Genomic DNA, 121,896 nt, shown 5'->3' on the forward strand with positions numbered 1-121,896 from the left:
AGGACATTCCGACCCCACACTGCCAGACACATTCCTTGGACCAAAACCCACCACCCTGATAGCCACAACCTGATCACCACTAACTTCCCTGGCACTTACAAAATGCATCAGATTTTAAAAGAATTTTATCCAATAACATAAAATAATAATTCCACATTCCTCCTTACAGCGCCCCCCTCCCATTCTCTTTCAAATGTCCTGGAAACGTGTGCAACATACTAAAATCTACAAGACCCCATCTCCCACATTCCTCAACCTGCGATACCTAACATGCACATGCTGCCATGTTTTCCGTTCTATAGTTTCATCTTCCAAACAAATTTCAACCTCAACTTGCACTTGGCAAAAACTGTATACACCCACACTCTCGCAACTTCTGCTTGTCTTTTTACATTGATAGTAGTAGTTTAGGGGAGGCAACCAATGGCTGAGGTCATTTGTGCCATTGGGGATGTACAGGGAAGGATGAAGGGTGGAGAGAAACCTGGCATCGGCATTAGCCCCCGCTTAACAAAAGGCACCAAGGTGTCCACAGTTTAACGTCCCACCCAACGGATGGTGTGCTCAATCCAAGTGCCCTCCACATAGCACCTCAAGTAGGGATCGAGATACCACGGAAAAATATTTGCTATCTCTGGGATCGAATCGGAGCCTTCTGGGAGGAAGGCGAGTACATTGGCCACCACACCATCCTGATCCCCCCTTTTTACATTGGTGAGAGCACCAAGACCTTCTCTATCCATATCAACAATCACCGCTACTACAGAAAATTGTGTTCAAAGGGAAATTGGATGAGTAGCATAGGAAGGTGAAATCTTGCTGTTCACCCTTACTTTATAAACAATATCTGTTTATTGTTTACCTAGTTATACTTCCTTTAACCTCATTCTCTGTTTACATTCTTCCATTTACATTTCCTTAAACATGTAAACATTAACAAATTCCTTGACCTTTTCCTATTAACTGCTCCTATAGTTTCATTTGCAGCTTTTGATATGGCTTTTTTGATATGTTCCCATCTTTCTTCATCTGAACCCATCTCCCGGCCCTTGCTTGCAATTTTTTTTGTCTCCTGGTCCTACTTTCTTTTCATCTGGGTTAATGGTTTTATATTCCATTTCCTCACGTATTTTCACTTTTATATTATCTTGAATCCAACATCATACTTCATTTGCACTAAGTAATGATCTATCTACTTCTGTGAACTGAGTGCATTGATTATGCTGCCTAAACATAACATAGTCTAACTGACCTGTTTGATTCTTCAGGTGCTTCCCATAGATATGTGCATTTATTGTGGTACTGCAGTGGGCTTAGAACAGGACAAATGACGGGAGGACTCGGGTTCCATTCTTACTGATGCCTCCGTGCACCCAACCTCAGCTTTATTCAAGCGGTGTGACCTTGGACAAAAACAGCACCCACAACCGGATGATTGAATTCACATGCCATTGGGCTTTGAACTAGGTGAGCTCTACCTTCAGCTCTCAAACCAAGCTTTGGGTTGATTACTGTGCTCAGTGGTGGTGTGGATCAATGTCTATCATGGTTTCTAAACCAAGTGTTCATTGTGATTAAGCCTTGTCTTCCGCAGGACACCATCACTTTTTTTCCATGGTTATCCTTGTTCCCAAACCATTTATATCCTTTCCCCAACTATGTCTTATTCTATATGATTACTTGATGGCAAGTAAACCATATTAGACAATTTGTTGGTTGAGCCTTTACCAATAATAATCAATCAGCCCCCTGCTCTATGAATATTATGCCTCTTCCTACCTTCTGGCTCAATTCTACTGCCACCCCTCCCTGGCTCTCCTCTCCACTGCATATTACTCTATAATCATTGCTACAAGTAATCCCAGCCATCCTTCCCTCTCCCAATTTTTAGTCTCTGATTTCTCTGTCCACAATGTTGTTCAGACATTTGAAGTGCCAATTCTGACTGGTTTGGCCCTCTTCATGCACTTTTGCTATTCATACCATATTTTTAGTAAATTAGCCTTTATTTTCACTATGTGTACAATTACTTAGAAAATAGTGACGAAACATTTAAAATGGTACAAAAACATATGAGAATATTGATTTCATCAGATGATACCACCAACATTTGGCAAAGAGTTTACTCTTAGATCAGCACTTATGTCCCTGGATAACAAACTAGATGTACCAAATCAGTTCAAAGTATCAAATGGCTAAGGCCATGGGTATTACGTAATATAAAACAAAGTAATTCGCAAGACCATTTATTTTAAGTCCATTTTTGTTCATGGACCTTGAATATGTTTCTGGTAGCTACAGCAGTTTTTACTGGAATAATGTTAACTTCTGTTTGTTCATTAATTTATGGCATAATTCAGTGGCCAATCATTTGTAATGGAAATGAAATAATATGAAACTTAGGTAAGGAAAATTATGTGACCAGAAGACGAAAGTGGCCATCCACAGGTGATATGAGCATAAAGTTAAGTAAAATTGCCTGGCACAAGAAACAGCATAAAAAACCTTTAAAGTACTAGCATGCAGAGAACTTCAGGTAGTGGTTGGCTATAATGGCTTATTAGGAATAATATGTGTAATAAAAGTGCTAATAATGAAGCTATTGAACTTTTGCAGAAAAATCACGAGCTTAATGGCTGAATAAGATTCAGTTACCTTAGATCTACAACACAAATGAAATGGGTTTGTACTGAAGACCTTGTCAGAAAACATGCAAGATTTAAGAATTTTATGTCCCTTAAAATCCCATTTGCAAGCCAAACTTAATGTCTCACAGCAATAATTGATTGATTAGAGTGACAAGAAAAAAGCCACCAGGTGAAATGACAAAACATCTAACTCCTTTTCCAGCAACATGCAATATCAGTGGTACAAGGGCGGTTCAATAAGTACCCGTGTATGACGAAAAAAGGGCATTCCCGAGGGAAGTTTATGTTATCATCGTGTGCTGCCATCTATCAAACCATGGTAAAACAAATTTGACTGCTTTAAAGGTTAGTTTGGATTTGGCAGCCATTCGAGTAAGACGTGTTTCGTGATTTTCGCTAAGATGGAAAAAGAGCAGTATCGTTCGGTAATTTGCTTTTTGTTTTTGGATGGGAAGAAATGCGAGGAGATAAAAGCAAAGTTGGATGCTCTTTATGGGGACACTTCGCCATCTATGACCACAGCTACATAAGAATTAATTGTTGCTCGGGCATCTGGAGGCATGGTGATCACAGAGCTGGTCTCCTTGTCACGTCTGTCTCGGCCGTGTCGATGCATTTGTAATCAATTGCCGATAAATCGTTGCAGTATCACAAAAAATTGCGGAAAAGGATGAAAATTCATTCATTTGACGTTAAAATACTTAGGGGATTCGTTCAGAGGAGTTCAACGAATTTAAACGTGGGCGACCATCTGTTTTTGATGAGGAGCAACCAGGACGCCCGGCAGATGTGGTTACCGAGGAAATCTTTCAAAAAGTCCACGCCATGATTCTCGCTGATCGACGAACGAAAGTGCGCGAAGTAGCAGAGGCCGTGGGTGTGTCGACCGGAACAGCAATTAATATTTTACATGATAAGTTGGCGATGAAAAAATTTGGCCCGATGGGTGCCACGATTGCTCACGGTGGACAACAAGCTGATCCGGCTGTCAACTTCATTAACTGTGTTATGAATTGCTGCCGCACCCCCCGTATTCACCCTATCTGGCTCCCTGCCACTTTTCCTTATTCCCTAACATGAATAAATGGCTCGTGGGAAAGAAATTTAGCTCAAACAAGGAAGTTATCGCCGAGACAGAGGTGTATTTTGGAGAGTTCGACAAATCCTATTTTTTGGAGGGGTTAAAAAAATGGCCGGAACATTGGGAGAAGTGTGTCTTTCTTGAAGGGGACTAGGTTGAAAAATAAAAAAAATGTTTTGGAAAAAATGGTTTCTTCATTTCTAACACAGGTACTTATTGAACCACCCTTGTATTAGTATTAAACACTATTATGTGGGCATTAGGATAAGCAAGAGTCACAATAGGCAACAGTTGAAAAAGGTGTCAAGCAGAGCTCTCGAGTCAAATCAATATGCAGTGGCATTGACTGGGTGTTGTGCTTGACATCTGCATTCAACACGTTTGCTAGAACACTCATGAAGTACAACCAAACTTGTACCTACTTTCAGGCATGAAAACGGGGACTTCCTCTCGTTGAATAATCCATATCCACAATTAAGCTTAGCAGATTGATAAATAATTATTAGCATTTCATTTGGGAATATTAAAAAATTCAATATAAAATAGAACATTTTCATTCACACCAATATCAATGGCAGAAACGTAGGAAATGCTGAAACGTAGCATATACCCTATTTCCCAGCTCATAGTATGCACTATTTTTACTCACACATATGCTCTAAAATCAGGCTGCATCTAAAGAGATGAGGGTACACGGCATATGCTATTTTTCAGTAAGATACCTTTCATACTTTCAGTACACTTCATCTGATATAATGCAAGGGATTAGTAGGGAAAATTACTATCAAGTATTTTTTCCTGCATCAGGCATAGAAAATGGGTGCCTTTACCATAAACTTTGATGAATATAGTTTTGAGCTAGCAGTATGTAATAATTTTGATATTTTCTTGATAGTACCTCCTTAAAAAACTTCTCAAATAAATGTAATAAATGTATGCAATGCAATGTGTCCAGTCTCATCTTACATGTGGTACTGCTGCAAAACTTTTATTAATTGGGCTAACAGGTATGTTGCTCCTCGGCTAATAGAGCACACCTCTCACAATCAACTCCAAGTTTACAGGCACTCAAGTGGTATGGGAGTGCTGTTCCATGCATAATACAGTCCTTTCTATTTAGTGTCTATATTTTCTTTTACAAACAAAAACTGAGCGTTGCATAAAAAGTTCAAAATGGAATAACCTTATGGGATCTAAATGGAGATAAGAATGTCATAGTGTTGCATTCCAACTGGAAGTCATACATTGAGACTGCCATAAAGTCTTTTACAAAATGTACAATTAGCAATGCACTAGATGGCAGTGAAGATGACGGTGTATGAGGAGTGTGACAACCTCAGCAAAAATAACTGTGTGTGTGAATTTAGCATTAGCGATGATAAATTTCTTGCACTCTGTAATCAATAAATACAATCATAAAGTTGCTCATTTTTAATGGAACAAAGCCATTTTCTTCAATTTAAGTGTTTACAATAAAACACTGGGTCCTTTTTCTGTCCGATCCAAGTATTTTTCATAAGTTCTGACCAGAAAAAATCGTACTGTGTCTTATGTGTGGATGATATATTCAGAACCATTGCATCTCATGGGTTGGGAAATTTGGTACTTTCCAGAGGCCAATTCAAGAATATCAATCTGATAAGTTCCTTAATCACTCAATATGATATATCTAGGGTCATAAAGTAAATTAAAAATTTTGCTCCAAATGCCAATTCCACTCAATCCTGTCAGATACTTATTTACCTAATTAAATCATGACTCAACTATTAAATTCCCAAAGTGCACTTAAATTACATCTCAGTTACATCTATTGCAGAACAGAGAGCTGAAAATACGAGGGTCATCCGGAAAGTAGTACCCGTTCGTGCCGCATGAAGTGCTGACGACGCGAGTAGCCGCTGGACGAGGTCAGATAGCTTCAGTGGCTTGTCTGCCTTCTCTGAGCCAAGTTGCGTGACGCTAGCATTGCCTGTGTTGTTTCTGTGATTGTTTACAATGTTTAAAAAAATTGAGAACGCCACCAGTTGTGAAGTGAGGGCAGTGATTAAATTCCTCAATGCAAGAAACGTTCGCCCATGTGATATTCATCGCCAATTAAAGGAGGTGTATGGAGACAATGTAATGGACGAGTCGTCTGTTCGGCGGTGGTGTCGCAACTTCAACATGGGGAGGGGGAACACACACGACGATGAGCGTTCGGGGAGACCGTCTGTCATTACAGACCAACTGGTGAGCTCAGTTGACGAATTCGTGAGGAACGATCGGCGCGTCACAATTGATGACATCTGTGAGCATTTTCCCAATGTTTCTCGAACAATTGTTCATGAAATTGTTAAACACCATCTGCATTATGCAAAAATTTGTGCAAGATGGGTCCCTCGCGTATCTCAATGAGCTGACGGCGAAGGACTATGCAGCAGGAATACAGAAACTTGTCACACGTTATGACAAATGCCTTAATTTGCTTGGAGATTATGTTGAGAAGTAGTTTAAAGTAACCTCTTTCAAATAAAATTTTTTATGTTTGTTAATATTTACTTTTGTGTCTTTATTTCACGAACGGGTACTACTTTCCGGATGACCCTCGTATTAAAAGAATTACAATTATGAATTTTAATTACACTCACCTTCTGTTGAGGAGGGCAATAATGTCTGAACTATTTGTGCTTGGCCAGCTTCATTTTTGTAAAGGTAACACTGGAAGCAGTAGAGAACAGCACATCTCAAGAAAAATGGCTGCTTCTCATTCACCATTGACATTAAAAGTACCACAATTGCGGGTCTGAAAGCACAAATGCAAGAATTTGTATACAAGCACATGATATTGATAGGTTGAGAGAAAGCAGTAGTTTAAAATGAATTTCATGACAGAAGATTGACATGTATGAATCTGGATGGACTTCGCAACAAAGTATGGATGAAAATATATACCAATTCAAAAGCCATGAATTTAAGAAATTTTTTGAAGCAGCTCAGCATCATGTTAAGAAAAATGTTTTAGTGTCACACATTTTTTTCATCAAATGCAATAATGTAAGTTGAGTAGAAACCTCATTTACGTAAAATTCCACTGCCGCTCAAAAGATTAAGTAACATGACTGTGAAGCTACTATTCTCTAAAATGCCAGATTGTCACATGGTTAAATCTTCATAACAATTATTAGGGAGCTCTTTTAAAGCTATGAAGCAACCTAAATTCAATTAGTGCCTGGTATTGCCATAATATTCCCAAAATAAGTTTTTTTTAATTTCGAAGGGAGATATTATAGCATGAGTAATTAGCTGATGTCAGCATTCTGTCACAAAATCTCTCACCACTATCCACACAACTCTCTCTTGATAGCACTTGACGTAGGCTCACACTCATCTGGGAGTGTGACTCAGATGGAAAGTGGGAGATTCTAGATGCAATGAAGAACGTGGAACCATGATGCAAGAGTAGCCAAGCGATGATTTATTGGTGTGAATGAATAAAATAAAAAGATACAAGCATAGGCTTTTACCATAGTGCACATGATCCTTAAATTACACTAAATTGTGCAACACTACTTCCATAAGTCTTGCGAGCTACATTACTTTCACTTCCCTTTAATTGAGTCTCATTTTATACTTATCCCAATGATTCCATAATGCACTCGATGGGCGATTGCAACCCTTTCGTCATATCCATTGAGGCAAGAGTAAAAGATTAGATACGAGGCCCCTGAGATACAAATGTGGAGAAAAATGCAAAAAATATAATGGACAGGAAGGGAAACAAAGTAGTAGGCCCAGGTAAGGGATGAGAGGATGCTGATGGGAGGATTTAGAAAAAGGCAGAACAAGTCAACGCAAGGAAATAAGGATTTTGGATAGAATCACGGGAGGCAAAAAGTATGCAGAGATAAAAAATGAGTAATTCAAAATCTGTAGTGCGGCATTTAAACTTTTGTGACATGATTTAATAGTATAATTGTGAAACCTTTTTACTCAGCTTTATGTTAAAGCTGAATTGGCCCAGGTGCACATTTAATAGCACAACCAAGTCAATGAATTATTAATAGTAATGGAGAGGAATACAAGTGGGGGACAATCAAAAGTTTAAGGCACTATATTTTTAATTTTCAGGTCTTTATGGAATTATTTTCAGAGAAAAAACCAGACATCAGTCTACGGCATGTATATTTTAGCAAATTCATTAGTGTTCCCTCATCAGAACGGATTCTCTTCAGGTAGTATTTGAGGACATGTTCTACTTAAAACAAATCTATTCCTTCATATCCAGGGCCCAACTCAAGTCAATGATTACGGTTAACATGTTTCAATCACCTTTTTATAGGCTCAACAACAGACGAACATATACATAAACAAACTATCCAAAAACATTGGTAAAAAAATAGTTTCTCGCATAAAATGATCAAAATGGAGTCAAATGATAATTAATTTAAGTTCAGCTGGACAGTAGTTCACAACATAATGAATATAGACTATGCTATTATCCTACTGCCCTGTTAACAAATGTTAAAGATCTAGGAGTTATATTTGATTCACAGTTAACACTCCATCAACATTATAACTATGTTCAATCTAAAGCATAATAATCTTCCGTTACTGTAAAAATTTTAATCGTAGAGAATAATCGGTGAATACTGCTCTACCGTTTGGTCACCCTACATACTCCATTCTCATTCAACCAAACATTTTCAAAGAAAATGTGTGCATGAAATTGCATTCAAATTCATATTTCACAAATATCTTCATAGTTATCATGAAATGTTACCTCCACTAAACCTTCCCTTTTCTAACTTTCTAACTTTTCTTCATAAATTACTGCATAACAAGAACTCCGAAGTTCAACTTCTTTCAGAGTACCTTCACATAACACGAGGTAAGAAGCACTCTTCAAAATCAGATACCATGCATAAACTTACCACTCACTCACTCCTCGCCTATAAGCTAGATTATGAGAGATGCCAACAGCTGTCTTTATATTGACCTATTTTTTATCTCACCAGGATCCCTTAAAAAAAATTTTCTTAAAATTACCCGAAGAATTTTAGAATCCGAATTATTGCTGTGTGGATATTCATACATATCAATAAGTTCTTCCAAATGCCCATTGGGCAAATTTTCTTTACCAATGTCACATGGTCCATTAAAGACTACTACAAACATCATTTTGTACCATCAACTAAAAATACTGTATTTCTAATGTTCTGTTTCCTTTTCTTAATTTGGAATATTGTTTAACATTGGTATTTTGTCGACATTTATTAATCTAACTAGGTACGTATGCATACCTGTATACCATCTGAGAATGTCTTTCATGCATTGCAAATCAAGATTCTTATTAAATTATAAATTATATTTCAATTCTCAATAACGAGTATGTATCTTAATGTAATTTGTATCCGTATGTAAAAGTTTTTTATAATTGTGGTTCTAATCTATGTTTTTGCCTTTCTTTTTGTAAAAAGAGTTATTCCCATCAATAAAAGTCAAATTAAATCAAAAAAGTAAAGAGTAAGGAAAAAGTCATACCTTGTAGTACAAAAGAAATAATTACAAGCATACAAATGCCCTATTTTGCTCTGGTGATGTCATCATGTTATGGCATGAGTACATGCATTTCGTGTTATTAGAAGTGAGAAACATGCTGTGATACCAACCAGGGAGCAAAATGTCATTTTCAGGCAAATTTCAAATGAACAAAAGTGTAACCTCACCATGAAGTAAGCAAAATTCCTCAATGAAATATATAATAAACAGTGGTACTAGAATAGTAGCTCTCCATGGCTGTAGTGGCAGATAGCAACTGGAAAGTCATAGACATGCCAGCAGACCTTAACAACAAATGCACAGAATCTGGAATGATAATAAGCAATAAATAGGCTAAGAGTGTGACCTTAGGAGGAAAAGGTGAAAGGATGAGCATCACACTGGAAGGTGAAGGGAGATTGAACAAGTCGAGAGATTTTGGCATTTGGCAAGTGTCATCACTGAAGACATGTCCTGTTCCAAGGAACTCAAGTCAAGATAAGCTATGGCAAAAGAGGGATTTAATAAGAAGGAACTATTGTGCAGACCTTTGAAAAAGGAACTGAAAAAGAGATTGGCGAGATGTTATAGCTGGAGTGTGATGTTATACAGAGCAGAGAAATGGACTTAGGAGAAGGATGAAATGAAAAGAATAGAGGCCTCTGAAACGTGGATCTGGAGGAAGATGGAATGAATTAGTTGTGAGGATAGAGTTAAGAATAGGAGGTGCTATGGAGGATTGGAGAGAAGAGAGAATTGGTAAAGATAACCAAGGAAAAGAAGGTTAACCGGTTAGGGTGTTCCATTAGGGAGGAGGGCCTGTTGAAAACTGTGCTAGAAGGAACGACAGACAGGAGAAGAGGGCAATGGAGGAAGCGGCATATGGTTAGAATTAGGGGAAAGAAAAAAGAAACCAAGAGAAGGGCTAAGGACAGGAAAACATGGAGGTCAACCATGAGAGAACCTCTCTCAAGGAAGAACAAACGATGATGATGGCCATTATAATATTTAAGATGCTTACACTTGGAATCATTCAATATTTATTTAGACTGCAAAATCAAGGATACTTGAGGGAAGTTCTGTCGCATCTCAGAAGTCTGGGAAAATGCAGAATGACTGCCACAAAGGCAAGTATTTTATACAAAATAATTGTGATTACTATAATGGTAAAAAAGGTATCAACCGATTAATAATAATCTCAATTTTGCTGCCTTGACCTTGTTCACTAATGCATTCGATTGATTTTCTGTTGGATGACTTCTCAAATAACTACATACATCGAAATTAAAAGAGACGTTTCAGGCATGAAGTGATGGAATATCATGATTAATTAGAAATTGGCAATTTTCCACAAAATAAAATTGATTACGACCGGTTGAATGTAACTACATCATCATCAGGCAATTAATAAATACATGGGAGTGACCAGGGATGACTACCAGTCCATGCAATGGGATTTTCTGGAGAGGAGATAGCTAAATATGCTTAGGCCTCATAGAACATTGCATCAGGCTAAATATTAATTATAGATGTGAGCATTTACATACTCAACATCAAAACACTACACAGAAATGCTATGATTTGGAATGATTAAGTGCATTAAATCCTTGGCTTAAATTCTTCAAAATTCTGTGCAAGAGGAACTTCATCACCTTAACTGGCTAAATCACTCGGGCAGAGATATCAAAGGATTCAAGTTTGAATCCTGGTCAAAGCAAATCATTTTTACACTAAAAAATTCTGGCATTTCATGCACACATGAGTGAGTGACTCCTTTGAAGGAATCGTTGCAGCTTTTCCAACAGCCTTTCAAATCTTCAGCCAACATCAATGGCCTAGGCTAGCCCATCACCAAACCACTAACATTAACAGATAAAAAATTACCACTCTCACGATAGTTTATATTTCAACACTCTTTCTAAGTCATAGGAGGTCTCACCGAGAACAACAAAGCACCATATAATATCTACTCTAAACCAGTCCTAATTTTGCGCATTGAGTTATATATAAACTGGATGATATTAAATTTATACTTTTCCTTAAAAACCAAAACCTAGAGAAAGATACTTTCATTTATACAAATTGTCACTCTTTATGTGCACACATTAAAACTATATTTGGCATAAAAATTACTTTTTACGGAAATTTGTTAGCTGCAAGAGAATTTTGGCATATGAGAACCAAGGAAAGTAAGAAAAAAGGTAGAATTTTGAAAACAATTACCTAGGAGGATTAGAAGGAGCTGTAACGGCACAAAAATAATCTTGGTTACTCTGTGTTCCTCTAATTACTTCCGCCACAGTATTCATTGTATCAGTTAGCAGACTAGCAGGGACTCCTCCAGCCATAAGAATCATACACAGATGGTAGAGAATTCCACAAGCATGCATTGCGCGTTGGCACGATGAGATGGCTTGAGCAGGATTTGCCGGGTTAACCAGAGTCCTCACCACCTGGAATGACATTCATTGTTGACTCTGTCAGCTGTACCAGAACACTGCGCAATTTATTGTTAAAAATTTATAATAAAAGCAATGGACACCCTAGTAAGACCACAAGCATAATCACAGAAAAGAATTACTTGGAAAACTTACCCTTTCAAGCCTATCAATAATACTTGGAATGACACTAGTCAATTTTTCATTTATGGTTTCATTTGAGGAAAGAAAATGAGAAATGGGAAATTCTATAACTATAGATATTTAAAATAATACAATAGACTCGAATCAAACTGTGGTGCTGGGCAAAGGGAGGATAAAAACAAAACTGGAGATAACAGAACAAATGTACAGTGGACTTTGAAAATTAGGGTTTGAAAGAAACCAACATAAAAAATTCTTACTATTTCAAAATTTTAAAGAACAGCTACACTGGTATTGAATTTAACCAATAGTTAATAATAAAATACATTTTGTGTTCTGTTCAGAGAGGAAGCAGTAACCTCCACTTATCACAAGGGGCGTATGCTGAAAGAGCAATACACTGTTTCAGTAAACTTTCATTCAGTATACTTAGTTTGCTTCACTAGGGAAATCCTGCACTTTATTGGGAAAGGTTGTAAAATAGGCATAGGAGAAGAGCTGGAGATATGTGAAAAAAGGGCATTCTTAACAATATTGTTAGTGCAAGATATTCCCCACAACTGGAAACCTCCTCATTCATGAACATCCCCTGTGACCCCCCACCATGAACCTTTCTGGCCTCCACCATTCCCTCTTAAGTAGTTTGTTTACACGCATTGTTACAGTAGAAGTCTTTCGCATTTTTTGTTAAAATGGAAAAACTTGATTTTCGTGGGGTCATAAAATCCTTCATTTTAGAAGGATTCTCTAAGAAAACATCCGAATTAGACAAAAGCGTAAGGGTACTCCGCTCCTTCATCATCAACTGTTGAAAGTGGGCAGCTGAATTTAAACATGATCACACAGCCCTCAAAGATGACCCATGTGAAGAAAAGTGCAAAAGCCACACCAACACAGGAAACCATGGAAAAGGTGCACGATATCATGTTAAACATGCAAGTGAAGGTGAGTGAGAGAGCTAAGGCCGTGGGGGCATCGGAAGGGTGAGAAACAACTTGCATAAAGAATTAGGGATGTGGAAGCTCTGCACAAGGTGGGTGCCACATTTGCTGAATGCCAATCAAAAACAAAAGCGCAAACAATTTTTGCAGGAATGTTGAACGGATTTAAGAGGGAACCAAGCAATTTTGTGCTGCGATTTTTCACCATGGCTGACCAAACAGCAGTCAAAGCAGTGGGTGGAAGCCAGTGATTCAGCACCAAAGAAGTGAAGTGGATTGCATCTGCTGGAAAGGCCAGGGTGTTTTGGGATGCATGAGGGATCCTGTTATTGATTGCCTTTGAAAGGGCAAAACAATTACAGGTGAATATTACTCCAACTTTCTTGACCAGCTAGCTGCCAAAATTCACGAGAAGAGGCCTGACTTGACGTAGAATAAAATCATCTTTCACCAAGACCTTGCTCACCAAGAAAATCACCTTTCCCCTGGTCACAAAGGTTCATTGGCGATGGGAAAACTACAGGATTCAGGGTACAATTTGCTTGGTCCTCCCCCCTATCTCCTGATTTAGCACCCTTAGACTTCCATCTTTTCCCAAACTTGAAGAAATTTGTTTCTGGGAAACACTTTGCATCCGATGAAAAAGTTGACAGGGATGGATAAGACAGATATTTCAACAGACTTCCAGACTCTCATTTCCAGGAAGGAATACTGACATTGGAGAAATTCTGGTCCAAATGCGCTTCAGTCCAGGGAGATTATGTACAAAAATAATATAATTTTTCAAATGAAAATTGCAGTCTTTCATTGCCAGGCAGGTAACTTTTCACCTTACCCTTGTACACAATAATATCCTTTGAAAATCATGAAGCATTAATATAACCTAGATTAAGAGCATTGCTATTAACTAAAAGTATAGACTCAAAGATAAGGAATATTGTGAAATATTTGTCAGCAGAGTAGAACATGCTACATTGTAGATATCTTTTCAATTTATGTTAGAACGCACCAGTTCCCTCAGAATCCTTAATATTTTTGTGTAATTTGTCATATAATCTGAAGCCCATTTCATTGGGCCCTTATTTTAATGCTTTAGTTCTAATAATGCCATAATGGATGTTGTACCTTCCTCTGGTATAATGATGATGATAGTCAGAGTTAAGGGAATAATATTCTTTTTTATATTCAGAATTGAAAAGGTAATACAATAAAAAACACAAAAAAGAAAGTTTATAGGATATCAGTTTTCTTTTGCAAGAAATGGAGAACTCACATACGATCCTTTTATATTTTACAGGCAAAATTTAGCTATGAACAAGCAATTAATGGCTTGAGAAAAGATTTGGACATAAAAAAGTGCAAGTCATAGGACAAGATCATGGATTCCAATTGCTAACATATTTTGATTTACACACTTTAAAGCAAACTAAGTCCCAAGTTCAACTTATTACAAATGAAACGGAATCAAATATAATTATGTTTTCCAAATTTTCTTTTAAGACCTTGTAAGATTAATCAAGTGCTCAATTTTTCCTAGTCCATGAATATCATGGATGTCCTAGTCTTGGATATCCTTTGATACCCTCAATTACTCCACAGAAAGACAATATTCTAAGTTTGAAAATTCTTTCCTACTACACAGAAGTCTTCACAAAGCCATTTCCGTAAACAATTAACTCTTGATTCTCCATGCTGATGGGTGCACGATGAAGCACGGATAATTAAAAAACGGATGACCAAAATTCACAGAAAACATGTTCATGATACAAATAGGTACAAACTGAAAAACTATTTCTTCATTCCATGCGATTAATTTGAGTTTTTTTTAGCAATGGAAAGCACATTGTTCTCCATGTTTCAGCCATTTGTATAAGGATGGTATTATAGTTTCACAAGAACACACAGAACTACCATAAAGTAAACCGCAGAATGCATTTTCCTCAGAAACTTAAAAACCATTACTTAGTAAGAATGAGTGAATAAAATAGTCGTAGTATTTAGGGGAGGCGACGGACAGCTGAAGTCATTTACACCATAGGGTGAAGGGTGGAGAGAAACCCGGCGTTGGTATTAGCCTACTGTTTACGAAAGGCGCCAAGTGGTCCGTAGCTTAACGTCCCATCCGACGGATGGCGTACTCAATCATAGTGCCCTCCACAAAGCACCTCGAGTAGGGATCGAGATACCACTGAAAAATATTCAACACCGCCGGGACTTGAACCCGGGCCCTCTGGGTGGGAAGCCACCGCACCAATCCCGATCCCCAGAGAATAAAATACCATTAACAACAGATAAAATAGGGTGTTGTAATGTCATTGCTCATCATAGAAAGCAGGGCTTGGAGATGTTTTGGGCTGTCCCGGAAAACTATGCCATAAGTATTCATTACGGAAAAGAAAATACTTAGTTATTCCACACATATTTTATAATACATGACCTAGGTTTCCACTTACGAAGTCATCATCACTTTGTAAGTCGAAACCTAGGTCGTGCATTATAAAATATACGTGGAAAAACAGGGTATTTCTTTTCCGATATGAATCGCTTCCACAAAGTGACGCCTCAAACCTTTCTATTCATCAAGTATCCATGAAAGAATGAGGGTCCTCATTTTCTGGTGCATTCACATTATAATTGATTCACTTGAATATGCATTCTGTGAATAAGCCCCAAGGTTTCATTTACAAATGAATGCTCAGTTTCTGTCCTCATCCTGGGAAATAGTACACCTTACAGGACTTGAGTGCTCCCATGACTGTTTTTCATTCATTTCATACCAGTAATTATGCATGTGTTGGAAATTCTCTTGCAATGCATGTCACAGTGTAATTTATAAACTTGGGTGAAAAATTTTCACAGTTGCCAAGTCATGCACATGATATCATGGAGTTTCTGAGATTAATCAGAGCTTAATGGCAGAAAATTTCAAAATGTAAAAATCTTTCCCCTTGACCGGCATCCCAGTCAACAGGAATTATTTTTTACACTATGAAATGCTCTGCATTTTAATGCATATTATCAGATGACTCCATTAAAAATTTCTGTCCTGGCATCTCCCACAGATCTTTCAATCAGAGCTAGCAAAAATCACACAAAATGATGATGGGACTGATGCATATAAATTATAACTAGGTGGTTGATATAAAAGTACTTTTTCACTTGCATGAACCAATAGATCATCCAGAAAATATTTTCATAAATTAATGTGTCACTGAGTTTTAGGATATTTCCACAATACTAAGGGCTCCACGGAATGGATTACTGTAAAGAGAACCCCCCCCCCTCTCCACGGTCCTCCTGTGCAACATCATTAAGAACACGATGAACATATTTCTCAACTTGCCTCTTTTGACTATTGGGCACCACATCACATGAGAGCTAATCAACAATTAAAAGGCTATTTTGATATTTGAGAATAGAGCTTGCACTTGGGAGCAAGTCCCAACACAAGCAGAATGCTAAGTTTTGAAATGAAAATGTTTGTCAAACATCAGATTTAAAACCATTTAGTATTTGATGAGATGTCCTTGAAAAAATGTTGCTAATTACCTGTAAAAGCAGGTGAATGATACTGACTTTCTCTGACGAACAACCACTTTCGGGGAAATCTGGAGGCACATCAAACATCTTCACCAATCTTATGATGTAGCTACCTGTATAAAAAAAAATATTATTAGCATTACTATAAAGGTGGAAAATCAATAATTAAGATGCAATTCTCAATATTAAACTATGTTACCATGCTCAATTTTTTTACCAGAATGAAATATAGAAAAATAAGAATTTACAGCAAACAGAGAAAATAATTTTAAGGTCATCAGATTCATTAAAGAGGTGAAAAAATTCACAAAAAAGGAGGTAAAATTGAAGGCAAACCTTAACTTCAGTAGTAGTATAAGATACAGGCCAATGATACAGAAAAGATGAAAAGATATAAGATCCAGATCAATGGCCACACCTAGTTACTTGAAAATGCAATATCATTAATTGTGCAATACACAGAATAAAATATCATCTACATGGTTCATTAAATGGTGAAACATTGGAGGTCTCATAATATAGTACTATGCTGCTCAACTCAATGCCTCCATTATAATTGTTGAATTAAAATTATTTATAACTAATGATTGCAAACAAAAACATTTGAGAATGTCACGGTTATTTTTTGGCAATCAAGATATTTTGTAAAACTGAACAGAGGGCTCATTGTAGTGTCGGATGTCAGGGTATTTTGTCAGGAGAGGCAAGGAAATGAATTATTTAAATGTGATCCAATCTTTGTCCATTTCAAAAACTATGTAAACCCGTTAAATATCAATATAATATCATAAATTTGATCATATGCAATGCGGTCAATAATAAATGGATTAGTAGCCGTAACAATGGAATCAAGTATGTCATTAAGCACACCACTTGTCACCCAAACCCCTTGTATCCTCTCCCATTTTTATATTTCTAAGACCACTTCCTCAATTGTTAATGACACTCAAGCGGCTAGAGACATCAAACAAAATCATTAAATTGGCTAATTTCATCAAATATGCCTGAAACCATTTATATTTGTTTTTATTGGCGTTCTATTTTTGTCAAAATGTTTTATCATTAACTGAATGTTAAATACGAAAATTGGAGTCAATGTGAATAGAAACTAACAAATGGCTAACCATGAGAATTGTCAAACATTTAAAAACTGCAAACTCCATTACTTGAAAATAGTTTACAAGGTGGAAATTTTTTTTATTCTAAGAAATACTACCCGTTACATTAATAATACCATTCTTTTTTTCTTTGACCACTGCATAACCTTGGGTTACAACTACTCAATCATTCTAAATAACAAATGTAGCCATACCTTCCTTAAAAAAATTTTGATTCGATATGTTGTTCCGCAGCAGGGTGAGCAATAGTTTAAGGCAGTCTTCCACTACCACACCTCCATCAGCATATCCCTCTTCACTAATGACGTCGAATATCCTATCAAAGGCATTCTCAAATGCCACAATTTTCTGTATGTTAGCATTGCCTTTGGCGAGCTTGATTAGTAGCAGCAGAGCCTGTTGATGTTGCAATATGTGAGCTTAGGTACTTAAATTAATCCATTCCAATCTAATAAAAATCCAGTACTTACATCATTACGTATAACTTCTCTGCTATCTCCAAGGAGATCCATTAACTTTGAGACTCCCATAGGACTGATTAAAACTATTTCCTGTATTTCCTTAGGCCTGGAGAAAAGCTTGTACATTAACATCTCATTATTGAAAAGGACGATTAAATCAAGACAAAGACGTCACTCAAACAACCCTTACTTGTTACTTAACATGAAGGTAAACAACTTAACAGCCGGCCACCTAACGTTGAAGTCGTATTCCTCCATTAACCCAAGGATAAGACCTACATTTTCGGGCTGTTTAATAAACATTTCAGTGAATTGTTCTCCCACTGATTCACCGCCCGTGGCATCTTCAGAATCTGGGTCTAAAATAACCAAAACATTAGGACAGGCAAGAGGAGGAGTGAGGATATGAATGATTCATAACACCACTTCGAAACAAATATTTTTCTTATGAAGACCAAAAGTATTACCTTGGTCGTCCATTATGTTGCACAAACTACTTATAGCGTAGGATACAATTTCATTGTCCCTCCTGTCATTTTCCAAAACCTGCCGCAAAATGCCCATTCCATGAGCACCTACTTCAACCCTGTGTTTTTTAGAAAGAGCTTTAATGGCTCGACATGCATCACGTCTATCATCTAAGAGGGTGGAATGTTGAATTCGAGCGAGCAGTATCTCAACCTGAAATCACAACACGGGCTAACGTCAGAAAAATAAACAAATTGGTATTGTAAACAATTTTACATATTAAGCCATATGACAAAAAGATTATATTATCTAAACGAACTGTTTCCGCTCCTTCATTTTGAGTATATTGTGGATGAGACCCTAGCACGGATTTCAGTCCACTTTTAAAATACTCCATTGCAACAGAGTGCAGACAGGCACGTTAAGAAACAACATTCGTATGTCACACGTCTCCAACGGCAGTCAACTGATTTAAATTCTCAAGATGGCGCTGAGCGAAATTAAAAAGCGCCAGTTTCGAATTTATTTCCAGTTTTATTGAAGGATTTTTGGAATACAAAGTCAAAATAATCAATGAAATTATATTGAATTGATTATTACTTAAGAATCATAGCATAAAGTGTTCTTTCAAGCACATCTCGTTCAGCACTGTTAATACAATCGCTCTTGACCTAAAACTGCTATTTGGTCTCCTAATATCATTCACTCTTTGCTCGGGCGATAATCTTCAGATCACTTCTTCTTCCCCCTTCACTGTTACCTCAATAGTCGTTATTAAAATCCATTTCTCTCTAAAACATAGGCCGATACATTTTTTTCTCTTATTGATAGTCTTCAGTTCACTCCAACCTCCCGACACACAAATATTTCATAAATCTCAATTCTGTTATCCTCTCTCTGCCCCGATGCCCATGTTTCTTCCCACTAGGCATAAGAGCGCTCGTACATATTATTTGACCATTATTTTCCCCAGTTACATGATAAAGCTGCTATGTAATCAGTTTTTCTTTTAAAAACTCTCTGTTGCCACTATTATTCTTGTGTTGCTCTTTCTGTTACTTTTGCCCTTTTCTATAAATATTCTTCAGATATCTGTGATCAGTACCTCATCCATTCTAATTAGCAAAATCAAACAAAGATATTATGAAATGGAATTTATCATTATGTAATAAATATCAAGATATTTTACATGCATGTTAATACCTTTGAAAGAAAATTTAAGAACTTCTTCCATATCATTTTTATTCCCAACCATCAAAAAACAAAAGTAATGATGCAGAAATATACAAGAGAGGTTCACCATAAACACTTCATCTCCAATCAATGGCACTCATCTATGGCCAGATGAACAAAAACACACAGTAATGGATATGTGTTAGTGGCCGTGTATACTACAAGGGCAGTATGACATATTTGCTATTTCTTCCTTCATCATCGCATTAATTTATTACATTATCATTAATTGCCCATTCTCTGTATTCGCTGAATATTCCCACTGTGATATGAGTAGTTAAAGCTTCAGGATGATTACTCTGAAGGGGATAGTTACCAAATCTCCTCAATTGTATTCCCCGCTGTCAATAGAAGCAAGTACCCTTCCACACCTACTCAGAAAAATCAATGGAATGTATTTTCCTGATTTTGTGCGTGGTTCTGTATATTGTAGCAGGTTAAGTTTCACTGCTGCCCTAATTTTTTCTTTTAACCTTTAATATCCCTACTCATGTACTAATATCTAGACAAGTGGAATAACTAGATTATTTTGATGATCACTAGAGCCGTGATGGCGGGACCAACGGTAATTTTTCCTAGCAGGGTCACCCATGCACTTATATCTTGCTCTGACAAGAGAATTTAAAATGTGCTAGGAAATTTAGTCTATGTAATTCCTTGGGATATAATTGCTTTTCATGGCACTTGGATATACCCACGCTCTCCACACAGGGTGGTTCTTTGGGGAAGGCTAAACAAGGACTTAAATTCACATGAACTGTGGCTCCTTGAATCATCAATGAGAGCAATGCAACTGAAATAGATGGGCAGAAGTGCAACTTGTTTGCTGAAATATCAGAGGAGAGATTCACAAATCCAGGTGAATATCCTTTCCAAGAGGAAAGACACATTTTGGCTGTCCCTCTTGTGGTGCTCTGTCAATGATCCATCCATCCATCACCACCAACAAAAAAGTCATTGTGGTCATCTCCATTCTGAAAGAGAAATCCACTTCTGGCCTTGACTGGATCAACAACAGCTGCTCAGGAGCCGGCCAGCCTCCACAGCCAAATGCCTTGCCCATTTGATCAAGTCCCCCTTCACCTGCATTTCTACCCCACCATTTGGAAAAGCCAAACCATTCATGATCCCAACAGTTTCAAATCCTTCCACCCGATCAACCTACTTTCCACCACTGGAAGAGGAGGATGGCAATGGCGCCCAAGCCTGGATTTAAATTAGTGTTCATTTGACCATGCAAATGCATCCCTTTGTGTCAAAGAGATGGTTGGGGAAATTTTAAAGAGATATGTCTGTGGGAGTTATGAAGTGGTTGGTTTCTATTTGAAGTTTTGAAACACTAGATTTTCAGTTCTATAGAATTTGAACTGTGGACTATGTTCCTTGAATCTGGTTAAGATTAGATATGCTGTTTGTTTGGTACGCTATGTTGCAAGGGTGGCACAGACTTGGATTTATACCATATTTTTTATGCTAGGGGTGAACTTTTTTACCTAGGAAAATAGGTATTCAAATTTTAATACGTTTGATAAAGATATTATCAATGCATTATTTTGTTAAAACATACAGGAAACAATATGTGCTACAGACTGATAAAAAAGAAGCTAAATGTACTTCATGCTGGAAATTTGAGAAAGGGTGGCAGTGCACTTCGTACATTTTTGAATTATTTCTTGAGAATTCTATGTATCAATTGGGTGTAATTACCTAGGGTCATAGCCGTTTTCTATTTGATGAAGTTGTTTAGAAATGGCATGTGTATGAAGTGGCATGAAGAGAAGACAGTTTTTTAAGAAATGAAAGGTGGAAAATGAGTTTCCGAAGTGATGGAAGGAATTAGGAGAGTTATAAAGGAATGAATTTGACAGTCTTCATTTTGAAAGAGAATGTATTGCTGGGGTTTTTTTATCTAAATGTCTAGGTAAGGTAGGGAACCATTGAATTCTGTTTCTATTGTGAAGGAAATGGATGGGGAAATATGATCATGCATGCTGGCATCTTAAGTGGCGAATATGGTCAATGTGTCATCAACATAATAGAAGTAGGTGGATGGAAAATATATGAAGGATGATTTGACTGTGTTTTCAAAATTATTTAGGTATAGCTCAGATTTGAATGGGTAAACAGGGTTCCCCATGCCAGGGCAAAATTTTGCTAGAAAAACTGATTTTTGAATTGAAAATAATTTTGTGGCATGCCAAGCTTGATGTGGTAAATATTGACATTCACTTTATGGCAAGTAACATTCGCCGCCATAAGGGTTCCCGGGACAAGAGACTCCTCCACATGTTGAGGGCACCATTTTGCATTGCAATTAGTTTTGAAACAGTTGCCAACCATGGCTTAAGCACCTGTTTTCCTGCTCCCCTTGCATGGCACAAGTGTTTTTTTTTTGCTCCATGGTCACTTAATTTTTTTCAAAATGGACAGAATAGACTGAGCAGCAGTTCAGTCCTCTGATTTCCCCAGCAGGATAGGCAGCTTCATGTAGTGGGAATTAATTGACAAGATTAATAGCCGAATTGTGGCGAGTGACATGTCATTTCTGGGATGCACAACTTGATCGACTTGAATACTCATACTTTGACGACCCTTAGAGATATTATTATTATCCACCTATGCTTACTCAAAACATGTCTTCCTGCTAAACTCAAAATATTTATCTCTATGGTAGCTCAAGTAATTGGAGGCCTTTGTTTTTTGGGTATGCTTATTCATACTTAGAAAGAACAAAATAAATTTGTTTGATGACAAAACAATTTTGTTGCCTCACCATGTTTTGGTAGCGCCCCATTCAGGTCACTGGAATGGAATGTCAACATATGCTTAGGTATACTAGAAACTTGAAAATGTAAACGCATTCACTTGATTCAATTTTATTATTTAAAAATAAAAAATTACATCAAAATTTCAACTAGCCAAACTTTTAGCAGAAACATTCTGAAAATTTTACATTACATTCTTCAAGGTCAAATAATGTTGGCCAATATTTCAGGAAACTGGAGAATGTTTCAAATTTCTTTCATTAATGAAACACATATTTCATTAAATTTTATTGGCACATTTCAACTTGTAAAAATCTTGTTTATTGAAAAATTGCAACAAATTCCACTTGCATAAACTATGAAAGTTAACATTTTCTTAAATTAATAATGTGGTTTGTATAATAAATACAATACAGTGCAACCATGTACAACAACATGGTGTACAGGAGAAATCTTTTCATTTCAATTCAAACACTGCTGAGTATAAATTAAATAAGGGTGAACACAACAATTTTCATGCATAATTATTAACAGAAACATATAGCATAGATAGATAATTTAAAACTGCAAGCAACAAGTTCATTTGCCAGAATATCCATAATGCACCTAGTACATTTTAGTCATCAGATATTAATGTCCTTAAAAAAAATATGCAAATATCCAGTCCATTTTTAAAATAACAAATATAAATGAACAATCTTTTTATTTGCTACAACTGGAAATTGCCAGGTCCCCTAGGTAAGATATAAAAATGTTAAATTGGTGTTTTGTTCTCTTGCCGTAAACATTTCTAATATAACTCCTTAATGAAATAATTTGCACATTCCTTTCTTAGAGCTTATAACTGTCTTGTAACAATACAAGCAAAGATGTAGAAAAATATATCCTAAACTACCAAATGCTATCTAACATGCCCCTACACTGATCGAATAATGATTTGAGATGTCCAGGAACTTGTTGAGATTTCTGATAGACCTAACAAATAGGATAATTTTTAAACTGAATATAATCAGAGTAACTCAATCACAGGTCCAGTTTCTTGGTCTGAGATTTTTGAAATTAAAAACCAAAACGTTTAAATTTTCTACTATCAACATAAAACTGGTGCATTCTGTCCTCCCCAAATAAAAAATTAGCCAGCATGCCTAAACTCTAATAATGATGGCTTTAAAATGCTACATTCTGAAGCCCACTCCTGTTCAATTAATTTAAATTAAAAGTCATCATGAACTTAAGCATAATTCAACTTTGTAAGTAATGAGATCTTTAACTCAAAGAAAAGAGACACTGAAAGAATTTAATAGTGACAAGGACTCTATTCTCTAGTCCCTTATGATAAATTTCAATTTATATTGAATCAAACACTCAGTAGTACATAAAAACACTTAATAACAAGAAACATTACTTTAGTAAAATTGTTGCTATGAATAACATCATTACTAAAAATAAGGGTTGCCATCCTTCATTTCAAGGCATTATAACAGGAACATATATCATTAAAAGGTAATGTGAGAATTAAAACATGATAAATAAAACAATTGTTTCAATTAATACTTGAAATCATAATTAATCTCATTTAAAGTCGAATCTGTTTTCGAGAATTGGAAGAATGGAAGAGAGATAAATATACTAAGGCAGCAACCCTATATGAGATCAAACATAATGTTTGTACTATGTAGGATCAAAAATTATGGGCAAATGGTACTTGTAACCATGGCAGTACATCAGTGCCTTTAACTTAAAACTTCATATTAGGAGGATGAATTTCTGTTAATTGCCCAAACAATACTTTGTGGTGTGGCCCACACATAAAATTTCACTCACAGAGGAAACATGTTACTTATGGCAATCAGGCTGCCCTTTGTCATAATATTACAAGCAACCATTAGAGTATATTGTATTAGAATTACACACACAAGGTCACCAAACCTTATGCAGGTAAAATAGGGACAGTGAATTCAGTTTTGCAGTCTTATAACATTAATTCTAATACCATTGTAGTGTATCAAGGATGAAATGGAGAAAATTAATGGAAGGTAAAATTATTAAGATTTGGGTACCCTAGCACTCAACTCCGGACCAGAGCAAAACTAAACAACTCTCAAACACAATTTTCTATAACTCCTACACTAATTGCTCAACAGTATCACACACTTTCAAACTTTTTGAAATGTTTCACTGTTTTCCTCTACATACGGAAAACAGTGAAATATCAGGTACCCTGCCTTCAACAATCAATCCAACAGCTAATAGATGCACTAGATTGGGATCTAATACCTGCAAAAACATAAAAATCAAGAATTCGACATAGCATAATTCATTTTCACACAAATAATGATCCAAAACATTTCACAGAAAGCCTGGTCATTACTTTTTGATATTATTATAATCCAATAAATTAACATAAGGTTGGTGACAAAATTTTGTTACTTTCCAACCAAACAAAAAACTTAACAAGGATCGGTAAGTTGCAAAAAATATTTAGTATCTTGTACCCTGCACTTTACTGTTTAGTTTGATTTGTGCAACAGTGAAACCTGAAAATAGGCTCACTCCCCTCCACTAAATTTTCTCCTTTCCATTTAAATATTTAATTCAATTAAAATGCCAAATGGCACAAATCAGAACAAATATATATGTGATAAAACTCAGTTTAGAGCACAAACTATATTGCGCTTCAAATTTTTTCAAGTAGTGTTGATGCTAGTATAGTATTCACTGGTTGCTTAAGTCCTTGCCCATAACAGGGCATTCTAAGGCACTTATCGACTACATTTATCAATTATTCTAATTATTTGGAACTATTTCGTTTCACTCGGCACTCTAATAAAATTCAAAAGCACTTTTGTTCTTGAACACAGGGTTTATCAAAGCACTGGATCTAAAGTATTGGAATTGAAAGCATTGGACATTCAAGCACCAACTTATGCAATTAAATGCAAATATAGTCCGAGGTGAACACCTCCAGCAGGATACATTTTCTGGCTCCCTTCACAGGTAAGTTGATTCTCCTAAAAATAGTAGAAAGGCTTAATTATTCTGTTGACTTCAAGTGGAAATATGACTCATAAGCATAAACGAGACAAATAAATATGTGAGAAAGTAATTAAATGAAGAATATAATGTATCTTTCAACTGTCCTTTATTCATGTACAACCAGTTTCAATGCTCAAGCATCATCATTAGGTACCTTTGTTGAGCCAGGAACAATTGAATTTGTGAGAAAGTAAATTTACCATATATTTATCGCATAAAAAATTTATTGTGCATATCTAGGAGGCTTATTGAAGCATATGTTTTAATCAATTACAAGTGAATATGACATGAACACTAATGGGGAAGGCAAAAACAGAACTAATAATTTTTTAAATATTCTTTAACTCCCCACGATAAGCCCCGGAAAGCCTTTCTTGTAATCAAATCATTTGATTCCAAGAGTGAAGACAACAATTGATACCCCATGGTATTTTATTATTTCATATGCATAAATAATTGCTGATGGATTATTTTTCAGAAAACTAAGGCAGTATTTCTATGTTAATTCTAATATCTAGAATGCGACCATAATCACAAAAATTCTACCCTAAGAGAACATATGCCACATTCCCCACGCAGATAGTAAAATGTTCAGAGATTCACCCTTGAATCAATTGTATAATCCCATTACATTGTTTAACATGATTATTGAATCTTAACTTCAAGGCAATTTATTGTTTGCTCAGCATATATAAATATATTTCATAAGAGATAAATCAATTCAATGAGATATAGCCAGTGATACAGTAAGAACATAGAGAAAAATAAAATGTGCACTTTCATACTCCCACTCTTTATGTACAGGAGCTAAGCACTTCAGCTCTATAAATAAATTTTATTCCAAAAATCTGACAATCCTCAGAGTCAAGGTGGCAATCAATTGGACACCATTACTCTGTATCCTGATTAATGGTGACAGCAGTGTAGTATTTTATATTTAGTAGTAGTACATTTTATTTATGCAATAATAATTCTAAACTTTACCCAAAAAAGTTTATCATTTAATAAAATGACTGACAAATACTTCACACCCTGATTAAAAATGTTGACTGGAATATTGAAGAAAGTGACCTGCATACTTCAATGCCATTCTGAATGGAATATGGAGGAATGAAAATGTAAAATCAAGCCATTACAATTTATTGGTGCAAATCAAATTGATAATGAAAATGGGGAAATCCTACACCAAAAATAAGAGTCAAAATACACTAGTATACTATTGCAACTGCCTTAAAAATGTGAAATCATTTAGATAGACGTGTCCTGTATTTTCCCAGATCGCATTAGGACCAATAGTTATTAATGATAACCTTTTAAAAGGAGATTATATAATTATAACTATTTTAAAATTAAGAAGCATAATCTTTGCATGTTTTGAATGCATTCAGGCAATACAACATATTTTACTTAGAATATTTAGTGCATACATTCAAATAAACACCCTAAGTGTGATGCTTGAAAACAACTGTAAGTACATTAAGAATGATTTTATGCGTGCATAGAGAGACCATGTAAAATTACAGTCACACAAAATAACATGAGTGGTATAAATGATCAAAGATACCATATAAACTTGTAGATGCTATTTTAGAACTTTCAGTTAAAGAAGAGCCTATCTCCTCTCTCATCATTCTAAATACCTTTTTACTCAGAAACACACAAATGGATATTTGAAGATTAATATCTTAGTGTTTGACAGACAATAATAAAATAGTGAGAAATGTAACCCATATTCATACCTTTGTACTGTAATATTTAAATTTTAAATATAGATATCTTCACTTCAGGTGTAATGGTCATTCATTGTGTATTTATAGGGCTGGAAATGAAAAAAAAGTCAAATAAATAAATCTCAATTGATGCTTTCATTTGGCCAAAAAAGAAAAAATATAGAAGATGAAAATGAAGGTATCATATACACTAGTAATGAAATCCACTAAATGTTTGAATTGTCAAAAGGTAAATTTTCATCACGAGTCTTCTTTCCTGTGATAGATATCCTCAAGTATCAGCAATCTCCCTTATGCTTTCACATTTAGACATTTTTATTTAAACATGAAAACTGTCATTATTTAAGCTGAGTTCAAATTAATTCCTTGTCCCAAGGCTTTACTCTTAGCTCATTCATACTCACAGTATTCAAGAACAAAATCACCAAAAATTTTGTAACATACAAAAACGCCATATTCTAATGTCCTTAATCGAGCCATGTTTTTGAAATGTTTATTTTAATGTAATACTAAATCACTTTCTTTGGAGATATTGACCCAATGCAGACTGCAGACTGCCTTAAAATTATGTCTTTTTATTCAGAATAAGTGAGATAGCTAAATATTGAACAGACTTCAGTTCCATGCTTTCCTTGGACATACATTATATGCCACACCAACACATGTAATTGAAAAGTTTGATGGCCTCTTATATGTATTGAAATTTCAGGAAAAACTGAAATGGCTGTATAGCTCCACACCACACAGTGCCAAAATTGCTTCTCCCAAAATGAAACTTTTCCAAATGGAATGTTTTAAAGAACCGTAGCCTGTTATGAAGATCTTTTTACACTACACCCATACACAGAAATATTAAGAAAGGATACATTTTGACAAAATGCATGAGAACACTGGTTCTGTCATACACCAACAGCTATGATAAAATGATTGTTTAAGTAAAAAATGCCAATCACTAGGAAAAATTATCATTGATCATAAAATGCACAAAAGTTTGAATATAGTCTTTCAGAGGAGAATGTGTTTAGATAATGTAAAGGAAACAAATATTCTTGTCATCCACCCAATGAGTGCAAATTTTTAGGGCTTACTGAGAACATATTTAGCTTGTTTTAAATATGAATCCTTTATAATATTTTGTTGGGCATACATTCCATGGGAGCAAAAGCATACAGCTTGATACAGTAAAACCTATGCAGGTATGCATTCCGTAATATCTATTATGACCGCATGAACCCTGCAACAAGATACTTTGGCAATTGTGAACATTTTAGAACTTTGTACATTTTATTTTTATACGAGCATCAGTGCCTTATATATATAGCAACTTTCACTATTTCCATCACATAGATCTTGATTTGGAAAGGATAAAACATACAACTCTCATGAATTAACACCTACAAGTGATTTCACGAAGAGGATATCATTTAAATGAGATCTCCTGTCTATTATTGTTCAAATTGGTGACAACAAAGTATTTTGCATTTTTCCTGGGAAGGAGGCAAGCTAGAAATGCAGGAATTAAACTAGCAAAAGTTTGATTTTTAAAAATGCATTATAACTTGAAACAAGTGCCCATTACATCCTTATAACTTTTCCAATTTACCTTTTTAACTTTTAAATTTTATTCAACAGCACTCTTCAAAATGAATGTCTGAAGTGTAAACAACTTGAAAAGAAAAGCTAAAAATACAGACTCAGCCATGCCAGCCCATGAGGTACTGCCGCTGTTTTCCCAAAATACTTGGAAAACAAGACAAAGAAAAATACCCATAGACATCTTTCTACCGTGAAAAAATCAATAAAAATGGTTTGTCAGTATGCAAATACCGCATAAAAATATTACCCTCATCAAATATAAAAAGTTGCTGGGTCATAGCAGTGACAAATATGGCCTGCCACTTAAAATTCAAGGAAAATATCTTAAGGGTGCTGATGAACTCAATGTAGCAGAATTAATCCAAATTAATTTCTCATTACATTCATTTTATCTTTTATTTAATTTCAGGGGGAAAATTATTATCAGTTGGAGGTCTAAATATTGGTCATTTAATTGAGGCCTTAAACATGTTCACAACGAGAAATAAATGGGTTTATTAAAACTGAAGAAATGAAATGGAATACCTTACGTAATAACATGAGAGGAATATGGCTCTATTTACAAATTTATCCCTTTCAGAAACAATGATTAACGGCATCTTATTTGCTAACAGTAACCACCGCATTAGAGAACGTAAATATTCAGCACTCATTTTGTCAAAATATATACACCACCAATTATGATGGTAAACATACAATGTTGGCATTGGTTAATTAAATGAAGAAAACAATGTATGTTGGCATTGGTTCTTATTAAACTGAGCCGACTCCATTAAGTTTCAAATTTTTCACTAATGCTAGAATAAAAAAATAGTTTTTCAATTAATATATTATTTTCCATCATTTTACCATGTATTTCAGAGGTAGTGTGTACAAATTGACGAGGAATTATTTTTTAGCACAGCTTTCAATAAAATTCACCCATTTTGGAAACATGAAAACTACAGCCTTTTCAGCACCTCTGGGGAGGACATTATCTGATTGTCTACATGCAGATGCAAACATAGAACCTCTATCATTCTCAAAAACTACTTGTTTCCAAAATGGACAAAATTAATTATTAAAGAGTCAAAATAAATCACCTGGATTCTTGAGTGTAGATTCGAAATTGTTTAATGTCATCTACTGTATGGCTTTTACAGTACACGTTTTCCATCTGCAACAAGGCATATACCCACAGTAATTTTCTCATTGTATTAACTGTGATACTTTAAAAATTTTTTGATAGAATTAATGCACTTAACTAGTCCTGCAGCACTGATTTCGAAGGAGTTAGATCTTATTCAAAGCATTCATTTCTTTAAATGGTACTTTGATTACAATAAAAATCACATGCAGATCTCGAGTTGCCATATATATCTTGAAAATGCTACTGTTCCAGCAGGTTCAACCAATGCTGAATCGGCACAATTATGCTTTGCGAACATTAACTAAATACTACTAGGATCATTTTGTAAAAAAATGTAGCTAAGGATTATCATAGTAACGACTTAATTATATCAAAATTAGTTTTATAATTTTCTTTCATGTATAATGACTGAGGGTTGAAAACTTCATCATGAACCCATAGAGAGCACATGAAGTGGCATAGTCCCAAAACAAGAAAACATACTCAGGTAAGAGAGATGTATCAGAGTAGTTTGGTAATAAATGATGTTTACAAATTTTTACTGCAAAATATTTTCATTTTGTGATTCACAAAAAAATGCAAATTATGCCATCATATTTTCTTATATTCTGATATTGTAATCATAGACAATTTCTCCAAAATCATATGCATGCCATAATAACTCTAATAGCTTGATACTTCCAAAATATTTAGACTCGCAGACTATCTAGGCCAATGACTTTTAGAGTGCACCTTACCCCTGGCATAAACAGTGCTGCTACCAAATTGCATAGGATGAGCTGACTTGGATGATAGCCTGCTATCAACAATCAAGAAAATAAATTTTCCCAGGAATATTTTCAGTTTTCCAAGACTTTCCACAACCCCAAACAAGTTTATGTTTCATGATATATTGGTCATGAGGTGATAATTATTAACTACAATGCCAGAACCTAATATAAGCAGTAGGCATAAGCTTGCTGACACTTCCTGGAATGTGAGTAGAAATCTGGAGAATCCTCTTATGAAGAAGAACTACAGTGAAAAGAGTGAGTGAAAACAACCTACCGCCACACAAACTACATTCTTGAGGCTTTAGTCCCTTACCTTCTCCTCCTCAGTTGAAAGAAAAACTTGGCTTCGCTTCCTTACTTACTCACCCAAAAAAAATACCTCTCACCAAGCTGTCTTTCCATTCATCAAAGTGCGAGGAAATTTTAATCAAGCTATAATATCAAATGTAACAACATCCAGCAGTATGGCAGAAGTAAGCATAAATACACAAAGAATAACAAGAAAATACACCCACCAGATGAGAGATTCTCTTGTAATCATATGTAATCGACAGAGAATCCTCTAACGGAATATGGTTTCCTGGTAAATTAAACTAATTACTTTAAAAAATTAGCAATGCACTGTTTCACCATAGTGGTGCATATATAAATGAATGCACTGTTTCACCATAGTGGTGCATATATAAATGAATGCCTACAGTTCTGAGAGCAGTTTCATTCCAGTGGAAATAAATATCTATCACTCACATTGATCAAAAATGCCAGAAAATCTTTCACAAGCAGAAGAAAATATCACTTCTTCAAAATCAGGTGACCTAGGAACAAAGTAGAACATTTTGCAACACAATTCACAAATTTACTGGTACCACAGTAAAAATGAACAAAATAAAGCTTCAGAAAGATAACATAAAAATAACTATAAAATGAAATATTTAGGCCTTTACATGTATATTGATGATGAGGCTTGCATGCAACTGATGAGGGCTTGAGTGACCATAAAGCAATTAATGTCCACTTGGACATAGAAATAAAAAAGATCATTAAACCAAAAAGAAAAATTTATAATTACCATAAAGCAGACTTTGAATCTTTTGCCAATCAATTAAACTCTTCACTACCCGAGTTCAAAACCCGCTTAAGTCATGTCAACGTGGAAGAAACTTGGACAGAATTTGTCAATATCATGCAAAAAGGAATCGTAGATTTCATACCTATAAAATACGTTAAAGCAAAACGCGACCCCAGGTGGTACAATAAAGACGTTAGAAAAGCCCTTCGAAAGCAGAGAATGCTACACTCTAGGGTAAAGAGGGCAGGCGTGAACACATCATCCCCTGAGAATAAACAATTATGGGACACATATAGATCCTCTAAAATTGAAACCAAAACACAATTACGTAGCGCTTTACTGGACTTTAAACGCAAAGTACTTTGCGAGCACTTGGACACTGACCACAAAGCTTTCTGGTCATATGTTAGGGAAGTAAATGGGAGTAAACAAACCGTGGCTTGCTTAAGGGATTGTAGCAATATAATTCATACAGACAGCGAGGGTAAAGCTAACATCCTAAATTCATTCTTCCAAAGCGTTTTCTCGAATGATGTTGCCACCGCATATCTCCAAGAAACAATACATACTCCACCCATGGAAAAAATAACAGTGGACCAACAAGGAATTCTCAAATTGCTTAATGAGATTAAACCCAACAAATCCCCGGGTCCCGAAAATATACCAGCTAGGGTGATAAAACATTTAGCTCCAAACATTGCCCCGTATCTTGAATTTATATTTAACAAATCCCTCACAGAGTGCAAAGTACCTAAGATTTGGAAAACCGCGCAAATAACGCCTATTTTTAAAAGTGGTGACAGGGAGGATCCCAGTAATTACAGACCTATATCTCTCACTTCTATCTGCTGCAAAATCTTAGAGCACATAATTGTCAGTTCAATAATGACACACCTAGACAATATTAACTTTTTAAGTGACAATCAACATGGATTCAGGAAAACCCGCTCCTGCGAAACCCAATTAGGATTATTTACACATGATTTACTTTTATCTGGTGAGAGAGGTAGGCAAGTGGATGCCATCTTCTTAGATTTTCAAAAGGCATTTGATAAGGTCCCACATGGTAAACTCATTCATAAATTAAAGGTCGCGGGTATAAACAAGGGCGCCATAAGCTGGGTTAAAGATTTTCTTTCAGAGCGGGAACAGAGGGTAGTCCTTGATGGCGCTAGTTCCGACAGCGTTCGAGTCACGTCGGGGGTACCTCAGGGAAGTGTGATCGGGCCGTTGCTTTTCTTGATTTTTGTTAACGATTTGAACCGCGAAGTGAAAAGTAAAATTAGGATGTTCGCGGATGACACGGTGATCTATCGGGAGATATCTGGGGATGAGGATCGTTTTATTCTAGAGCAGGATTTAGATTATATTACTAAATGGTGTTCTAACTGGGGATTGACTCTAAATTATAATAAATGTTCAGTGGCAAATTTCTTTAAAAGATCAACAGGATTCGCTTACAAATTAGCTGGAGGTGACCTAGCAGTAGTTGATACGGTAAAATACCTAGGTGTCACATTCACAAAAGACTTAACTTGGGGGACTCACATACGTAAAGTCTGCGGTCAAGCATATAAAAAATTGGGATTCATTAGACGCATTGTCGGCAAAAGTGACTCGAAGGTCAAGGTACGTTGTTACCACGCTCTTGTAAGGCCTCATTTAGCATATGCATGCAGCGTGTCGGATCCGAGTGAAAAAGGTCTCATTCGGGAAATTGAGAAGGTTCAACGCCGGGCAGCCCGTTTTGTAAAAAATTCCTACGATAAAACGCAAAGCGTCACCAAAATGCTCATGGATTTGGGGTGGGAATCATTGGCTGAAAGACGATTCAATGCAAGATTGAAATTATTAAATAAATTTAGATCCGCATGTTTCAGCACCGAGGTCTCGCAAATTATTCGTACTCCTACATACATTGGTCGCTTGGATCATGCATATAAAATTCGGGAAATAGATGCCAGAACTAGCCAACTCAAGGACTCCTTCCCACGGACAATACGGGATAGCAACTGCAGGGTTATAGATAGCAAAAATTCCACTTGCCACCCTCAGCGTCTAAAAAATAATTAGTTGTATTTAAATGCATGCTCTTCCACTAACCTTATGTGTTTTGCTATAATAACCCATTCTTTCCGAATGACCTCATTCGTGTTCGGTTCATCTGTTTTTAAGTCTCTTTCCTTTCAATCCCTCGTCCCTCTCCGCGGGGGGAAATTCCTGCTACCTGCAACGTTGGGTCGCCTTTTACAGACTCTTTGGGGGTAGAGTGTTTCGTGGTGCATTTTTATGTGGTAGTGATGTTTCAATTTCTTGCTTGTTGTGTCCTGGCTTCCGTGTTGTAGGATGGCTTTCGTGCTGCATCACGGGGTGCAGTTTTTTAAGTTGTTTTGCGGTATATGTGTTTGCATGAGTATTGGATGAAAGGATTTTTGCATGAGTGTGCGCGCTGCTGTGGGTGTAATTTTCCGTGGTGTTTTTTTGCATGTGGTATTTTTCCTTTTTACGGTTGGTGACCTAACACCCCCCGCCACACACCCTTGCGGCGGCTTGCGGGGTATTATGTAGATGTAGATGTATATTCATGTAAAGCATAAACCTCTGCCTCCATTTGTACAGACTCAACCTAGTTTCTCTCAACATAGGGTCTAGTATTGCACAGGCTGTGAAAAAAATAAGATTCCTTTAACTCTTGGATTGCATCCATTTTTAGGAAATCCTTCAGCTCAAGACAGTATTCAGCTAGTAGCCGGAGGAATTTAATAAAATGCCCATTAAAATTAGCCTTACAAATCAATACACCTTCCATTACCATATTTTACATTAATGGGGATATGTTTCAAATACAATCCTAGCTGAATTCAGCATTGATATTTGAGTCAAAACAGGCGCTACTTGCTCTCTGTAGGAATATTTTTTTACAACTCTAAAATGCATTCTGAGTCTGACCCAAAATTTTGAGTCAACTTTGAGGCTCGTACCAAGTTTCCCCTATCTAAGGTTGCAGTTACACTTGTTTGCCTTAACCCCAATCACTTTGCACAGGGAGTAAAAAAAAGCCCCCTTCACATTTGAAGACTTCCTTTGTTTGAGCTACCAAAACAAAGGGAACTCTGGACAGACCTTTGTTTTCCTTTAGAAGATCCCCTTCGAAAAAGTCTTATGACTCTCATACAGAAATCTTTCCTTTTTTTCACTTGCGCATTAGTAAAGGCACGCCCTGAAGGAACAGGGCGGTCTCGGTATGGGTCTGAGTCTCCTACACAGATAGAAAAAATTGGAGTGGAATTCCTGTGACTGTTTTAATCAAAATGAGCATCATTCTTTGGACACACTTGCCCAAATTTTGCCCCCAAAGCAAAGGGACCAGTTTCAAATATAGTTATGGTAGATTTACTATTGTTAAGGCAACTGGTTTCTAATTAGAAATGCAAAGGAATGAAGGTTGTATAAAATTTTTGATGTTTTCACCAAAATTTCTGTGGTTTTCTGAATTAATCCCTTCTCAAGTGAGATGCCAAATGAATTAACTAGGATAAAATGTTTATAGAATTATGTTTTTTATTCTCCTATGAATACTACTAAGTTACTCAGCTGAATTTTATGGGTGCTATCTTTCAAGACTTGAGCACCCCAAGGCAAAATGCTCATCCAAAGAACAATTTTGCTTCCATCCAAGTCTACTTTCTTTTTGGTTTAATCATTTCTATTTCTCATCATCATTTTCCTTTGCTAGCTTCTGCTAGGGGGTTGAAATGGCTCTTATTCTCCATTTCAACTTGTGTAAGTTCAATAAAGAGTAATCATATGTTTTTATTTGCTTCATTTATTGTGAAATTTAATGCTGTGTTATATGGTTAATCTAAGGTGTAATACATGTCTGGTACAAGTTTCATTGATTTGACTCCAGTGTTGAATGATTAACAGCCATTTTAAGTGGAAACATGTTCAGTTCACCTAGAGCAATGGTCGGCAAACTGTGGCTTGTGAGCCACAGGCAGTTGTCTGGACCTTTGAGTGTCGGTCTTCCACAATATACCATGTGCGGACATGCAAGCACCGTGCAACTGACACTTCATGACCCACGCACTGAAGTAGGTTTTAGGCCTGGGCGAGTCTGTTTCAAAACTTTTAAATATGAGGGAAGCTTTCTCATGAGGTTTCAGGAATTCATAAACAGCAAAGCAACATTAGCCTTTGTTAAAATATACCTCTTAAAGCTAATGAAAGAGAATTATAATTTATCCCATTAATACTGACATAGGCAACTTTGCTGGATTGTTTTGCTGAAACAAAGCACAGTGGAGCTTACAATTTGAATTTATTTGTATTGATATAGAAAGATTGAGCAAGACAAATGCGAACTTAATTCACAGCACAAGTGGCCTGCTTTGAAAGCACTGGAGAAGAAAAACATGTTGACTTTAAACACCTGCAATAGTATTCCCGACTCATATAATCAGCTAAAAAAACTAGTATTTGCTGTTCTTTCGTTATTCTGGTCTCCATATTTATGCAAACAATCATTTTCAAGCATCAACCTTATCAAGAGTGAATTGAGAAGTCATCTCATTGATGAGAACCTGGAATTGCGCCTAAAATCAAAAACAACCTACAAACTTGACCTAACCAAACTTTCAAAGGAGATGCAAGGCAAATTGTTCAAAATAGAGTCTGTCAACCACTGTCATGATTTAATTTTATGCTTACCTTACAATTAAATTTAATCAAAAAATAATATTGTCACTAAGTATGATATCAAGCTCTATTCAACATACCTCTACTTTAACTAATACTCAAAACCTTAATTAAAGTTTACTAAGTCAATATTAGGGATCGTTGTGGCAAGAAAGAAGATGTAGCATCACGGATTGAGAAAGGTATGTTGAGATGATTTGGACAAAAACGGATGAAAGGAGATAGACGAAACAAGTATACGAGTGTGGATGGGAGAGTTAGAAGGGGTCGACCTCAGTGAACATACCTCAAGAGATTGATGATATTTTTAGTAAATGGCTCATTGGCAGGTTATTTGAAGCCAATTTTTTGTAACATAATAGCAGAAAAATCACCCAAAAATTTTATTTCACAGTTTATATAAACCATTTTCTCTGAAAAAAATTTGCAAAAATGCAGAAAAATGTTAATTGCCCCTGCATCATATTTACTATCAAATATAGCAATTAGTTTAATTAATTAGTAAGAGTAATTAGAGAGTTAAAGTAGGTAGAGGTTATGACTCAATTAATTATGGCATCAGATCCACAAGTTTAAAAGTTACTCCGAATTTTTCAGTTCACAAAATACTTGTCAGTACACCCAACATACCAGATCAGTCATTTTCACTGGATTTATGAAATTTCAGCTGATATTTATTTTCCGTTCATATGGGATTTGTTTGGGCTATAAAAGTGACACTACGAGTATACCTGGTCTGTGTTATAAATGTGCAAACTGGGGCAATCTGGCAGCCATGATGCGGACTACAGTTGCCAGAGACCCAATGAGCCATCTGTGCTTGGCAGATAGTCGAGCTCTGTGCATGGTTCTGTCTGTTGTCCTTGAATTTACTGTTTGGCCAAAAATGGAAATTGACAAAATCACTGAGCAATCAATTATCATCAAGTTTTGGTGAAGTGCGGTAAAAATTATCAAGAAATTCCTGAAATGTTGACAGCTGTTTACGGTGATAATGCTCTGAAGAAAACATCATTTCCAAGAGGATTAAGCATTTTAAAGATGACCGACAAGGCGCCATGGATGATCCAAGGCCGGGATGACCTTCAACCACCCGTGTTGACGACAACATTGATTGTGTGCGGTTCCTTGTCCTTATTGATCGCCGAAAAACTGTCCGAATGACAGCTAATGAACTGACTTTAGGAAAACCAACAGTGCACACTATTTGAACCAAACATGATGGATGGATCCTAAACCATGACAATGCACCTGCTCATTCAGCATTGATTGTTCACCAGTTTCTGGCAAAAAATTCAATCACCAACCTTGATCATCCTCCTTATTTGACAGATCTCGCCCCCTGTGACTTTTTCCTATTCCCAAAATGCACAAATGTGATTGGGGGAACATCATTGGGAAGATGTGGACACAATAAAGCAAGAAACAACAAGATAACTGAAAAGCCTAACTGCCGAGGACTTGCAAGTGTGCAGTGGAAAAGAAGATGGAATAAGTGAATAACAATGAATGGAGAGAAATTTGAAGGGGACAAAATCAATGTAGACTAAATTTTGCAAAAAAAAGTTTTTATGGCTTCAGTTCGCGTATTTATTGGAGTACAATAAAAGAAATGTTCCTTCTATGTAAACATAGCAAACGGTTTGTAATTGTGCACCTGGGAAAATGCAGCTGAATATTAAAATACAGAGACACCCACCTAAGATTCTCTAGATCCGACTGAATAACATCTGTACTTGAAGCAAGAAAGCATTACAAATGGGATATAAAAACACCAATTTTTAACCTAGCAAAATAATATTGCTTGTCAATTCTTTAAACACACACAAAAAAAGCTTTTAATCAGGAGCAAAAATACATTTTACTCTGTGTCCCTCAACTAATTGATATTTTTACATTAATAGCAAATCACTAATAAACGCATGAGGAAGTTCAGTGAAATGATGTGCAAGTCATAGTTAGATTCAATGCCATTTATCCTGAAACCAAGTGAGAGCTTGCTCCCTAAGCAAATTGGAGAATAGAGCATTACCAATAATCACTTTTTTTGACAGGGACATGTCAGACAGTCATGAATCAAGCATCTTTGATTTCTTCACAGGTTATCCAAAGATAAAAGGCTCCTTTTTATCCTAGTTATTGTTACCCAACTTGCCAAGCATGATAAATTCGAGTTTTCATATTTTACAGGCTATACCTACCTTGAGGAAAGAATTAGCAATGGTCTCTGCTCTAGTTTAATATCTAAGCTGATGTCCAGCATTATAATGCATCAAGCACCTTCATTTTATTCTTTGCCTGCTTTTTAAATTGAGAGATTCACTTGGCTCAAGCAAAGCTGCAATATGGGTTACTGGCAATTCTGCTACACAGCCTTTGTGGGCACCTTTTCCAGTTGGAGCTATCCAAGTGAGATGCATTTCAATTAGACTTCTTAGCATGGGGCAGTTCTAAATGATAATGAAAAACTGCTTGCTTCCCCCATATTATTATTGACTTCACACATCTAAGCAATGAAGCAATCTTCCCAAAAGGGAGATGTGTGCCACTGAAAAAAAATTCACACATGGAGGGCAAGACTTAACAGATAATGAATAACAGATGTTTTATTTAAGTATCATATGGTCCATTTTTCATCTTATTTTAAATAAAGTCAAATCTTGGTACTATGCCACCAGTAGGGACCGAGTAAAAGTGGCATAGTAGAGAGAGTGGCATAGTAGAGAGGGTTTGTAAAAACAGCTTCATTTTCTCAAGTTTCCCATCAGTCCAAAGCTCCCAAGAATTGTTGGCTGGTGCATCTTCCTTTGGTGGATCCCTTGCATCTTGTTGTCAAGCCGATTGCATGCTTGCATCACTCTGGGCTTCCTGCTTCTCTGTTGCATCAACTTCTGGGTGACGCTCCAAGCGCGTGGGGCTTTCTCGACATTTATCTCATCATCTTCGCTTTCCACCAGCTCCACACTGTGCAGCATCTCCTCCAGCGTGAAAGACCCGCCAGTCGCGAGGCACTCGTCAGCTTCGAGAAAGTCAAAAGGCTCCATCTCCCCGTGCATCTTTTCCTCAGCAGGCAGAGCTTCCAAGATCTTGAGCAGCCTTGCATCCTATGCTCAGTTTGGATCCCTTCGATGAACTTGGCCTTGGCGAAATAATTCCTGATCGTCGACTTGCCAACCTGCTCCCAAGCACGCTGGGCAACTAGTAGAACGCCAAGCAACGTGAACTTGTATTCCTTTCCCTCGTCCATAGCCTCAAGCTGGCGGCATAGCAGGAGCTTCTTGTAGTGGCAATTGAGGTTCTTGATGATTCCTTGATCCACTGGTTACGAATTGGCTGTCGTCTTAGGAGGGAAGAAGACCAGTTGGATGTTGTTCAGCTGGGGTTCGGGAGGGTGGCCAGAGAAGTTATCAAAGCAGACCAGCACTCTGCGCCCCTGCTGGTCGAGTCGTCCATCCCAAGCACGCAATATGTCCTCGAGAAGCTCCACCGTCATCCACGCCTTCGAGTTCGCCTCGTCCAGGTTGAAGACGTTGTCTGTGGAGACCTGCCTGAGTAAGGGCCAGAGAACCTGTTGTTGCCACTCAAGAAGGGATTGCGAATCCATCTCTCCAGCTTCGCCCTGCACTGTCTTCAACGTGATGCCTGTGGCGCTTCTTGAAATTATCCAATCAACCATCGCTCGCCATCAAGTCTGGGATGTGCATCAGCTCGACCAGTTTCATCGCCTCATCCTCGCTTGCCGCTGATGGGCAGATTCTGTCCTCGTGCTTGCTTCAGCCACATGAGCACTCCCTCGTCAAACTTCGGGTCGTGTGTCTGCGTCAACTTCATGCGCTTTGATGGAACTCCACCTTTGATTGCAGCCTTGATTGCACCCTTCTTCCTGAGAATGCCCTTCACGGCGATTCTCTTAACTTCGACGCCCCATTTCTTGCCAATCTCCCTGGCCAACTTGGCTGATTTGGCTCCTTCTTCGCGGGATCGATGATCTCCTTTTTCTCCTTCAGCAGAAAATCAGTTTGCTTGCGTTTCGGAGCTGATATTATGGGCTGAATTTGAAAAATGATACCACTGTTTTTTGCATACATATTGAGTTATGTTTTGCGCAGCTGGACTGTAGTTTGTCGCTTTGCCTTTGGGACATGAGTGTAATAGTTGAGCACTGCACAGAAATACAGACATTTTCACGACTCGTGCCTTTTAACAGTCACACAATAGTGGCATAGTAGCGAGAGTAGGGGGTGGCATAGTAAATTTAGTTTGTATTGAATTTTGCTGGGACCGAGCAAAAGTTGCATAATAGCGAGAGTGGCATAGTAGCGAGGTGGCATAGTCACGAGATTTGACTGTAGTTGTTTATTTGTTGGTATATTGATATGCATATACTCATTCATCAATTGACTTTAATAAATTGCATGAATTTAAATTAAAACTTCAGAAGTTGAATATGATCTATATTGAAATTTAGTTTACTCTATGCCTAAATGTCATAAAAACTAACATGTAGAGCTAAAAAAAATCGAAGACCTGTGCAAAACTTTAATTCACTCTTTTTTTAAAGCAGTTTAAGGGCAGAGTAGGTTCCTGATTTTCTTAGAACATTCTGATTTCCAGATGACCATAACTTCAATTCATCCATGCCACATGACTTTTTGCACACTTGTGCAAAAAGTCATGTGGCATGAAACTTGAAATTTTTCTCTGCCCAAATTCAGCTGCTTCATTTCACAAAATCCTTTGGTTTAAACCAGTGGCAGGAATAAGGGAGTGGCAAAATTAAACTGGTTTTCTGGTGTAATGTTTCCGTGTTTATTGCCATCTACACTAAGTAGTCAAGTTGATTAACCAATTCAGACACACTGCAAACTTGCATGAATACCAACCCATAGTAGTATATGTATGCAGCCACCATGCACCTGCCTTATTCAACTTCTAATGCCTTGGTGATTTCCGCTGCCTTTTACTTGCAACTGTCCCATTATGAAATTAATTGAATCACCTTGCCAGATGGGGACTTTCAACTTGGATCTATTCCACATCATTATCTTCAATGAGTCTTGTTTTCTTTGAAGATGACCCACAGAGGGTTGCATTTACCTCAGCATCTTCACTGCTCCTAAATTTTTGAATTGATGAAGTGGAAGATCCATGGAGATCACTAACTGTCAGTGAGCAACGCTTTCAGCCTTTAAGAAACACTTCACCACAGCTCACCTTCACAAAGTATTGGGAACTTTTTAGGCTACGAGGAACTTAATTTGTAGCCTATTGTACAGCTTACAGCACAGGGAACCAGATGCTTTAGCAGCCGCCTCACTGAGGAACAGATGCCGCACAGATTACCTTTCGTCTGGCACCTAACCTTCGACCTATCTGGCATGGGTGACTCTACCAGGAGCAATTATTATTGCTGCCACCAGTACAACTCTAGGGGTCACTGAAATGCACAAGCCCTTCCACCACATCAAAATTGCAGTCCATGGGAGTGGTATTATTAATTATAAGAAATAATTGTGGGTGCTTCCAGGAGGAAACATTTAATAGGAGATCGGGATATGGCAGTGGGTGAATGGAGAGATAAGTGAAGTATGGGACTATGTTTTAGGAACAAGGAATTATTGCTAGGAGAAACCAATTGTTCTACAGGAAAAATGGTTTTATCATACGAAATGCTTGGTTTAAATACCACAATAGAAATTACTACAAGAGAAAAATTCCCATTGGACTCAAAAAGATATCAGTTATACTATATTAAGGGCAGGCACAGATTTAGGGATAGTGCGATTGAAATGAATACAGAATTCATTCATATCATCATTTAGTGCTAATGAAATGTAACATCTAATTCAAGATGATATTTAAGGGAAGAGTTATGAGGAAATGAAATGTTAAAATATAAACTGGGGTGAAAAGAAAGGAATACAATGTAAGAGTAGAAAAAATTACAAGGATATGGACATGAGTGCAGAAGAAGGAAGATGGATGAATGTAAAAAAGAGCATACTGAACACTGCAAATGAATAAAAGAACAAATTCCAAAGAAACTGCGGGAGATGCCGCAACAGTAACTTTTAATGGAGTCATCCGCTATAAAGTATTGCATATATGTGCATTTCAATGCAACAATTTCAGAGTGTAAAAATCATTCGCCTTCTTGTTCCTTTAAAAAGCCCAAAAATTTCAGAGTTTAAGAGGACGCCTCGGTAGCTTAAGTGGCTAAAGCACTCGACCGGATATTGAGGGATCTGGGTTCGAGTCCCAGTCAAGGCGAATGATTTTTACACTCTGAAATTGTTGCATTGGAATAAAAGAACAGTAAATATGACAAGGACAAGGAAGCACAGGATTAGAGATGAGATGATAAGGAAGATAGACAATAGAAGAAAATGGAAGACTGTACCTGCAGACTTATGTACAAGAAAGTACAAAGAGAGACATAATAAATAGATGAGGGAAACTAATAGGGTGATTAAAGCCTAGTGGAAAACCCAGTGCAAAGATATAAAAAGTTTACAAAGGAATGGGTAAAATTGGTGTGCATGACAGGGAGGTGAAAGCACTATCAATACATAAGAAGGGAAAATCTGTGCTCACTATTTCAGATACATCAGGAATATTACAAATTGAACCAGGAAAGATTCAAACGAGGTGGGAAGAATATGGCATGCATGGGGATAACTTACACCCAGCATATAGAGAGGATATGTATGGAATTGAAATCAAGTAAGGCCACGGGGGTGGGCAACACCCCAGTGTAACTACGTAATGGTTTAGGAAAACATAGAAAGAAGAGTTTAAAGGGGCTCATTCATAGGATTTATGAGGGAGGAATTTAACCAGCAAGCCCAAATAAAAGGAAAGGTATGTGAGGACTAAAGAACATGAAGTTTGATTTCACACACTGCTTAAGTGGGTCTTAATATCATCACAAAGAGAATGGAGTGTAGGGCTATGAGGATGGCCAATTTGGGTTCAGGATGGGGAGAGGCACATGTAATTCCATTGGAGTAATGAGGTCATGAGTAGAGAGGAACATAGAGTAAAATCAGGATGTATTGGTTTTTCATTTAGATTTTGAGGTGTTTGATAGAGTGAACTGGATTGAATTAATCAATCGATTACAGAGGATAGAAGTAGATTGGATGGATAGGCAACTTATTTACAACCTGTACATACCTAAGAATGCGCAGGTGTGAGTGGTGTATGGAGAGTCTAGAAGAGCATTGTCAGGAAGAGGAGTAAAATCTTGCTTTGTGCTTTTCAATGTATATGTGGAAGAAATGGTAAAAGAGGCAAGAGAAGCACTTGATATAGGAATGAAAGTCAGAGAATGCATAAAATCAGGTTTGCCAATGATCAAGGCTAAGTTACACAGCCAGCCAAGGAGTAGCAATCATTGTTGGGTGCATAAGAAAATCAATCTGAAAGGACTAGGATCAATGTAAACATGGAAAATATTAGGAGATTTTTGAGAAGGAAGAAAGCTACGTTAAACTTTAAAATAGGAGGTTCTAGAGCAGGTGGATCAATTTACCTATCCTAGAAGTGCTTTAGACAAACATGTTAAGTATCAGGAATAAAAAGAGAATAATTGCAATTAGCAAAGAAGCTCTCACAAAGAGGAGAGAATTGATGATAAGGATTTGGATAAGAGATGAGTGAAAACTTTGATAAGAAACATGGCTTTGCAAGTCAAAGAAATGGCTGTTAAAACAATATGACAGGTGTAGATTGGAATATTTTGAAATGTGGATGTGAAAAAGGAAGAACGGGTGAAGTAAAGAAAAGGTGAAACGAACTTAAAAGTAAAACAAGGAATTAAATACTTTTCATGGAGGGGAAAGGATTTTACGGAGAAATCCAAAGGAGGAAAGAAAGATGGATGCAGAGCAGTTTGATAAGCATTGGGATGCTGAAGACTGGGATAGAGGGGAGTATCTTAGACAAACAAGGAATGGGATAGGATTGTTGATTGGAATCTAGGGCAGAAGCCAGAATGCACCATCGAAGAAAGATTTATTCTTATGTTGGGTGATACAAAGAAATGTATTACTGTCCAATCTGTGTCCATCCATAACCTAACTTAAATGGTATGCTACCAAATTATAATAGTCTTTAGATAGTCTGCAGACCTTAGAAGCAAAAATGAAGGGGGAGTAATAATAGGAATGGATAAGGAATTAATTAGAAAAAAATAGACAAATATTAATACTATGATTAACCTGAGAAAAAGGATGGTGGTATCCTTGATTTGTGTGTCAGTTTGTGTGGCTGTGTAACATGGACCCCCCTTATGAAAGACGGGAAAAAAATGTCAACCTCCGAGATAAGGGTTTGAAGGGGAACGTCAAACATCTAATTAAAAAAGAGGGGAAATAACTGGATATGCTAAACACTTAGAAGTAACTTCTTGTTTTTACTGAAGGATATGATAGAAGATACAGCAGGAGTAATGAAAAGAGGAAGGAGGGTGAAAACAATAAGTAGATTGAAGAATGGAGAAGAACATGAAGGGACCCAGAAAGGCAGAAGATTAGAATAGCTGCAAGAAAGACAGAAAAAGCAGATTACATATGATGATGCAAAAGCAAATTACATAAGATGAGTCTTTAGAATATATCAGGGAAATTATTCAGCAAATGTTGATTAGGTAACATTTGACAAAATCTAGGCAGTGCACTTTCCTTGCCACTTAAAATGTCAAAATGTCATATTTTCTGAGGAAAGGCCAAAATTATTTGCCACAAAAATAACTTTTGCAGAAAGCCTTTCACCAGAACATGGATCATTAAATAATATAAAAATTGAAGGACAACAAAAAAAGAATATGAATTTCTTCCCCTAATTTATGAATTAGGGTACTGAAAATTATACCTAGGTAAGAAAATGAGAGGGAGACTCGCATTCTCTCATAAATGATCAACTTTCACGTGTGTCCCCTCACACTCTTCTCTCAACCTGATGAGTGTTGACAGCAATAGTCATTAACCTTTTGCACTCGGATGTCGAGTGTGACTCGACACGGTTAGCAACAGCAGCAGCTCGTATGTCGAGCCACACTCAACACGGAGTTTCACCACGAGGGGAATTGGGATTTTTGTCTATTTTTCCAATAATTTTTCTTGTAATCATCTGCATGAAAGGAAAAGGAAAGTTAAAGCTTAATTAATAGCATGGCTTGTTTTATAAATGAATGGTATCGACCCATGATGTTGTCGTCGACATAAATGCAGTTTCCCAAAGGATGCCACCACCTACGCAGATGTTTTTTGCAATCTATTTTAAGTTCTTTTTCATTTGTATTGTTTGCTTTTCATTACTTGGAAGTCAGCTTAATGTAAAGCAATGTCTTTTAGAGATTATCGGTGCCTGAAAAAAGATCGCCAGAATGTAAAGTTACCTCAGTCAGCTGATCCTTAGCTCATTGCTTTCTAGTTTTGACTCTTTCATTTCCTTTTCTTCCTAGTGCCTGCTGTCTCATCAAACATTCTGCCTGCTCTTTTCCTATCTATTGCATAGTCAGGAATCTTGAGTAGGAGGGTCCAAGATATGATCTATTATATTCATAGTAAAACACGAACCTTAGGCCTTTTCCTGGAGTCGTGCTTTTTTGAGGTGGCATCATCCTCCTGTGGTAAAAAAACCTTCCTTATCTTAGTCTCCGAGGTTTACTTACGTTTCTAGAAGCATAACGCAGGTGTTTTCCCTAATGACAGAGGGTTCTCTTACAACAGATGCTTTCCCTTTGGACGAATGCTTTGCCAGCTAGTAGTCGCTCATTCTGAACGATTTTCCCCTCCTCACCATGGATAAGTATTCCAAAGAATTAGAAAGCAGCTGTTGAGGAAAACTCTAAAATGGTGGCATAAATTGTTTTTCTGGGGGCTTCAGATCAGTGTTGTAATATCATTTATAGTGTATAAAGAATGCCAACAAAGAAAAAATGAAAAACCGATCTCGCATGTGAAATTTGTTAGGAAATTAGTACACGATCTCTTTGGAGAATTCCAAGATGGCACACAAACGTCCAGGGTTAGAATACCATCCACAAACATGGAGCAACGTTTAGATGGAAAACTCCATATAATCACACCTCACCCTAGCAAAAAACATAAAGATTGTGCGGTTTGCTCTGACCGAAAAATCAAAGGAGGAAGAAGAGAGATGATATATATCTGTGAGACGTGTGAATGTAAACCAGGTCTTCATGTTGGTGAATGCTTCCAAAAATATCATACCACGAAAATTATAGTTTAAATTATGGTTTATCAATAAACTTATCATTAATTATGTCAAAAAATCCAAATAAATAAGTTTGTATGAAAAGAAACTCCAGTTTTTCATTCTAGTGCCACGCTTAGCTAATTTGGGGTATTTAAAAAATTGAATCCCGAGTAGACTAAGGCAATCGAGAAAAAAGCACCCGAGTGCAAAGGGCTAAGTGGAAGTAACCTCAGTTCGAAAGATTGGAAGACAAGGCATCAATTTCAGAGGGAAAAAATCATTCCCCTCGACCAGGATTGGAAGACAAAATTTTAAAAAATTCCATACTTTGAGCGTGGTAAGAGAATGCTCACCACTTTAAGAAGATGATGAGTGATAATATATATCACTATTTTTAATTTGGATGGGATTGAGTTAAAATAATGTTAATTATGCTAAATTCCATTTTTAATTTGATACTCACATAGAGTACCAGCTCATGAGCCTACTAGCATTACTTTCCTCTTAACTAAGTAGTTGACTTATGGTAAGAATAGAAAAAGCTAAAACAAAACTTGCTAACTTCACATGAAAAATAAGCCTTATTGCGACCTAGGTTTCACTGTGGTGCAGCATCTTCTGCAGTAAAACCTAGGTCATAATAAGTTTATTTTTCATGTGGAGTTACAAAGTTTTGTTTTAACATCATTCATTATGGAACAATTCCACAAAATTATGCCTGAAACTATTCATTACTAAACAAAGCCTTATTCTTAATATGTCATATTGAAAAACTTTCACTCCCTACAATTGATGACTATCCACGGATACCTATAAATATCTTAAAAGGCACAAATTACAAGTACACCACTAATTCTCCCAGTAGAATTTTATATTACAATTTAGGAATTATGCATGAATATTTCATTGGGAATCCAGAGAAAATAGAAGAATATCTTCAAAAACAAGTTGTTCACAAATGAAGGATAAACTTTTATCCAGGAATAATTTGTTTTTTGGCAGAATAACATGGAACCATAAGATTTTTAATAAATTTGAATGAGTTTATAAATTGGGCATCAAGAAATTAATTCCACCTTATTTCTTGAGATCAGGGTTTGTCAACTTTCTAATCTTCCATGAGGAGTGATAATTTGTAGTTATAATAATAAAAAGTGGTTATCATGAAATCTTATGTCTGCAAGACACCCAACCCGGTTTAGTGAACATGAATGAACTTTAAGAATTCTGCATGTCCGGGTTTTCACCGCGTTGTTGTTTGAAGCCGACAACAGTTTCGCCGAAGTTTCATCCGGCGTCTTCAGGTCGAAGATGAGGGACTCAGATTTTGGCCGTCCTTATATAGGTGGTCCCGTCCAAGTGCTGCTCTCTGATTGGTCCTTTTTCGGAGGACTCTCTTCCACGCGTTGTGGAGATGGTAGCCTTCATCTCTATTGAAATTCGCCGGGTTTTTGGCTATCTCAATAGCTTCTCTGATTAGGCGTGGGTAATATCTACTTTCTTTACTTATGATTGTAGCGTCATGGAATAGAATATCATGGCCGGGTTCACTCCATTTATGCTCGGAGATGGCCGAGAGGTGAAACTGTTTGTTCGTAGTAGCCCGGAGGTGTTCTTTCATCCGAACTTTCATAGCTCGGCATGTTTCCCCGATGTAGGCTTTCCCACATGAACACGGTACTTGATAGACCCCTTCATATAGGTCTTTCGAGATTTTGTCCTTCGGTCCGGGGAGCGCGTCCGCTATTTTCTTGGTGCAGTTGAATCTTGTCACCACGTCGTGCTTTTTAAGGATTCTGGCTATCTTCTCGGATGTTCCGGATACGAAGGGGATAGTCGCGTATGCCTTTGGGTCCGGTTCCGTCTGCTTGATTGACTTGTCAGAATCTCGTCTTCGCCTTTCTTCCCTGGCGGTCCTTTTTAGGACCATATCGTTCCGATAGCCGTTTTGTTTTAGTGCTCTCAGGAGATGTTTCTTTTCAGTCAGCAAAGAATCGGCGTCAGAGATTTCATACGCTCTGTGAACTAGTGTGTCCACCAAAGATGTCTTTTGGAGCGGATGGTGGTGAGAGGTTGCGTTTAGATAACGGTCGGTGTGCGTCTTCTTTCTGTAAACAGCATGTCCCAGCTTCCCACAACTCTTCTTTTTGACTAAGACGTCCAGGAAAGGTAGTTGGTTGTCCTTTTCTACTTCCATCGTAAATTTGATGGAATGATGTTGTGAGTTGAGAAATTGAAGGCTTCAAACAACAACGCGGTGAAAACCCGGACATGCAGAATTCTTCAAGCCACCGCCGCGAAAATCTACGCAGCCATGAATGAACTTTTTTTTACATTCCTGATTATGAACAAGGTATTCCTTCAAATTCATGGGAACTTCACATGACACAGGGACACACGCCGTTTTACATGTACACAGGAGAGGGAATCATCTTATTGTCATATGTATAATGAAGGCTTCATAGGGCAGTTAGTCACAATTGGCAATTGGTCAGAATCTTGAGGACATTTTTGGCTGCATGTGCTGAATTGCTGCAACCAAAATTTTGTTAACATTGAATTCTTAAAAATGGGATTAGCATGATGCCACTTCATTACTTTTTTCTTGTGTTTTTTATGTAATTTTGAGAGATCCAATATTTTCATTGTGCAATAACTATCTTTTTACCTAAAATTTCCACTAGCAGACATACAGAGTAAGATGTAGCAAACATCTTTCACATAACTGAATACTTTGCACATTGAGGGTAATTTTCAATTCATTATTTGGAATGATTTCTCGGGTTATTGTTGATACAAAAATAGCCGCATGAGAGAAAAGGAATATTATGATTGTTATTACCTAATGTCGGAAAATACAGGGTAAAACACCATCTGATGTAATCATTATAATATATATGGATGTCCCTCGTCACCACAGAACATCCAGTGCATACAGAGTATTGCTTTATAATGACCCTGGAGTCAAAACTAAATAATCACTAGAGTGTGATTGACAGATCCCAATCGTATCTGCTGCTCTTTATGTGAATGTATCACTTTGTGGTCAATTTTACAGTCAAATTTATAGAATTATTCATTAACCAATCAAAGCTTAAAAATTTAACTGGTTCAGCAATATTTAAAGTCATGCAATACAATTGCATATAGCCTAGCCTTCTAGTTTGGATATGTCACTGATACATGTGTGCATATATTAGCACCTGCACACATCGACGTTTCTCAGGTCTATTTTTAATTGAGATTACGAACGATGTTGAAATAATATCCTTCATATATATCCTCATTTCATTATTATGCCAAGTGAGCTTTTATGCAGACCCATTATGTAAGCGTATTCCTACATAGAAAACATAGATGGTTTAATTTCAGATTTGAATAAGAATATGAAGATTAGCCGTATATCAGTATTGACATGAACACCATGCAGTAGCTTTAAGGACCACACAACAAGACTGTGCTCATCTATTTTCTGTATCTGGCTTTCATCCTGCTGGATGTTCTTAGAGTCAAAAGATTCCCAGATTACAATACGACTGGGCTAACACCCAACACTAAAACTTTCTTCGATAACCATAAAAGAGACCTCACTCTCTAGCAAAATGTTGACAAAAAATACTGATTTCACAGATTTTATAATCAATTGAATTGAATTTGTACTCTCTTCACAAAAACAGAACATTGTTTTCACATATTTCATAATGAATTGAATTTGTACTCTGTTCACAACAACAGAACTTTGACCAACTTACAAAGTTCACCATCATATAGTCACCAGCAACTCAAAGGAGATGCAGAAATTTACATTTGTTTGCACATAAAAATGTCTAGCACCAAGAGTATTCCTGCATAGGTACATTTTCACCAATATATTCAGATAATACATGTGCTTTAGCCCACGAAGTCTTCCTCTGGGACACTAATGAAATAATTCTTCACAGAAATGCATACTTAACTGACACTCACACAGCCCAACTTGCACAAGGAGCACTTTCCAAAGGAATTATTAAGCTGGAGTACAGAGCTATGCCATCAATATTTCCCATGCAAGTGCTACATACTTAAGGAAGAGCAAAATACAAGAAAATTGTAACACTATTTCCAGTATATGCTCAAATATTCAGATATTTTTTGATCAAACAACAAATAGCTCTGATAATTTGTTCAAACAGGTTACATATACAAATAAAATATAATATCCATTGTGACAGAAAGAGCATGGCTTTTTAACAGCAATAATACACAGAGGTGCCCCAATTAACATTAAATTAAACATGTCGACACAAAATATATATGTATGCATTTAAATAACACAATCATAATAATATTAGCCCCAGAACAGTGATAAATTGAAAAAGTCCACCAAATTTCAAGATAGAACCAATACATAAGCAAATAGGGGTTCAAATGGTTATTCATTTTTAAGAATTGACAAATGAAATTACACATGCACATATTGAGTAACTTTTTCAACAATCATATGCATGGAGCAAATTAGTAAATTTTAATTTGACAAATTAGCTCTGCGTGTTCCATTTCATGGAGCCTTGGCACAGTAAATTCAGGAACACGTTAAAAATTTATGTTACAAAAGACTTTCAAAGTCTATTGGCATAAAAATATAGTTTTTCCACAATGCACTAAATGGTTATTAAAAAAAACACTTTTAGACACTCACAGAGGTATCTATTGGCTAGTGGTGCTCTTTTTAATTAACAACACCCAAATAAAGCTTCTTCTTGTAATAGCTTAATCTGAGACAAAGTTTTGTTTACCACTATTGTAATTGATTTCAAGAAAACAAGCAATCACTGTTCAATAAGAAAATAATAATATCTCACCACAACAGTCATTATATACTGCATTTGATTTAGTTTAGCCTGCAGTCACACCCAACACTAAAATTGCCCTAAGTGAGGATAATATAGAAGAGGAATGATAAGGTGATGGAGGGAACTGTGGGTATGTTCAGATGCAGAAGAATATTACAGCATATTTAGTGACGCATCTACACACCACCACACTCTAATATAACTCAGGTGAGACTTAGAAAATTCCACACATTCCACTTGTTCTTGAAGTTTGCCTGGGATCCTAATGTTCTTGATCACCATTTACTAGGGGAGATTCAATATTTCACTTCACAGGAGATTCAACAGACACTGCATTTGAATTTACCCAGTTGAGCGAAAAACCAATCCTGGAGGATATATTAAACTTGCAATGTCATCAGTCCATTATCCATCAATGATAACTCAGAAATGAAAAATTTATTCAACACAATAGTTGCAGATGTGATGATGCAATGGAATTTTACTTCAAAAATAAAAAATGAGAGCCACTACTTACCTCAAAGCTATGGCTATTATAAAAATTAAGCACTAAGTATTCGATAACATGTGAGGATGATATAACATTTTTGGTACACTCAATACAGAAATCTATTGCTTCAATAAGATTATCAGGGAGAACTTCATTAGCACGTTTCTTCAAATTTAATGATATAGTTAATTCAAAAAGGGCCATGCAAAGAAATACTGATACACCAGAAGAGGCAGAACAATGTTATGAGAGTCAAGGTAGATAGATAAGAGAGACAAGTAAAAATGGGTGCAAAAAATGAATATAACGAGAGGCACATGCAGAGTCAAAACTTCAACTATATTAATGACAATAGACTTACGAGTAGTTTGCCCTCACTATGATGATACTATACTAATTAAATATGGAATCCAAGGGATCGGGATGGTACAGGGGCTAACATACTGGCTTGCCACCCGAACCCATGTTAGAATCCTGGAGGTTGCAGATCTTTTTCAGGGGTACCCCGAACCTACTAAAAGTGCTTTGAGGAGAGCACTTTGAGCGAGTATGCCATCTGTTTGATGGGATATTAAGCTACCGACCCCTTGGTGCCTTTCATATAAAGAAGGCTAATGCCAACACCAGGATTCTTTCTACCCTTTCTCCTTTCCCATTCATTCCTAATAGCGCAAATGACCTTAACTGCTGGTTGCCTCCCCTAGAACTACTACTAAATCTGGAATTTGGTCATGACCTATCCCACTGAAGACTTTTAATTTACTAAAAACATAGACAGTAATCATTCTTTGGCAAACCCAATTCACTTTCATAGAAAATGTTAAACTTTCAATGTGTAAAAGCTGCAATCTTCTATATTTGAGAGGTATTAAATGCATAGAAAATAGTAATCAGCTATTAAAAACTGAAGAGCTCATATTATTAAATGGGCCCTTATTAGTGTAGTGGCATGTAATTGATGACTTCTTCAAACACACAGGTATTTTGGCGTAAACCCAGAGGCTAAAGCATTCTTACAAACGGAGTTGGAATGCCTAATATAAAACAAATATGAAGTTTTACTCACAGCGTTACTTATTAACTGTTGCCAGAGCTTCTACAATATTTCTCTTCAACACTGCATCAAGAGTGATGACCTTCCAATAATCAGGTACATATAAACACTAGGCAGAACTTAACTCTTCGGCCTGGGCATGTGGGAATCCTGGATGACATATCTCAAGGGGCCACAAAAAGTATTCCCAAACAAATACTCTTTGAATTTTTGATTTTCTCAGTCATAATCAGAATATTTGATCAGACAGTACAAAGGAATCGAGTGGTGAAGTGATTAAGCAAATGAATTTCATATTTTAAAACCCTCAGAAGCTAAGGCAATGCCACTCAAAAACAAGAAAACATTATGGTATCATAAGATCCATACTTACAATCTCTAAATTAGTAGCTGACTCAGCTAGTTTGGCAAGCATAATGCCAACTATTAACAAGGTCAACTCCTGCTTTAGGGGTGATTTTTTTCTTTACTATAATCCCTTTTCCCAAATACTACATTAATACTATGCCTGATGTCAGTAACTGCACTCCATACTCTATGGGAGAATATTTATGGCTAAGATAAGTAGCCTTATGAAGAGTATTTTAATAAAAAGACATTGTAGATATAATAATAATCTTGGGAAAAATTACTGGAGAAACAATTAAAAAACACCATTACTAAGTATTATTAGGTATGTTTACCAGGTAATGGTTGCTTCAATGTAACAGTCCTGGTTACAAGGCACGTGAAAGCTAAGTTTTACACAATCATGTTTAGGATGCAAAGCTGTTTCTCATCAACACTGGCTTTATTGGAACATGTTGATATTTGTCTTTTAATCATCACTAAGCACCACACTTTGTAAAAGTGACTTTACAGACATTAAATAAAAAAAGACGCACCCCATGGAAAATATACGTATGATGAAATAAGCTCTCATTACTCTTTTAAGCTGGTTATTTTCCACTAAAACTCAGAATTGAAAAAAATAAATGAAATGAGCTGGAAATACTGACAATAGTCATATGACTGGTGAAATTGACCAATATTGGAGCTAAAAATAATATTTGTGGAGTATGTCACAGTTCGGAATCATAAAAATGTCTTTAATTTCAGAGAAGAAATTACATCACCCTCCTGAATACTAGAGGAAATGACTAATCAGAAAGGAAAGTGAACATATCCCAATACCCTAACTGTAATGTAACTTCTACATTGTAAGCTGATCCTCACTTCTAGCAATTGCAAGGAAAATCAATATTTTAAAGGCCTGATGCAACCAAGGGCCATTGTAAATCACAGGCATGATTGCTGCAGATTTCTAACTCATAATTAAATTGATTATTGATATCTGAAATCACAGCCAAATTCTACAAAACAGCAATTTTACTAACGAAAATTGTTTACTTATCGGTATATAACAGCACTAATGACGTGTCGATTCAGTGAGGATAACACTTTTTGATACATAACAGCACTAATGAGGAGTCAATTATAATTTTTTACATACCTTGATTTGAACAATTTATTTTGTGTTCATTGCTTAGCAGCAAATTGGATTCTTATTGGCTAATATTAAAGTGCATGATTTACTGGTCATTTAAATTTCTTATTACTGTTTACAGATGTATGCATACAGTTTCTTCTCATGCCTTTCTAACACATAAGTTCAACAATATTATATGAGTGTACTATACATTTACATACACTCTTCGAAGAGTTGCTTTTTCTCAGCTTTACAAAAGGTTGAATGAGATCAGCTTAAATTAAAAACATTATTGATGGCACACTGCCATTAAAATGAGTAGAATAGTCACAATGCAGGAGTTATAGGTTCCAACATCCATTACTTGATGCTGCTTTATAATTTATCTAATTACCCAACAATCACTTTTAAATGATCAATAAAATATTTTTGGATGCCACCGATGCACTTAATTGTTTTGCGTGCCTCAATGGATATCTCTGACATTCTGGGCTCAACTATGGTGTGGCGGATAAAAAGCTGTTTTGATGCCAGTTTAAGTATTCTTTTCCAACTAAAACTTCGATTCAAATCTTGAAGTACAAGCCAAAGACAAGAAAATGAATTCTTTAATTTATGACAAAGTGATATGAATAATTATAATTTATTTATGATGAAAAAATTGACACATAATTGAACAAGTGAAAACATAATAAACATATGCAAATAAATCAATATGAATATCCCTAACAAGAAGCAAACAAATACATAAATGCTATGAGATTCACTGTTGACTAAAGTCAACTGACTAGAGCAGAAGTGGACCCTTGACTTCCCAGGTGTCTGCTCTCACCCAGGCACCACCACACGAGAGCAAGTGGTGGAAGTGCCTAAACGCTTTTACTGGAAACTGGGACATTAAACCACTTGAATCCTGGTCAAGCCAAATAATATTTTTCATGATGAATCTCCAATCATTAGTGTATTTACTTCAGCTGTGCATGTGAATGCCCACCACTTAAGTGATATTTCTAAGTATTATTGTTTTGAATTTAACCCTTAAATATATGACTTTGAATTATGAATCCTACTGTTTAATTGCATTTCACAAACCACATGTAGAAGTTTAGACTTGGATTCACTTTATTCTGTGACCCAATTAAAAGGCAAAGGCTAGCTTTCATCACATTAAAATAAAAAAAATCATTTAACTTGCGCAAATATACAAAATATAATGTTGAATTTCCCTGACATGTCACAATCATTGCAAATATGCACAGCATCACAAAAAAGTTTTGCTGAAATTTCATGAAATATCATATCTCAATCTCAGCTTGGTTCACATTGTGAAAAAGAAACAGACACTTTCTCCTGCTCTGCCTCACCAAATGCTCAGCGGGTATTAATAATTATGGCTCCTACTATGGCTATTTATTATATATTTAACCACTTTTATTGGGGCAAGATTGAGACTTTATAGCCCTTTCTGACTTCAGAAACTACTAAACTAAATTGAATTTGTTGCAACCAACTCAAACTGAGGGTATTACATATTCCATCACTTTCCCACAAGATTAAAGCCAAAAAAATTGCAAAAATGAAGGGCTTGCGATAAAAATGCACATTGACAGAATAAAAATAAAAATATATAAGTAATTTAATTGTTAAAATATATTGAGAGGTCTTAATTATGAAAACAGAGATTCGTTCATGTTTGTAATTTACATAAAAACAGGAGCATTAGTCAAAACATTCACGAAATAACAGTCCACATGCTGTTACAAAACTTGAAAAAATTATGTTCACTTCTCACAACAAGAGAATAATAACTTCTACGGTGAGGAAATGTCTGATACTTATTTTGATTTTGGAGCATTATATCATTTGAATGTGTGGTAAATCGATTGATTGGCCATTTTACTGAGAGCAAAAGGTGAGGGAAAGAGTCTGATACAGTCTTGTCAAGGAGAACAGTTGCATCAATTAAGTATCATCGGTCCATATTTCAGTATAAATACAAAAGTCTATTCTTTATGAGAAGCTCTCACACTCCAATGCCCACGCCTGTTGAGGCTTCATATGTTAACTTCATGGGATACTTGACTAATACTCAATTGCCAACGATCAGGAATACTACAAAAAATAGCAATATCTTAGAAACACTATTATGGAATCTTTATTTTATACTTATTAACATGGATGTACCTTGGTCTTTGCAAATGAGAAATGTTGTGTTTTTAGAATCTTTAACTCCCATTAAACAACTTTAGTCTTTAACCGATGGGTTGGGTGTTCACACAACTCTAGTAACAACTATTTGTATCATTTTCAGGGAAAAGGGCAGCCTAAGTAACTATTTCCAGTTGTGAAGTATTAATATGATTTATAAATTTACTGTAGCCTAAAGCAATGAAATTAACATTCCAAGTAGAGCAGTAAACATATGGTAATGATTTCCAGGATTTTTCTGGTCCACTAAATAATAATAATGTTAGTAGCAGTAACAAGACATTATATTAACTTTACTATAATCAGCAATAGGTACCAGCCTTGGGAAGTCTTAAATTATGAATATTACTTCCAACATTTAATCTTTCCTACTCATGTCCTACCTATCTTAAGTGCAAACTGGAATGCTGGATTGAGTTGAAGTGGGTTATCTGGAACAAATCTAGTGGCCAACTTCTGGATATTCTTACAAAAATTTGGAAGTTAATGAGAGAACAAACACTAGTTCTGATTTAGTATTTTAAAATCACCCCATCAACTTTAACATGGAGTACCATTTTGCATGGCTGCGAGACTTGGTTATTGAGGGAAGTGACTAAGCATAGATTGGAGACTTTTTGGCAGTGGGCATGAAGGAGGATGAAAAAATAGACTGAATGGGGAGAACATCCAATAATGCACTTGTTGGCATGGTAGGGAAAGAGGCATGGCTGTTGAAGTAAATCGAAGAAGGCAGGGCGAGTGGATACAGGATATACTGAGGGTCAATGGACAGTAACACAGTACTGGACTGAAGACAGTAATAGAGGGCAGAATGATGGGAAAGTAAGGTAAAGAGAGGAAAATAATAAGCTAGAAGTAAGAAGTAGTATGTTGCCTAAGTATATTTATGTTCCTAAGGACCTATGCATACAGTCGTATGTCATACAAGGGTCCATCATAAACCTACCATAGCCTATTTAACTACTGTTAATAGTAATATTTACCCAGCCACCTATTGACTTTCTTATTCTTCGCCTATCATTTATTGGGATTGATCCTCTACACAACATCATCATGGTTTTTTACCAAGCTTTTTCCAAGGGTTACGGGAAACGTTCATCCCTTTTTGTATTCTTAATTTTGCTTATATTTACATGTTAAAATTACAAAATATGAAGTTGGATTCTTTCGACTTTTTACACATAAATGTTGGTAATCAGAATAATGTTCTGCTTGAAACAATAATGAAAATCCTCATAGTAAGAGTAACTTAGTTCCATCAGATCTCAAAGATTTATTTCAGAGCTAACATTGGACAAACAAAACCCTGATGATAATGGTTTAAGTATTCTAGGTAGAGTCGGATAAATTAGCTTCGACTAGTCCAAACTCATCTGTTTAGCACGGATCCTGCTGGAATCTTTTGAATCTGACTCACTTTATTTTATCAGGGAGAGATCCATGATCACTGAGCAGGGCTTCAAAGCCAACCTTAGACAGGCACTCAGTAATAAGTAAACTGCAGCCTAAATTGGTCTTCTGGTAACTATGGTGCAAATGAGTTTTCAGTAGACTCAAAACTACCAAAATGTTGCACTGGGATATGCTTGCATTACAGAGGAAAGTGGAGTAATGTATGCAATAGATTGAATGGTCCCAATTCTGATAAGAGTCTATTAATATGAGCTATATAACCTCATATCATACTCGGGCAGATTCATACAGCTTCCCACTTGCATGTTGCTTACTCATCTGTCATCAACATAGTCGTCTCCAGGAATCTCATTTCTGATATAATTGATGCAGACAATGTATTACATTTTTCATTATCATTATGTAAACTCTTTTAATACTTTTTTAAAATTGTGGCATACATCATATGCATAATCTGCATGCAGCCTGCATATTGCCTGCACGGTCGCTCTTCAACACATTTTGCATTTTTAATTAATTGATTTTTTATTTAAGTAGAAAAAATCCTCCAATGAAGTCATTTTTCTACTTAAATGAGATGCAGAATTGCACAAAGCGCCATCTAAATGGGAACTATTTCGTGTTGCTTGTAAACTACTCTGCTATATTGGGAGCTGAAGAAGGACAAAACTATTTCATTACTGCCTTGAAATTATGAAAGGCAGTCATACAAAACTATACCTCAGGAGCTTTCCAATAAGCTAGGAAACTTCTTCAGGACTGCACTTACAGTAGGGTGGGTTTGTTTTTTTAGCACAATAGGGTGTCATTTAAAGTCATTTTGCAAAATTACAAATAATTCCATTTGTTTAGTTTTAGGCTGAAACATCCTTTGAAGAGCTTAAAATATTAACTCCATTTAGTAACTTTTAAAAAAATGGTACCATTACATTTTCTGCAAAACACTAGAATGATTTGGGCCATTTACAGGCCCTGTATATTATGTACATATATCAATAAAACACACTATTTTAGCAATTACACAATGTCTAATTCAAGGCCAAGTCGGGAAGTCAATAAGTGTCAAAATGACTGAATTATTATAACAGTAGCAGTCAACCCACTGACAACAGGAGATTTTAGCTGGGGCAAAAGGAATTAATAATTTAGAAAATAAATGAAACGGCGGATTAAAATCAAGCAAAACACATTCAATTCAGTTTGATAGGGAAAATTATTTGCGAGACATGCAGACAATATTATAATGAAAGTTTAACTGAAAAAGGTGCATGCTGTGCATCAGTTAAGAAGTGCCTGTATGACCACGGCTTCATGTTCATAAAAAGACATTAAAATATATCAATTGATGAAATTGCAGAGGTAGTTCTCGGGCTGGACTGCGTGAGAGACATTTTTGGCTCAACGTTTCTCTCCCGTTGCAAGGAGCGTCTTCAGGAGCGAAGAACACTTCGCTCCTGAAGACGCTCCCTGCAACGGGAGAGAAACGTTGAGCCAAAAATGTCTCTCACGCAGTCCAGCCCGAGAACTACCTCTGCATCTCTCAACAGCTGCGAAAGCCTACGATCTACAATTGATGAAATTGTTTCAACATGTTACTGAGCTTCCTGGGGGTGCTTTCAAATCTGCTTTAATCCTGCCTGAAATTCTTTTCAATCACTCATTTTATAAAAAGACAAATAACCAAACAAAAATATTAAAAGTGATCTATAATGACTTTATAATAATTACAGCTAATAAGATTTAAAAACCTGATTGAATAGAAGGAACATAATACTTAAGGTCCAAATTATGTACCATATTTATACTTCAACCATCATGTCTAAAATGAAAAAAATAATATGCTTATACGATAACTTTATGAATGCACACATTTTAATGACTAAATGCAGAATAAACAAGCCATATGGTTTTCTAATTATTGCTACTTTCACCAGAATAACCTGATAAATTGTAGATTTTTTTATCACAGGTACATTCTCAACTAGGAGTTATCATCATTACAGGATTCTCTCCTCAAGAACATATCATTGCCACAATCAATCAATTCACCCTTTGAGTCACGAAGTTAACGCTCAGCAATAAAGGCATATTCCAATGACTTCATGTCATCAATGACAAATACATATTTTATGATAAAAATAATGTAGGGTCATTTTAGTACAAAAGGCAAATCCACCCCACTAAGCTACCTGGTGATAGCAATATTATTTATGCCAATGACTTATTGCATTATGTGATTTTGGGGAGTCCATATTAAAAATTTTCATACAAAATATGAGTTTGTGAAACTGTTTTGTGTTTTGTACTTGAATAGTGGAACATTTCCAAAATGAATTTTTGTACGCATAGGGCATTAAGTTTGAAATTTCTTCTAGACCCATTTTTATCTATTCAATCAAATGGAAATTCACAATGACAAAATTAATGTTACCAACTTTAATTAATAAATAATGTATCATGTTAATTTCATGTGCGTAAGCAATTCAGTAACAAACTATGCTGATAAATAAGTTTTGTTCCATTGAGACCTATCCTCCCATTATGCCTTCTCACTCTTCAGCAAGGCTTAAACTAATGGTAACTTTAACAAGTGGCACAATACCACACACTGCTTTTTAAGTTAGTAAAAATAAAATAACTCATTGCTCGGTACTTACATAAAGACATTCTTTATGATAAAACTACGTGTGGTTTTTAAAAACGTGCTAATAAGTTTCACTGAAAAATTTTGCATAACAGCAATATATCATATGAAAATAGACAATGAAATGCCTTCTGTATGCTCTGCTCAATGGGAGCTTGGAATTAGCCCATACCCTCCATGAAGAAGCACTTTAAAATTTGGGCTAATATTAATTATAATATTCAAGTTGTCAAACTAATGATTTTCTAATTTTAATAAATGTATTAAAACTTGAGAAAAAATACGCAATTTTGTTTTAGATAGATTTAACCACACATTCATCATAATCCATATTACTACATACTTTCAGGCCACAGGTTTTAGTCGAACTAAACTATAACCTTCCAGTTGCTCTGAAGAATGAGTATCAGTATAGTTTTGAGTTCTAAAAATTACCTCATGAAGTCACCCATTTCAATTTATGAACAGATAAGGACAATATTCTTTCCTGTGCATGAGTAGGATTAACAATACTACACACAATCATCATGATTTTCAATGGATTCTGAATAGAGGGTAAGGCTTACACCATACTCCCATTAAACCGAGTATAGCATCTAATTAGATATTAAAAAAACATAAGAACACATTAGTTCTCTTTTAGTGAGTACGAAAATTAAAAAAACCTAGTAATATAATTCTTAACAACCAAACGTAATATCAAAATTAGAAATAAGTTACTGATACAATTTATTGAAATGAACTATTGCCATAATGCTTATATTACAACCTGATGAATAATTAATAAGGCAAGATAATGCAGTTATCAAATTTTGCTAAGGCATTCTGGAATTACTGGAAAGTTATTCCATCCAAAACAAAATAAAATTGCCACCCTCAAAATATTTACTGGTAAATGGTAAAAGAAAAGGGGCTAGATGACGATCAGAATTTGAATGATAATGACAAATATATGGCATTACAAAAATATTGGGTTTTGAATCAGGAAAGGGTAAGATGAGGTTACCACTTGACAACACTTGCAATAATATCATGTCAAAGAAATTTATCATTTTACTGAGTCAATGGAAGACATAGAAGGCCATGGTTGACTCTTTCAATAGAGCTTAAATTCAATAACACCTTCCAAAGACCCATAAAAGTGAGATTACTTCTATAAACTCAGCCGAGCATAAGATGGCAGTATGCAATTATACTTGTGTTTACAATCAAATGGACCCAGGAATAAAGATTTGCACCAACATCTTGATCAATGCCAGTGAATCACAATATTACATTGAAAAATAATAGTATTGTCAAAATTTTAAAATTTTTCAACTGGAACTAGAAATGAGATATACTCCAGGAGAAGCATTGTGCAAATGGTGAGTTGCGAGGAAATTTTTACAATGCTCAAAACAAGAGACTACAAGAAAAACAAAAAGAAAAAACTCAGTCTTATGTTTGACCAGCACTAAATGTATATACAGAGGCACAAGTTGCAGGTGGTGGGAGTGGTTGTGGTAGAAGGCAAAAATCTACGGGATCTAAGACACAAGTAAGTAGGCCTTATGCCTACAACACGTTTCCATTAATACCACCCATATTCCCATTTGCTTCACATTCACCTAACCCCCTCTTCCCAGACCACACGCTGGCTCCAAACGGAGGGGGCCAAGGCATTCTATGCCTCTATCACATGCACACATCCCTCCTAATACCCTCCCACACCCCCTCCCTCCGCTGCCACCATCATCACGACTGAGACACTCGACCCGACTGCCTGTAATCGGGATCAGACAGGAGTCGGTACATACCGACCCTTTGCTCCGCCGAGTCCACTGTGCACGTAGGGTCCAATGTGGAGAAAAGAGAATGACTCGGTGAGAACCCTTCTTACCAACACCATTATGCATGTTTTCATGCATCATCCAAAAGTCAAGATATGGTTGACTGCCAACACACAAAAAGTGTAGAGGGTGTGATTTCAATGGCAGACAATTCTAAGGGTTAATAATTAGAGTAGATGAATGCATCATTATTGAAGGTTTTAAGGTTTTAAAAACTTGTGAAAATTCATATGTCCTGTGAATTTGAAAGCACTCAATACTAACAGGCAATATAAAATGCAGTTAAAAACCTTCTTAGCATACAGTTAAATCTTGCATTACCTTTTAAGCAACTCTTAGGTGAGGTTTTCACATATTAAACATAAATGGTACATATATGATCACATAAAACCCAAACATTGATGACTGAAATTGTTCTAGTATCTAAAAATAAGAAAAGAGCAGTCACTGAAAGACCATTTCATGCACCCTTCAATGAGTAACGACAGGCAGAAATAATGCAAGGTACTCCAGAGTTACAAATAGGAAAAAAAGGATTGAGCATGTAACAAAACAAATAAAAAATGTCAATGGATATTGTTAATTACTTTGTTATAGCTAATTTTTGTAGAAAAGCTTATGAAAAGTTAATGTCCAAGAAATTCAATACCAACATGGAAGTAGATTAAAATTAATCATTGAAGATTGTAGAAATTATTATAAGATTAAAAAGAAATAATTAACTGGTAACATGAGAAAAGTAAATAGTAGCAAGAGTAAAAAACTAACTGGTGCAACAATTTAAAGAAACATCACTGATACAATTGTGCATGCCATAGCATAAGCTTAACTGTAGAAGCACTCAGAGAAAACATTATATTCAAAGAAACCTAATATAATGCAATTGAGTGTATATCCAATCTAGTTCTTTGGAAAATATAATGATCTACTGCAATGGTGACCATCAACTTCAGTTCTCACAAATTCCTCAACAAAGGTATCCACCAACATGTTATCCTCGAAACTGAAACTTGTTACATACCTCAAAAGAATGTAGTTGTAACATTAAGCTCTATGGAATGAAAAGTTATTTACCATTAACATTATAGAGGGGTGAATTTCTTTATATCTATCAGACCATAAAACAGCATGTCCATAGGAATGTAAATGAAAAATTATCCTCCACTGCAAGTTTCATCATGTCTCAATGTAGTGACTTTTTTTTCCAAGCTCAGAGATTAAATTATTGATTTTGAAGCCAGATGGGGATTGGTCCCTTTTATACAGGAATAATGGGAATTGTTGATTTGTGATGTGCTTAACCTAAATTATTTTTAGGGACCAGAAAATAAAAAATTCACCTTTGAATCAAATCTGAAACTGAATCAGTAATGTTGAGTCAAATTCATATTAAAGTTAAGTAGTCATGCTCTCTTAAGTGAATTTTTGAAAAATAGATAAAGCTATTGTGAGCATAATTTTTACTTTCTTAAGGCTGGTATTATAACTGCATCCAAACTGGTTAGGGATTTGGCTGCATGCTTTTAGGTTCTAAATGGAAAAGCAGCTCAGGTTTGGGGACCCTATGCAGGAGTATTGGAATCTATGAAGCTAAATAAGGAATTGACAAATGACGTACGAATGCAAATGTATTGACAATTGAGATAGTTCATGAAAAAATTTTGTTTGGAAGCAAAAAACTATGTTATGGTCCTGCAAAATTCTAAGTTCAGTGAAATTAATTCGGTAGTTTTTTAATTAAAATTTTCCATTTCTTGCTTTTAATTTAGTAACTTCGGCAATTTTGGGACTATTTTCGTATTTATTTTCATTTATCGGACTATATTTGCTATTTATAGGTTGATTTTGGAATTAGGCCTTAATTTATTAGATCAGACAGTCATTCATAACAATAATTTTAGACTTTTATTCTTATTATACAGCATTTTACTCAAGAGTAGTTTTTTGCTCATTAGTCCGAGCCATTGATTAATTTAAAATGTGCTCTGTGTCATGAGCTGTTCATTTATTTTTAGGAGTACATTTATAGCTAATGGTTTCATATCTTCTAATTTTAGATGAGCATCAATTAACTTTGTATCACGCAATTTGTTTTTGCTGGCAATTTTAAATTTCTATCGGATGTTTTACTTTTGATGCTTTATTAATGTAGTGAAGTGGTAACTCCTTCAGCCAAGGTTTAGCAAACAGCCTATGATTACACAGATACATGAATATAGGCAGTTATCTTTTTATTAAAGGCATTACTAAATACTTCCACTCTCCAAATGCAGCACTATGCTTGAAAGCTAATGTCAAACCAAACAAGCATTCAAATGACAGATGGATACAATCACAGTGTTATTCCAGGAAAATCTGTGCACATAGATTAACTTAAAAAGTATGATATTCTTTGTCATGAATTGATGCACCCAACCATAAATATGTATTTACCTATGAATTTAAAATAACTATTCAATAACTTGATATAATAAAGTTGTAACAAGAATTAAAAGTACATTCTATGATCACTTAATTTCTATACTCCACCAAAATATTCAAAGAATTACATGTAAAACCTTAGACTTAGAAGCTGATCTGGATATATAGGTTTTGTGCATATGTGAACATTGGTGCATTGTTTAATATTTTAGAATTTCCTAAATACATTGCCATAAAAAATGCATTTAAATTTCAGCACTTAATTATTGGAAAATATCAGGGGGAAATACTTATGTAATCTGTTTGCAAAGACCCCCAAGTGGATCTTTAGCTGAATTTTTTAAAATTTTTGATCAGCTGCTAAAATTCATTATGAAAAACAACAAAAACTACATTACCTGTGGAGATCTTAACACTGATAATTTAAAGCGATGTTTCGCTCAACCTGAGCCACCTATTATAATTTTATGGTTTAATATCTTACATAAATTTAGCTACACAACAAACCACAACCACAGCCGCGAATATTGATTATACAATTACGAACAAAAAATTGGCTAACAACGTTGATGCTTCTGTAATTGATCTAAATCTCTTGGGCCATTATGTTCAACAGGTGGTAAACTGCTCAAACTACACAAACCTTAAGGTATACAAAATACTTAACACCAAAGAAAAAATTGAAAACTTCTGTGATATACTAACAAACTTGGGTTGATTTGTATAAGTAAACATATGTGTATGAAAAGTAGAGATTCTTGCTTAAAAATATTAAACTTGCATTTGAGAGCATGAGAGATTTTATTCCAAAAATAGCTTCTTGTCCCAAAAGAGGCCAGTGGAACATTTTGGGTAACAAATAAAGTTAAAGCAGCAGGCCAAAAACTAAAATAGTTAGGTAGGATAAAGAGACTGGGGGGTGTTCCCATCCTTGATGTTGACAACACAAAGGCCAGGAAACTTAAAGAAACAGTGTCACCTTTATCAAATGAGAATGAGTACATATCTTTTGCAAGCCATCCGACCTAAACTGACACACTTTTATAGTTTCAACACCCATGCAATGAATCCTCCGACTGCTAACCACTGATCAAATTATAATCAATGACCCTGAAGTACAAATGTAAAATGGTGATTGAAGTAACTTCAAAATGAAAATAATAATGATTTCAGTCAACATTCTGAATGTGATGATGAGAGTAATAGTATAAACAAGAATAATCAATTATGCTGTGAGAGTGGTGAAAAATATGGAGTCTTTTGACTCTTGATTTCTCAATTTAGTGGCTGATATTCCTATGAGAGTGCTGTTCAAATGTGAAGTGAAAATATATGATGGGAAGAAGGAACCACTAAGGCCAATCACTCAAGGAAATATAATTTGAAATATATAATAAATATTTGCATTGACTAGTACATGGGATTCTTTCTCCAAAGAGGGTGTAAATTTCCTTTTCTGCATTCTTTTTATTTGAAAATTTTATATGCTTACTTTTACTTATATTAATGCCCATATTATTATTTGTAACCCAGTCACCAAGGCGATCGATGTCATTTTGTAATATTACGTGGTCATTTACATGCTCTATCCGTCTGTATATAATATATAAATGACCACGTAATATTACAAAATGACATCGATCGCCTTGGTGACTGGGTTACAAATAATAATATGGGCATTAATATAAGTAAAAGTAAGCATATAAAATTTTCAAATAAAAAGAATGCAGAAAAGGAAATTTACACCCTCTTTGGAGAAAGAATCCCATGTACTAGTCAATGCAAATATTTAGGCATTTATTTAACTAGGGATCTTGGGTGGGGAGTCCAAGTAGATAATTTGACACGGAAGGCATTTAAAGTATTGCATTGGGTGATGAGAAATTTAAAAGGAAGTAGCGTAGCCACAAAAGGAAAAGCATATAAGGCACTGGTTATCCCTATCCTAGAATACTCCTCCATAGTATGGGATCCATATGAGGTGGGACATATTAAAAAGATAGAAAAAGTTCAAAGAAAGGCAGCAAGATATGCACTCGGAAGGTACAAAAGAACAGATAGTGTCACGGATATGTAAGACATACTGAAATGGGAGAGTTTGAAAAATAGAAGAAAAAGGAGTAGGTTAGGCGCGATGTATAGAATTGTTAAAAAGGACGAAGCGTGGGAAGATTTATGGCAAGGGATAGAAAAGCCTAACTTAAAGGGAAAAAACGACCATAGCCACAAAATAAAAATAAGGACTCAAAACACCAATAAGAAAAAATAAATACTCTTTTTTAAATAGAACCATTATTGATTGGAACCAGCTGCCTGGAGGTTTGTTTGAGCCCTTTCCATCCAATTTTAGAAGTTTTAAGTTGAAATGTAAAGCAGCCACTGGGTAATAAACTTCACTGTAGTTTTGAAAATATTGTTTGTATGTGATGTGGACGGCATTTTGTATGTGGTGTGGAAGTTTGTTTGCATGTGATGTGGAAGTGTCATTATGTAAAAATATTTTGTCTCTTATCTGTTTTTATGTGTTCGTATGTAATTTTCGTTGTTAGTAGTTATCTTTGACCTAACCTGACCGTTGCCACCAGGAAATTTGCCTAATTGCAACGTAATTGTGTAATAATAATAATAATAATTAATTTATGGTGTATTTGGTTTTGAGTGAGCAATTACTTTCATGTTAAAAAAATCAAGTTTAAATTAGTTGACTCCAGAGTTTGGAAATGGTTATCATTTGAACCAATGTGGAAGACTGACAAAAATTTTTTATTGACAAGTATTTTGATCAACTGGCACAAATATTTTATAATATGGACAGCAATATAATCTGACACAAAACCATCCTGCATCTGTTCAAGCACAGCACAAGCATCAATTTTAACTTCATTTAAAGGCAATAATTTAGGTATTACTCTTAAGGAAAGCTGCACTACCCTGACTGTAAATAGCAATTCAATTGCTCACATGCACCGCACATAATTGTCAAATATTATCTTATCAAAAAACTGCTCAAATTATTCATTTTAAACAAGGGCTTGTAATGAAACACAATCTAAACTTTAATGAAGAAGGGGTCGTTAATGTTTGTACTCACTAGTGAAAGTGTTCTAAGGCTAATTGGTGAAGACTAATGGATTTCAGAAATGTCTTATTAATTTAATACTAACTAGGTCAGGTCTGTGATTCTATTATAATCTATAAACACTTTCATAAACCTAAATGAAATAATTTTTCCAAATCGATATTAATTTACAGTGGCAGTAGAGGACAGTCAGAAATTTAGAAAAATGCAATTAATGGCTCAATTGTACATTTCATGAGTGGGACAAAATACCATTGGGGTGAAATACCATCAAAACCAATTGCACTGTTGGTATTTATGTTTTCTCACAATTTACAACCATTTTATCACATCTTGTGCCATTTACTATTGTTCAAACATAAGTGGAACCTGGTATTGGTAAAATTGAATTTGTAGCAATAACAGCAAAGAGAATATTGACCACATTGCTATATGCTTTTGTCCAGTAGAAACTTTCTGTAAAATTAGTATCCAAAATTCAGAAACAAATTCTTCAACCGTAAGTATAGAGCTCTCCAGTAGCATTGAGATGGAGAGCAATATTCTACCACCTGATAAGGAGCATGTATTGATAACCAATAGGAGTAAAGAGAGGGCCAGAAAGTCACTCTGGACTTCAAGCAAGAATCAATCAAGCCAGTTTCAAACAAGAATCATTACAACATTTGCCAACTTCTAATAACCATTCACAGTTCCAATAGAGCCCCTTTGACTTCATCAACCTATCATTAAGGTGGTCTGATAAATAGAATTTAAGTGGTGTAAAATATGGGTGTGGCTTAAATATGTGTATTCCATTTTTGCTGACTTTTTTTGATAGGATAACATTAACACAATCTAAAATATATGTTAATAAGACTGGCAAACAGCATATTAAAAAAATGGAAACTGGCATCTAACATTAATAATCTGATCTACTGCCACAATAACTCGAGGACAATACTAATACAAGCAATCTTCCCTTGAAGTAATTTTCTAGGAAAGTGACATGGTCATGCAACCAGTTCCAACTATGAAATTTTGAGAGGACAACTTGTCTTCGCAAATTAAGTAAATTGGAAAAAACTTCTAGATTTATATCATTTTTCAAATTTCACACTTTGGTTTAGCAGCTCTTTGTTTTTATTTACTTCAGCATAATTGGCCCTTAAAGCTGATACCTGCACTTTTACGGACTAAATGGTAGCTTATATTTCATTTATGGCCCTTTAAAATGTGATTTTTAAAATATGTTGTTGCTATTTATCTTTCCACTACATTTTAAATGCTTGGAAACAACAAAGCCCCTAAACAAGACCCGTTAGCAAAGCTTTTGCAGAAATATTATAATTTAACTCTATGATTAGCATGCTAAATATTACGGCAATTACATGCCCTTTTTTTATTTAACTTGCTAATGCAGAAGCTTCCATGAAAGGTAAATGCCCCTAAAAAACTGAGAACTGTTTTCATCATTCCTGATATCAATGAAAAGAGATTAATTTTTTACTAATCATCTTTAGTAAAATTGAAATAGAAAATAGTACAATTCTGTTATCATTCAAGATGTACTGTGGAAGTTGTTACCAAAGAATTATTATTTACTTTTGCTAACTTATTGGTAAGCCACATTGCCATTACATTCTATAAGCTCACCCTAAAGAGTACTTCACCTGAGAGCATGATAAAATATTATAGAATGTGAGAAGTGGTATAAGTAGATGATGCAACTCAAATTCAGAGGAAGACATTGAATTTCTACCATTGAAAAGTGCAGCAATGAGTTAAAAGTTGAATCAATAAAACAAGCAGTGTAACAGCTGATGGCTTTGATAATAAAATTAATACTCCATTGTTCCCTAGACAGAAATTAATGTAACACCAGGCAGCCAAAAAAATTGGAGCATATAGAAAGAATGCTGGTATTTGTTCCTCTGTTATCTGCATCTGTGTATGAGCCAAAAGCTACAATTGCATGAGATGTTGTAGGAATATTTACATCACCTGCAATAGTTTAATTTTGCGTGACAGAATCATGCCAAAGAAGGAATGTACAGTTCATGAATCAGAAAATACTACAAAATTAACATGGAAAAGTACAAGTGAAAGTACAGCAAAAGTGCTGGTGTTCAGAAAATGGAGATGGTCAGAGTGACTTGCATGAAAATTTAGTATCACAACAACAACAGTGCAAACTTTAATTTTAAATGGAGAAAAAAATAAAAAAAGTTCAGCTGTATCTGAAACTGTTCCTTTTCCAAAAAAATGTACTAATTGGCATTTTGTTTTTACTAGACCAAATGTAAAAACTGTTCCTTTCATGGATTGACTCCACAGCCAAATGATACATACGCACCTTTCACGGGCAATTATTTATGCCATTATGCCACAGCTTTGAATTTTTCAAGTCTTTGCAAAAAGACAATGATGATGAATTTTCTGAATCGCCCAAAGCCAGTTCTGGTTGGGTCGAGAATTTTTAATGCCAAGCAGATATTTAAAGAGTTACTTTGATGGTCGAATCAGCAAGTATTGATAAAGATGTGGCTACAATTTTCCCAGACAAATTCCAAGCAATTATTAACAGTGGTTCCTTCTGTCCTCAGCTTGTTTTTCATGGCAATGAGGCAGGACTATTTTGCATGAGAATGCCTTCATGCTCCTAGATCATCAGGGAAGGGAAGTAAACATCGGGATTCAAAGAATCTACAGGGAGGTTCATGTTTTGCTTGGAGCAACTGCAAAAGATGACTTAAAATTGAAATCACGGCTAGTTTAATATGAATGAATCCCACAAACAATAAAGGTTATATTAAGAATCATTTTCCATGAATTTATATGAATAATATAAAGGGTTGAATAAATTAAGAAAAAAACACCCACACAGTTTAATTTACCTCAGAATACTTCTTTCAGTAAGGATTTATTTCTCTCCCAAAAACAAAATGTCATCACTTCAGCCCATGGAAATGAGGAATATCTACGTTCAAGGCTGAATATTTAAAAGAAAAACATTGCAACAATTGCCAAAATGTTTCATTAAAATAAAGAGTTTTACAACATAAATTCAGCTATTCAAAATGTGGGCATGCCTGAGAGGTTGCCACAGCTGATGGCTTGAATTGTGTTTAGCATAATGTGCGATTAAAGCAGTTTATGGGTTCACTGGATTTATCAATGACATTATGCATGACGAATTTGAGGGTAGCAGCACTGTGAAACACCATGAGTTGGGGAGGTTTAGCCAGCTACAAACAATTACTTCATCATATAAACAATGAAAAATCAGTCTATATATTTGATAATTTTTTTCAAGAAGCAACACCAAGACCTAACAAGAGATACAGATGATTACAAAACTAAGCAGCACCTTAAATAATGCAAGGTTTATTGTACTATGAAAATGATGAAAATTGTTTTCAATTATTAATAGAATTAGTTTTAATTCATTTCAAAGTTGTGGACTCATAAAATATGAACCTATTATTACTATTATGTATGTAAATGCATTCCATAAGAGTTTCTGGCATAAATATTTCTATCATTCACATGATTTTCATTCTTTTATTGCATTAAATTGCACAACAACAATGGTTTTAGGTGTGTATGGTTCCGTGTACTGATGAAGGATGATGTTTGAAATCTAAATTGACACTAGCACCACTGACAGAAAAAGTGTATCTAGAGGGAATTTAAATATAGGATGAAATTTTTATTGCTGAAGGATGTTACTCGTTAGTAAATACCATACAAAATAGCCGTTACACTAAATATCATAGAAAAATACATAATTAAGCTTTTAAACTAAATAAGCTTCATCAATATTTGTTTCACTATTGGATTTTTTGGTATATGTTTCCCCTTTCCCTGTCTTTCCCTTGTTACCATGCTCTCAATTAATGCAAATTTAAGCACCAGTCTCCTACAAACACATCCTTTGCACTAAATGAGGTACAAATGAATAGAGGTAGTCACCATTTGCTACAGATAAGATATCACAAGACTTTTCATGAAAAAATGTTGGTGATTCGTGCAGCTTTTGTAAATTTTTGCCATACTGCCAAAGATTTGTGCTGTCATAGATGACATACAGACTGAAGTAGATCTATTCTTATGTGCACATATTTCCATTATAAATACAATGCCATTAGCCCATAGGATCACATAAATGTCTTTGACTGTTAGAGTAATAATGAACGGCATGCACTAAATAGATCCACTTAATCTATATGTGAATAATAATATTTTACAATGAGTCAATATTTTGCAACAAGTAGCACACATGTCCATTTAAATGCCATATCCACCAACATTTAATACCCAATAATATATAACACACATGGATTGTGTAGACTCAATTAAATACCCAGGCGTTACCTTCACTCAAGATCTTTCCTGGGTGAAAAACAAACGGAGAATATGAGGACAAGATCACATGAAATTAGGATTTATTAGAAGAGTACTTTATAAATGTGATGAAAAGGTCGAAGAGTTGTTATCTGCCATGGGTTAGGCCTCATTTATAATATGCTGCAAGTATATGGGATCCTCATGATGTTGGATTGATTGCAGAATTGGATCGCGTGCAGCATAGAGGAGCTACATTTTTAAAACGTTGTTTTGATAAACTTAGTAGCGTATCCAAAATATTAGAGCAGCTAGGGTGGGAATCACTCACGGAGTGAAGGTTACATTACAGTTTAAATCTCTTGCATAATTTGGAAGGTCTCTTTAGCAGTGATGTTGAAAATATACGTGGTCTTGCAATAAATGCACGAACTGGTACAATTGGGATGCCGTTACATGGACTACAGCCCCCCCACTAGTGGCACTAGGAGCCCGAGACTCAATGAGCCGGCTGCACCTGGCTGATCGACGAGCTGTGCGTATGGTATCCTTCATAGTTCCCGTTGTCCTTGTTTTTATGGTTCGTCGAAAATGGGAATTGATGAATTCATGGAGCAACAAATCAATACCAAGTTTTTTGGTGAAGTGCAGTAAAGGTTATCAAGAAATTACTGAAATGTTGACAGCTGTTTATGGTGGTAATGCTCGGAAGAAAGCATCCGTTTCCAAGTGGATTAGCATTTCAAAGATGGCCGGCAAGATGCCACGGCCACAGGCCAGGACGCCCTTCTACCACCCGTGTTGACGACAACATTGATTGCGTGCGGTCCCTTGTCCTTATCGATCGTCAAAAAACTGTCCGAATGATAGATGATGAACTGACTTTAGGAAAACCAACAGTGCACACTATTTTAAACGAACATGATGGATGGATCCTTAACCATGGCAATGCACCTGCACATTCAGCATTGATTGTTCACCAGTTTCTGGCAAAAAGTTCCATCACCATCCTTGATCATCCTCCTCATTCGCCAGATCTCGCCCCTTTTTCCTATTCCCAAAATGCAAACTTGTAATGAAGTGGACATCACTGGGAAGATGTCCATACAACATAGCAAGAAACAACCAGAAAACTAAAAAGCCTTACTGCCGAGGACTTACAAGCGTACTTTAAACAGTGGACAAGGAGATGGAATATGTGCATAGCAACAAATGGATAGTAATTTGAAGGGGACTAAATCGATGTAGACTAAATTTTGCGAAATAAAGTTTTTATGGCCTCAGTTCGCATACTGATTGGACAGAGTAGTATTATTACCCCCATCGTACTACAGTAGGAGAGATCATGCTAATAAAATTCTTTGAAGAAAAAAAAAGTGAAGACCAGAGAGATTTAAGATGTCATTTTTTCCAAGAATGATAGGGGATCATTATTACATATTTTGACCGCGGTAGGGCCATGTTCGGGTAACATTCTTCTGGTGTATATTCAATCCCTGCCAAACACCCTGGCCATGGCTTGCAGGGTATATATAAATAAAATAACATAGTGTCACTACCAAAAGAATTCAACTTAAACATTATTTAATATAATATGATAAAATATTTATATAAAAAACCATTCCTCCTTTATGCAATCATTATAAGAAGTGTCCCATTCAATTCACATTTCAACAAGAATAATTCAATTTTCAATCGCAACATTTTACTGACCATACCATTAATATAATGAATAAAACATAATTAATGTTTCTGATAATAAATGCAGCATTTTATAACATTATATCATACTCAATGATGTTCCCCACAACATTCAGGAACAAAAAATATGTCCATACATCCGTTTGTCACTGTATGTTTATATCATGGTGGAGAATAATGCCAATCAGGAAAAAATGGGATATGGTATATATTTTTACACCCTAGATATTAATAGTCATGGGATATATTTTTAGTGTAGCCAAAGACTTGTAGTAATTCTATTTTTTGGTCAATTCACAGTTGGGAGTTTTGAGAAATGTTATTCAAAAATATTATTTTTTAAAATGGTCTGAAGTCAAATAAAAAATTTCAATACTCAAAATAACGGCTTCTATCGCTTTACATGGAGGCTAAGTTGAAAGACTTGTCCCATGGGGGAGAATGGTTACTCATTAAACCCACCAAGTGGTAAGTGGTCAATATCTAGTTATGGTGTTGCCGTGGAGGATCGATGAGTTTTGAATACAGGATGTGGCTCATTGCTCAAGTGCCCAGACGGATGACCTCCCTCCACTGACTACGGGAGCTAACGATGTTTCCCTCCCACGCCATCTTTCTTCCGTCTATGCTCACCAAACAAATTGGACAGAGGACACAAAACATTTCAGTTCTTTTGAAGGCAAAACCCTTCTTCACCTTGCCTGATGTAACTTCACAATAAGACTTAAAAATTGCTGATACAAGAGTGTTTTGGCTTGGCAGCCAACCATTCGTGATATTTACTAAGGAGTTTAACACCAAAGGAACTCCAGATGGGTGTACAGTCAGAATCAAGTGGTAGAAAATGTTTTTTTATGATACAATTCTCATTAGTTTTACAGCGCATGTCCCAAGTTTCCCATGGAGAACACGACTTTTCCCTTTGTCATTCATGCCATCTAATACTCCATTAGGTGCAGTAATTGTATGCATGTATCGATATTTATTAACTCATACATGCGAACTTTTTCTTGATAAGGGCTCTACCTTTCTTCATGAAACTTCATTTCATCAAGTTTTGGCTATGGTACAATACTGAAAACATTGTGCACACCTATAATCATTTGAATTATATGTAACCCCTGATTCACAGATAAATATCTATTCAAGTAGGACTTGCATTTCAGCAAAATAATAAGTAACCAGAGTATGCAGAGAGGACAGGAAATGAGATTTTGCTTTGCCTGTGGGTTTTTCACCGTTGGGAACAACTCTGATAAACTGACCAGCGTAAATGAGATGAAATATTTTCATTCCTAACATAACAGATAAGAATAGGGATACATTCTAAAAAAATTAAGTCTGAATCCCAGCTGAACTCATGTTCTTCATCTCCGAACCACAACTTGTAAGCCACCAGGATCACTCTCGTTTCTTCGCTCCACAGGAGAGAATCACATCCTTTGCTCATGAACACTCAGTCAAAAGCCAGTCCTGCCCCCGATTTTGAACCCCCAAACATGACTTTCTTTGACGGGGATGGTTATAGATTTGTTGTGCCCAAGTACAACTTTGCAACTGTTGTACATCTCTGGCGAGTTCTCATAAGATTCAGCTTTTACAAGGCTGAATTGAGCTGGAGTAACATCAGTAATTTTCTTTGAAAAGTTAAAATGTATTTACTACAAACCATTTCTACCAAACCCGGACTGAAGCAATTATAGCACATACTTAGTAACTTTAAGATAGTCTAACAATATGAAGATTGAAATTAATTATAATCCTCAGTTATGAAATACACAACCTATACTGGGGCTGATACAGGATTTCTACGAAGGGAGACCGTGGAATGACCCCTCTTCTTTGTAAATGATTGTACCTTTGACCCAAGTCCATCATAACTCCAAAACTCAGTATGTTCTGATGCAAGCTATCTTACTCTGTACCTTTTTGAATACTTCCAAGTCTCACTGTATCAAATGTATGCTACAGTTTAGAATTTTAGCATCACTATATAGCTAATTTCATTGTCAATGCATAAGATAACTAGAAATTCACAAATGAGAAAATAAATTAACTGAATGATTTCCTAAGATCTGTTGCCAGAGTGATAAATGCTAACGAAAATATAGTTAAGCTGAAATAACACAAGCTACCTGGGTAGAAGAATAATTCATCATTTAGGGAATGAGGACTTCAATACATAATTGGTTAAATAGCTTTCTTTTTCTTAGAAACTCAGTAAACCGAAAGAGATGCAGATCCTAATGGTAAAACCAATTTTGAAAAATCAGGATTTCGGGAACACCAATAATTAGTCGATCTAGCTTCTACCAGACAAGAATTTGAAATGCTCAGCAAGATCATCCATAAATTTTTAATCTCCATTTTGTATTAAAATGTATTTTATCCGCAAAATTTTACAAAAAAACAAGTAAAAATTTGCAATGGACACAATTATTTGAATGAAGTAAGCAACTCATTATGCAAAATCATTCCAAAACTTAACTATCAATCAACTTATGAAACAAATCAACTGAATATTGTACAAATAAACTAAAAGGAGGCACTTTTACAAGGTTTAATAGAACTATGCACTCAATTCCAATGCATTTCATGCTAATTTCACACAGTGCAAAAACTTCACAAACTTAAAAACATCTTTGAAGCAAAGACAACTTACACGCTAGAAGCTTATTATTTTTTAACCTTTGCTGATTTAGAAAAGTTTCCTTCACAATTTAACAAGAGGAAACTTACCTGAATCCCAGCCTTCTTCTCCTCCTTCCTCCTCCTCCTCTTCAGAATCACTTGTGCCAGCACCAGATGATTCTGAGGGGGTGACAGTGAAGGCCATAGGTTTAGTGTGATGACTGATGGAAGGAGGTTGCCCGCCATGCCATGTATGGTGTTGAGGGTCAGGAGGAAGCCCGGCCATACCGCAGCCGCTGCCTACTGGCACTCGGTGCAAGTAAACACATACCTGTTGAGGACCATCATATGGCATGAGCAATTATACAATACTCCTTAAAACATTTTCTATTTTCTGGATGAAGATAAGAATTATGGAAATTTACACCTTTGCTATATTATAAACATTTTGATACAGGCTTCATCATTATCACAATATTAGGATTCAGTTATCTGAAAGTCCAGTCATTCTAAAATATATGAGCATTCATCATTAACTTAAGAAAAAGCTAACATGGAATGGGTGAAACAGGAGAAAGAGATCTGAAGGAGCACGCACCGCTAGCTTCCCTGGCCAATTAGTCACCTAACACAATATCAGAGTTATCAATTCCAAGACATTAGGATGGAATAATGCTTTCTCAAAAATGTCATTTTAACTGCTATACAAGGCCGTGAAAATCATTTTTCAATAAATGGATGGCTAAACTCAAGCATCTTCTTCAGGGATAATTTCCCTTTTCAATTTTGAAAGTTGCAAAAGACACTTCATTTCTTTATTAAACTCATGCATTGTTTGAAATTGCACTACTTTGTTTTAATATAATCATTGAAGTATTTGATTTTCATTTACAATAAATTCTTTTTAAATTATTTCATTTTCCAAGTATCTATGCCATTTTCCCTCAGAGTGAAATACCTGATCCCAGAGTCAAAAGCATGACATCTGCATATTTTGGCATAATAATCAGGCACAATATCACATGGAAAATTATTCTTTAATGCTCTAATGACCAGAATCAATGCTCAAATGTTTACAGAAAAAGCTTTTCATTTATTTTCTATGATTTGCACACACAAATACTGCTTAAATACTGAATACTGCTAACATTTAAAAATTATTATGGAGAGTACAAGTTGAAAAATGCATATATAATTTATTGTTATTCATATAAATTTCAGGCATAACTTTAATAGGCAACAGTGTTTATCTCCTTACATACATGTCACTATGAGTGATCATTTTATATTTATTCATATGGATGAATGGGAAATATATTCCTTAAAAATTGCTACAGCATTAAATGGATTTTAGTAATGGATAAATATACATTCTGCATGATCTCACAGAATGAGATCAATGATTTTAAATCATTTATTGAATCAATGTAGCATTTAAAAAATTGAATTTTCTTTGTCATTGACTATAAGAAAATTTTTGATTCATCCCCTAACTATTACATTAGAGTCATCCTTACTATATGTCATTATAGCAAGTCAATATATTTCTTTGATTGGGACAGGGATGACCTAATATTAAGACATGGAGACAAGTAGTAGTAGTAGACTATAGCTTAGATAGTGAACTGTGAGTCAAAGTTTAAAATGTCATCTTGTCTGATGATGATTGACTTATGTTGGTTAACTGGAATACAACTGCTGTTCAATTAAGAGTGATCATACATTTTTTTATTCATTTTTTTAATGATTAAAAATTTTGTTGCTTAATTAGGTTGATGCATAATTTATAAATTATATAAATTTCATTGATTTTATTACAAGTTTTGCAAAACTAGCAGGTAGTTGTAAGTTAAAACATATTTAGTTCGCAGACCTAGACTTACTTAATTTTCATATTTTTTTATAATATCAAGAATCCAATAGCAGTTTTTATTTCTTTACTAAGTAAATAGACATCTTAAATAACTAAATAATTGAAGTGGCCAGTGATTTCAATTTAAAAATGTATTTTTCAACACAATTTTAAAACTGTTACACGCAAAATATCATTTTTTATGGCTTCACTTCTTTTGACTGTTACTCAAGTGATACCCACAAGTGATGCACAACTTTTCATTCCCTGAAGAACAATATGCCCTTACTGCTGACCAGCTTACGACTTATCTATTTTATATATTGAGATACCTATTGGATAAATTATAATAATGGAAGAATGAACAATATTCAATAAAAGTTGGAGGGATAATATTCAATGAAAACTGCTGGTTGTAGAAATATTTAAATAATCTTGAGAGTGATTATCAATTATCTGTGGGCACAATGTGTTAGTTGCAGACGAGCCAACCACTAGGAAACTTGTATGTGTGATATATTTAAAAAAAAATTCTCTAAATATTATCAGCAACTTTTATGATGCAGCAATATTGATTTAGACATTTAAGATCAAAATCGACCTTAAATGGTAGATAATCTATCATAATAATATTATTATTACATATCTTGTAAGTATTTCGGACAAAAATCATCTAACTTCTGGGGAAATATGGAGAAGAATTGCATCAGGCAAAGAAGCTTTCCCAGGCTGGAAAGAATTGAATACAGGGATGTTGAGTAATGATGCTACGAAAAGGCTTGCCAAAACTTTAATATGGAGGGTAATTATGAAAGGCGAGGAAACCTGGCCATTGAAACAGGATAATTAGCATACACTGGAGGTTTTTGAAATGTGGGTATACAGAAGGCTGAAGGCGGTGAAGTATGCAGAAAGGAAAACCAATGAAGGAGTGCTAGGTATTGCGGGGAGGAGAGGGGATTGTCAGGAGAAAGCATTAGGAGACAGGGAATTTGGATGCAAAGCATTTTGATTGGCAATGGGATGTTAAAGACTGTGATAGAGAGGTGAATGTTAGGTAAATGAGGAATGGGAAGAAATAGGTTAGGGATGTCGGACAAAACGAAGGAAGTATATGGAGATGAAGAGGGACTTAGCTTTAGAGTAGGATGTAAGGCCGTGTTGTTTGGAGAGGCAAGAGAATTGTTTGGTAACTTCTGCCCATCCAAAACTTACCCTAACTGATAGATTACATATGATAATAATATTAATGTTTGCCTTTGGTGTATAGTTTTCCTAAAAATTGCCAATTTTTCTTTTTTTAGCAAAAGATGGAAAGATCATCCACAATAACAATATGAGATGTGAGGAAATAAGTATTTTACCCCATAATTCCAAATTGGGACGAAGAGAAAATAAAACTTAATTATTTTTCCTCCTGTTTTTAACTGTTTAGAGGCTTTTTGAAAATTAATACATATAGGGAGTTATTTGGATTGATAATGGCCAATTATCTTCAAGTAAAAGTTTATTTTCTAGGATTTTATCCACGAATTCAGTTTTCTTAAACAAACTACTACCCAACAATAACAACCCATTACAAAGGTGTGGGACCCCAAGGGAACTTTATGAGCTTCCCATGCAGATTTTGATGGGAGAAATAAATGTTTAATTCGTAGTAGCATTTGATGAAAATATATCAATCCCAAAGGGGAATGGAACTCACATGTTCTCATTAAGTTTCATTATATTCATGATCTTAAAGGCATTAAGTGTATAAATTGTGAGACAGCTGACCAAAATGGTGAATAACAGTATGAAGTATTACTGTCAGAAAATTTAGCAGATATTTATTTGCTGATAGATCAATAGTTCAATGCTATTTGATAAATGTTGCACATTATTTATCTTTGTGGCACTATTAAAACCTCTGAAAAGCAAGTAAAAACGTTTGCTATACATATTTCATCAAATATTAAGAGCATAGCACACCCATTCATTGCAAAAGACTTATTAAAATGTCAACAGTGTCAATAATGCAATATTGTTTATTTGCCTTCTTTTTCCTGATTTGGTAATGTAATAACAAACTATTATGACTGGAGTTATCAGATGATTGGTTTATCACAAACAATTACTCATTTTAAGAGTCATCCAGGTTGATATTGATGTTTGTCCCGAATTTTTCATTCTCAGAACAATATATGTCTATGCATATATCACATTAATAAGGGTGTGTATAAATATATTTTTTGAAGCTTCTCAATTTTTGGACAGAGGTTCTTCTTCCCCTGATCGTCATATGTATATTTCCATCACATTTTTGCCATTTAATCACCCCTATGGATATGGTAACTCTAGTTACGAGCCAATCAAAAGCCCTCATTTCAACTAACAAAAGCACAAGACTAATAACCTAATTGATTCAATACAAGCTCATTTAATAACGCAACAATTTCAGGGTGTAAAAATCATTCCCCTTGACCGGGATTTGAACCTGGATGCCTCGAAGTCTGAAATTGATGAAATTCTTGCTTTGAAATACATATTAGCAGATGACTCCATTAAAAGTTAATGTTGCGGCAACTCCTGCAGTTTCTTGAAATTTGTCAAAGGTAATAACAACCTAAATGTTTAAAGTTGGCTTTAACCTTGTGGACTGTGGTGCACAACTACGAATGCCTGAGACATTGTATGCATGGTATTTCACCACAATATCTTGTTCCTTTAAAGCCCCCAAAATGTCAGAGTTTAAGCGGATGCCTCAATAGCTTAATTGGCTAAAGCCCTCGGCTGGACATTGATGGATTCCGATTTGAATCCTGCTCAAGATGAATGATTTTTACACTCTGAAATTGTTGCTTTGAAATGCATATATGTATTAGCAGATGAATCTGTTTAAAGTTACCGTTGCGGCATCTCCCGCAGTTTCTTGGAACTCATTCAATAACATTTATTTCATTCCAATGCAATTCTAAATACCAAAAATTTTCTTAATCCAGTTTCCTTTTTTAGATAAGTTTTGCAATGAAATAGCTAATTTTTTGCAAAAGTGGGAAGTGCCAGCAGATAATATAAGAAACAGCATATGTGACTTGGAAAATTAATAAAACCTTATTATAAATGACAACCCCAAGTTTTATTTTAATATGCATAAGGCAGAACAAAATTATAATATGACATTTTAATATATTTACAAACCATAAGTATTACAGGGTCCATACAAAAGGTATCGGGAATGGTTCGCTGTAGCCTCAACTGAGCGGTGGTGGATGGGGGTCTGAGTAGGGTCGGGGGGCTCGGTAGAGGGGCCTCCCACCACTCAGGCGCACTTTAGTTCAGTCGCCTCCGGGCATGCATTAAGACAGGTGGATTTTTGTGATGTGTGATTGTTTGTGGTGGTGTTACGCCAGCATGGCAAGCAACGCTACACTGTGAAGTTTTGCGTTAACTCGGTAAATCCACATTGGAGACCCTTGAACTCATTAAACAGGCTTATGGGGATGATGCCTTGAGCCACACAAGAGTGTTTGAACGGCACAAAATGTTCAAGGAAGGTTCAAGGAGCTCCTCGAAGACATGCACCGTGTCGGACGCCCCCCGATGACCACTCGAACCGATGCTCAGGTGGCCAAAGTGAAAATATTTTGGACTCTGACAGGCGTTTAACCATCGCCCTTATCAGTGAGGAGATTGCCCTTATCACCAGCCTTTCAATCGGAACCATCCACACCATTGTAACAGAGGATCTTACAATGAGGAAAGTGTCTGCGAAGCTGGGAAACAAAAATGTCGCGGGTGGAAATTTAGCAGCTCACAAAATTTGGCACGGCAACGTTGTCTCACCCCCACTAAAGCCCCGACCTGGCTCCACCTGACTTTTTCTGGTTTCCGCGAATAAAAAGGGCGCTCAAAGGATCCGACTCCATCGAGGCGGTTCAAGCGGCGACGCAAAGGCTCTCAACAATATTCCGGAAACCAACTTCCAGCAGGCTTTTGACGAGTGCCAGATGTACTGAACTAAGTGTAATGATGCAGGAGGAAAGTATTTTGAAGGTTATTAAGTAATTGTAATGATAAATGTAATAAATTTTGATTTTTGGAACCAGTCCCGATACCTTTTGTACAGACCCTGTAAGTTTGCCACTAACATTGTACATACCTTACAGTTTTATATACAAAGCAAGGTCTAACATAGATTTTTCATGAATAAAAGCTATGGCCCAGCAATAACAACTATCCTACTGTTATTAACTACAGACATGTTGATAATGAGAAAATTATACAACTTTTAAATATCTGTCAGTGTTCAAATTTGAAACTGAATCATTAAATATCTTCTTTCAGTGAAAAATGAGATATGGTCAAAATAATACAAATGGGATTAGGATGAGTCGCCTCCCATATTTCATGATACTTTTGGAATTATTGCCCAAAAGAAATTCTTATCAAATGTCAGGTTCAAAATTCAGGCAAAAGAAAGCTGATTTATCATAAACTTATAACCAATTGTTCCATTCAACTTTGAATCATGTGATTAAAATTTGATTACTAACATTTATCATATGATTGCATTCTAATGTAGGCAATATTTATTTTGAAATCACACAAAACTGAAGAGTGTTTGAATTTAATAGTTACATATGCCTATCAATGCTGAACCTTTAAGTAAATGTTTCAGGGTTATTATGAGTTCATTACTTCCTTTCACTCTGGATATCTCATGGTGCTGTACTGGATATTTCCCACTCACTATCTTACTCATTTATTCTGAACAGAAAAATGGAAAAAAATTAAGCTTGTTCGGTGATTAAACACTTCTATTTAAAAGATTTAACACCAGAAGACACCAAAGCAGAGTTGGATGAAGTTCATTTCTTATCTGCTTGTGGGTTTGCGATGGTGTACAATTGGGTAAATGAATTTAAACGAGGCTGTATATCCAAAATTGATGAACATTGCTCAGGATCCCCAGTAGAAATGACTTCCTCTGAAATGATCGACAAAATCCACTATTTAGTTTTGAATAATCGACTAATCAAATTTTGCAAAATAGTTTGGACCAAAAACAAGGTACAGTTTTCTATTTTTCATGAAAAATTGGCAGGGAGAAAAACTCGGCAAGATGGGTGCTACCTTTGCTCTCAGTGGAAAAGAAATGCAATTGTGTGGTTGATTCAAAGGCTGATTTGGTGCTTTTCCATTGCAATCCTAATGTTTTTCTACATCAGTAAATACCTCTGGTGGAAATGACTGGATATGTACACTACATCACTCCAGAGACAAAGGAACAGTTGAAACTTGGGTATATAAAGGCATTCCAGCTGCAAAGAAGGCAAAGAGGTGAAATTGGCCTACAAAGGGAAGACCTTGGATTTTTGGGATGGACACAAAATCACTTGCATCAACTACTTGCAAAATGAACTAACAATAAATGAAGAAAACTATGCATCACTATTGCACCATTCGAACAACTAGGGGAACAGAATGGTGCAGTGGCTAACGTACAGGCTTCCCACCGAGAGGGCTCGGGTTCCAATCCTGAAGAAAACAAATATTTTTCATTCGTATCTCGAACCCTACTTGAGGTGCTTTGTGGAGAGCACTTTCAGCGAGTATGACGGCCGTCGGATGGGACTTTAAAATGCGGACCCCTTGGAGCCTTTTGACAAGAGTAGACTGACGCCAGGGTTCTTTTCACCCTTCCTCCTTTCCCATTCATCCCTAATAGTGCAAATGACCTTGGCTGTTGGTCGCCTCTCCTAGAACTAATACAAAATATGGAATTTGGTCATGACCATTTCCACTGAAGACTTAATTTTCTAAAAACATTGACAATAATCATTCTTTGGCAAACCCTATTCACTTTCATAGAAAATGTTAAACTTTGAATGAGTAAAAGCTGCAATCTTCTATATTTTAGACGTATTAAATGCATAGAAAATAGTAATCAGCTATAAAAAATGGGATAGGAATACTTAAAAACAATTACAGGAGAGGTGGGGAAGGCAGAATTGAGCAGATCACAAGTGCAAAAATATTTCCTTGGCTGGGAGTTGAAACACGGATCTTTAGACTTGCCAGGCTGAAGCTCTAACCACTTAAGCTATCAAGGAAATGCAATTTACACTGAAATCTACAGGGGATTTTTGCAACCTAGTGCTTTGATTCTTTATATGCGCAGATTGGAGGATTATAAAATATGGGTGTGGAAAAGGATAAGAAGGTGAAGTGGAGGAAGGAAAACAAATGAGGAGGTGCTTAGTATGGTGTGGAGGAGAGAGAGAGGATTGATGGGAGATCCTATGGAGGCAGGAAAAATGGATGCAGAGCATTTAGACTGGAAAATGAGATGTTGATGATGGTGGGAAGTGCAACTTACTACACCTACTTTGCTATTTTCTAGAGATGCCTCCTAGTTTTCTGACAATGAAACAAAATTTGAACCTTTAATCTTAAGGAAGATAAATGAAAAATTTAAATAAGCGGAGAATGTAAAACATGTGAAAGAAATTCCATAATTTTTTTTCACTGTATCATACAATTTTCCCACATTGCATGCAAAATGGAACATATGTCTTTAGCATTTAGCGCTCAATGAGCAGAGCATGTGCCATTTGCATGTAAGTTATCTTACGAGTGAGATGTGACATCCGGACTAGGACCTCTAGGAGAGAGCCTTGTTTACACTTTATCCCCAAACAGGTATTCATTATTGCACCAAAAAGCATGACTATGCAGAAATATCAATATTACAGGCCACATTTTATAACTAAATTCAAAAGAAATAGCATACATAATTAGAACTGGTAGAGAACATTTTGAATTTCCTGATTTGTAATGAGTATACAAGCCTTGATCATCGTGACAAGCTTGTAGGTACATTAAGTACAGCCAAAATATTTATATAATTTTACAATTTAAAAATGGGGGGCACTAAATAAAATTATAGTAAAATAAGTTTTCCTTATAACTTAAGAGTTTATTTACATTTGAAATATTTCTCAATTTTTGGCTGACTGGGGTAAAATATTTAATAATATATATAATGTTAACATTTTTATGTGGAGGTTACAAATAAAATCTGTAACATGAACAAAGGATTGATGAAGGAAATCCTGAAATTGAAAACAATTATTACAACATTAAAAATGATATTAACCAATGTACAATTGTTGGAGTATACCGGTGAGAGTAAAGTTAATTTTTTCAGTTATCAACATTTTTATAAATACCTGATTAGTAATTCTTTACAACTTCTCGTATCACACTTAAAAATGAAGAGTCACTACCTGCAAAGAACTGTATTGATTTCTTGGCATTACCTTTATTGAAGGTCTGCAGAAACTATCACTTCAGGAACACCGGTCCATAGAAATTTTGATAGTGATTTAAATTTTTGGTGAATTAATATTAAGGGATCGATATAATATCTTGACAATGCCTAATTTTTCAAATAATTATAAATGGAATGATGGAGAATGCCTTTCCAAAATTCATCAATTCATCCTTGTTAGATTGACCCCATGCGGCATTCAAGGACACTCCCAAGTCTTTCAAAAATCATGGTATGGCAAATGCTCAATAATCCAAGACTATAGAAAGCGAGGCTTTTGACACACGTCACCCCAAGGAATATATTCCACCTCCTGTCTTGTGCAAGGTTGATCATTGACAACTAATAATTACCTAATGTGATACATTTAGAGCCCATTAGAGTGTAAGAGGATTACATATACATTTAAAATAAACTTATTCAAATAAAATATACTGTCAAAATATACTGCAGCATCATTTATGACCATGAAATGTTGGGCAGCTGAATTTAAACTTGACCGTACCAGCTTGGCTAATGGTGAGCATTCCAGATGGCCAAAATCTGCGACAACCATCGATAACATTGAAAAACTTCACCAAATGATATAGGATAATCATCAGATAAAGGTTAGAGAGATAGCCAAGGCTATTTGGCAAATGAAAAGATGGCATTTGTCATATATTGACTGAAGAATTGGACATGGGTAAGCTATCTACACATGGGGTGCTGCATTTGCTAACTTTGGACCAAAAATTCATTTGAATAAACACATATTACCAAGACCTGGTTGGAGCAATTTAAGCATAAAGAAATTGAAAAATAAATAACTTAGATTTTTCACATAGAAAATTTTATTTACAACCAAGGTTTCGTTATGGTATAACATCTTCAGGTAAAAATACAGGTCAAACACAGTGTATATGTATGTCTCCGGGTTGAGGAGAAGAGGAGGGAGGAAGGAAAGGATTGGTTGAGGTAGGAAGAGGGGGGCTAAAAGTTTATGGCTGGAGGCGGAGGATTGGTAATGTTGATAAATTAGCAGGCTGGGGGGAGTGATTAATACAATTTTGAAAAAGGTTTGCTTGGTGTCGGGTTAGTTGGCAGAGGAGTGGGGGAATGGGTACCGTGAACAGGGAGAATGGCACTGGGTAATGAGTCAGATGATTAAGTAGCGGCCTGGGAGGGGTTACTACATTGTTGAAAAGATTTGCTTGTGGTCAGTTTAAATGGCAGAGGGGTGAGGGTAAATACAAAAACGGGGAATGTGAATGTTAAAGAAAATTGTGGGTCAAAACGCCTTTTCCATAATTTCTGTGCTGAAGGATTTCTAATTGATCCAGTGCATCTCGAGGCAGTGGCCTTTCTTCTCAATGTGCAGGATTTTGGGGATGAAATTGCTTCTGGGGCCGTAATCTCTCATGTGTTTGGCGAAGAGTGACGAGGAGATGTTGTTTCCAAAGCATGCTCCTTTACTCTTGTCTCAAAACTCCTTCCCATCTAGCCTTTATAGATCCAGTTGCAGTCCGTGCTGAGGAGTTTTTATACCCCACTCTTGTGTAGGAGTTGGACTTGGTCCTTTGTGTGGCATAACAGGTTGCTTAATTTGGTTTTATTGTAGAAGGCCCGTCTTACCTTTTCTTTTTGGAGGATTCATTGCACTAATTTTCTCTATACCCATTTTTCACTGCATTTTGTTTTACGGTGCTAAGTTCTTTAAGAGTGTTCTCTTTAGACATGGGGATAGAAAATGCTCTATGTAACATTAATCCCTCCCCCCAGCCTGCTAATTTATCAACATTACCAATCCTCTGCCTCCAAACATAAACTTTTAGCCCCCCCTCTTCTTACCTAAACCAATCCTTTCCTTCCTCCCTCCGCTTCCCCTCAACCCGGAGATATACTGTGTTTGGCCCGTATTTTTACCTGAAGATGTTATATCATAACAAAACCTACGTCATAAATAAAATTTTCTACGTGGAAAAGCCAAGTTATTTATTTTTTCAATTTCAATATGAAGATTAATCACCAAGTCACGCCAGAAACAGTGTAATTAAGCGAAGAGAGTCAAATTTTTTTATTGACCCACAACTTAAGGTGAAACTTGTATCCACCACTTAACTTCTGAGACAAAAGAATAGCCAAAAGAGTGGACTGAAAAGGGTGCACCTGCCGCTAAAAAGGCAAAGTCGGTTCCATTGGCCAGGATGGTGTTGGCCACTGTTTTTTTGGGATAGCCATGGAATTTTGTTCATTGGTTGCCTCTTAAGATGACAAACAATTATGAGTGAGTGTTAAGCATCATTACTAAACTTGCTGAAAGTATAAACTGCAAAAAAAACAACCGCATCTCAAGATGAAAAAAGCTTTTTTCTATTAGAACATCGCACAAACTCATAATTTGGCAGTTTCCATGGCTAAAATTCACAAATTGCACTTCAAATTGATTGACCACTCACCATATCCACCAGATCTGACCCCCAGCAACTTTATTCTGTTTCCTAACTATAGTTTCCCTTAAAGAACAGAGATTTTTTCATTGGATGAGGAAGTTATCCCATACACAAACGCCTATTATGCAGAGGAAGGCATCAACTAATATTTGAAAAGATTGAAAAAGTTAGATCACCGCTGGAACATGTGTATCGACTTAAGAGGAGACTATGTTGAAAAATAAAAATAAAATTGAAGAAAAATATCTCAACTGTTAGGTCCGAAACTTTTCACACAATCCTTGTACATCCTCAAGGATGGCTTACTTGCTGGAATTACAATGGTGACAGCAGTGTAGGAGAAAGCCTATCATGACTTCCCATATCCACAAGCAGTCAGCTGATTGAATGCTCTCAATCATTTCACAAGCATGTATGCCAATGAAATGAGGAGCTTCTCTTGGTAACATCATCTAATTGAAAAGTTAACGGGTTCCACTGATATTTTAATGCTAACAATGAGGACATACAGTTTAAGCTCATTTGAGCCAACAAAAAAAATGATCTCTGAAGAAAAATAGGACTTTGCTTAAATGATGAGATAAAATTTTTATAAGGATATAAGAATTACAGTTTAGTGTCTAAAAAACTAAATTCCTCTGTGAAGCTCACGTTTGATGGATTTTTCTAAAATGGCTATGCACAGTGTCCTTATATTGATACGTTAAACGCTCAAAGAGTTTTCAAATTCGAGCTGTTTAGAAATTCTTTTCACTGAAATCACCATAAAAAATTTGGGTGCACGCCTTACCCAGGCTCAGTTTCCTCTGTTATCTCAGGCCTTCTCAGAAAGCACTCAGGAAGATGAGACATTCTTCAGACCCACTATTCTTCTGTCTCTTGAGCCAAGGATGAGGTCTTGGGGGAATACACAATGTGGTTCAAGGCCATTAAACACATTCAATCTCAAGCACCCCACATCTCTTAACACTCCATTGTGCTTGCTAACATTCTTGTTCCAATGTCTCTCAAGAGAGATCTATTTCTCACTGCTTCTCTGATTTGATTCCCAAGGTGTAAGACTTAGACGTTACGACAATTTTTTGTGATGCACACCTAGAAACATGCATAAATCCTAAAAAAAACCAGATGCAGAGGTTACAGTCCTTCATGCTATAACACTAGGTCCACCACAGGAAGTGATCGCACAAGTGACTCATTTCTAATAATAATGGTCAGGAAAATAAGCTCCCCTTTACATAAACTGATACATTCTTCTGAATTAATTCTACTAACACTAACTACTACCAATGAAAATTTCCAACTAACAATTATTTTCTAATGGAAAGGACTAAGATAATGTTTCTGTTATTATTATAACGAGGACTGTTTGAGATATTTATATGTGATTGATGATGTATGATAATTTTTTCCAAAAAATTTTATTTTAATTATTACCAATACTTTAATAAATGACTTTCATGAGAACTCTTACTTTTTGAGTATTAAAGTTTCCATTATTTCGATACTCAAAAACAGGGTATACCAGTTACACTGGTGTGCATGGGGAATGAGGTTATCTGATATGTAAAATGTAGGGTTCAATTAATTACCTATGGTAAAAAAATGTGGCAGGCATAGCAGTAAATATTTTGCTCTAATGGCATGAAATCTAGAAAAACTGATTGGAGCAAATTAAATCCTGTAAGATATATATTGTATATGATAAAGGATCTGCCCAAGAGTAATGTGGGTTTTCAATCGTTAAGCAGACTGCCTCTCCAAAAACATTGTAAGACAAATTCATTGCATTGCAAGGTCATCATAATGTCAAGACCAATTAAATAGGAATACAGGAAAAGGAATTCGTATACTCACACAACGTTAGAGTGACATCATGACAATTCTTAGTATTACACAGTTGGGTATGAAAACATTAGTCAGGAATAAAATAGACTGTATGAATTTGGCATCAAAGCATAGTATTTCTATGATGGATGGGATTCAACCATCTCAAATTTCTAATCCCATGCCTCATCCAAATATTTTCAGGAAAAAAAAGAAACGTCTCTGATACCCGTAATTATGTCAATAAATTTCACTGAAGAGTTAGATTGACTTACGCCATAATTCAACTATGAAATAACTTACTCAAAAATTTGATCAATAAAGATCCTACATCAATGAGTTAATGCAATTGCACTTCTTGCATGAGTTCAAGTAAAAGAAGTACCATAACATTAACATTTAATGCAAATAAAGATATTCCAGGCTATTTTGAACTAATTCACCCTGATGATCAAAGAAATGGTAAAACATAATTTCACAGGATGAAAGTTGAGAGCATATGGTATAAGTGGCATTTCAGGTTCTTACAAATAATTTGCAACTGCAATCCTAACAAAAGTAAAATTTAAAAAGTATACAACCAACCTTAAAGTCAGGACTAAAGATCTTGTTTTGCTTATCCTTGTGTGCAATATCTAAACCCGATTTTTCCAATTTTAGAACTAACATCTTCAAGTCAGGATCTAGATTCATCAAAGAACTGGTCCTGAAAAAAAAAATATTATTTATCTCTAATAATAAAAACTGCTAGTCTAACAGCATTTATCTCCAGAAAATATATACATCAGATTAAAATGGTAAGCTTCTGAATGATTCCATCATAATAACATGATAAACTTTTTACAAACATCGTGAATAAGCAATGACTCTCACAAACATGTACATTTAACATGTCAAAAACAAAACTATAAAAAGCAACAATTCCATCAAAACACAATAACATCCCCAATTAAACATTTAGTTTGTACAAAGTCACATCTAAAACATACGGAGTGTGGCTGATTGCTTAAGCAGGGATAGGCATTGCAATGGATCTGACAAAAGAGTCCTGTATTCATGACATTGACATATATATGTTTTGTATTCATCACACTCACCGTCTAACAATATATGCAATTGTTAACCGAGTTAGGGACACCTCTTTTTTAGGTGTTCAGTTTTTAATTCACCTCTCTATCTAGTTTTGATGTGGTTGGTCCAGTGCTCGATTATGAAGTCTGTGTAAATCTCCTCGACCAAAGTAGCAAAATAATTGAAGGGACTTGACTTAAGACTTGAAAAAATTTGAACTCTCTAGAATACACTCTGCTTTTGAGCCAAAGTATTTCCTTGACTTTGGCTGTTGACCTTGATGATGGCCAAGATATGATCAAATCATTGTTATTAAGAAATTTATGGTTAAGGTGGGTTTTGGATGGACACAACTAACAAATAAATATTTTGTGACTCCTAACAAAACACAAAATCTCGCAACCTACTCTCCATCAAGTCCATCTTCATCTCTGCGTATTTTCTTCCTCTGACATCGCGATCCTATTCCTTCCCTTTCCTCGTTTGCCCAAAATTCTCCCCTCTATTACAGTCTTCAACATCTCACTGCCGGTCAAAACCCCCTTCATCCAGTTTTCCTGCCTCCATAGGATTTCCACCAACAAACCCCTCTCTTTGCCCACCATACCAAGTACTTCCTCATTTGTTTTCTTCTCTGTCCATTTCACCTTCTCCATCCTTCTCCACACCCACATTTTATATTGATTCTCATCCTGCATCTATCACACTGAATTTCCGATTCTCACAGCAATGCTTGCAACCCCTTGGCTGAATGATCAGAATATAGAACCAAAATGTAGTTCAAAAGCAAAGACTCATATTTCTACCAATATTTTCCCATTACATTGCCATGTACACTAAACCTCAAGAATGTGTTCCAGCACCTTTAATATAACGTTCTATTTGAGTATAGTGAACACATATAGCATAATTATATTGCCCTTAAATCTGAAAACCATTCTAAAGCTGAAATTACACACAGGTTTTCCTTCTCCCGAACTCTACCTGTAATATGCAACATATAAGGAGTGCTCACTGCATAATAGTACAAGAGTACAATTGCTGCTCCCTGCATGACGTTATATTCAAATTAATTTTACTGTTGTTTAGTAACACTACAGAAAATTATTACGTTCTCTTTCATTATGTATACCATCAAAATTGCAGCCAATCACAAGGTTTTCCTCATAAACCTCCTAATTACACTCATTAAGAAACTGACAGTGAAATTTGAATTAATTCATCATAGAATTCATCTTCAATATTCATAATCAGAAGCAAAAAAAATTGAAGGAAGTAGCAAGTGAGAAAGATAATTAATTTTTGCACACCCCTAGAAATTAATTGATATCATTGTAAAAAATTATGAGAGAGAATGATTTATTTTGCATTAACTAGAAACATATCACTATACAATAATTAAAAATAACCAGAGAGAAAAAGCTAGAAATAGTATTGTGAACTAAAGTTTAAAATTAGTTCTTTCTAAGCCACAGGCCTGAATGGCTAAATGGCAGCATGCCTAATTCTTACACAAATAAAATAAGAGTTGATGGAAAATTAGCAAATAAGATTAAATTTCATCTTACAGGATTTCCATATGAGTCATTCCTAATGATAGTTTATTATAAATAATAGCAATTGTTAACAACAGTGCCTATTTCAATAGTACTAAAAAGGTATGAACATTAATTAACACTTTTAATGGCTAGTAATTGATTGGAGCTTGGAGTTAAAGCAATTGAAATGGTTGATAAACTGATAAGCTTTTAAGTCAGGTTCAAAGTAGTCAGAGAAATTCCAAAAAGAAATATGAGAGTAACCCTACTACGGAAAATTTTTGATTCAACAAAAAAGTTGTGCACGCACAAGTGTATGACCTTAAATCAATGGCCATCACAACATACTACATGATGACAAAATACTAAATTTGCCAAGTATACAGCATAAATATGAAAGGTTTTTACAACTTTTACACAAATTAAAAACTTAAAACTATTCAAGGGACATAATGCTAATTTAACGTTAGAATACTTCCAAGGAAAATTTGAATGTTACGAAAAAATATTACCATTGTTAATAACAAAGCAATACCGTAAAATTAAAAATCACTATGCTTTGAAAGGCAATAATTCTTTGAACAAATAAGAAACCACTCTGGCATCTTGCTTTATGCCCCTGGGATTTGTTTACCTCTGTATGTACAATAATCTTAAATCCCCAAGCCATTATGTTTCACCACAATGTAACATCGTAACACCGAACTCAAAGTTTTGAAAATTTCTTCAATCTGCAATTAATGATAATTGACAATAAATAATAAACCTGCACACTCCGCCACCCACAGCAAGTTTTGAAAAAGTTGAAAATTGCCATAATGCCATATACGACACTTCAGTGCCATGTTGATATTCACCTAAATTTTTTAAGACAAATATATTTTCCAAATTATCCTAAAGAACACGACAGTACACATCCATCCACTTTCAGGCTAAATATGCAAATTGACAAAGAAGACAAGTAATTAACTATTGCCAATCGATGATAAAATTCATATTTCAGTAGGAATTCCACATAACCTGAAATACCAACAATTTTTTGGAAAAATAGGAATATCGATTGCAAATTTTATTTTAAGCATGATTAACTTAGGGAAACACTGAGAATATGAGTCTCACATATAAATCATAAAATATATGATACCAATTGCATTTAAAACTTCAATGAAACAAATAGCTAAAAACTGGCTAAATCGATTCAAAGTTCACTACACTAACGCAAAGAAATTAATTGTTTTTAATCACATGGTGACAGGTGATTCCAATGTATTGAAAAAGGAGCACAATGAATGAAAGTATTTTTGGATTGGTATTTTCATGGCCATGCGAAAAGAAGGATATTCTTCTTCCTCAGAATGCATGGTCACAAAATGATCTAAATATCAAATTAGTCATGGATCAGAGAAAACAAAGCCTTTTGCACCATCTTACAAGGCTATTTGCTTCTATCTCCTATAAATTATAATTTTACTGAATTTGCAGTACCATACTACTTACACAGTTTCATTTAATTGTATTTTCCTTGGGTCATCTTAAAAACCGTAAAAATGGTATCTATGGGCCGATAAGGTCTGATATATTTTAGACCTGACGTTATAAATTTTAGAACCCATTACCAGGACATTTATATGAAATACGTACTTATTTTTCATTGGGTTCATGGTGATTGATGTAAGTTGGAATGGAATTATTCAGGTAGGATACAAAGATATTTTTGTAATATTAAATAGGAAGTTTTAATTGTTGCATCAATAATATCACATAATAACTAATTCATGGAAAGCCATGCATAACAAAAGAAATCTGTTGATGAAATTTTTACTGCAGTTAAATTATATTTCACTGGCTTTGGTCAAACATTTGATTAGGGTATTACATAGGCAGTCTCTTGGTAAAATGATTTCCAATAGATAACCCCGACAATTATTCATGTAAATCATTGTAGAGAGTATTTGATTGACATGAACGATAGAAACTATGACATGAGCAGTCAATTAAAGCTCAGATATAAATATTAGTATTATTATTATCAGGTAATCAACCGGTTAAGCCAGGTTTTTCGATGGACAAAACTACCAAATAAATATTTTGTGACTCCTAACAAAAGACAAAATCCAGCAACCTACTCTATATCAAGTCCCTCTTCAACTCAGAGCACTTCCTTCCTCCCTTCATCCCATCCAACATCCTTATCCTGCCCTTTCCTCGTTTGCCTAACATTCTCCCCTATATTAAAGTTTTCAGCGTCCCACTGCCGGTCAATATGCCCTTCATCCATTTTTCCAAAAAAAAAATCATTCATTATAGTTTGCTCAATGACTTCTGTGAAACTTTTTAAAAAATTCTAAGAAGAGACTAATTTTACTGTGTAATAACCACGAGTGACATGATTATTCTGCTTCTTTATAAAACAATTTAACAATATTTTTCATAGATCCTGATTAATCATGACCAATTGTGGACCACATTACTAACATACTAAATTTCATGAAAAAATGAGACCAAGGGCAACAATATACCTGATAATTCTATCTAAAAAGTTAAAGGGTATCTTTTACTCTCTAGTGGATATAATGACCTTACACCAGGTTTCAGAGCGTGAAAACCAGCTTTGTAAAAATACCAGTTCCAGAACCTATATTTTTTATTTTGATTACCGGTTGTATCTACAGAACCGACCCAACCCATCTCCATATGAAACCAAAATATTTATCAGCCAAAAACGGAGGCCAAAATTCCCACATTTACCCTGCTTTTCTTAGCAAATGTTTTCCCAGCAGTATATGTGGAAAAATGTTTCCACGGGGATCGAGATGGTATGGGGGCTAACGTACTGGCTTCACACCCTGAGGGCGCAGGTTCAAATCCCGGCGGTGTTGAATATTTTTCAGAGGTATCTCGATCCCTACTTGAGGTGCTTTGTGGAGGGCACTTTGAGTGAGTACGCCGTCCGTCGGATGGGACGTTAAACTGCGGACCCCTTGGCGCCTTTCGTAAAGAGTAGGCTAATGCCGACGCCGGGTTTCTCTCCACCCTTCATCCTTCCCTGTCCATCCCCTATGGCGCAAATGACCTTAGCTGTCAGTCGCCTCCCCTCAAAACTACTACTACTAAAATGTTTCCACGTCTGAGGTGAATACATTGAATTATATTAGCCTAAACTTAAGTCATTTCTGCTTTAACTGTCAAAATGAAGGTACCATAAATAATTCTTTATGAATGCAGGAAAAAGGAATCAAGGCACTAATAGTAACATCGAAAGTTATCCCAACTATTCTCTCCATCAATATTAGCATGAGTAGTTCATTATCATCACTGCCTTTCTATACACAGCACTTATGATTTTGATTGCTCATACAACATATAAACAAATACTTAGCCACTGGCAATTTGAATAAATACAATTGATCAATATCTAATTCAGAGAATATAAAAAATTCAACCTTTGCCTTAAAACCTGACAATGTTGTTGCTGGTGGATAAATAGTCTTGCAAAGGGAAAAGGATACGGAATGCCACCCAGTTCATGCTATATTAAGGACTACAACTCGGTAACATTCAGCAACTCTCACTTATGACATGCATTCACCTATACAATCATTGACCAACACAAACACACACATACATGCACATTTTTTAATAGAAGGAGGGGATGAACATTAAATTACTCCCAAGGACGTTGTGCATGGAAGTTTAAGTAGAGGTCGCAACTTAAATCATGTTCACATTTATTCCTAGACCACAATACTCAAACAGAAGTTTGGTTTTTTATGAGGGTAGAGTTCATCACAACAAATCATGCAACAAATTACATTTACACGTCAAGGCAAGGAGGCAACTCAGTAAAAATCTAGCCTCATTTTTATAATGAACAAGTGATGACCTTGAGATTTTAATGATGAAATCAATTCTGTGTTATTTCTCTAATTCAAACAGGTTACTGAGTCAAATTGATTGATGATGATGAAACACCTTTCAGGAGTTTCCAAACACATTTCTCCTAGAATATATAAGCACAATTAACGGTGTACCATTAGGCTTATATAGGATGTATAAGTTATATATGGTAAAAATACAGATACAAAATGGAGGAGTAGTTGTAGTTTTAAGGGAGGCAACCGATGGCTAAGATCATTTGTGCTATTGGGGATGGATGGGAAAGGAGGAAGAGTGGAGAGAAACCCGGCGTTGGCATTAGCCTACTCTTAACGAAAGGAGCCAAGAGGTCTGAAGTTTAACGCCCCATCTGATGGATGGCGTACTCACTCAATGTGCTCTCCAAGAAGCACCTCAAGGAGGGATCGAGATACCACTGAAAAATATCTGCTGTCTCCAGGATTCGAACCCGGGCCCTCTCAGTGGGAACCAGTACGATAGCCACCGGACCATCTTGATCCCCAACAAAATGGATGGACAGCTAATGTTAATAAAAAGGATGACTGAAAAGCAGATAATGGAGATGAAGATATTTTACAGCAACAATAATTGAGTTAGGCTTATAATCTTATAATTCTATAAAATGAAAAACTAAAAAAATATTCATCATAGGAATTGTTAAAAGAATTAAAGATACAGTACGTGGAACATTTTGGTAATTAATTGCTTGGTTTGTTTATTTTCATTCTCATTATGAAACTTAACTCATTGGGCATGAGTAAGTTCATCTACAAAATGATAGGTAGTCATAAAATATTTTTGTCACCCTGGAATGTTATCTTGTTTACTTACTGATGAAAATAGATTACTTCTTGCCTCTATGCCATTTTAAATACAAGTGATAACTTTTCCAATTTATTGGTTGTTACTTGAGGAGTGCATTTATGGATTTGATTCATTTTATAATGAAAAACTATACCTAGTAATTCCACAGTATTTTATTTAGACACGACCCATATTTCGACATTTAATGTCATCATCAGATACTGACTCTCAAACACATCCATTGTTGTACACATATGTTACACCAAAGTATGGGGGAGGGGTGGCCAGATGGGGGGAGCAGGGGAGGGAGGGTGGAGGCATTGTTTGCAAGAGGGTGGGTAAGGGATTGCTTTGTGGTATATCGCATTATAAAATTCCCAATTTATTATTACGTAGTTTGTAAGCACATTGTAGTAGAACTTGAAGTTATCCACTGGGTGGTGAATGTTAGGCCAATCTGTATATATAGAAGTTATAGTCACAAAAGAAAAAAGTTTATCTTGAAAAATAAAGTTATGGTGGTAAATAAAAGCTTCTAGCGTCACTTGGTGGAAATTCTTCATATTAAACATAAAATTAAACCACTTGGCTTTTCCACATAGAAAAAAATTTTTATTTACGACCTAGGTCTACAAGTTTTTTCTATGTGGAAAAGCCAAGTGGTTTAATTTTAAGTTCAATAATTTATGGTGGTGTTAATTGGTGGATGTATTACTCAATCCTCAAGTAAAATGGTCTAAAAATTCTATGAAATCCTTGGAAGGGGCTGGTACTTAGTGATTATATGTCACAAAACAATAATAGGCTGACAATGATCAGCAGGAATATGCTGTGGCCTCCTCTCTTTTGGTGCAGGAGGAGTCACAATGGTGAGTATACCCATTTCACTGCAGACGGAGAAGAGATTAATTGAAGGCTGCAGGATTCTTATGTGGGTGAAAATGATCACCCACCACAATATTATCTAGTGAAGCAGCAGCTCAAGATCTCTTCTTTTTCTCACTTTTATTGGAACTTTTCTTTTTCACTTTATAACATACAGTGGAACCTTCTTCAGAATACAATTCCAGAGGTAAACTAGGGCCCAGTTTAGGAGACTATTCAAAGGAGTACGAGGGTGAAATTTAAGATTTGAACTAGGAATATCAATCAAATGGAGATGAGAAAACATCAAAGTAGAAATACATAATATGGGAGTTCAATATTTAGGCAAAAATGAAACAAAAAGATGCTGAAGAAGGAGACATAGATTGGCTTCGCACGGTTTTGTAATTATAAATATCAGATAATACATAATCCTGCATAAGAGATCCATTAGAGTAATAAGTTTCCTGGGATACAATTAATCATAATAGTGATGATAGTAATGAAACTGACTTGAAAATTTCGCAGACAATTTGTGAAATTGCACTGCATAAGTAATAGCAATGTACAGGGAGAAGGACAGTAGCCCTATGAGATTGGAATGTAATCATCAGAGCCACTTCAAACTTAAGAAGCTTAATAAGACAGTAAGGAACCAATCACACAGTCAATAGGTATGAAAGAAACTGAGTCATGACTTGCATTATAATTGAAACTAAGGGAATAAATCAAAAGTCTTGGTAAATTATGACCAATATGTGATATGAAGGGGAGAAATTGGAAGCTTTAAGAGAAATTATAGACCATGGGAAGCCTGAGAAAGGCAATGGATTATAAATGCATTACTGACAAAACAGAAGACAAGAAAAAACAAGAATTTAAATACAGTAGAAGGAAAAAAATGATTTAAAAAAATAAGAAAGAGAGTATGAGAGGTGCATCCCAAACTTAGACAATTTTTTAACAAGCGAATGATAACAAGCAATACAATCAGGGATGCCTGAGAAAATATTGTTATTGGATTTGAAGTTGACAGCATATTTGAGGTATCTTTATTATGCAAAGGAAATGCATAATGGAATTCCAGAAGAAGAGGATTAACAAGAAATAAGGCCATGAGCTTGGAATGAATGAAGAGATTAGTATGCAATATGTAATTTGGAGCTGCTACAAACTAAACCTCAAATTGTAAGCTTATGGTGAATAAATTTTATAAAATCACATGTACTGACCCCATGTCGTGAATATGAATATCAACAGAAACTTGTTACCAGAAGAATTAAAATGTCCAAAGAAAAAATAAAAAAAACATAAGCAAACCCCTAAAATGACCTCCCCTCTTTCCACTGAAAATTGAATGACTTTCTGTTTACAGTTCTTTTATTAAAATTCACTCATTTTAAACATGATTAATCTAAGTCACAAGATACTCTTCCCTCAATAACAAACCATTCTGTGCGGATTGATCACTCTTATAGAGTTAATTCAGAAACTGCAGCTCAATCAACTGTAGCGACCATGAAGAAAAAGAACACCAGCACAAGCAATGAAAAAAAGCAGACCTCTGAAATTAGGCCATTCTTGGAAAACATACTAGCATGTCTCTAGAAAAACGTGCAGTGATATAACCCTAAAACATGGTTCACATCACTTCCCTCTCTAAACACAGAGATATTGAAAACTCAAAAGTACCACCCTGTATGATTACACTACCAAACAATTCCGGAGCCAGTGACTATGAAGTGAGCATTGAATATTTATCATTAGTTTACTCATGTCATTCTTCATACATAATACAAAACAATTATATAACCACCATCAATCAACGCTTGTTTTGCTGTTAATGAGTGCTTTATGGAGGAATAACTAGTCCAGCAGACACTTGAGGCTCTATTATATGCAATTACTAGAACTTTAATTGTGGTGTAACGAAAAAGATTTACAACCAGATTCGAATAAATGCACTAATGAAGCTCCGATCACATTAAGTAGTAGTGTTTCCTAAGTCAAACTTGGGGCCCCATCTGGGGAAATAATGGAAATATCAGTGTGACTGTACAAAAGGGGCATGGATTTATGGAAAGAATACGTGGTCCGTACAATAAATGCGTGAACTGGTGCAATCTGGTGCCAAAGACGCGGACTACAGCCCCCTCACTAGCCGTGCTTGTTGCCTCAGACCCAAAGAGTCATGCGCTTGGCGGATCGTCGATCTGTGTGTATGGTGCCAGTTACGTTAGTTTCTGTTCTCCTTGTTTTTACTGTTCATTGAAAATGGAAAAAGACGAAACCACGGAGCAACAAATCAATACCAAGTTTTTTGGTGAAGTGCAGTAAAGGTTATCAAGAAATTACTGAAATGTTGACAGCTGTTTATGGTGGTAATGCTCGGAAGAAAGCATCCGTTTCCAAGCGGATTAAGCATTTCAAAGATGGCGACAAGACACCACGGATGATGTTCAGCCGGAATGCGTTCAACCACCCGTGTTGACGACAACATTGATTGTGTGCGGTCCCTTGTCCTTACCGAACATCCAAATGATAGTTGATGAACTGAATTTAGAAAAATCAACAGTGAACACTATTTTAACCGAACATGATGGATGGATCCTTCACCATGACAAAGCACCTACACACTCAGCATTGTTCGCCAGTTTCTTTCAAAAAATTCAATCAGTATCCTTGATAATCCTCCTCCTTGGCCAGATCTTGCCCCCTGCAACTTTTCCCTATTCCCAAATTGCAAAAATGTGATGAGCGGACATCACTGGGAAGATGTGGACCCAATAAAGCAAGACACTTAGGGAAAACTAAAAGGCCTAACTGCCAAGGACTTCCAAGGGTGGTAAACAGTGGAAAAGATGGAATAAGCGCACGGCAACAAATGGAGAGCACTTTGAGGGGGACAAAATTGATGTTAACTAAATTTTGCAAAATGAAGTTTTTATGGCTTCAGTTCGCCTATTTATTGGACAGAGTAGTAGAGGGGAAATATCAGCACAAAGCAGTTAGAGAAACGAGTTACACATGATTAGTTAGACCAAACATTTGCAAGATTAGGCGGAGGAAAGGGTATAATAAAATTATGGTGTACTTATTCTGAGTTACTCTGTCATATCAACCAATGAAGACATCAGTAATGTGTGGTTAAAACTCAACAGATTCCAATTATCATCCAATTCTTATTGTAGGTATGTATTTGAGAGCAGAAAAAATATATTATCTGCATTTTATTATGTGTAACCTCCTCCAGCCATAAATGAACAATGAGCATGACCCAAAGAATGATTTTGTATCTCAACAAATGCACAGAAAAGCAGTCAGTTTGTTAACAAAATGCTAGGAACAAGCATAAAGCATCACACAACTAGTGGAATACCTGGGATAGGAGCCTCTTGCTGCACGAAGACTGCATGCAAGACTTAACCTGCTAGAAAAACACCAATTAGAGGAGTTTAATATTGACATCAATGGGTGTATATCTTTACCCACATTAAGTTGGTAGGCAAAATTTCGGTCAAAATTAAGGAAAAAAGGCTGCCCAGCCAACTTATAAAAGGAATCTTTTGCCCCATTCACAATGAGTTCACAAAAGTAAACCATTTATTGCAACCACACAAAGAGAAATATTTCAGCTTTACAGGCAAAATTAAATTCCTCACTTCACCTATAGCGCAATCAACATCTATCAGAATCATTGATACCATAAATAAGAGAACTAATTTGATCCATTTCTTTTTTTGTAGTTTGTAGATAAATCTTATTTTAACTTTGATTTGTCGCAACCAACTTCCATTTGTGAACTAATGATGCAATAAATGCTAGTTAATAAAATAAGTTGAACATTTGCCTAAAAATCACTAGTCCTTTAAGTGGCATTCTTGTATCACTGAATATAAAATGTGCCTCAAATGATGTTTCTGATTTGGGTGTTTTATTATTCAGCACAACTTAAGTTACACATAAAATATCAGTTTACAGATCAATTTTAGAGGTGTCAGTAATTAATTTGGCACGCAACTATTTCATATGCTGTTCTCCACGCAGCACTACATTCACCACAATGGCAAGACAATGTTTGTCCTGTGTTACTTTGAAGAAGGTTCTTGATCACATCATTGGTAACAGAGTCCACCTATTGTACATTGACATGATTAATAAACATATGGTTAATGCCACAGCTCAAAGAGGACATTTTAAATGGGATTTATCATCGGGACAGTTCCCCTTCATATTTTGAAAATGAAGATATAACCTGACCCAACATTTTCTTCAGCACTGGATAGTGCATGGAGGCTCTATGGAATTTTCACAGCGATCCCCTATACTCACCCCCAAAAGATTTCTTAACGTGGATTATTGTGAAGGTCAGTTTGCGCATCTCTCCATTGTCACATACAGTGCATGATCTGAAGCAATGGATCAGGGAAGCCTTTGGAAAAATCAATCACAAAATGATGATATGACCTAAGAGGCATGGGCAACCTTACCACTAACAATTATTATTACTCATCCATGATGTATTTGCCAGGGGTCTTTTGATATTGGAATAAAAAGTATAGCTCCAACTTGCATGAAAATATTTATTGACCAAACCAATGCATGGTATCATTTTGAAGGTCTTATTAAAAAAGGAAAATGTGGGAGGAAGAGGCTATATGGGCTGATTCATAGCATCTATGAGGAAGGAATCTGGCCAGAAGACTTTGTGAGATTAGTTTTAGTTCCTATTCCGAAAAAGGTAAAGGCCACATCATGTGAGGACTACAGGACAATAAGTTTGATATCCCAAGCAGCTAAAGTTGTTCTCAGGATCATAAACAAAAGGATAGAGAGTAGGGCAAATGATTACTTAGAGGATGACCAGTTTGGGTTTAGGAAGGGGAGAGGTACGCGTGATGCCATTGCAGGAATGAGATTATTAATCGAGAGGAATATAGAATACAACCAGGAGGTATTTGCCTGTTTCATAGATTTCGAAAAAGCATTTGAAAGAGTGAATTGGGGAAAACTAATAAGTATATTGCAGAAAATAGGAATAGATTGGAGAGATAGGAGGCTAATCCGCAACCTGTACATGTCTCAGACTGCTCAGGTGCGAGTTGGGAACGGGGAGTCCGGATGGGCGGTGTTAGGAAGAGGTGTAAGGCAGGGTTGCCCATTTTCACCGGTACTGTTCAACGTATATATGGAGGAAAAGATTAATGGGGCTTGGGAAAAACTGGATGTAGGAATGAAGGTTGAAAGGGAATTCGTAAAATCAGTTAGGTTTGCTGATGACAAACTCTAATGTGTCCGTCAGCCAAGGGGTTAGAAACATTGCTGAGTGAATTGGAAACTCAGTGCAATAGATATGGGATGAGAATCAATGTTAATGAAACAAAGTTTATGCAATTTTCTAGAAAGAAAAAGGCTAAGCTAAACATTAAAATAGGAGGGCAAAAACTAGAGCTGGTAGAACAGTTTACATATCTCACTAGTGTTTTAGGCCAACACGGGCAAAGTAGTAGGAACATAAGGAGAAGAATTGCGCTAGGCAAAGAGGCTTCCACCAGGAGGGAGTTGACGACAGGGACGCTGAGTAAGGATGTTAAGAAAAGTCTCGTGAAAACTTTGATATGGAGCGTAGTTATGTATGGCGTGGAAACATGGTCACTGAAACAGGAGGATAGATGTAAATGGAGGCTTTTGATGCATGTGGGTGTGGAGAAGGACGGAGAAGGTCAAATGGACTGAAAGGGAAACAAATGAGGATGTACTAAGTATGGTGGGCAAGGAGAGTGGTTTTTTGGGAGAAATCCTTAGGAGATAGGAAAAATGGATGAAGGGAGTATTGACCGGCAGTGGGATGTTGAAGACTGTGATATAGGGGAGAATGTTGGGCAAACGAGGAAAGGGAAGGAACAGGATAGGGATGTTGGATGGGATGAAGGGAGGAAGAAGGTACTCAGAGATGAAGAGGGACCTGATGTAGAGTAGGATGTGGTGTTTTGTTAGGATTCACAAAATGTTTTATTTAGTGGCTGTGTCCATCCAAAAACCTACCTTAACCGGTAGATTACCTAATAATAAATAATTAAAAAACAAAACAAACTCCAACCTTAGGTAAAAGAAGAGAAAGGTCATCAAGGGAGATGAGAAAGCAACTAGTCCTAATATATATGTGATATAGAAATCAGGAGGGAGCAAACTTTATGAGATACAGTTCCTCCAGTTAAAATGTACTTAAATTAAAATTTTCAAAGCCTTTAATTTATAAAAAACCATGGAACTATGGAAAAAAACTATGGAAGAAGTCTTCAAGATCCTATGTAATGATCAAGGAATAAAATTTTGGTTCAACAAAAAAGCTAACCTTTAAAGAATTTTATTAATTTATTATGATATCAATGAAAACAACCAAGTTTTCAAAAAGTAAGTTTTCGAAACTGTAGAAAATTACAAAATATAGTGCGACAGTATTTTTTTAGAACAGTCATAATGACCACTCTGGCTCTGTTAGTCACATCAGTAAGTATTTTGCAAATCATGTGAACAAGATGAAAAGGATTTTAATTACAAATGCAGGATTAGAATGAATAAAAACTGCGAAGCTTGACATATTTCTATGTGCTAGTGTATACTCATATATTTATGCAAAAATACCTCCTACATCTAAATTTTAAATGTTTGGTGCTGCAACCAGTAATTGAACATAAAAAGCACTAACTGCATAACTACTCGAGTCTTTGAAGTTATTACTTGTGAAAATAGTTTGGATTAAGGCAATCTGACTTGGGTTTACATTCTTTATCCACAGTTAATTACACACACTGTTCAGTTGGAACCTATGCACATGCCATCTTTTCTATTCAGTTTATTCTTCTTCTATATTCATAAAATTTCCTCAAAAGTTGTTACATAAAAATGAAATAAAATTAAAATTAACACCTCTTTGGGTCACTTTTTTTTTAACTATCTCACATCTTGACAAAGATCAATATCTAGCAACCATGAGGAAAAATGAATGACATGCGTTCTTTATTAAATGAGATGAACAAATTTACCACTACCTATTGGCATTATCATTTTTTTCTTGACTTTCTCACCAAAATCACTCAGTATTTCACTGAAGCCTAACTTATGGAAAATATGAGAAGTTATGTTCATGTATAGAATAAACTCATGCTAATCCAGCCAGAGTCAGCCAATGTAGTGCGAATGGTTTCTCATATGGTCGCAAAATGGCTGCACGATGGCCAGAAAACACATTTTACTAGAATGTTTCTCTGGACACAGATAAAAATCATATTTGAATAATTCATCATTTTTCCAATATTAAGGTAAAATATGTAGTACCAGCATGAAGCAAATAATTGACTTGTCCAAATAATGCTGCATGTCGAAAATTTGTTAGGTTTGTTGACAATGGATAACTAGTTATTTCTGTGGTTTGGTAACTTCCCAAAGTAAATATAGCTGCATCCAGACTTGTTATTTAGGTGCCTAAATTGTTCGATTTAGGGTGGAGGGTGTCCAAACTCATCAGGCAGCAAGAGGGTGCAAATTTAGGCACCTTTTTTGGCCCCTGGATTTAGAACACAAGAAGTGTATCCTAAATATACCATAATGCAACCTCAAGAGTCCAGGGGCTAGAAGCAAGACAATTAGCAGAAGAATAATCACCATGGTGTGAGTGTATTATATGGTCACAATAACATTCGCTATATATCCAGAGAGTATACTTTTACTTGTAGAAAAAACAAAGGCTTTATTAACGCAAGGCAGGAAAAGGCAGAGCTTTCCTTAGGCAAGAGAAATTTGGTGTCTTCCGCATGAACGTAATGTAATCCTTGTAATAACTTTATTTTATCAAGTTATTGGATACAGATATTTGAAATGTAGAGGTAAGAACATATTTCTTTGTTTACTGCTTCATTCCATGACTAAGGACATAGTCTTTGTCATCGTTTTTGTATCGTGTATTATTTTATTTGCTTGTTATATCTTATTTTGGTATAATAACATTATAGAAAATTATCTTCAAGTGCAAGGTTGTGTTTGGAGTGGATAAGCATATATAAGCATGCCATTAGTAAATATATAGCTGTCTGCATGAATCCAACTCGGTAATCATAAGTCATTTGCCTAAACTTTGCAAAAGGAGTCACTGTTCGGTGATTTCCTCATTTTTCGTACCGCGTCCACGTATGTCGTTTAAATTCACAACAATTTCGGCAGCTATCCTGCTGGCGTCCTCAGGTCAAGGATGGAAAGAAACTTGTTGTCCTGTCTTATATAGGGCAAATCTGGCGCCAATACCGGGAAATTTCTTCGGCCAATCAGGGAACGTCCTCTTATTTGCGCGGAATAATTCTTTTCCACGCACTGTGGCGTGGATATCCAGCCTCTCTGTTAAAGTTTTCTGGCCTTTTAATGATTTCAATTGCCTCTCTAATTATCCTCTTGAAGTATTTTTCTTCTTTCACTATATCTGTCCGTCGCCGAACAGAATAGTGTCCGGGTTCACTCCAGGCGTGCTCAGCGATGGCCGATGCTCTAAACTGTTTCGTCTTGGTTGCTCTCTGAAGTTCACTCATGCATGTTTTCAGCACTCTGCATGTTTCACCGATGTAACATTTGCCACAAGAGAATGGCACTTGGTACACGCCTTCTGATAGTAACTGTGAAATTTTATCCTTGGGTCCGGGTAGGGTTCAAGCTATCTTGGTGACGCAGTTGAATCTGGTCACCACATCATGCTTCTTAAAGCCCTCGCGATTCTTCCCAAAGTCCCTGCGATGAAGGGGATGGTGACGTAAGCCTTCGGTTGTGGTCTGGAGTCTTCCTCCCTGTCAGGAACAGCGGTGGTTTGTCTCTTCTTTTCTTCCTTCTCGGCCCTTTTTTGGATCATATGAGCACTGTATCCATTCCTTTGCAGGGCAGTTGTCAAGTGTTTCTTCTCGTTGGCAATAGAATCGGAGTCACACATTTTATATGCTCGGTTGACAAGTGTGTCTACCAGTGACGTCTTCTGACTGGGATGGTGGTGCGATGCAGCATTAAGGTAGTGGGTGTGAGTGGGCTTCCTGTATACTCTGTGTCCAAGCCTCCCATTCCCTTTATTTCTCTTCACCATGACGTCCAAGAAGGGCAGTTGATGATCCTTTTCCACCTCCATAGTGAAGTGGATGGCTTGATGCTGTGAGTTCAGATGTTTCAGACACTTTTTTAATTTTCCCTCGCCGTGTGACCAAATGACTAAAGTGTCGTCGACATATCTTAGCCACAGTGAGGGCCGCTTGTCGCAGGACTCCAGTGCTTTCTTTTCGAAGCTCTCCATGTAGAGGTTGGCCACAGCCGGGGAGAGGGGTGAGTCCATCGCAGCTCCTCCCGTCTGCTTGTAATGGTCACCATTCCATAGGAAGAAGGAATTGTGGAGGCAATGCTCTCCACCAATCCCGGAAAGTCCTTAGGGATCCCACGGGAGGTGAGTTCCTTGATGATATTCAGCGATTCCTCGATAGGGACGTTGGTGAAGAGCGATTCAACGTCGAAGCTGACCATAAAATTGTTGTCATGGATGGTGATGTTTCTTATTACGTCAATGAAATGCGTCAAGTGGGTGTCTGTCCAACGTGGTCCTGCAGAGACCCATCGGATTCCCGTTGGACCCATTGTCCCGTCTTATAGAGGGATTTTCGCTATATAAGACGGGAAAACGAGCTTCTTTCCATCCTTGACCTGAGGACGCCAGCAGGATAGCTGGCGAAACTGTTGTGAATTTAAACGACATACGTGGACGCAGCCCAAAAAATGTGGAAATCACCTACTCGTCGCCGTGGAAACCTGCAAACGGAGTCACTGTTTCACTATGTAAACCCACCAAGTAATTAACCAACAAAAATGAAAAAGCACCAACAAAGACTAATTGCAGGATAAATATTTAATTGATACTAAGCTTCACTTAAAAATACGAGACATTTAGCAAGAAAAGTATGCAAAAATATAAATGAACTATACATGACTTAAAGCATATCATAAAACAATTACTTACACGGATTAATGACCAAATAATTACCCTGGCCTAAAATACTATAGGATAAAAATTTAAAATTATTGAAATGTAATACTATCTGACCAAATAATAAAAGCAAAATATAAAGGACTGATATCTTGAAAAGAGTTAAATGTAGTCTGATTAGAGAAAATGAGTACGAAAATAGTACCAAAATTGCCCAAGTTACTAAATTAAGAGAAAGAAATGGAAAACTTTAATAATAGACTGCCGAATGATTGGAAAGTAAACTCAGAATCACAAAAAATCATTACATGACTACGAAACTACACAAATGTTTGCACAAGCTATGCCAAATATAAAAATAATAAAATCCAGACATAAGCTGTTAATTCCTTATTCTTAACTACATAGATGGCAGTACTAATGCGTAGGGTGTCCAAACTCAAGCTGCCTTTTCATTAGGCACCTTCCATTTAGGCACCTATAAGCATGGTGCTTAATGTCTGAGGAGTCTGGACACAACTTATAATTTTGAGTTCTCCAAGCGGAAAAATGGCATATCAAAAAAGGCATCAAAATGTGTGCCACTAAAAGTAACCATAACTTTGAACATTGTAGATAAGGTTCCCTGATGCTACTTTCATTTGTGAGTTGGGTATAGCTGAACAGATTGTGCCTGATCTGAAAACAAAGATGGATAAAATCAAGGTATATGCTCTCAAGTTTCATGCTTATGCCAAGAATATTGATGGTAGCTTCTGAAAACAATAAGGTTAACAGATGATGAAAAGCTGCCTTTGGTGGAATGGGCAACGGCCATCAAGTGGTGCTTGAATTCATGGCACGGAAATCCAAGATTCAGCACAAAAACTTTTCTAATGCTCACATGAGTAAAAATACTATTTTGAATAAAAATGAATGCACTGAAGGCTGAATATGTTCCATAATTACACCTTATGTTTAATGCACATGAAATGGGCCTCAACGGATGACTTTTGCCAGAAACAGGAATGCTTTACTAAGTGAACCAAAAATTTCTCCATGAAAAACTATTAAGGAAAGGCTCTCCATACTCCTGTGTGCTAAATGATATGGTGGCCTCTATCTGAAAAGCACTGCCATCAGAAAAGTATGACAAACCCAAAATCTGAGAAAAATAATGAATGAACTTTTTGTACTTTATAGGCATTCGGCAAATGCGTGGTTTACCAAGTTATCAGAATGGACTGGATCCATAATCACTTTGTTCCCAAAAATGTGAAATACAAAGTGGATGATCTGAGAATTTCAAATGATGACGTAAATATGCCATTGATTAAGGACAATTTGCACAGTGAGGATGCAGAAATTAGGTGCCTTACTTTGCCCTCAATCACAGCTCTCTTGTTTTAGTCAACGAATTAAGGAGGAATCATTGCTTGCAAGAGGTTGTACAGACCACAGTATTTTAATTCTATTTTGGTAGAGCTGGAGTCAAGTGATGGTGAGATTGATGACAGCAGGGGACAAAGAACAATGATGAATACAAAATAACTATTACTTAAGTCTGTGTTCTTCAACTGGGATGATTCTTAGAGGAAGGTGAAACAATCCACTAAGTACGTGTGTGGAAAAAGATGTTATCTTAAAAGGAATGAGGCTGATTTCCACTTCACAAGATTTGAACCAGAAGACATCAGCAACCTTTTGAAGCCAGCAGGGGAAATATCCTCCACTATTAAAAACGTATGTCTGGCTTAATGTTGATGAAGGTAGTCCAGTTTACAAACATTAACAGTAGAAGAAATAGCTGATAGTGATTTTACAGTGGGATATGCATCATTGGAATCTGAAGAGGAGTCTGCTGTAAAATCAGTTAAAAATCTTAAATTCCTGCAGAGCCTGAATGCCATCATAAATTTTACAGATGAAGCTTAGGACACAGACTTAGGACATTATCATGAACATTTGAGAATATCATGGGAGACTGTAATTTGTAAGCAACTCCAAAGAAGCAAGCTAAGTAAAATAAGCTGTGTTTTCAAAATATTTCCCGATTTTTACTGTAGATCTCCGCAGCACAGTACATCATATACCAATGATGGAATCTAGGAAGTCTACAACAATCAAAACTTTTCCAAATGCTGTTAAAAATAATTAAAGGTTTTCAAACTGTATTAGCTATTTTGACTTTTCATTTGTTCTTTAACCATTTCATATCAGTTAATTTGTCTTCATAATTTTGAACACAATTTAGGTTGGAAAGAATCCATTTTATGACATCAGTACCAAGCTTTTTGAAGTTTAGGTACAATTGTCACTCAGGACTAGAAACTCATCAAGGAAGAATGCTGATTTTAGAGTTATATTATGTATTACTCTAACTCAATTAATTATGAAATTGTTAATAATTAATTTTTACCGTAATGATCATGAGAATGAAAACAAGCATTCTCGGAGCATTATTCATTTGTCAACAACTGTTAATTTAGTCAACTTCATTCTGACATAGAAACCTGCTACCTTAAAAAAAATCTAGCAGAATTCAAATGCCATTAACCATATCATATTATCACACTAAAATTGTTCGGCTATATTATCCTTAACTATTTCACTGAGATGGGTACGATACACACAAATATATTCCTTCTGCAGATGGCATCATTTATGCATGCTAGGGAGCAGTCCACTGATATTTGCATCAAGACTATCTTAATTTACAAAAGATAACTAGCACCATTTTCTAAAATTAAACCCAAATTTATGAAATACAAACCTGTTCAGTTCATTTAAAGTGTGCGTATAGATCAAACATATAGGATAACATCATTGATTAAAGTATTCGCATAACTATTTATCAATGTTGAATGAAGTTACTAAAGAACTGAGCTCATTTCCGAGGACATTCTGTGATATACGTGTATTTCATTCAAATATGATTCTGTCAACTTAACATACAATGTTTTTACCCTGAGGCTTCCTGTTTTCCATACAAAATCAGTTTAAGTCATCAATGATTCAATATGCACAAGAATAGAGGTGAAAAATAAATACTACATAAATATTAGTTGTATCAAATCCCTGAATAATCCAGATATTGCTTAATCCGGACCTCTGGTTCCATATAGCCCAGTCTTTTTCAAGATGGTGATGGCCAATAATATTTGTAATGTTTGCTTCGAGAATATAGCTGAAAGCCAGATATTGTTAATGTGATTTTGGCTCTAAGTCAGTTTTAATCATAGATATGTTGGCCTAACAAAATCAGTGGTGAATGCCAGAGCTAATATTTCACATTTGTTCTATCTAGGTAAAAAGTGTTTGTTTGGCTCATGTGATGCCATTAAAATCAAGAGAAAACAAGACGAAGTTCTTCAGATAGTGAAAGATCTACAGGGCAAACTGCCTTGATATGACAAATAATCAGTTTGAGGAAATTGCTGAGCTCACTGAAAACGCATGAGAACTTGATTGTAATACCCGTGACGTTATAACATCGATCACTAATTCAATGGAAAATGAAAGATTGCAACCTCCCGAGACGAATGGCATGGAGAAGAATGTAACATGGAATGCTTTAATTATGTTCATGCCGCAGCTAATGATTGTAATAATATTAAAAATGACAGATGAATAAGGTTGCGTGTTCTCAAGAATATGCAACCTCATTCATCCGGAGCTCGCTAAGGAAATTCGCAGCAGCCACCACTTGAGGAATCGCCAACTACTACACGCTATACAAGGAAAGAAGAGGAAGAGGGATACACCATGGGGGAAATGAGAAGACGTGACAGTCTCCAAAGTAAACATCAACGACCCCAGGCGATCAGCAGTGGCGACACAACAAATGGTGACGGTGGATTCAAAATACCTTATGGGAAGGAAAATTATCATCAGTTACACAAATTTGGAACTGCCAATAAAGATTCTGGCTGTCAGTTGACAGCAATGGAAAGTATGGCCTATCTCCATGCATGGAGACTGCATTCCAATACCTCATCGGTTTCTGTCAAGAATGATCTTGTTTTGAAATTCAATTGTGTCGTTGTGGTAGAACCCCCTCAATACCAGAGGCCCATATTCATTGTTCAAAATCACGGCCGACAATTCACTCAGCGATGAACTTCTCAAAACTGCAATATGGCCAGAAAATGCGGCTATAGCTCAGTTTAGATTAAACTATAATAAGACCGATATCTTTAACTCATGCTGACTTGATTCCAAATTAGACCTAAATTTAGCATTAATTCCAATGCCTCTCACTGATATCCCTCCCAACACACGTCAGGAAAAGGTGTTCAATCTTCAAGACATGAAGTACTAACTGTTTTACACTAAAATATCCAGATTATTAAAAATTAGCTATTGGAAGTAGAAGTACTTATCAATGAAAACACCCCAAGTGCCATGTGTTTATGTGAAAACTGGCGGCATAAAAATGAAGCATGTGTTGCTAATATCCCTGGGTATGACCTCTTGGGAATCTTCTGCCTCTTGGACAACAAAAATGTTGGGGTGTACTAATCATCACAAAGCAGACGCAAGTAATAAACAATTCGATTTCACATATGATGACTAGATTGAATTAAAAATGTTTGAATGATGCATGGTATGTGTGTAAATATATCAGTCAGTCATTTTTATAGCAACAGGGGATGTATATATCTCCGGAAAATTTTTAAGTTTTCCTGAGAAAATTGAAGTCTCCAACACAGAATGTTTAATTCTCCCCAAAATCCATGTGTTATTATGACAGGTGACTATTTGCAACCATTTGTTGACCTCAAGTGCAAGAAGTGATTTTATGTCTACATTAAATTGTTACTATATGCACACAACAAACGACATGCCCACTCACATCACAAGTTCTCAGACATGCATAGATCTTATTTTTATATTATTTTTCTTAAAACAATATAATATACCAAAATACTGCACACATTTCTTACTAGTCCTGCCGATGGAAGTTGGCATGGAAAGGGTTAAATATGAATATCATATCATTACACAATATTGGGTCGCGGTAGTCCACTGGGTAGAGCGTTGGACTGCTGATCGGAGGGTCCCGGGTTTGATTCCCGGGCAAGGCACCCTTAGCACCTGCAGCTCCACCCAAGCTAAATTGGTTTTTCGGGTACCAGGTCTTCCTGGGAAACCATAACCGGCACAGGGAAAGGAACTGGCCCCCCTACCCTGATGTGTGAATTTCACTCGCCGTATAGGGCTTAGTACTGGGTGATCTCTACCTTCACCTACTAAACCGACCTTCGGGTTGATTACTGTGTTTATGGTTTTTTTTATACAATATTATTCCTAAGGGTAATATTGCAATAATTTATTTATAAAATAATTATTATCACCTTAGGCTCTTTTTATGCTTTAGATTTTTAGATAGGCTGGTAAGTGAGGTGTCAAACATTCCCAAATGAATTACATTGATTTGCTCATGATAATGAAGAATTACCTTTGGTTTTATGACTGCAACCTTATTTTTTGCTGCCTTATTCCCTATCTACAGTGTTTTGCGAAGTATCGATATCTCTCTTTTCTATGCCTTCATCTCACAGTAACCATCCCATAGCCACACAATGCCTTTCCTTTCTTTGATCATGTTAAGCCGATTAATTTGAATGGCACATCATACATTAACTTTTTATAAATCAACTTGTCAAAGACAGTAGATGATTTTCACTAATATTACTTCAAAGAAATGTGGAATGCTGTAGTTCAACAACTTTAATAAACTAACACAGGAGAATCGCAGAGGCATGCTCTATGCCATGTTACTTATTGTTTAGTTACCTGCAAAATACATTTATATTAAGTTTATAAAATCAAAACTATACTCACTACGGTCACAAAAATCAAAGAAATACACAATCAATTGAGGAAAATGGCAAAATGTCCATTGTCTTCTCATAGTAAAAAGAATAATGGAGTTAAACTGTTCACTTTTTTCTTCGTAAGAGCAACATTAGTAGACAGATATGCCTGAGTTTAACAGATTTATTTAATTTAAAAATATCTGGAAAAAGGACAATATCCAGGTTCTACAAAATTAATATAGGTGTAAAATTAAAAATGTGCAATTGAAAAGTATTTCATAAAATTTCATAAACACAAATGTTAATGACTTCTCTCAAGCTCAATATATAACAAAAAGAACAAAATTTCTCCGACACAACTCATGCTACTGTTCAGCATTACTGACAATGGTGAAGTTGCTGGGCACGGGCCTTTCCCATCCCATTGCCAAGACCCATCTACTATCGGATGAATGAATCAACTCTGAAATTTGAAGATCTGTAAAGTCTACATAATTTAAATTCCCAGTTTCCCCCTAAGCAGTGCACTTTACAAGAAATATATTAGGAGAAGCCAACGTGCAACTCATCATCACAGAGGAATCAAATTCCCAAATGCTAGATCATTTAAGCCATAATTATTTCAAATTTAATGGAAAATTCTAAAAGTACTCATGATTTAGTGTTGGTTTATCACTGTCTCTAATTTCAACAAAAATATTCACCAGCAGCCTAGAACAAAAAATAGCAACAGTAAAAATACCCTTAAGTGTAAAGCGCATTATTGGTTTCATTTTAGGGATGAAATTCTTCATATTTCAATGGAAACCAGGATATAACTGGACAACTCCCGAAATTACATTAACTCCTTAGTAGCATCATGCTTCACATGCCATAAGACTTGCATAGCTTCTCTATTGAGAATTTCTCTGACTTACTAAATTGTACACCATAATGTCACTTTGCAATCTGTCATTCTAATGACACAATGCCTTTTATTAAATAAAGAGAATTGCAAGATTCATATAAATTCAGAGTTGGTGAAGAAAACAGCCAAGACCAACCAACTTAACTTTAGAAGAGAAAAATTGATGCATTGTTTTTTTACACATTAAAACGTAGAGTAAGCTCTTCTGTGGATTCCAAGATTTTCAAGTGCACACAACCAACACCTTTGCCAATTAACTACTATTACTCAGTGAATGTTTAGATGTAGAATTCTTTTACTTTGGCCTCAATCAAAAGAATACCTTGTCCCTCATGGATCATTTCCAGAATAAAGAGAAATTTAAATGCAATACCAAGATAAACTTCATATTCTTTGTAAAACTTAAGTAAAAGCAACTGAATTTATTCAGATAGTACGGTGTATATTATTATCTGCAGCCAAATTTCCTCAGACATTCATCAACAACGTTTCTCTCTTGAATGAATGTGGTCAACAAATAACTGTGCATAGTTGTTTATAGAAATGTTTTCATTTTATTAATTTCATTGATTTTTCTAGTACCAAAATATGAAACAACTTTGGCAACAGGTCATAATATTTATGGGTGATTATTTTAATTAGGCCACCATCCTAGTAACAAAGGTTTTGGATGGACACAGGATATCTGAATGCATTGGGATACATTCTTTTGCCTATCCTAATGAAACATAATCAACACTTAATTTGATAAAAACCTTCCTTCACTTCCACAAATTCCATTCCTCGCTTAACTCCATCCAGCATTCCTATTTTCTTCACACCCCCTCCTCCTTTGCCTCGTTTCCTCTCCACTATGAAAATCTTCGACATCAAACGGCCAATCAAAATACTCCGCATCCGTCTTTCCAGCCTCCTTTTGTGACACCTCCCGATAATCCCATCTCCTCTCCCACCATGCCTAGCATATCCTCCTTTGTTTTTCTTTCCGTCCATTTCACCTTTTCCAATCCTTCTCCACATCCACATTTGAAAAATTGCCCAATCTACATCCAGAGCCTTGCTTCAACAACCATGTTCCCCGTGCCATACAAAATCATATTTCATGTCAAAGATTTGATGACCCATTTTTTAACAACCTTACTCCATGTCCCAGTCATCAATTCCCTCCCCCTTGTGAAAGCTTCTTATCTGCAACAATTCTTTTTCTGACATCACTACCACATGGGACCATTTTTGTCTAAAACACTTCCAAGATGGGTAAACTGTTCCACCTTCTCTAGTTTATCTTTAATAATATTTTACTAGGCTTTCCCCTTTTTTTAGAACCTCAATCTATGGTTGCTAAAATTTATTCCGATCCCATAACGATCGTATTGATTTTCTAATGTGTTCAGTAATGATTGTAATCTGGTGAACTGGCCAATTGAAGCTTGATCATCAGCAAACCTAATGGATTCTATGAATTCCTCACCTATTTTCATTCCTACTTCCAGTTTTCCCCATGCCTCTTTTACAATTCCCTCCACACATAAATTAAAAAGCATACGTGATAATGAACACCCCTGTCCTAGCCCTCTTCTAAACACTGCCCAGCTTGAATCTCTATCCGCCAATAGCACCTGAGCAGTTTGTGGCATGTACAGGTTGCCCCTCCTATCTCACCATTCTACTCCTATTTTCTGCAATACATTCATTAATGCTTCCCAATGTACTCTATTAAACACCTCAACATACATGAAATAAACAAATACATCTTGATTTTACTCTAGGTTCCTTTTAATTAGTGACTTCATTACTGCTATGGCATCAAATGAACCTCTCCCCATTCTGAACCAAAACTGAGTAATAGGCTCAAGTACTTATTTGTCTTCCTCTCTATTCTCTTATTGATGATCCAATGTGCTACTTTATTTGGGTTTAAAATTCGACCCATTATTCCATAGTCCTAATAGACTGCCATTCCTTTTTTTGGAATGAGAACGAAAACCGGTCTGATGAAACTTTCCAGAAAAATTCCTTTTTCATAAATTCTACAAATGAGCCCATAAAAATTTCTCTCGAGAATTTCCTAAACCCCAAAGTAGTTCCCCAGTTATTTTTTCACCTCAGTTTTAAGAAGGTTTTGTTTTTGAGTAATTATGAGTAATTTATGTTCCTGAGTAATTGAGGAAAACTTAACACAAGACTATCAGAGCTACCACACCGTTCAAATAGTGCAAAAAGTTGCCCAACTTCAAAAATGTTTGAAGAAAACAATATTATTGTCATTTCAAAGCACTTTTGATGCAATATGGAAAGTTTCAATATTTTTATTATTCAGAAGCCCATCAATGTTATACCTGTTGCGTCAAGGTAGTACAAATGATCCCAGTTCTCAGTCATAAGTTCTTGCATTTCTAACATTTAAACATGCTTGAATTAATCTTCAGTCCTCACACTAACAACTTATGTGTCATAGAAGTAGTATTTCGCAGCTGTTCTTACCATGTTTAAATTATGTAACTAACTCCTTCTTGTACAATGTATTCATTTCATAGAACAAATCTTTTCCGGGCAGACTGAGGTTGTCCAAAAACTAATAAAATGCTGGAGATTTCAACAAAACATTCACATAAAATCCTATCAAGACATTCAACAATTTTGAATGAACTAAAGCAGGGAGTAGGGCCTAGTAAAGCAATGTCATTGCAACAATTATTTGCTCAGTTAAAAAATTCACTCAAAGCTTTTCCTCTGGATCCAAGTTTAATTGAAAATAACAGAATTAAATATACGAATAAACAGCCAAAAATGAAGAAATCAAAAATATTGATATAAAATGAAAATAGTGTGATTCCCCATGCTTTAATTAAAAGGTATTCAAGTAAAGGTTGGAAGTGAGAATACAAAACATACCTAGTTTGTCTCATATTGAAGGGAGGCACTCTAGATGGGTCATCACAGCTTATGGCTCGGCTTGAACGATCTACAGATTGACTACAGGCTGGCATATCACCTACTTTCTCACCAAGCTCAGAAGGAGTAGCTTCTTCCTTCACAAAGAAAGTATTAAACCAAAAATGGAAGAGTTTTTCCTGAAAAAAAAGCACAGAGTAATCAGTTTTAGTCCAAAATTCTAAACTCCAACCACAGTAATAAAACCAAAACAGTTTTAACAGGTGAGATTCATATTACCTCATCTTAAATTAACCCATAGTAGTAGTAGTAGTAGTATTTAGGGAAGACAAGCGACAGCTAAGGTCGTTTGCACCATTACACATTAGTACAGGAAAGGATGAAGGGTGGAGGGAAACCTGGCATCCGCATTAGCCTACTCGTAACAAAAGGTGCTTAAGGATCCACAACTTAACGTCCCATCCGATGGATGGCATACTCAGTCAAAGTGCTCTCCACAAAGCACCTCTAATATGGATTAAGACACCACTGAAAATATTTGACGCCACCAGGATTTGAACCTGGGCCCTCTGGGTGGGAAACCAGTACGCCAGCCACCACACCATCTTGATCCCCTTAAGCTAACCCATTATGAAATTCATATTTTCGGTGTTTTCGCCAATTTCCTTCTCCCGTAAATTCCACAAGCTCATTCAAAAGATTTTGTCAAGCTTTTTGGTAAAATAATGCCAAGAATTATGTTCACATGTGCTATGAAAACTGTGGTGTTAAACAAAAAATAACCAATCTTTAAATATAGAGTAAAATTGACAAGCAGGTCACTGAAAGCACACCTGGTACTAATCTGGGGAGCATGTGAAATTCAAACATTTAGGATAAGCTAAATAGCTCCTTAATTAGACATAACTGCAGGAAATACATTTCACTAATAAACAAGGTTAAATCAAAAGTATTAGCTAAGAACAGTAATTACCCTTCTTTTAGTCATAAACTATTTTAACATTATATAGAAAATAACATTTTCCAGTTGACCGACCATTTCTGACAAGCTTAAATGAGGAATAATATTAATAAATTATGTTAATATTCAAGACAATCACAAAATTATAAGCAACCAGAGCTCAGATAAGAAAATTTAAGCATGAAAAATAACAACAATAGTTGAAGGAAAAGACTAATGAACAGTAGTTGAAAGTTACTATTGCTAATCAGTACATTTGAGTCTTCCCGATAGAACATGTCATTATTTATTCAATTGAATTTTCAATAATACCTGAAAAATAACCCCTGCACTTTTCTCCCATGGTCTGGTGCATAGTTTTTTAATCATAAACAGCTACAATTGAGAAATGCTTTACATGGAGGGAAAATGTTATGTCATTCTTTCACCTAACTATAGAATTAGGCCGCTGAATGACAATTCTCTCCTAGAAGCCATAGGCAAGCCAAGAAGCGATTATCACATCAGCACTTACCACTATTTTTCCAAGGATTTCATTGACCACCTCAAATATGTCCGTCTGAAGGGATTGCCAAATTTCCAACTCCTCCAGGTTAAAATGCTTTGGAGGAGTTGGAAATTTGGTAATCCCTTCGGTTCCCAAAGTAAATGTGTTAAGCCTATACAACCACTTCCAATATTGTGCAAGGCAATTGAATGAATTTCACATGTGATTACTGAAGAGTGGTCACTCTATCTAGTGAATTGTCAAATTGCATTGCGCAAATAATATAGCCCTGTAAACTATGCAACCTAAGACCAATGGAGGGCCATTACTTGCATAAGATACATTAATCGTGAATAGAATGATGCAAATACAAGAGTTTACACACTCACTTTCTTCATCATTTTTGGCTTATTGAAAAATTCCACCTTGATATCACCACATAGAGGAACACACTGGTCAATTTTGATGTGAATGGACGGAGCCCCCTTCTTCACATCATGCACCATAGCCGAGTAAATTTTTGCACTTGATTCAGAAATAACAAATTGTAAACCTGCAATGACCGATAATATCAACAGGTTATTCCATCTCCATACCCTACTTATTCCATTTCAATAATTCATAAGAACCAACAGGCAATCACTTACTTCCTTGCTCACCATTAAAGGCTGGTATAGGCTCCAGATGAATTTCCTTAACCAGAAGAGTTACAGGTGTATAAGTCAGGTTTTTCTGAATAAGAGTTGCATAGTAACTCACGTACCGTCTCTGGCTAGGTATAGTTACTCCCTAAAAGAAAAATACTTCCTTAGCATGCAAAATTTATGTAAACGAGAATCAATTCTGACCTATCCCAAAACTATTCATACTTTCCGATCATGAGTCCTTTGCAGCCCATAGTAATTCAACGCCTCTTCAGCAGTAGGAAACTGTCTTCCATGGAGCATATAACAACAGATCATAACTCCTGTTCTACCCTGGAAATAAAATTATAATATATTAGACATACACTTGAATGTACTGTAATAGATTTGACAAACTGCAATATTGGTGTAATCATACCTTTCCCGCTTTACAATGCACTGCAGCAACATTTTTACTATCTTTCGATAACCATTCGTGCACATCGACACAAAATGGCTTAATCAAGTCTATTTTAGGAGGGTTGTGATCATCAAAAGGATAAGTTGCAACCCTTCTATGAAACTTACTAACATCATACTTCCTCTCCGAACACCTGAAGAAAAATTTCTGTTATTGCCACTTCATGTAACACAAAGCATCAGCATTGAAAGCATGTATCTCAAAGCACTCACAGATTATAAATTTTATAGTGGTCTTTATGTTTTGACTCGAGGAACTTCACAACGTCATCAATATGATTTCTATATACTCCTTCTAACTTCTCGGCAGGAAATCCCATCGCTATCACATTGTCCCTGATATCTTGGAAATGAATCAAGGCGCTGACAGTTTTAAGTAAGTTATGTATGCAGATGCCACTAAGTAAATACAATATAACTAAACGCAAAAAATGAATGACACAGAACATATATTAAAGGTATTTTTACTAAAATCTTAAGCCACATTCCTCCCATGCCAGTTAACGAAACCGTTTGTTAGGCCGAGCAAAGATGACCGAAAAGAACTACGATATAAATTAAAATCAGAATAAAATGATAATTAAAAAGGATACATGCTAAATCTAAATTAAATCCATCCTTAGTGTAGCGCTTCCGTCTTTTGCTGACAAGTCCCTTGATGGGATTTGTCATTTTCATATTAGATATTGTATTTGCCATACTGGTAGAACCCGAATCTTGGTCCTCAAATAATGAACCAAGTGTTGGCTCTTCTTGTTCTTCAACACAAACATGGAGTGGAGTAGCTGAAGCAGAAATTTGCTCCGACATTTCACTGCTCAGCCTTGACTTCCGACAGGAGAAGCATACACCCATATAACTAACAGCACCCTACGCCCTAGAACTTGGCATATTGTCCCATAAGGGCCTGTCATTTACAAGTAGTGAAAAAAGAAAGGGAATTAAGCAGTTAAAAACAGGGCAGGGAAAGCTTCCGCAGAGTTGTATTCATCCGGGACAGCAAACGATCAATCTGTCACGTTCATGCTACATCGTCTGCACACTCGCAAGCACCATTGGGTTTCCATCAACAATTTTGAAATAAATCAATACACAATATCAGAGTCTGAAAGTTGTAACAAACTGGATAAATATTGAAAATTACAGACTCGACACTTCAATAATAATAATACGCCTAAGGAGAAATGGCGTCTCACAAACGAAAACGTTCCCTTTCTACCGTGTGTATAACTAATGCTATAACGCTCAACCGTTGTTGAGCGGCTTAATTCTGTGTACAACAAACTCAACGATCACAAAACAGAAAACTGCTCTAAAGCGGGTAAATTGAATTATTATATACCATGAATACCACAGTTTTAGCAGTATAATTTTGGACAATGAAAACATCGCTCATTAAATGCGACCTTGATAGAAATATAATTATTTAAA

At 35.9% G+C, this 121,896-nt stretch overlaps 2 protein-coding genes across 8 annotated transcripts in view; both read right to left on the reverse strand.

Moving 5' to 3' along the window:
• The window catches only part of p115 (General vesicular transport factor p115), a 32,414-nt gene extending 13,630 nt beyond the window's left edge, over positions 1-18,784 (reverse strand). Inside the window, exons 1-8 of the mRNA XM_071586462.1 lie at positions 18,676-18,784; positions 18,356-18,569; positions 18,079-18,247; positions 17,898-17,994; positions 17,622-17,823; positions 16,319-16,422; positions 11,470-11,699; positions 6,357-6,511 (exon numbers count right to left, since the gene is read on the reverse strand). Of these exons, the coding sequence (XP_071442563.1) occupies positions 6,357-6,511; positions 11,470-11,699; positions 16,319-16,422; positions 17,622-17,823; positions 17,898-17,994; positions 18,079-18,247; positions 18,356-18,569; positions 18,676-18,753 (1,249 nt within the window). The 5' untranslated portion in view covers positions 18,754-18,784. The remainder of the gene's footprint in view (positions 1-6,356; positions 6,512-11,469; positions 11,700-16,318; positions 16,423-17,621; positions 17,824-17,897; positions 17,995-18,078; positions 18,248-18,355; positions 18,570-18,675) is intronic.
• Positions 18,785-62,440: 43,656 nt separating this feature from the next.
• LOC139689388 (phosphatidylinositol 3,4,5-trisphosphate 3-phosphatase and dual-specificity protein phosphatase PTEN-like) lies at positions 62,441-121,660 on the reverse strand. 7 transcript variants are annotated; one of them, XM_071586477.1, is made up of 11 exons: positions 121,059-121,660; positions 120,679-120,808; positions 120,425-120,599; positions 120,232-120,339; positions 120,022-120,151; positions 119,752-119,915; positions 117,915-118,093; positions 101,688-101,738; positions 90,720-90,840; positions 76,817-77,039; positions 62,441-62,541 (listed from the first exon to the last, which is right to left on the reverse strand). In XM_071586477.1, the coding sequence occupies exons 1-11, from the start codon at positions 121,318-121,320 to the stop codon at positions 62,456-62,458; spliced, it is 1,629 nt and encodes a 542-aa protein (XP_071442578.1). In that variant the 5' UTR covers positions 121,321-121,660; the 3' UTR covers positions 62,441-62,455. The 7 variants fall into 7 exon arrangements, 6 of the variants coding, with proteins under 6 accessions (XP_071442578.1, XP_071442577.1, XP_071442576.1 ...); XM_071586476.1 differs by having other exon boundaries at positions 101,688-101,735; positions 120,010-120,151; XM_071586475.1 differs by having other exon boundaries at positions 120,010-120,151.
• Between the last annotated feature and the right edge of the window lie 236 nt (positions 121,661-121,896).

This window comes from Hetaerina americana, unplaced genomic scaffold (genome assembly GCF_022747635.1).
Source record: "Hetaerina americana unplaced genomic scaffold, ioHetAmer1.1.p SCAF_23, whole genome shotgun sequence".
In the NCBI taxonomy this organism is placed as follows: domain Eukaryota; kingdom Metazoa; phylum Arthropoda; class Insecta; order Odonata; family Calopterygidae; genus Hetaerina; species Hetaerina americana.

What these genes read in the sequence shown, in the direction of transcription:
- LOC139689388 (XM_071586475.1), bottom strand. Translation starts at nt 121,320, where the DNA reads ATGGGTGTATGCTTCTCCTGTCGGAAGTCAAGGCTGAGCAGTGAAATG. An exon ending in AAAGGACTCATGATCGGAAA is followed by an intron (nt 120,152 to 120,231) that starts GTATGAATAGTT and finishes TTTTTCTTTTAG; the next exon opens with GGAGTAACTATACCTAGCCA. An exon ending in CTTTAATGGTGAGCAAGGAA is followed by an intron (nt 119,916 to 120,009) that starts GTAAGTGATTGC and finishes CGGTCATTGCAG; the next exon opens with GTTTACAATTTGTTATTTCT.